Source organism: Excalfactoria chinensis, chromosome 1 (genome assembly GCF_039878825.1).
Source record: "Excalfactoria chinensis isolate bCotChi1 chromosome 1, bCotChi1.hap2, whole genome shotgun sequence".
Lineage (NCBI taxonomy): Eukaryota > Metazoa > Chordata > Aves > Galliformes > Phasianidae > Excalfactoria > Excalfactoria chinensis.
The window spans coordinates 81,235,712-81,379,890 of record NC_092825.1 but is presented as its reverse complement, the minus strand read 5'-3'; the positions used below and the strand labels follow the sequence as shown (position 1 = coordinate 81,379,890).

The 144,179-nt window shown below is 40.3% G+C and overlaps 1 protein-coding gene across 3 annotated transcripts; it reads right to left on the bottom strand.

Annotated features, from left to right (window-relative positions):
* Positions 1 to 30,672: 30,672 nt before the first annotated feature.
* Positions 30,673 to 141,856, bottom strand: ZPLD1 (zona pellucida like domain containing 1). Of its 3 annotated transcripts, none has more exons than XM_072352252.1 (12): positions 141,606 to 141,856; positions 70,320 to 70,435; positions 61,186 to 61,299; positions 55,759 to 55,979; positions 53,317 to 53,498; positions 52,602 to 52,674; positions 49,924 to 50,021; positions 49,563 to 49,643; positions 48,560 to 48,731; positions 47,069 to 47,177; positions 32,367 to 32,396; positions 30,673 to 31,257 (listed from the first exon to the last, which is right to left on the bottom strand). In XM_072352252.1, the coding sequence occupies exons 3-12, from the start codon at positions 61,289 to 61,291 to the stop codon at positions 31,085 to 31,087; spliced, it is 1,245 nt and encodes a 414-aa protein (XP_072208353.1). In that variant the 5' UTR covers positions 61,292 to 61,299; positions 70,320 to 70,435; positions 141,606 to 141,856; the 3' UTR covers positions 30,673 to 31,084. The 3 variants fall into 3 exon arrangements, with proteins under 3 accessions (XP_072208353.1, XP_072208360.1, XP_072208368.1); XM_072352259.1 differs by having other exon boundaries at positions 70,320 to 70,432; positions 141,606 to 141,681; XM_072352267.1 differs by lacking the exon at positions 141,606 to 141,856 and adding an exon at positions 120,019 to 120,061 and having other exon boundaries at positions 70,320 to 70,432.
* Between the last annotated feature and the right edge of the window lie 2,323 nt (positions 141,857 to 144,179).

Genomic DNA, 144,179 nt, shown 5'->3' with positions numbered 1-144,179 from the left:
AAAAGGATGCTTGGTTTCCACCTAATGGCCCCTGAAGGTTTATCGCTTGAGACACTTGGCACTAGCACTGAGGAGAAGTTCGTTTTGCTGCTGCTTGGCTGTGCATTGCCTCAGGTTAACTAGCGCTGCTTTTTCTCTTGCCTCCAATCTCTTCTTTTTCTACAAACACAAAATAATTGCTTTCCCGGGGTGGGGGCGGGGAAATACTACTAATAAAATAAAAATAAAAAAACAAAAAATAAAGCCCCATGTGTACAGAGATGGCAGAGATTATTTTTAACTGTCATAATTTAAGAGGGAAAAAAAATATCCTCTTATCTCACTTGCAGAGTGAATTTTAAAAATGAGAGCAGGATGAAAAATGACTTGCTGAAAGGAAGTTTTGAAGATATTATTAGTGTCCAAATACAGATTTATATGGCCTCCATGTAGCACTCTGACATCTTACACGCCCTTTGGCTTTGGCAGATATTGAAAAGGATGCAAGTGGAGTGGATATGAGTTCATTGCTGACATATTCAGTCTTGACTTTTCTGCTGCATGGTTATTCAGTGCCCAGCAAAATGGTACCTGCTCTCCACATCAGGATTCTAAAAGTATAGTAAAATGACTGGGAATTTATTTCTATAAAGGGAGGGGTGATACACTTGTGTATTCCCCAAGTACACTACAGCCGTGCTGGCAGAAATCATCATGCAAAGTCATTTGCTTCAATGTAAAATGAGGGGAAATACACTAGTTCAGTATCGGTGGCACTTTACACAGAACTATTCACATAAGTATCTCCAGGTATTATTGTCTGGAAGCAAAACTCATTCTTGAGAACATAAACTACCTCATATCAAGGTAAATATTTCACTTCAGTGGCATAGTTAGTGGTGTGACCATAAAAAAGCAGCTATACTGGATGCACATGTTCTTCTATAAATATATTCTATAACAGCAAGCTGTAACACACCCACACTGTAAAGAATTTCAGCTAGTAAAATATGTGGGTTTATACACAACCAGCGGCAAAACTGAAGACTTGTACATCTAAGTATTCGTGGAAGGGTTAAACAAAACAACACTCCCACATGGAAGAGCCCTAAGTAAGGAACATATCTTTGGGAAGACACCAGGCTACAAAATCAGCATTCAATTAAGGCAGGTGGTAATCCTGCTCACATAACTGTGCAATTAGAATAACGTCACTTTCTACTTCCACTTTGTAAGATACTTTGAGATCCTCAGATGAAAGTTCTGTACCAACATCAAGCATTTATACCTTTGTCAATGAAGCAGGTGGCATTTGGTATGCCTGCTTGTGCGTGAACTTTGTAGGCATCACTGTTATAATTAGTTAAGAGTCATCTCCTGCCCTGCTGCATGCTCTGCTGTTTCCACAGGAACAACAGCATCATAGTTGTATATCTACTGCCGTATCTATGTGACTGTATTTTAAGGCTATTATACTGTGTATGGTTCATTTGAAAAACAATACAACAAAAGCATACATCAACTACCAAAGACAAGAAGAAACTTTGAGAAGCCATCTTGGCTACTGCTCCACACTAGGGTTTTCAGTGACGAAAGCCCACATCTTTCTCAAGAATTAAGCATTATTCTGTACTAAATATCTGAGTTTTTCTAATAGCTAATCCTTACTTCACTTGGTAAAATATACATCTATTTCAATCTTCCATAAAGTAAATTTTCCATCCAAGGCCCTTGTTCTTTGCAGCTGTTGTGATGTACCTGAAGATGATGATATCGAGTACATTGTATTCTTTTTCATTTCTCTGAGAAATATGCAAAGCACTGTATACTGTTCATCTGCCTCCAATCTTCTACTGCAAGGTTGGATAAAAAGAACTCCTGAAAAAAGAAGAAAGGAAGAGAAAGGAAGAGAAAGGAAGAGAAAGGAAGAGAAAGGAAGAGAAAGGAAGAGAAAGGAAGAGAAAGGAAGAGAAAGGAAGAGAAAGGAAGAGAAAGGAAGAGAAAGGAAGAGAAAGGAAGAGAAAGGAAGAGAAAGGAAGAGAAAGGAAGAGAAAGGAAGAGAAAGGAAGAGAAAGGAAGAGAAAGGAAGAGAAAGGAAGAGAAAGGAAGAGAAAGGAAGAGAAAGGAAGAGAAAGGAAGAGAAAGGAAGAGAAAGGAAGAGAAAGGAAGAGAAAGGAAGAGAAAGGAAGAGAAAGGAAGAGAAAGGAAGAGAAAGGAAGAGAAAGGAAGAGAAAGGAAGAGAAAGGAAGAGAAAGGAAGAGAAAGGAAGAGAAAGGAAGAGAAAGGAAGAGAAAGGAAGAGAAAGGAAGAGAAAGGAAGAGAAAGGAAGAGAAAGGAAGAGAAAGGAAGAGAAAGGAAGAGAAAGGAAGAGAAAGGAAGAGAAAGGAAGAGAAAGGAAGAGAAAGGAAGAGAAAGGAAGAGAAAGGAAGAGAAAGGAAGAGAAAGGAAGAGAAAGGAAGAGAAAGGAAGAGAAAGGAAGAGAAAGGAAGAGAAAGGAAGAGAAAGGAAGAGAAAGGAAGAGAAAGGAAGAGAAAGGAAGAGAAAGGAAGAGAAAGGAAGAGAAAGGAAGAGAAAGGAAGAGAAAGGAAGAGAAAGGAAGAGAAAGGAAGAGAAAGGAAGAGAAAGGAAGAGAAAGGAAGAGAAAGGAAGAGAAAGGAAGAGAAAGGAAGAGAAAGGAAGAGAAAGGAAGAGAAAGGAAGAGAAAGGAAGAGAAAGGAAGAGAAAGGAAGAGAAAGGAAGAGAAAGGAAGAGAAAGGAAGAGAAAGGAAGAGAAAGGAAGAGAAAGGAAGAGAAAGGAAGAGAAAGGAAGAGAAAGGAAGAGAAAGGAAGAGAAAGGAAGAGAAAGGAAGAGAAAGGAAGAGAAAGGAAGAGAAAGGAAGAGAAAGGAAGAGAAAGGAAGAGAAAGGAAGAGAAAGGAAGAGAAAGGAAGAGAAAGGAAGAGAAAGGAAGAGAAAGGAAGAGAAAGGAAGAGAAAGGAAGAGAAAGGAAGAGAAAGGAAGAGAAAGGAAGAGAAAGGAAGAGAAAGGAAGAGAAAGGAAGAGAAAGGAAGAGAAAGGAAGAGAAAGGAAGAGAAAGGAAGAGAAAGGAAGAGAAAGGAAGAGAAAGGAAGAGAAAGGAAGAGAAAGGAAGAGAAAGGAAGAGAAAGGAAGAGAAAGGAAGAGAAAGGAAGAGAAAGGAAGAGAAAGGAAGAGAAAGGAAGAGAAAGGAAGAGAAAGGAAGAGAAAGGAAGAGAAAGGAAGAGAAAGGAAGAGAAAGGAAGAGAAAGGAAGAGAAAGGAAGAGAAAGGAAGAGAAAGGAAGAGAAAGGAAGAGAAAGGAAGAGAAAGGAAGAGAAAGGAAGAGAAAGGAAGAGAAAGGAAGAGAAAGGAAGAGAAAGGAAGAGAAAGGAAGAGAAAGGAAGAGAAAGGAAGAGAAAGGAAGAGAAAGGAAGAGAAAGGAAGAGAAAGGAAGAGAAAGGAAGAGAAAGGAAGAGAAAGGAAGAGAAAGGAAGAGAAAGGAAGAGAAAGGAAGAGAAAGGAAGAGAAAGGAAGAGAAAGGAAGAGAAAGGAAGAGAAAGGAAGAGAAAGGAAGAGAAAGGAAGAGAAAGGAAGAGAAAGGAAGAGAAAGGAAGAGAAAGGAAGAGAAAGGAAGAGAAAGGAAGAGAAAGGAAGAGAAAGGAAGAGAAAGGAAGAGAAAGGAAGAGAAAGGAAGAGAAAGGAAGAGAAAGGAAGAGAAAGGAAGAGAAAGGAAGAGAAAGGAAGAGAAAGGAAGAGAAAGGAAGAGAAAGGAAGAGAAAGGAAGAGAAAGGAAGAGAAAGGAAGAGAAAGGAAGAGAAAGGAAGAGAAAGGAAGAGAAAGGAAGAGAAAGGAAGAGAAAGGAAGAGAAAGGAAGAGAAAGGAAGAGAAAGGAAGAGAAAGGAAGAGAAAGGAAGAGAAAGGAAGAGAAAGGAAGAGAAAGGAAGAGAAAGGAAGAGAAAGGAAGAAAGAAAAAAATTGACATTGGACCTATCTTTCAAAGTAATAGCTGTTTAGCAGACCATGACTGGAAAACAAGCATAAATGTGTTCTAATTATATCAGACCCAAGTTTTACTTGGGATTTATTCACGTTAACGGAAATTACATTTTTCTACCTTTGCCAATATGAACAAACTTTCTATATTGTTATCTACTGACTTCCTAAAATATTTTACATATGGAGTCCAAACCTGCATAAAGAGCTACACTTGGTATTGTGTGAATAACTTCCTTGAACAATTTAAAGGAGTATTAAGATCTCTGGAGGTTCTTTAATCTATCTTCTAGCTAAGCACAGGTCTACTCAACCAAAATCATTCCTTATGCGTCTCATCTGTCCTTAAAATCTATAGAAAAAAAAGATTTTCAGAAGGTCTATGGATAGACAACTTCAGCACTTAACTATTCTTATTGTTAAAAGTTTGTATAGATGTTTATCACAAATTCTCTTGCTGCAGTTTTAATCGATCGTGATTTGCCCTCCTCATATGTCATTATGCGCTGCTGGTGTAAAGCACTAAAACAGATCGACTTACACAGCCTCACCCTCAATGTTTGAGTCACTGAGTGGTTTCAAATAACCATTAACAGTGCAGCAAGCAATGGAGAGTGATGTCTATGCATGCATTTCTGTGTTTGTGTACAGTGCTGGCACTCAGTGCAACAACTGTAGAGTTATAAGCATCCCGTTACCTCACCTCAGTCCGTATGCAGTTCTTCATAAACTGGTTTCCTTGTGTCTGGAGGGTTTTGGTTGGTCCTACTTAATAACACATCAGCATCAACCTCCTCAGCAATAAAACAAACACAAGTTTTAGCCACAAACCATTAAAAAATATTTCTAAAACACGGTATAGCATACATTCAGTTTGATCCATTAAGTGTGCTACAAGCAACTTCAGAGTCTGAAACGGCCCTTAGATTCAAGTCCTGAGCTGGCTCCAGAGCTGGTAGCCACCTGTGAACCTTACCCATCTTCCAAGACGATCTCCTGCAATCCCCACTACCTTCTGGGTGCTGCATTTGCGAGGGCCAAATCCAGGATCTTCAGGGCTATTCAGCAGGAAGCCAGGCTCAGTCCTTATCTAGAGGAGTCAAACACAGAAAATTCACCCTTCTGCTCAGTCACTTATTCATGGCCAAATACATCCTGCCCATCTGGATTGTTCTCTACATAAACAGTGTACCTAATGCAAAAAGTAGGAATGCAAAAAAATCCATCTCCAATTAAAGAAAAAATAGATAATTCAGAGTGCTATCAAAGAGGCTCATTGCCATTTCAAACCTTTCTCTCTCTCATGGCATCTTTTTTCAAGAAATAGCATGTTCCTTACAGAGCATGAAAAGAAAATACTTTGACTTCCTAAGAATATTTTCATTAGGAATAAGAAAAGGGGAAAAAAAGACAAAATGGACACAAAATATAAAAGACACTTCATCACCAAAAGTGTTCATACACATTTTGCAGAAAACATTTCCTATTAAAGGAGCCTGATGGACTTTGTGTCTCTCTGCATGCTAGCTTGTGCTGAACAGGACTGGTATTTTGCCTATCGCAGCTTAGATCACCATGCAGCAAGAAGATTAAGAAGAGAAGAAATAAAGTCACTTACCAGCAACAGCCATTCTTGCTTGGTGAGAGACATCTGGTCACTCTGCATAGACATCCCGCGTTTGAGGTGATGGATGCCTGTCACTCCTTCAGCTCTGTGTAAATCAGTGGGCCTTATGCAAGTTCTGTTCCTAATAATATGCTTTATCACCATCTTCCCTCCTTGCATGGAGTAGATCTTTCCCCAGGACACACTTTAAGCCAGAAGAGGATGATTTGATGCTCTTCTGATGCAACTTGTGAAACTCAATGTGGAGTTTTGTATTTCCTTCCAGTGGATGACATCTGTTCCTAACCAGCTTGTCGGGGCAAGAAGGGCTTCCTCCAGTCTGACGTCTTTGCAATGGCCTCTTGAATGTCTATATACCATTGCAAAGCAAGGGCTGATGGCTATCCACATGCAACATTGTTTTAAAAGTACTTAGTATTATTTATGCATGGGTTGTTGGTAAGTTTATGGGAAAGATCAGCACAAAGAAGAACTGGAAAAAAACACGTAAATAGGCTGTCCTTCTGGGAAATCCTGGCAATATGCAGTAATTCTATTACACTGTAATACTGTTAATTTTCCAATGTATTCCCAATAGACACTGTCAAAAAACCTAATAAGGTCTTCACACTTAAATATCTCCTTAAATATTGATGATAATCGAATGAGTCACTTCGGTGTTTTTTTTAATTTATTTATCTATACTTTATCTTTTATTACTTTGAGAGTACTCAAATACGGAAACAGGAGCAGGATGTACTATTGTATGGGTAAGCCACCAGAGAGAGCAATATGAAGAATAGACTGAAATCCAAATCTCATACACAAATTATTACGAACACTAATTCTCGCATATTACAAAGCAGCTTCTTTGCATGTATGACTTCGCCTTTTGCACCCAAACACGACTTTAATTAAGATCTAACTTATTCATGACTATAATTCAGATCTAACTGGAGTCTAGTCAAATGAGTGTAATTAGTCCCAAAGGGCATTTCTAAGAGAACTAAGTTTTCTTTTTTTATCTCTACATTTAGGCAAACACAGAAGATGCTGGAAGATCATTCTAAGAACCTGGAACCTTGAAGAGCTTTGTAGAGCTGGTGGGAAAATTCTAAACAAAAACGTTGTTGAAAATAACTCTCATAAAGACTTGATTATTTTAATTTCTTCTTTCAAACATGCAAAAGGAGTGAAAGAACGGAAATGATTAAACAACATAAAGTTCAAACTTTTAATATAATTTCCTTGTTTGTTAAGAAATAGAACTACATAGGTTTAACCCACTTTAAAAGGGATTAATGAGGCTGTTATTCTGTTTGTTTGGGTTTTTTTGCTCCTATCCTGCAGGGACTACAAATAAATCAGTCTCCTGGATAGGTTAATAAGTTAACATTTGGCATAACCAAGGCAGAAGAAAGCTGTACCAAATACTCTATATTCATCAAGTGTTAATTTTTCTAGCATTTCAATCCATACAATATTCCACCCAGAAGGCAAAATAGTGGCAACAAATCATTTTGTATGATTTGTTCTTCCTTGTAGTGTATCATTCAGCCTCTATAGCTACTTTAGTTTCTACCCTACTCATTCTTCCCACCTACTGTGGCACCTTTCTTCACTGACTTGACCCTTCCTTGCTCAGCCACTCATCATCCAGTCGCTCTGTCCTGAAGGAAAGTTAATGAAAACTTTCTTCAGCAAGGACCATCTCATTTCTCAGCTGCCCTATTCTCAAAACAACTTCTAAGGTAGATTACAATGAATTACTCCTCAGTCCCAGCTTTAACCTGCACATGCTCTACCATGTGCCTTCTGTTACCCACTCATTCAGAAGACCACACTTTCATTTCTGTGCCCTTGAAGTGTCTTCTGGATTGATCGCTGTTTATGTTTGAAATGCAAAGTTAATCATGAACTTCCACATACTGCACCCTGTGCCCTTCTGACTCTCACAGAAGGCTTTTAATCTATCTATAACGGAGACTCAAAATAATCCTTTGGTTACTCATTTGGAAATATTTCCTGAGGAGGAAAACAATAATAAAAATATTTTAGAAAATAGATACAGTCAATTTCACAGGGAAAGAAAAAAACTGAGCTCACACTGTAATGATGACAACTAATGCATGTGGCTCATAATGTCACACTCAACTCACATGGCACAGTTACGGGAAGCTATTACATGAAATCAGAGCTCGTTTGACAAAAAAAAGAAGTGAGTTTCATGAAAGGGAGGAAGGGAGGGAGGAAAGAAGGGAGGGAGGAAAAAACCAAACCTTTCTGGTTAATATTTTGGGGGTGATCCAGATGATAGCAGTCAGAGTTTGATCCCTGTCCCCAGTGTGTGTTCACCTGCGTGCTTCCATTATTTCCATTAATTTTCACCTTTGAATGCAAAAGCATAATCAAGCTCTCAAGAGATTAATCATTTATTTGTTTGCTGTTTATCGCAAGGTCTGTGTTAAGATTAAGCACAACAGGTATTCAGTCTGTCATGTACACAAGACTATTATTTTAATCTCAACCTGGTGGAGAGCATTCAGAGTTTATCAGGGAAACGTAAAGCTTGTTTGATTTCCAGAGGCATTTCTGAATTTTCCCATCCCACACAACCCTACCAAGAAAAGACAATGACACTTCAGAAGGAGTTAACTAGATTGTGCTTGCTAAATTGCTCTTGACTCAGTAACTTAACAAGGTTTCAGGTGATGTACTGTCTCAAATGACAGGAGTCTTTTTTCCTAAGAAAAATAATAAAAATGTACTGAACAAAGCATATATGAGGTCCTTCACAGTAGCCAACCATACACAGTGCTACAGAAAAGCTCAAACCAAAGTAAGGCTAAAGGCTTGATTGATCAAAAAAGCTATGCGCATCAAGTGGAGGATAAAGGTGTACCTACCACATCCCTTACCAGGGCTGTATGACGGACTTAACACCAGACAGCAGCACACACAGTAACATCAGTGTACTGCCTGGTATGCAGACTCGAACAACTTGTGCACGTGGCATAATGAAAGACAAGGGATGCTAAGATATCTGAGAAGAAATAAAAACCCATTAGATTATCTGTTTCATCCTCTTACCACTATAGGATTTCACTCTATAATAATTTCATAGCATTTATTCTAGCCTAGTTCTAAAGTGCCTGGGGTGAAGAAGCTTCCTCTGGGATATTATTCACAGCTTGATAGAGCTAGGTATGAGGAGGCATTTCCTAATACACAGCACTCATGTTTCCCTTTGAAATTTTATCCTGCTACTCTTGGGCAGCCACCCCGCAGCAATATTTCCTCTCCTTCAGCTATTTGTCACCTTCAAGTTTCAGCAACCCACTCCTCCTGCTCCCATTTAATAATCCCTTCATATCTTGCAGTTTTAATCCCTTCCAGAAACATAAAATGACTCCCTTCCATGCCTCTGTTATTTGTGTCTTTTCCTGAAATTGTTCATAACAACATTCATAACGTGTTCCCCTTCTCTGCATAATGAGCAAATGCAGAAGTACAAATACATATGTAAATCCCCAACAAGATATTTATCTCTGAATGGATCTGTAGGTCACGTGATAATTCTGGCACTGAAAGAACAGAACAGTACAATTAGGAACGAAATTCACTTTTTCTTGGTATGCATTTTGCTTTGGAGCTGGCAGGTGGCAGTGCATCCTTAGGAATGAGCTATGGAACCTTGGCCACTACCTTTGGTTCTCTTCATTTGAAGGCCAGAGTGGGATTACCTTTTTTCTTTTATCCTTCCTCTTCACATTTCTTCCTTCTGATAATTTTCTTACCTTCAGTTTTCTTATTTTAAATATTTTTATCAACATTTGTAAAAAACAATTTGTTTCACCTCCTCATCCTGCTTGCACAACAGAGTGACATTTTGGTTTATTCCTAAAGATACCATCTCCTCGTGGTGATTTTAATAAGTTATCCTAGAAGGTCAGTAAGAGATACTCCAAAAATGAATAGAGCTATTTCAGACAACAGATGAAGGAAGAAGGAATCTTAATTACCAAGCTTGCTGATGCAAACAAGGTCAGCCAGTTAGCTCAGCCTGCCATGGAAATGCACACTGTTGGTCTTTGATCGAAGAGAAGAAACTTACCTGACTTCTGCAAGAAGCCCAGAAGACACTGAAAACCCAGCAGGAGAGGAGAAGCTCGTTGCTGATACCATGCTTACATGGCCCTACCTTGGGGCAGGAAGGGAAAATGATGGAAGTTCCGAGGAACTTTTTCCAACTTCATTCCTAGGACCCAGTGCTGGATGGTGCATTAGAACAGAGTCAGACTGACCCTGAGGAAAGGCACGTTATAGGTAGGGCTATAGAGCCAGGGCACTCCTCCTGCTCCTGTAGTCTATGGGACCTAGTCTCTTACTAAGTACTTCAGTGACCCCTATGTGGCCCCACATAGGTCTAAGTCACTTCACCTTTCCAGTACTGGCTATGGTACACAAACCTGATGCACAAGTGAATAGTAAGAAATGGGCAAATGGGATGGGGCAGCAGCAGTTCAAGGGCAGGAAAGGCTAAGGGCAGGCTTTCTAATGACAGAGGAAGACAGTGGGATTATATCTGGCCAGAAGGAAGAAAAGCACGAACATATCATGAGAGCAGATGGAGAGGTGAGGCCAGGAGAGAGGCCCCTAGCACCAGGAAGGACACTGAACCCACAGGCAGTAAAGTGGCAGGGCCAGCAGGGCTCCTACAGGCAGCCTCTCCCCACCTCATGTGTGCACAGCCTTTTGCTGAAAGAGGCATTTACCCTTGCATCCAGCTCTGCAGGAGCAAAAACGTTACTTCCAAAGGTCAGCCTTCAATTTCTCTTTCTTTGCACTGTGACATAGCCTCATGTTTCAGGGTTTGGAGTTCCGCACCATTATCTTGCTATCTGGTTTGTCATTCTGCTCCTGATCTAAGTCCAGCGGAGCCTTTCTACCAGTCCCAATGCATCAGACGAGAATGGCCCCAGAAGCATCTAGCTTACTGCTTGGTGCTTTGAGCAAGCTGTTATCAAAATGGGGTTCAGAAGAAAATGGCCAAGGTTTGAGGGCAGGGGCAGTGTGATGGGAGAGATTAAGAATGGGAATTGAAAAACACTGCTAAGTAGAAAGCAACAGCTCCCTAAAGTGTTTCAGATGCCTCTCACAAGGAGCTTTAAATGTGGACAGAGTAGCTAAATACATGTCCAGCTTGACTGAATGAGCACACAGGTAACAGACCAGGTAAGAACGGCACTGAATTGGAAAGAAATTTAGAAGTAAAAACCAAAAATAAATTCCCCAAACATACACTTGCTTTGCTTCCTGAATATTTCCAAACAGAAATGAATGCCAAGCTAACACTTGATATGTTTAATACAGATTTGGCAAGGCATTAGTAAATACTCTATTGAGAGCAGTTATACAGTGGCAAGTCTTTGGATGCTCTACGAGGACTTATTCCAGCACTAGACTTTGTGATTTTGGAATAATGATTAAACAAAAAAAAATGACAATGCTTCCCTCCGATGAGATAAGAACCAAAGAATCCAGCCAAAATACTGTACCATATATACCAACAGCTGAATGCAAATTATGCTGTTATCCTTGTCTATACTCCCAAGGAGCCAAAGCGTCTTTTAAGCTCTTTCTTCTTCACATACAGTGGATGTAGCCGCCTGTGACGAATTTGTGTTTTCTTTTCTGAGAAGTAATATTCTGTATTCCTCAGTGGCAGAGAATTGCACTGAGCTGCCATTTAGGAAATTTAAATGTTTACACCCAAGGGGCAATTAAGTCAGTTTTATATGATAATGTTATAAATGAAATGCTAATAAGTACTGTAAATGGCCATGTAATCACACCCTGTCATTTGCCAATTATTTGAAGGAAAAAAAAGGAGCTGAAATCCAGCTGTAGAGCTGAAGACGATGTACTAAACCAAATGAGTAAAAGCAGGTACTGTGTAACGTGCAGCTCCAACAGTGGCATTTATAGCAGAAATTCAATTTTCTAAGCAATGTCTGATTTCACCTTTTATTATCATGTCAGTAGTAATAATAATTTGCTCTGACACAGGCATTTTCTTACAAGGATCACCAAGGGATTTATAAAGTTGAATACTGAGATTTCAAAAGAGCTGGAGGGCGTACCTACATCAGCAGCAGCACAGTGCTCAGCGATGGCTTTGCCGGGACTCCAAGGCTGTGGGATGCTTTGGAAATAGTAAGACACTTTCTTAGGCGATCACTTCTGAGTGAGACATCCTTAAGCAGAATTTATTTGCTATACTCTTGTACCTACATGGTTTCTGGACCACCTCTCCTTCTAAGACCTCAAGGCAGGGAAGTTTAGCCAGCTCTCAACAGCTGTGGGGACATATCTTAATTAAGGACTCAGCCCCTGCTGAAATTTAGCAAAGGGGAGCTTTTCTGAACACCATGGATTGAAAGAATTCAGGCTTCAGTCCTGTGAACTGTTTTTCAAATCAAACAATATTAAATGAGCTGGACTTGACACAGATGCCCTGCCTCGTGAAAAAGAATATAAATTGCACTACGAGAACGTACTGCTGACTCCATTGCACATGTGAATAAACAAAAAGCAAAGCCCATATTTGACCTCTGGTACAAATCGAACCCCTAATGAAGGGTTCAGCAGAGTCTTGAGTCATTTTTTCTAGAACCAGTCAGATGGTTGAAGATCAAAGTTTCACAGAATTTGTTCCAGCTGATGAGTCATTTCTTCAGACAATATTTGGGGAGATGTTCAGAGAACCTATTGGATTACTGATCAAGCTGAAAGCATCAAGGCCTACTAACACACTAACAATTAAATGGATATCTCTCACCATGTCTATTGCAGCATGTGGTATTTTAGTAGAACAGAAAGCACTTGTCTCAGTCCTACTGCAACTCCTCTGAAGACACTGTATTCTGAAGCCAGCACAATTAGTGAAAAACAACTGTGGAGGAAAAGCTGTTGACACTGGTGATGCAAGACTGCAGAGTTCCACAACAGCAACAAACAATTTTCACCCAAAATTCATATTCATGAGCCTGGTGCAGCAAAATAATAGTCTTTTGACTCTAGTGGGAATTGGGTCAGGTGTTTAATGGCAGTAATGCCTTCTTCAAGCCATGAAAAAACACAGCACATATCAGAATGAATAAAAATTGAAAATAAAACCTCTGACATTCATTCATTCAGCCTTTGCTCACATAAGTATTGCATTTTCAAAATCAGCTCAACTTGAAGATTACTGGGAACTTTCCAAACAGAGCCTGAGATTCTCACCTAACAATACAACTCCAGGAAATGAGACTTTTGCAGCAACAAGTATCAGTGGATTTAAAGGAAAACAGAGTTGACAGTAAAGACTAGGAGTAAAGTAAAGACTAGGAGGGAACAGGGAGCCTTGTGCTCTGAGCTACGCCAGAGGACAGCAAGTGTAAGAGGAATTACAATGCTATCCTGAGAATAATAGTAATGTTATAGACTTAGGCTATTTCACAAGATAAAGGCCTTCAGATACTCAAGGAAGTTTTATAACTGAGAACATAAGACAGGATAACAAAGCTAAAAATATGATCACATTATGTTTCTCAGGCTGAATTCAACTACGGTAATTCTGGCAGGGCTTTTCTAGTCAAATCCTGACTTCTCTACATCCTCTTCCTTTATAGTTATTGATCATGAACACTGGCCAGAAGATTACAATAAATATGCATAATAAATAAATAAAACTACTGTAAAGGAGAAAATGATTTTATATTGATGGTAATTAGCTGGCCATTTCCATGTGTGTATTTGGTTTAAACATGACTGTGCTCTGCCCCAGTTGTGACAGGTGAAGCGCGACAAAGTAAGTCAACAGTTTCACTTCTGGCTCAGCACGAAAGGAAACAAATGGAAAAGTTCTACAATTCACATTACAAATTATATTGTTATATTTTGTACAACTCAGTAGCACAGGGGGAAATAATGTATAGCAAATATTCAAAAACCACAGAAAGCACAAATAGAGCCAAAGCAGTTCACTTGTGTACCAGTACCCAGTAAAAAAGTTGGCAGATGACAGTCACAGAGCCTCACCCATTTTCATAGAATCATAGAATTGCTCAGGTTGGCAAAGACCTTCAAGATCATCAAACTCCAACTGCAAGCAGCAATGTAGCACCAGTGTAATCAAATGCATAAGGAAATCACAAGCCATGACTTGAATGCATGTTCGATCTTAGATTTTTGCCTCCCAACTATTAAATAAATGGTAAGCTTTTCTTAAATGGACTCTATATATTCACTTGCTACCAGAACTATATGAGTCCATGAAACAGTAGGATTTTCCTCTTTCCTTCCAGTCCTGCACCTCTTCTCATCAAAGCAAAGAGCAAGACAACCATCTAAATAAATAAATAAATAAATGAGAAAAAGCAAGCTCAGACAAATATTTGCCAGACCAGCACTACATTCACCACCTGACTTTAAATGACCAACATGGCTTACCAGTATGCTTAATATGCTCTCTGCTGGCATGCTTTGCTTAGGTCTGTGGCTCAAGTTCTGACTGTATTTGCAGTGAAGAGCACATTCTGCAAACCATAGCAAAAGCTTTGTTATAACAACCCTCTAGCTGGAGAGGAACAGGGATTTTGGAAGACACCATCCTGTGTCTGCTCCCAGAGTGGGTACCAGAAAAGAGCAAGCTTGGGAACTGAAGGAGCTGTGGGCTATATCCATACCTCCCTACACACTTCAGAACACCAATAGCTAGTGCTGGTATCAGAAAACAACAAACAAGAAATGGGAAACAACTGTAGCAAATGGGATAAATAACCATGTTGTTCTAACAGAGTGTGGACTGGTTTCCTACTTGAAACCTTTCCATTATCATCCAGCAGGAAACACGAGCGATATTCCAGAAGTAAGCAAATCCCAAGGACTTCACATGAGTTGCATATATTAGAAGAAGCATGTTAAAGGAGGAAACCAATAAACCAACAAGGATATCAAAGAACAGATTTGCTTAAGCAACAGAAAACAAATAGGAGGAGATCTCAAAAGTACTGAGCCTATGCATTAGCACAGCTAGAAAGGGTGGTTTAACAGTGTTCTCATGCTGACATAAAAACTGAGGAGTGGCTTTTATAAACATCATGATGTGGGAGGCATTCCCATCTGAACACAATTTACAAATTCCATCTGACTTATTTACAAGATGGGAGAATTCCCCCTCCACCAGTTTCCCCAACATTTCACACCCTGCTGCTGGTGGGTGTCCAATCCAGCTCAGGACCCAAAAGCCAACCAAGCTCTTTTCAGTCAACACATTGTTGGCAAGGCTTCTGAAAGCTGAATTTGGTAAAATAGCTTGAAGTAAAAGAGTGAGAGAATGATCTAGCTCCGTATTTAATAGCTTTATCTGCAGTGTTAACTGCAAGTAAAAGAAATTATAGTAGCAACACTTGGTTTTACTTACAAAAGTAAATAAATATGGCATGGCACACTTCTGAAACAGAACTGCTACATGAAAAAATGCTATTCCTACAAATTGCCATTACTTTTCAAAACACCTATCTGTAACGGAAGAACAGAGAATAACAAGATATGTACAGCGTGCATGAAATTATTAATAGATACATAATTTCAGCAGTTGAAGAACCACTCAAAATTATTTCCATTTTTCTTGAACACTGTTCTAATGTACGTAGAAAACATTTCATGCAACGCAAATTCATCTATGTTCTCATAACGCAATCAGCTCCAGGTATAAGTGTCAGAAGAACTTACAAGGTGAGCAATTATAACTGAGTTCTGTTTAGCTGGTAGCTAAAGTACAAAAAAATATGCAAGACCACAGGGTTTTAGAATGAGGAGAGAAATACGCTGTTGTTATTGAAATGCATTAGCAACTCGTTTGTCTAATTCCCAGTTTAATGATGCAGCCTCTTAGCAGAAAAAAATAGCTTTCCCATTAGTTGATTCTTTTGAGAGGGGGGATTTTTTCTAAATAACAACAACAACCCAACAAAAACATGATCACCAAATTGATTTTTTCCTCTGTTCAAATGAATAAGCACCAACAGAGAGTTTTGTTGTTTTGTTGTTCTTTTTGTGGGATTATTTTGATTGGGGAGAGGGATTTTGGCCGTCCTCTTTTGAGGAAAGGTTGTTTTTGCAAAATGGATCATTACTAATCTAAGTTACTTCTAATTGTAGCAGCCTATTTTCATGAAATTATTCCTGAGTGAAATGTAGCTTTATTTCAATGGAAGAATAACTGTGAAAATGCCTCATTTATTCCTATTGATTTGAAAGGCAGCCAAAAGATCATTGTCTTAAACCCATTGCAAATTTGCTACATAGAAGGTATCAACATAAACTGCTTCTGTATTAAACTACTGAAGAGTTAACTTTAGGGAGACCTGTTTAACATTATTTGACCGAAAAAAAAAAAAAAAAAAAAAGTAAAATCATGAAGCTGGGAAAGTCAAGATTTTATATGCTTAGCTTTTCCTCTTTTGATTTCCCTGTAATCAATTTAATACATTTTCTCCATGTTGTGTTTACTCTCTAATCAGAGCAAATGCTATTCCACGTTTTTCATTTCAAAATTAAGGTACAATTTAAACTTAACAGTAAAGGGATATAGACTCATCTGTATTCTGGGCTTGGAGATGCGGAGAACACATGCTGACTAAGAGAGAAGGAAAAAGAAGAAAAATAAAGAATAGGAGAAATGTACAGAAGAAGAAAGAAGGGAGCAGGGAAGGCAGGAAGAACAACGCTGGCAGCTGAAGATCTTCTCCAAACCAGAGGCAGAAGACAGAAGCAAATGAATGACCTGAGCAAAAACAATGCATCCAGTCCCAGACACAGACCACAACCTCTAGCCCCGCTCCTCAGAGTTAACACGCTGTGACATTATAGCAGTTCTCACATTTTGACTTATTAGGCAGGACCTACTTACTGTGCAATTTAACTCATTTTAAGATGTTTTATAAGCTCACTCATAGGGAAGCCTTTGTATTTTCACACGTGTTGAAAGCTAGGAAGGAGCAGAGATGAGATTAAAATTCCCATGAAGCAAGTGTTTTTGAAAGATACAGCTACTCAGAAGAACAATCCACTATGAAGCTTCTTATCAAGCTATTTATGAGAAGTAGGTCACTGAAACCCTAACTATTCAAATATCACTTCTTCCTTCCAAGCATCAATCACCGCCAGATCTTGGCTAGTAAAAGGAATCTCTCTTGTACAGAAGGAAAAAGAAACAGCAACACAAAGGAGCAATTTCCTAAAACATCAATGGCATCTCAAGAAAGCAGTACGGACTTTGCCCTATCTGCTGATAGTTGTCATAAGAAATAATAGGACAGTATCTTCAAAATAAAACTTCTGAGCTTCCTCAAACATCATTTAACATTTAGGGAGGGTAGCTGGCTTCTGTTATATATCACTAAAATGTTTTTCCTTTTTCTTCTACAATACCTTCCTTGTTATGCCTAAACATAGATTAAGTCTGCATTATCGCTGAAGCTGTTCTCCCACCCTTCACCTCCCACCATCTTACAAATAAAACAATATTCCCATTCCTCTCACACGGAGGGAGAGATTGTTCCCTTCTTAGCAGGGAATGTCTGAAAATATTAACAGGTCTCTGAACTGTACTTTTTTCACAAGCCATTCTCACAAAGGGCATCAAGAATATGAGAAAAATGTGAAATGCAATAAACTCACAGGTCATCTTCTGCCTTTCCAGGTAGGTTAGGCTAGCACAAGAAACAGCACCAAACCAGAGGTTATTACCTCAAGTCCCTGAGGCTGCCTGTTTATAATCTGAGGAGCTCAGCTGTCAGCAGCTCATTGTTCCACATAGCCCCATAGTTGCTGTATAGGCTTCCTCGCTACAGCTGTTATCTGGTACCACAGGAGGAAATTCAGTGAGTCACCTTCAGGTGTCAGAGCACATGCAATACCAATTCTCTTAATTAGCTGAAAGTCCTTTGCCATTTTGCTTCAGGCATCTCCTTGCTCCTGAAGGCACTCCACAACACCTCCAGACTTGCAGATTCGAGAGTCCAAATGCATTTGAATTGTCCCTGAAATGAATAAACTAATTAAAGAGGCAAGAACAAGAAGAGTGTAGGAATGTTCTTCGTACTTAATCATCTCATCAGTGCCTGGCTCTGGATTCTCTAGCATTCTCTGTTCCAAAATAAATAATAGACACTTTCTACATCTTTTAGCATTACTATACACAGCTCTTCCTATACTGCCTGTCTCTGTGACTTTGCAGCATGTATACTAATATATGGTGTCAGTACCCTTTGCTGAGCTAAGCTCAGTACACCCATTATCTGTTCATGCTGCTTTTTATCAACCGAACCTCTTGTGTGAATGAAAGCTGGTGATCTGCACTTATGCACAGACATTTAGGACACAAGTGTGAGCAAGACATCCACCACACAACCTACAGGAGATGTTAATCTTTATGGAGTAAAAACCAGAGACCAGGCAGAATATGTCCAAGCTGTCTAAACACATATTTAGAACATGTCTATAATGTCACTAGAGGTCTATGCTTAGGCATCTGCTCATCATCCTTAGTGACCATTGCTTCAGTCAGAGTACAAAGGAATTACTGCTCTCACAGTTCTGAGATGTCTTCTTCACCAACTTCTTCTAAGGTTAAGGGAGCTCGGGTATTTAGTAAGTCATTTGAAATGTCAGGTCAGTACAAAGCAGAAGCACCTACATCCTAATTATAGGCAGTTAACTATAATCTTTGGTTGCAACAGAGGAGCCTTCTTAGAATTTAAGCTCTTGCTTTACTTCTTAGATAACTTCATAGGTCCCAAGTCTCATTGCCACCAGAATAGACAGCAGAGACAGAAGACAATTACAGGAATCCAATCTGAGATAAAACAGTCAGAAAGCTGCTGTAACTTCTGCCTGTTTTTAATTTTTTTAACCTACAGCATGGCAGTATTTCTAAACCAACATTAACAGAGCAGCAATGCTACATTCCACCCACCCTCAGGCAGCACAAATGACCTCTAAAAATCATGGTTGGATCTGAGGTGCTGCAAGACTGATGCAGAGGAGCACCTGAGCCCAAATGCTTAATTGTGGAATAAGGGCAGGAAGGGCAGCAGTTCCCAGGTCTGTTATTAAAAAATTAAACTGAGTTCAGGCAAACCATTGACCATTCTACATGACTGCGTCAACAAGTCAAGTTTCCTTATTAGCTGAAGGTACAAAGCAAATGACTTCCCAAATAATTGATAGCCGATGGTCAAAAAATACCAACGCAGTGCATCTGCATTCATTGAGGGAGATGCATTGAGGAACCAATTCTTGCCAATTGTTGGTATTTCTCTGGCAGTTGCTTTCAGCAGCCCCAGCTCCTGCAGCAGCTTTCTTGCCTTTACACCAAGGCAGAGGGATGTCCACTTTGAGGGAGTTTGCTCTAGGGCTATTTTTTGCACTTGCTGTTGGCTTTCTCACTGCTCTGTAACTACCCCTGGAAAAGCAACTGATTCCTCCATGCTACCACCAGGGTGCTTATTATGCAGATAACAAAGGGCATCTGCTTGGGCTTTATCCACAGGAAAGAAAAAAAAGACAAACAACAACATCACTGCCACGTCCTAAGTGAAAAGACTCTCACAATACTACAGTACAATGTGCAGGAGTATAAAAGTAAACATGACATTATTTTACAGCACAAAGTCATTTTCTCAGAACTCATCCAGGTGATGTGCAATGGCCTTGTTCAATACTCCAATGATTGACAGACATGATATAAAATACCAAGGTGGATAATGTTAGCTGCAGAGCTCCAAGTCCTCCCACTGCCTGTGGGATGAGTCAGTCCCAACAGAAAAAGAGATACTGAGCTGTTGTCAGAAAGGGCAGGACAGCAGAAACAGCAGCTCCACATCTTTCAACGGAAGGCAAGAGATTAGATCACAAGTTCTAGGTCATCTCTTTATGTACAAATACATACATTCCTGACATATCATATATTTTTTTAATTTTCAATGTGAACCCCATATCTTTGTGTGTCTTCTCCTTGCTGCTACATATGAACTGTGACAACTGCAGAAGTATTTTCCCCGGCACTATTCTCAGTAGGTGTCTCATGAATCAATGCTATATGCAGCGTTAATAGGAACAGTTTCTGAGTTTGTATCTACATCCCTGACACCACAGAGTTAAGAATATGAACCTTAATGATTCCCATTATATGATGACTCATTAAATTTACCAGCGTTAACTTACAACAGCAGCAGCTTGGAAGTCCCTCTTGCTGGCTCATATTGATTCAGAAATGTGCTGGTTTAGAAGCAAAATAGCTCAAAAGCTACCATCCGACTACACCTGCTTATCAATCATATTTGCTACGTTACAGGTGTCATGTCTTCCCCCATAGCCAGAGGAGCAAACAAACTTCAGAGCCCTACTGGCTCTGCCTCTCTGGCTGTAGCTTACCTTGCTGATGAGTCCATAATGGGAAGGAACTGAAGAACCGTCTTAACAAAACTTCAGCATGGATTGAGTAAAGCATCTGGGCCTGATGCTTTCTCAGCTTTCGCTTGCAAAATCTATCTTCAATCTTGATTGTTGATCATAATTCTGACTCCTTTCTTGTTTTCTGCCACCATTTCAGTGTTAAATTTTCATACCCCTCAGGACATGCTTTTCAAGAAGGATGATACACAGGACGCTTTGATGTTGCTCAAGTATAATAGAAGTAACAGAAACACACTCAGAAAAGTAGGCCACCATCCTCCTGTTGTTTGAGTAAGCTGAGTGCTTTACAGCATCTCAGTTACCTTTTGGTAGCTACCCATGCCAGACATCCCACAAGCCATGGAAGCAGGTTAGCTGGGCAGTCACCACAGCATGGTTCCCAAACCACATCTTTGTAGCCCCAGCTTTCCTCACAATTACTCAAGCCATATGCTGCAATATGCCTTAAGTAATCATCCACACCATCTCCTTATCACCCCACATTAGACCAATGTCAGTGAAATCCCTTTGTCTCTCCCTGACTTTGAAGTAATATCAGTTATCAGATGACAGAGTGAATAAAGCAAGAATAAACGTTTCTAAGTCTTCCTTACAAGCCTCACAGTTCCTGGGTCCTCTGTACACTGGCACTGCACACTCATATTTCACTCGTGAACTATGTCACTCGGTTACAGTAAAATGAGGATAGACTTTCAAGACCTAAAGCATGTTTCAAAGACAAGGAAGACAGGAGAGGAGTTTCAGGAAAGCTCAAAAAGCATACATATTTTTTCTAAGGAAAAACCTAGCCAAAAGCTACTTTACAAACCTTGCCTTTCCTTGCTATACTTCAGCAAATGCATAGTCGAGCAAAAATGAAAGAAAGTTCAGGTTTCTGCTTAGCATTTTCCTCTTTTTGATTGTCCCTTTTTGCTTTAAAAATGGCAAAGAAATGAGCACTACTAACTCCAGTGAGCCTAGAGCACAAGTTAGACAGTGCTGAGGCAGGTCTTGAAAAGGTGCATGATAGAGAGGGGAAGGTTTCAGAGAGCTTCCGAGGCAGGAAACCAAAGTATCAGAGGAAAGAGAACTATTAACAGAATGAAAACAGTGAGCAAAAGGAAGCATGTAGCTTTCAGTACAAAACATACCTTTCTCTATAAAACACACACATTTCCATATTTCACTCAGAAATTCAAATGGGATCCATTTGTAAGGCAACTATATATTTGAGAGGCTGGGCTGTTTTTACCCTATTCAATCCATGGATACAGATCCTGTTAGGATATTCTGTTGCATATTCATTGCCTTGCAGTTGTTACAGATGTATTTCTCACAGGGGGAAGCTGTTTTGAGACAGCATGAGCAACAGCAAAGCTCAGCTTTTTGTCTGCAGGCAGGACAAGACAAACAATCACCATACCCAACTTACAAGAGATTATTGGCAGCCCCAGCACACCTATAAGCAGATTTAAGCCAGTCAATCACAGAAACAGGAACAAGAAGCAGGATGTAAGAGTCTCTTCAGATTTCTTCCTCTGCAAAACTCATAAAACAATGAGAATAGCAAATAGCCTCCACAGCATCAGAGCAACCTTTACAAATCATACGAACAAACAGATGGGGAAATGCATGAGGGACATTTTCTGAGAACACAACTATCCTGCTCCCTCTATTTTATTAACTGTAGAGGGCCCACATGATGGTTTTACATGTAAATCAAAGTACATCAGTAAAATTTTTTGTGTAAACCCAGCCCACAACAAAATAGACAGAAATGCTACTGAAGCACAGAGATTTGGGTTATTTTTGATTGTGAGGTAAAAGCAAAAATATTAGAGTAAGTTTTTGCTGTTGCTTATAACTTTTTGCTACAGTGCATGCTCAAAATACTGAACATTAAGATTCTTCTGCAGACTTACTTACTTGGAGGAACAGTAAGTTTAACATTTAACAAAACAAGAACTCGTTTCCTGAAGTGTTAGTCACTATACACTTTCATTACTGTGTGGTCCCACATGCCTTATCCTAGGCAAATGGAAAGTGAGAAAGAAGAAACATTGTGATAAAGATTTAATACAATGAGATCTGCTCAACCCATGGCCTGCAGGCTTGATGCACTGCATCCTGGCCTCCCTGTCCCCCAGCTCATAGAATGATTCAGAGATTCACAGAATAGCCTGGGTTGAAAAGCACCACAGTGATCATCTAGTTTCAACCCCCCTGCTATGTGCAGGGTCACCAACCACCAGATCAGGCTGCCCATTTCCCACACTGAGCCAGGCTCTGCCAACACCCCAGTGTAAGCAAGGCAAGCCATGCAATCACAGTCTGTCACCTGGTGATGCCATTGCCTGTTCCTCGGTGGCATCATTTGGGTTGGAATAGATTTCTTAGGTCATCAAGTCCATCTGTTAAACTGACTCTTCCAGCTCTTCTCCTAACCCAGGCATGCCCAGCCTGAGGCCCAAGGGCCTCATGTGGCCCAGCTCAGCAAGTAACGTGGCTCCACTTGATCATAAACTTTTAATATCTGTATGTGATTCTTAGCAATATATTTCCTGAGTTGACTGTGTGTCATTTGAGCACAGATTGATGAGACAACAACAGAACAATGTGGAGGATAAGGCAGAGTGCAGTGCTGACTCTGCCTCTCTCACCCTCTCACACTTAAGAAGAAATATCCAGAATACTTTTGTGATGCCAACAAATCTCCAAGGTGAGAACCAACATATCTGTGCACTGTGTCAAACCATAACAGTACTCATAAAGACAAGCTTAACTGATGGCCAATAACATACCAGTTCTAGGCTGAATGTGGCTCTGAGCAGCCTCATCTGGTGGTTGGTGACCCTGCCCATGGGAGGAAGGGTTGAAACATTGTTGAGCAATTGTGGTCCTTTTCAACCCACGTTCTATGATTCTACGAACATTTCACATTTTGATACCTTGGCTGAACACAGTCCTATGAACAGCAAAAAATATGCAGATTCACTTTCCATTTTAATAAAGGAATTCAAGAATAGGTTTCAAGATTGCTGTAGAAAGAAATCATTGTGGTTTTTTTGCATGTTTGCAACTCCATTTTTAGTCAACATTAGTACATGACCTGTGAATTTTCAAATGGAATGTACAGAGCTGTAATCAAACATTTAGCTCGAAAGAAAAAATCTCATCATGCCTTTTTACCAGACCTTTATAAGCCCCATCTTTGGAGAGAGAAATACCATTCACTTCACAGTCACACCTTATTCTTGTCATCTCTTTTAGCACTACATACATTTGTGAACAGCTGTTGTCAAGGATGAAGTACAGAAGAGTAAAATTTCATCAAAAGTCTCTGAAAAACACCTCAAGAACTCACAAAGAACTGCAGCCACTGCCATCAAATCAAGCTGAGGTGTTAATTTCACAAAAACAAAGTCACACATCCTTCTAGTTTTATGCTTCTGTTGCTTCTTTTTATATTTTAATTAAAAGAAAAAAATGTATTTTAAGAAGTTTTACTATTATATACATTATTCATATTATTTCTTTTATATGTAGACCAAGATAATTCCTCATCACTCAGTGCAGCCTAGGCAAGCCAGAAGGTCAGACACCCATGAGTATAACCCTTTCCCACCACAGGAAGAGGAACACTGGCATTTGGACCCAGAAGCATGGTGGGGACAGAGATGCCACAGCTCTCACCATGGTCACAGCAGAGGGTTGAGCCAGGCTCCTGGGCAGGAGCAGGTGGGTCGCAGTGATGGTGGGCCGCGGTCAAGAGTGAGAGACAGCTGGTATCCACCCACCTGTGGAATACTAAGAACTGCAGTCATGGGACAGCACAAGGTGACAGTGACAAGAAGTCCTAGAGAAGGATGCGAGGTCAGAATAACGTTAGACACAGTGATGGAAATCTGGACAAAGAATAGTGCCCAGGATTATTGCTTTGATTTGAGTAGGATGCATGGACAATGTTAAGGCACAGAGCACAGGCTCAATTCAGTCTGTCAACTGAACCCAGCTATGTCCAGCAAGGGACTGACCAAATGCGCTGTCTAATTTGGCAGATCAGAATCGACCAATTAAATCATATGATCATCTCAAACCCCCTCTCTGCCTCATTTTACATCAGCATTTTGTCGTTGTTTTTTTTTGTTGTTGTTGTTGTTTTTATGTAATTTCCTTTTTCAGAACAAACTGGACAATCTATGTTGCATAGCATCACTGTCTCTATCATATTTGATGAGTCATGGACCTTAAACTAGCAGCAAAACCTCTCTGAACAAGTGGAGAAAAGGTAGCAGTGGCAGATCAAACCAGTGACTGGTGGATGGGAAACATACTTCAACAGTGAGTTTCATACATACGTGTGGAAAGCAATGCTCAGGTCTCCTGGGTTGAATTCCAAGTGTTTTTCAGCATTTGGAGTAATCACACAGCATGAAACATGTTTATGGGCCCATGAAAGGGAAAGTGGTAACAGGGAACAGTAAATATGGATTTACTAAGGGCAAAATGGTACTTGACCAGTCTGTTCAAATGAATAGATTTGTGGCTGCAGAGCAGGTGTCATTCACTCCAACTTTTGCAAGGTTTCCACGTGGTCTCCAAAAGTATTCTTCTATCCAAACTAAAATGGTATGTTCTGAGTGAGTGAGCAGCTAGGTGGGGAAAATATGGGTGGATGATTGAGTTCAGAGAGCAGTGGCTGATGGTTCCTCTTCTACCTGATAACAGCAGCAAAAAGAGCACTGTGGATGCTTTGTTTTGGGACCTGCCCTGCTAAACCCCTGACCTGGAAGAGGTAGCAGAGTGCTCTCATCAAGTTTACACATGACAGCAAATAGGTGGGATTGCTCTTAAGAGCAAGGTTGCTGTCCAAAGGAACCAAGGCATGCTGAAAGAATGTGTCAACAGGAACCCTAGAAAATTTAGCAAGGACATTTGCAAAGTCCTGCATCTGAGTAGAAATTACCCCTCTGACAACATATTCTGGGGAGCAACTTTGCTGATAAGGACCTGAGGATCCTGATGGACAGTGAGGTACTGGAGCCAGCATTGGGCCCTGGCAGAATGGTGGGTCAGCAGTGTCCTAGGCTGTACTAACAAAAGCATGGCCAGTAGATTGTGGGGAACAATCATCCCTCAGTACTGACCACTTGTTGAACCACATCTATTATTTGTCCCTCCAATTAAAGTAAAACATCAATAGACTGGAACAAGACCATTTGAGGGCCTCTTAAGTTGGCCAGGGGATGGAACGCTTGCCCTGTTGGGAAGGGTTGAAGGAATGGCACTTATTCAGTCTGCAGAGAAGTCTTTGGGGGACCTAATAGGTTTAAAGAACTTTCAAATTGCTAACTGAAGAATGTTAAGTGAGAATGCCATCACGAGCTTGTAGCTTTTTCTACACTAAAAGGCTACAAATAGAATAGGTAGTGAAACAGAGCAATACTTAAAGCATGTCTGAATTCTTATATAAATTAAGAGCCAAGCCACATCCACAGATTTGGCCTGGCAGACTAGAAACACCTCTATTAAGTGCAATTAATTTAATAAGCAAGGTTCTTATCTAAGCATTATGTAAGTGCAGTCTTCTGTAAGTATTGATAGATTTTCCAGAAGTCAAAATGTCGCTGAAGCAAGAAGCCCATTCCTGCTGCAGAAATGGTCTGAACAAGAGCAAAGTATCTGAGTGCTTCAGCTCTGCCCACTTCTGATCCCATTTCAGGCTCAGTATCAAAAGGGATTTCTCTAGGATGACACAGGACTTCCTTGTGAATGCTACAGAGCCTATTTTAGAACTGACTGCCCCAGAAGCATACCTGGACAAGAACAGACACATGGCTGCCTCATAAGTACGTTTAAAAAGCAATTCTCATCCCATCACACAGCCACTGGCCTTTGAGTTCCAGGTGACTACAGGCAGGGAATAAAGCCGCACCTCCTCCCTGCACCATGACATCTCAACAGTTGATTTTGCAGGTGTTGCAGCTCTCCTGCTCGAGTCCATAGAACTGGTGCCTTTCACTCTTTCTGCTCTACCTTCCTTTACAGAAGCAAACACAATTACCCAAAGAGGGGGATAATGCACCAATTTCCCACTAAATCATGCACTTCTATTAGTGCGTGTAATCAGCACTCCCATCAGAGCAAGTCTGCATGCTCTTCGCCTGTAGCAGAACAAGCTACTCAGCAATGTTGATGGGTAGCAACGCAAATGAAAATCATTACCTAGGCTACATTAATCTTTTGCCAAGTTAGAAAGTGCCTGCAAAGAAAAACCTCACAGCCTAGAAGGCACCACTTCATGCTTCTGACCAGATGAATTACAGTGCTGTGATGACTACATGCAGCCGCTCCATTGCATGGCATTGACTCCGTGGCCAGAAGGATTTGATGCTGCAGATAAGATACTAACGGTGTGCACACCATATGTATTTGTCTCCTGATGCATCACTCACACAGTGTGCACACCTGGTGAATGGGCAGGACTATGCACACCCCATTAATGAATCAGTCACTGCAGATCCCACACCCGATTCTGGCCCTTACATTCATTTAGCATTACATTCAACTTAGCATTTGAATCAACAGGATCACTACTTTCTTTTGCTACAAACTGGAGAGAAAAAGAAATCAGAAACATCTGCTACATAAAGTTGTGAACACATGGATGAACCTAGTTTAATGAATTTCACTTAGTTCATAAGATGAAAAGGATCTCGGTGTTCTGAACAGTTTAAAGACATCAAAACTATTCCTGTTCCTCAAAACAGTTACTGCTTAGCCAGATGTTACCACCTGCTAAGAATAAATAATAAAGCCACTAACTGGAAGCAGTCATCAGCTTGATTTCAGAGACAAGTGAGTAAAACCCTGAGGGGAAACCAGTCACAACAACAGCTGTGCTGTCACCTGCCCTGAGCAATACCTGCAGGGGACATCACTCAGCCTTTGCACCTTGACTAGAAGCTGAGTGCGCAGCTGGTGGAATACTGGGCTCTTCTGAGCCATTCTCCAGTCTTTTATATATATATATATATATACATATATATATATACATATATATATGTATATATATATACACATATATAAGCAAAATAAGCAGGCTTGATAAATGCACCTCAGGGGCCTAGCTTTTAAACATAAGTGAGCTATTTCAAGTTGTGCACAGTGTCCAATACATGCTAGATACTGTATTTGTAGAACCCCCATCTTGTTCGTCCAGAGAACTGAAGATTTTCCCTTTTAGCAGTACATTAGAAGCAATCTATCAAAACATTTAAGCTCCTACTAAGCAGTACATCTTGGTTACAAGGACTGCTGAGGGTCCTTTCTGCTGGAAAGCAGCTTTCACACTATACCACGAAGCCCAAATGCAGAGATTATGAGTGTTCTCCTGGCAAGCAACCCCACTCATTTTGCCAGCAGTGACTCACTCACCTTCTGTGCATGAAGAATCTCAGAAATGAACAACGTTCCTCCCCAATACTTTCAATTCCACCATCTCAAGGATGTGTTTGCTAATTGTACAAACACTGTTCTAAAGAATGGAAAAGATTTCATAAGAGTGAGTAACAGAGCAGTTATAAAAACATTTCAGAACTGACACAATGACAAAGAGCCACGTTACAATCCTGCATACCAAATGGCCAGGCCAGCTAATAGTAGCTCTCTGCTGTGTCTGTTCCACTTTCAACCTTTCTTCCTGAAAGGCCCAGGAATTGTCGAAATGGTACTAAAATAAAGACTGAGTGTAGCCTGAGGTACAATCAATTTGCCACACTTGGAACATTTCTCAGTTTATCGTGATACTCCTGCCTGTGTCTCCTCCAGATGGAGAGATGAGCAGTTTAACAGGGCAAGGCTGCTGTTTCTGGCTTATTTGTAGACCCTAAGAGATACCAAGAGTAAGAAATACTGTCTGGTAAATGAAGCAGGAAACCTGAATAACTTCCGGCTTATTTCCCAAGGCCTGTTTGCCAAATATTGAATGAATTTATCCCCAGCACTGATGTGCTTTGTTCCAGCTGGATATGCCATTTATTTCTTCTGAAGACAGGAAGCCTGCAAGCATTTCCACCTCTGTATAGATTTACTAAGTTCTATTGGATTTAAACCAAGGTTGTTTGGTGTCTCTTTTGTTTCCTCTCCAGTCTGGGTCACCAATCTGAGTACTTTTCAGTACATCGCACTCACCTGAAGAAACCTGACCTCTATGCAAAGTGTTTTAACACTGCTGATGGGCACTGCTAATGGAAGGTGTCTTATTAGAGGATATATTAAGTAATATGGTTTCACTTAAAAACCTATATGAGGCCCACATTATGGATGTGAAAGAATTATGCATCTATGTGAAGAGCTCCTTCTTATACAGTGTATGGTGTCTTTTTAATTCACTGCTTCGTTTAAAACCCAGTGTCTCAGGTACCAGGAGTATCTTCCCACTGGCTGTAACTCACACTTCCAAGCCATCTCCCCTCTTCTCTCACATTTCTGCTTCTCCACAAAACACAGCCTTTGTGCGCATCCACCCTGCACCTACTTACCCTATTTCTTGGAACTCATCAAACTCATGACTTATGCCCTCTGAGTGAACCTCAATAAATTTTGTCTCTATGAACAATGGAGATACTTTCCATCCATGCCACGTTCAGATGACCGCAGGAACTCACTCGATGAACTTAACTGGCATGGTATCAACTCTTGGTACCTAATAATTTTCAAATGAGGAAAAGTTGCACAGACAACACAGAATGTATAATCTTGTCCTTCACAAAAACAAACTTCTCCAGAAATTTTACTTTACATGAGAAAAACACAGTTTTCACATTACATTATTGAGTAACAACACAATCTTTGCAACAGACTAACCAAACCTTGAAAAGTTCAATGGACGAGTCTTTGTGAAAGTAAAAGTAAGAAAGAAGTAAATTTCTTACCTGATAAAGAAACTGAAATAGGAGAAGTCTACTATTTCAGTGGGTTTTTACAATTACTATTATTTTCCTGTGGTCTTAAGGAAATTTTGTGTGATCTCAGTTAGAAAAGTCTCACCATCAGTTAAATTGAGCATGTTAGAAATAGTCTTTAAAAGTACCAGGTACAGTAATTAGCCATTGGAACAGCTTCCTGAGGGTAGCAATGGCTATCTCCATTGCTGAAAACTTTCAACTAAAGCTGCTGGTTATGTAGTATGAATTATATTTATGGAATTTCTGTGGTTGTTTCTAAGTTAATTACAACAGATTTTCTGAATTTATTTCTACCCAGACAGGGATAGGAATTTCTTGAGTTTCATAAATACCCTTCAAGGGCCAGTAGAGCTATATTAATTTATCGTCTATATTGAAAACTCTTACAAAATGACTTCAAAGAAACTTCACTTTTCATCTTTGTAGGATGAGGTCACTGCATGAACATAGAAACTCCAATATTCTAAAAGGGAGAAAAAAATGCTTCACACCAAACATTCATTCTGAATTTTTTCAAGTAATTTTATTAACTGATCATGTTTTACATGTCATCAGACCTAACCCCTGAAGTGCAAAATGTTTCTGAGGTATCAAGACTGGAGGAAAACAGGCACAGTATTGGTTGTTAGGGACACCACATTACAGCACAGTGGACTTTGTGAACACCGGGCTTTTATACAGCATTTGTAGGATCACAGAAAAATGCGAGTCTGTATATCTTCAGACTTGAGAGCCAAGGAGCCCTGATCATTATCCAGTTGCATTTCATCAATGAAAACACAGACTTCATTGAAATAGGATGAGGATAAATATTAATGAGGTGTTTCTCTAGGCCAGTATGTACAGTACATGGAAAAAAATATATATATAAATTCCAAATTAACTGATGAATCTGTGACCAAAATCCCAACTGTCTATCCAGTCCAGCTTATGTCGTGTCTACTGCGTACTCTCTAGTATACCAGAATTTTGTCTATTCTACACAGCTACACCACTGCCCTGTGCTCCTGTTTGAAGGTATCTGGTCACTCTCAACTTCATTTGAATCCGCTGTTTATCAGATTAAGTAGAGTCATCAGCATGGTACTGCCTGTGGCCTATTATTCTTCTAGTTGCCCTCTTCCCCTCATCCATGCAGTGAAGAAGTCTAATCCATGGGGAGAATCTAATACAGAATTAAGCACTGATCTACAATTCATTTATTTGCTAGTCTTTTCAGGGAGGCAGGGGTAATACTTTCTCCCCTTAGAGCATTTCCCAGGGTTAGAATTTGACTGAAAGTTGTAGATGTGGTGAATCTGTGCATAATTAACTTTCTGTAGAATATTAGTCAGATTCAAAACTCACTCATATTCTCACTCAATGATTTTTTTGGGGAAAAAAAAGATTTCAGCCTCAAAACTCGCAGCATTTTTCCTGGCACCTACAACAATTTGCCTTAAACCATTTGACTCAAAGATACCCAGCCAAACTCTGTTCTGCATTACTTTATGTGCCATCGACATGATCCAATGGAAGACATATCTCAAGGAAACGTTTTCAAATGAATAATAAGCAGAAGTCACTAATTACTCTAAGAGTATGTTTCTTTTTAGCCAAGACAGATGATGATAATTTCCTCCTGAGACACAATTGCTTGTTCAAATTTGTGACAAAACATGAAAATATATATGTGATCCTCATCTTAACAAACATTTATGAATGTAGGAATGTTGCTGAATGTGTCAGGTTTTGCATGGCACATTTTGATAGGTTCTTACCTTCAGCATCTTCAGCTTTAAGACCTATTTGTGAAGCTGGAGACACAAGCTCTATTGTCAGCACACCCACGGGCATTATATCATATATAGTCTGATCACCAACACAATTCAGATTCTCAGTTTCCTAGGATTGTCACCAATATCACTGCTACTTGCCTACACAACGTCTAATATGCCTACAAATAAAGAATAGCTGGAATAGAAGCTGGATACAGATGGAATGTTTCATGGACAAGAAAGGCAACCTCAAACAAAAAGTGCAAGTAAATCACTTTCAGTTAAAAACTGGGTTTCGGATGCCACTCAAGACCGAGTTGTTGGGCCAATTTCTGTGCAGAAGAGTTAGGGAACACACAAAAAAGAAAACGCTTGTGATTCCAAGGATGACCACACCTGAAATCAGTGCATTGGTGACTGAATTCAGCTGGAAAGGAGGTCCATGTTGAGCTGCAAGAACAAAAATGCATAGGCAATCTCTGGTTAGAATTTCTCAGCAGTGGCAAATGCTTCTGTCTTTATTTTAAATAGAGAATAATTACAGCGAGAGACTAAAATTATACTTCAGAATAAGTACCTGCCTACTTGGATAAAATTCATCTAAGCATTCTTAGAAAATAGTTGTTCTTTCCCTACCAATTATTCTGTGGAACAAAGACAATAAGGATTCTTCTAACACAATCCCTCACACTGGGTGACCAATCTTGATCTTTTATACTTAGCAGAAGACTGCCACCGCCCAAGAGCTATCAAGGCAGACATATAAGGATAACTGTTTCCACGCCAGGTGGGAAAGGCAGCTATTTTTATGGGGTCCAAACCAAGAAGAGAAGGGAACAAATAGCTAATACAGTTCTGAAGACAGCATAGGTTGCTTCTGCCACTGAGTCCTGCTATGGGCAAGTAAGAAGCAGAATGGCTTAACAGACCATTTACTAATCATTACCAACTCCTCATAACCAGCAGAATAATATACAAGCCGAAGCAAGTCCTCCAAGTGTCCAAAGAAGAAGCACTAATCTCCCTACAGCCTATTTCCTTCCTCACCCTACTACTGACCAATAGTTCTATCCAAAGTTCTTCATGGGCTCTTCATGAGGTTAAATGCCAAGAGAACAAGAACTAAGGCAGAACTCTCCTGAGTTTGAGCTCTGAACTGAACTGCACCTTACCAACCATTTTGCTGCACAGCTCCCATATGGCATAAGCAGATTTTACTGCTTAAGTCTGATTTTGCTTCTGGCAGTTGCAATGCTTCTTCATCCTTATATGTCATAGCAACAGATTTTCATTTCAACGCTAACTATAGGAATTAGAAGTTGCTTTGTTGGTGGGGTTGGATATACAAATTAAAGAGAGCAATCCAAATTCACCAAATGTTTTCTTCATGGCAGGATGTCAGTTTTACTTATTTAAAAGACAAAAGCCAAAAAGAAGAAAAAACAAACAAAACATTCTAGCTCAGTGCCTCAAACTGAATCAACAGGGCTCACTCTCTTCACTTCTGTTTCAATCATAAACCATCTCTTTTGTGTTTCTTGGAATTCTGATTAACTTACCAAGCTCTGAGTTGTTGGTTGGTGTCTCATCTGCATTAAAAACAAACAAACAAACAAAGAGATACATTATATTTTATGAACACCTGATGCCTGCCCCCCTCCCCTCTTTGCACACAAAGGCCAGCAGACTTGGGTTTATTTTCAAAACCTACAACCATATTTGCAACATTGACTAGCTGCTTTTAGTATCTCTGGTAAAGTCAGGGTGACAACATTAATTACATGTAGTTACTTCATTTTTTAGGCAAGTGTAACAACACAAAGTGACTTGGTATTCTGAGGGGAAAAAAAGAAAGCATGCAAACAACAACAACAAAAACACCTTAGTGAAGGAACTATTTAGCTGAAAAGAGTCCCAGATCTCTTCTGCTCCTTTTAATAAAAATACAATGATAGCCATGATATTACACACAAGTCCTTTCTACTATAAGCATACTACAAGATGATCTGTAGAGGAAAAGTTTTAACCTGAGTTTTTCCAAGGAAAACTAAAGTGTAACCTTAAGTGATAACCAAGACACCCTTTCTCGATGTATCCTTTGCTCATGGCAGCTACATGCTGTGCTCAGGGAAACATTTATATTCCTTCTACTTTTTTTTTTTTTTTTCTTTTTTTTTTTTTCCAAACTTACTGTTGTCCATCTCAAAACTACACTTATTGTCATTGTTTTTGCTTTTTCATGCTACTTGCAATGGCAGCTCACATACACATCTATTTTGAGGAGCTGTCTTCTATGGTTAAGTGGGACAACCATCAATCTTGCCTTCACAGATAGGTTCTTACTTTGATTCTGAACACAGAGACCAAAACATTTTCTGTTGTGTATTTCTCTTGCAGGGACTTATTTTAGTTTAACAAACATGAATGAAGTTTCTCTGAAAAGAGCGCAATGTTAGAAATAAGTGTTCAGAAATACACAGAAGGACCATTATTCATTTGTAGCAGCACTATTCAGTTCCTACTAAGGTAATTACATAAATAGCGCTGTTACCAGAACAGCTGGTGATTAGAGTAATGGGAAGGCCTGGCTAACTTCATGAGGTGCTTCTGCTGAGACACTGACGTGCACAGAACCAGTCTCAGAATAGACATAGCGCCAACTCAAATGAGGAAAGAATGGAATTGCATATCTGCAGCCACACTGACAAGCATAAGTATTATGCTCAGCCAGGTGCAGCAGGTTTTATGAGCTATTTGAGTTAGGGTACTATGGTTAGGTTGTCGTTGGACTTGATGATCTTCAAGGTCTCTTCCAACCTGGGTAATTCTATTATTCTATAATTCTATTAAGCACCTTCATGTAGGATTGTATCAAAGACAGCACTGCCACCCATGGGATTTCTCATCCACAAAGCAGTCAGTTCTCTTCAGCTTGAAGCTTTCCCATGACCTTCCCCTTTTTCTTCCTTTGACTGCAGTATTCATGAACCTAACATCATCAGTGAACTTATCACTTATTTTCACAATAGGAAAAGACAGTGGTAGAAAATAATAATTCCTTCTTTCTGCTCCAGAAGGAAAAATGAAGTTTAATCCAGGTTGACATGACCAATAGCACTCAGGAAATTGGTGGCACAGTTCAGAACTAAATCAATGCTTTTTAAAGTACATCCCATTAAAACATGCTTCTGTCAGAGGGACTGGGATGGTCCAAAAGCACAATCTATGATGAGATCTGTCTAATATAAAAAGCCTTAGTCACAAACACTACCTCACTTATCATAGAATCATTTTTTTTAGTTGGAAGAGGCCCTTAAATGTCATCTAGTCCCCTGCAACGACCAGGAACACCTACAGCTGAATCAGGTAGCTCAGAGCCCTGCCCAGCCTGACCTTCAATGTCTGTAAGAAAAGGGGACACATCACCTCTCTGGGCAACCTATTCCAGTGCTTCATCTCCATTATTGCAAAGATCTTCCTTATACAAATCTAAGTCTCCTCTCTTTTAGTTTGAAACTGTTTCCCCTTGTCCTGCCACAGCAGACCCTGCTTAAGAGTCTGTCTTTTTCATTCTTACAGCTTCCCTATAGACACTGAAAGGCTGCAATCAGGTCTCTCTGGAGCCTTCTCTTCTCCAGGCTGAACAGCCCCAGATTTTCAGACTTATTAGTGTTATCATTTAAAAAAAAAAAAATCACTTGAGAACTGTCAACAAATTATATATATTAGTTTATCATAGCGTTGGGATCATTAAACACTTATGGTAAGATCTTGATTTGCTTCAAGTAATGCATTATTTAAAACAAATAGATGAATATCTTTTAATATTATTATTTTAAAAAAGCATTCACGGCATTTGAATCAAACTTGACTCTTAATAGGGACTGTTCACACACCAAGCTTTCTATGTTTCTCAATCCTTTCCTAAGGCAGTGTTTCTCTAGCATGCAGTTAAGCAAATCTGTCATTAATTTTCGACCAGTCCAAACCGGTTTCGACTGGTTCAAACCGATTCAAACTGGTTTCAACTGGTCCAAACCGGTTCAAGCCAGTTTCGACTGCTCCAAACCTGTTTCGACAAATTTGAACCGGTTCAAACCGGTTTCAACCAGTCCAAATCGGTTCAAGCCGGTTTCGACTGGTCCAAACTGGTTTTGACTGCTCCAAACTGGTTTTGACCAATTTGAACCGGTTCAAACTGGTTTCGACCAGTCCAAACCGGCTTCGACTGGTTCAAACCGGTTCAAAACGGTTTCGACTGGTCCAAACTGCTTTAGGCTGGTTCAAACTGGTTTAGATCGGTCCGAACTGGTTGTAAGCAGTTCAAGCTGGTTTCAACCAGTCCAAATCGGTTTCGACCGGTTCAAACCGCTTTCGACTGGTCGAAACCGGTTTTGACCGGTTCAAACCGGTTCAAACTGGTTTCGACTGGTCCAAATCGGTCCAAGACGGTTTTGACCTATTCAAACCAGTTCAAACCGGTTTCAACTGGTCCAAACCGGCTTCGACCAATTCAAACCGGTTTTGACTGTTCCAAACTGGTTTTGATTGGTTCAAATCAGTTTCGACCGGTTTCAATCGGTTTAAACTGGTTCCAACTGGTCCAAACCGGTTCAAGCCGGTTTTGACTGGTTCAAACCATTTTCGACTGGTTCAAACCGGTTCCGACTGGTCTAAACCGGATCAAACCGGTTCCGACTGGTCCAGACTGGTTCAAACCATTTTCGAGTGGTCCAAACTGGTTTTGACCGGTTCAAATCAGTTCAAATTGGTTTTGACTTGTCCAAACAGGTTTCGACCGTTTCAAACTGGGTTTGACTGGTTTTGACCTGGTTCAAATCAGTTTCGACCGGTTTCAATCAGTTTAAACTGGTTCCAACTGGTTCAAAACGGTTCAAGCTGGTTTCGACAGCTCCACACCAGTTTCGATGAATTTGAACTGGTTCAAACCTGTCCAAACCGGTCCAAACCGGTTCAAGCCCGTTTAGACTGGTCCAAACAAGTTTCGACTGCTCCAAACTGGTTTTGACCAGTTTGAACCGGTTTCAACCAGTCCAAACCGGTTTCAACTGGTTCAAACCGGTTTCAACAGGTCCAATCCAGTTTAGACCGGTTCAAACTGGATCCGACTGGTCTTAACTGGTCCAAGCCAGTTTTGACCGGTCCAAACCTGTTCAAAGAGATTTCGACTGGTCCAAATAGGTTTCGACCGGTTCGAACCGGTTCCGACTGGTCTAAGCCGGTCCAAGCCAGTTTCGACCAGACCAAACTGGTTTTAACCAGTTCAAGTTGGTTTCGACCAGTGCAAACCTATTTCGACCGGTTCCAACCGGTTCCAACTGGTCTAAACCGGTTCGAGCTGGCTTTGACTGGTTCAAACTGGTTTGAACCGGTTTCGACTGGTCCAAACCGGTTTCGATCTCTTGAAACCGGTTCCGACTGGTCTAAACCGGTTCAAGTTTCAAACTGGTTTCGACTGGTCCAAACCGGTTTAGACCGGTTCAAACCAGTTCCGACTGTTCCAAATCGATCCAAGACGGTTTCGACCGATTCAAACCGGTTCAAACCACTTTTGACTGGTCTAAACCTTTTTCGACTGGTTCAAACTGGTTCAAACTGGTTTTTACTGGTTTTTGCCAGCACAAGAAAGATATGGTAGTACTGGAGCAGGTCCAGAGAAGGGCAACGAAGCTCGTGAAGGGCTTGGAGCCCTATGAGGAGAGGCTAAGGAAGCTGGGGCTGTTTAGTCTGAGGAAGAGGAGGCTGAGGGGAGACCTTATTGCTGTCTTCCAGTACCTGAAAGGTTCTTACAGTGAGAGTGGGGCAGGTCTCTTCTCACTAGTGACAAGTGACAGGACGAGGGGAAATGGCCTCAAGTTGCGCCAGGGCAAGTTCAGGTTGGATATTAGGAAGAACTTCTTTACAGAAAGGGTGGTTAGGTACTGGAATAGGCTCCCCAGGGAGGTGGTTGAATCGCCATCCCTGGATATGTTTAAGAGCCGTTTGGATGTGATACTCAGGGATATGATTTAGCAGAGGTTTTTTAGAGATGGGGTACTGGTTAGGCTGCGGTTGGACTTGATGATCTTCAAGGTCTTTTCCAACCTGGGTAATTCTAAGATTCTATGATTCCATGATTCTACTGGTCCAAACTGGTTTTGACCGGTTCAAACCGGTTTCGACCGGTCCAAACCAGTTTAGACCAGTTCAAACCAGTACAGACCAGCCCAAACTGGTTTTAACCAGTTCATGTTGGTTTCGACAAGTCCATACCAGTTTCGACCAGTTCCAACCAGTTTCGACTGGTCTAAACCATTCCAAACCAGTTTCGATCAAATGAAATCGGTTCCGACTGGTTCAAACCGGTTCAAACCGGTTTCAACTGGTCCAAACCGGTTTAGACCAGTCCAAAATGGTTTTAACCAATTCAGGCTGGTTTCAACCAGTCCAAATCAGTTTCGACCAGTTCAAACCGCTTTCGACTGGTCCAAACCGGCTTCGACGAATTCAAACCGGTTTTGACTGTTCCAAACTGGTTTTGATTGGTTCAAATCAGTTTCGACCGGTTTCAATCGGTTTAAACTGGTTCCAACTGGTCCAAACCGGTTCAAGCCGGTTTTGACTGGTTCAAACCATTTTCGACTGGTTCAAACCGGTTCCGACTGGTCTAAACCGGATCAAACCGGTTCCGACTGGTCCAGACTGGTTCAAACCATTTTCGAGTGGTCCAAACTGGTTTTGACCGGTTCAAATCAGTTCAAATTGGTTTTGACTTGTCCAAACAGGTTTCGACCGTTTCAAACTGGGTTTGACTGGTTTTGACCTGGTTCAAATCAGTTTCGACCGGTTTCAATCAGTTTAAACTGGTTCCAACTGGTTCAAAACGGTTCAAGCTGGTTTCGACAGCTCCACACCAGTTTCGATGAATTTGAACTGGTTCAAACCTGTCCAAACCGGTCCAAACCGGTTCAAGCCCGTTTAGACTGGTCCAAACAAGTTTCGACTGCTCCAAACTGGTTTTGACCAGTTTGAACCGGTTTCAACCAGTCCAAACCGGTTTCAACTGGTTCAAACCGGTTTCAACAGGTCCAATCCAGTTTAGACCGGTTCAAACTGGATCCGACTGGTCTTAACTGGTCCAAGCCAGTTTTGACCGGTCCAAACCTGTTCAAAGAGATTTCGACTGGTCCAAATAGGTTTCGACCGGTTCGAACCGGTTCCGACTGGTCTAAGCCGGTCCAAGCCAGTTTCGACCAGACCAAACTGGTTTTAACCAGTTCAAGTTGGTTTCGACCAGTGCAAACCTATTTCGACCGGTTCCAACCGGTTCCAACTGGTCTAAACCGGTTCGAGCTGGCTTTGACTGGTTCAAACTGGTTTGAACCGGTTTCGACTGGTCCAAACCGGTTTCGATCTCTTGAAACCGGTTCCGACTGGTCTAAACCGGTTCAAGTTTCAAACTGGTTTCGACTGGTCCAAACCGGTTTAGACCGGTTCAAACCAGTTCCGACTGTTCCAAATCGATCCAAGACGGTTTCGACCGATTCAAACCGGTTCAAACCACTTTTGACTGGTCTAAACCTTTTTCGACTGGTTCAAACTGGTTCAAACTGGTTTTTACTGGTTTTTGCCAGCACAAGAAAGATATGGTAGTACTGGAGCAGGTCCAGAGAAGGGCAACGAAGCTCGTGAAGGGCTTGGAGCCCTATGAGGAGAGGCTAAGGAAGCTGGGGCTGTTTAGTCTGAGGAAGAGGAGGCTGAGGGGAGACCTTATTGCTGTCTTCCAGTACCTGAAAGGTTCTTACAGTGAGAGTGGGGCAGGTCTCTTCTCACTAGTGACAAGTGACAGGACGAGGGGAAATGGCCTCAAGTTGCGCCAGGGCAAGTTCAGGTTGGATATTAGGAAGAACTTCTTTACAGAAAGGGTGGTTAGGTACTGGAATAGGCTCCCCAGGGAGGTGGTTGAATCGCCATCCCTGGATATGTTTAAGAGCCGTTTGGATGTGATACTCAGGGATATGATTTAGCAGAGGTTTTTTAGAGATGGGGTACTGGTTAGGCTGCGGTTGGACTTGATGATCTTCAAGGTCTTTTCCAACCTGGGTAATTCTAAGATTCTATGATTCCATGATTCTACTGGTCCAAACTGGTTTTGACCGGTTCAAACCGGTTTCGACCGGTCCAAACCAGTTTAGACCAGTTCAAACCGGTACAGACCAGCCCAAACTGGTTTTAACCAGTTCATGTTGGTTTCGACAAGTCCATACCAGTTTCGACCAGTTCCAACCAGTTTCGACTGGTCTAAACCATTCCAAACCAGTTTCGATCAAATGAAATCGGTTCCGACTGGTTCAAACCGGTTCAAACCGGTTTCAACTGGTCCAAACCGGTTTAGACCAGTCCAAAATGGTTTTAACCAATTCAGGCTGGTTTCAACCAGTCCAAATCAGTTTCGACCAGTTCAAACCGCTTTCGACTGGTCCAAACCGGTTTCGACCGGTTCAAACCGGCTCAAACCGGTTTTTACTGATCGAAACCGGTTTTGACCGGTTCGAACCGGTTCAAACTGGTTTTGACTGGTCCAAACTGGTTTAGACCGGTTCAAACCGGTTCTGACTGTTCCAAATCGGTCCAAGACGGTTTTGACCGGTTCAAACCGGTTCAAACCGGTTTCAACTGGTCCAAACCAGTTTTGACCGGTTCGAACCAGTTCAAACTGATTTCGACTGGTCCAAACCGGCTTCGACCGATTCAAACCGGTTTCGACTGTTCTAAGCCAGTTCAAGCCGGTTTTGACTGGTCCAAACCGTTTTTGACTGGTTCAAACCAGTTCCGACTGGTCTAAACCGGATCAAAACTTTTCCAACTTGTCCAGACAGGTTCAAATTGGTTTTGACCAGTTCAAATCAGTTTCTACTGGTTTCAATCGGTTTAAACTGGTTCCAACTGGTCCAAACCGGTTCAAGCCAGTTTCGACTGCTCCAAACCAGTTTTGACAAATTTGAACTGGTTCAAACCTGTCCAAACCAGTCCAAACCGTTTCAAGCCTGTTTCGACTGGTCCAAACTGGTTTCGACTGCTCCAAACTGGTTTTGACCAATTTGAACCGGTTCAAACTGGTTTCGACCAGTCCAAACCGGCTTCGACTGGTTCAAACCGGTTCAAAACGGTTTCGACTGGTCCAAACTGCTTTAGGCTGGTTCAAACTGGTTTAGATCGGTCCGAACTGGTTGTAAGCAGTTCAAGCTGGTTTCAACCAGTCCAAATCGGTTTCGACCGGTTCAAACCGCTTTCGACTGGTCGAAACCGGTTTTGACCGGTTCAAACCGGTTCAAACTGGTTTCGACTGGTCCAAATCGGTCCAAGACGGTTTTGACCTATTCAAACCAGTTCAAACCGGTTTCAACTGGTCCAAACCGGCTTCGACCAATTCAAACCGGTTTTGACTGTTCCAAACTGGTTTTGATTGGTTCAAATCAGTTTCGACCGGTTTCAATCGGTTTAAACTGGTTCCAACTGGTCCAAACCGGTTCAAGCCGGTTTTGACTGGTTCAAACCATTTTCGACTGGTTCAAACCGGTTCCGACTGGTCTAAACCGGATCAAACCGGTTCCGACTGGTCCAGACTGGTTCAAACCATTTTCGAGTGGTCCAAACTGGTTTTGACCGGTTCAAATCAGTTCAAATTGGTTTTGACTTGTCCAAACAGGTTTCGACCGTTTCAAACTGGGTTTGACTGGTTTTGACCTGGTTCAAATCAGTTTCGACCGGTTTCAATCAGTTTAAACTGGTTCCAACTGGTTCAAAACGGTTCAAGCTGGTTTCGACAGCTCCACACCAGTTTCGATGAATTTGAACTGGTTCAAACCTGTCCAAACCGGTCCAAACCGGTTCAAGCCCGTTTAGACTGGTCCAAACAAGTTTCGACTGCTCCAAACTGGTTTTGACCAGTTTGAACCGGTTTCAACCAGTCCAAACCGGTTTCAACTGGTTCAAACCGGTTTCAACAGGTCCAATCCAGTTTAGACCGGTTCAAACTGGATCCGACTGGTCTTAACTGGTCCAAGCCAGTTTTGACCGGTCCAAACCTGTTCAAAGAGATTTCGACTGGTCCAAATAGGTTTCGACCGGTTCGAACCGGTTCCGACTGGTCTAAGCCGGTCCAAGCCAGTTTCGACCAGACCAAACTGGTTTTAACCAGTTCAAGTTGGTTTCGACCAGTGCAAACCTATTTCGACCGGTTCCAACCGGTTCCAACTGGTCTAAACCGGTTCGAGCTGGCTTTGACTGGTTCAAACTGGTTTGAACCGGTTTCGACTGGTCCAAACCGGTTTCGATCTCTTGAAACCGGTTCCGACTGGTCTAAACCGGTTCAAGTTTCAAACTGGTTTCGACTGGTCCAAACCGGTTTAGACCGGTTCAAACCAGTTCCGACTGTTCCAAATCGATCCAAGACGGTTTCGACCGATTCAAACCGGTTCAAACCACTTTTGACTGGTCTAAACCTTTTTCGACTGGTTCAAACTGGTTCAAACTGGTTTTTACTGGTTTTTGCCAGCACAAGAAAGATATGGTAGTACTGGAGCAGGTCCAGAGAAGGGCAACGAAGCTCGTGAAGGGCTTGGAGCCCTATGAGGAGAGGCTAAGGAAGCTGGGGCTGTTTAGTCTGAGGAAGAGGAGGCTGAGGGGAGACCTTATTGCTGTCTTCCAGTACCTGAAAGGTTCTTACAGTGAGAGTGGGGCAGGTCTCTTCTCACTAGTGACAAGTGACAGGACGAGGGGAAATGGCCTCAAGTTGCGCCAGGGCAAGTTCAGGTTGGATATTAGGAAGAACTTCTTTACAGAAAGGGTGGTTAGGTACTGGAATAGGCTCCCCAGGGAGGTGGTTGAATCGCCATCCCTGGATATGTTTAAGAGCCGTTTGGATGTGATACTCAGGGATATGATTTAGCAGGGGTTTTTTAGAGATGGGGTACTGGTTAGGCTGCGGTTGGACTTGATGATCTTCAAGGTCTTTTCCAACCTGGGTAATTCTAAGATTCTATGATTCCATGATTCTACTGGTCCAAACTGGTTTTGACCGGTTCAAACCGGTTTCGACCGGTCCAAACCAGTTTAGACCAGTTCAAACCGGTACAGACCAGCCCAAACTGGTTTTAACCAGTTCATGTTGGTTTCGACAAGTCCATACCAGTTTTGACCAGTTCCAACCAGTTTCGACTGGTCTAAACCATTCCAAACCAGTTTCGATCAAATGAAATCGGTTCCGACTGGTTCAAACCGGTTCAAACCGGTTTCAACTGGTCCAAACCGGTTTAGACCAGTCCAAAATGGTTTTAACCAATTCAGGCTGGTTTCAACCAGTCCAAATCAGTTTCGACCAGTTCAAACCGCTTTCGACTGGTCCAAACCGGTTTCGACCGGTTCAAACCGGCTCAAACCGGTTTTTACTGATCGAAACCGGTTTTGACCGGTTCGAACCGGTTCAAACTGGTTTTGACTGGTCCAAACTGGTTTAGACCGGTTCAAACCGGTTCTGACTGTTCCAAATCGGTCCAAGACGGTTTTGACCGGTTCAAACCGGTTCAAACCGGTTTCAACTGGTCCAAACCAGTTTTGACCGGTTCGAACCAGTTCAAACTGATTTCGACTGGTCCAAACCGGCTTCGACCGATTCAAACCGGTTTCGACTGTTCTAAGCCAGTTCAAGCCGGTTTTGACTGGTCCAAACCGTTTTTGACTGGTTCAAACCAGTTCCGACTGGTCTAAACCGGATCAAAACTTTTCCAACTTGTCCAGACAGGTTCAAATTGGTTTTGACCAGTTCAAATCAGTTTCTACTGGTTTCAATCGGTTTAAACTGGTTCCAACTGGTCCAAACCGGTTCAAGCCAGTTTCGACTGCTCCAAACCAGTTTTGACAAATTTGAACTGGTTCAAACCTGTCCAAACCAGTCCAAACCGTTTCAAGCCTGTTTCGACTGGTCCAAACTGGTTTCGACTGCTCCAAACTGGTTTTGACCAATTTGAACCGGTTCAAACTGGTTTCGACCAGTCCAAACCGGCTTCGACTGGTTCAAACCGGTTCAAAACGGTTTCGACTGGTCCAAACTGCTTTAGGCTGGTTCAAACTGGTTTAGATCGGTCCGAACTGGTTGTAAGCAGTTCAAGCTGGTTTCAACCAGTCCAAATCGGTTTCGACCGGTTCAAACCGCTTTCGACTGGTCGAAACCGGTTTTGACCGGTTCAAACCGGTTCAAACTGGTTTCGACTGGTCCAAATCGGTCCAAGACGGTTTTGACCTATTCAAACCAGTTCAAACCGGTTTCAACTGGTCCAAACCGGCTTCGACCAATTCAAACCGGTTTTGACTGTTCCAAACTGGTTTTGATTGGTTCAAATCAGTTTCGACCGGTTTCAATCGGTTTAAACTGGTTCCAACTGGTCCAAACCGGTTCAAGCCGGTTTTGACTGGTTCAAACCATTTTCGACTGGTTCAAACCGGTTCCGACTGGTCTAAACCGGATCAAACCGGTTCCGACTGGTCCAGACTGGTTCAAACCATTTTCGAGTGGTCCAAACTGGTTTTGACCGGTTCAAATCAGTTCAAATTGGTTTTGACTTGTCCAAACAGGTTTCGACCGTTTCAAACTGGGTTTGACTGGTTTTGACCTGGTTCAAATCAGTTTCGACCGGTTTCAATCAGTTTAAACTGGTTCCAACTGGTTCAAAACGGTTCAAGCTGGTTTCGACAGCTCCACACCAGTTTCGATGAATTTGAACTGGTTCAAACCTGTCCAAACCGGTCCAAACCGGTTCAAGCCCGTTTAGACTGGTCCAAACAAGTTTCGACTGCTCCAAACTGGTTTTGACCAGTTTGAACCGGTTTCAACCAGTCCAAACCGGTTTCAACTGGTTCAAACCGGTTTCAACAGGTCCAATCCAGTTTAGACCGGTTCAAACTGGATCCGACTGGTCTTAACTGGTCCAAGCCAGTTTTGACCGGTCCAAACCTGTTCAAAGAGATTTCGACTGGTCCAAATAGGTTTCGACCGGTTCGAACCGGTTCCGACTGGTCTAAGCCGGTCCAAGCCAGTTTCGACCAGACCAAACTGGTTTTAACCAGTTCAAGTTGGTTTCGACCAGTGCAAACCTATTTCGACCGGTTCCAACCGGTTCCAACTGGTCTAAACCGGTTCGAGCTGGCTTTGACTGGTTCAAACTGGTTTGAACCGGTTTCGACTGGTCCAAACCGGTTTCGATCTCTTGAAACCGGTTCCGACTGGTCTAAACCGGTTCAAGTTTCAAACTGGTTTCGACTGGTCCAAACCGGTTTAGACCGGTTCAAACCAGTTCCGACTGTTCCAAATCGATCCAAGACGGTTTCGACCGATTCAAACCGGTTCAAACCACTTTTGACTGGTCTAAACCTTTTTCGACTGGTTCAAACTGGTTCAAACTGGTTTTTACTGGTTTTTGCCAGCACAAGAAAGATATGGTAGTACTGGAGCAGGTCCAGAGAAGGGCAACGAAGCTCGTGAAGGGCTTGGAGCCCTATGAGGAGAGGCTAAGGAAGCTGGGGCTGTTTAGTCTGAGGAAGAGGAGGCTGAGGGGAGACCTTATTGCTGTCTTCCAGTACCTGAAAGGTTCTTACAGTGAGAGTGGGGCAGGTCTCTTCTCACTAGTGACAAGTGACAGGACGAGGGGAAATGGCCTCAAGTTGCGCCAGGGCAAGTTCAGGTTGGATATTAGGAAGAACTTCTTTACAGAAAGGGTGGTTAGGTACTGGAATAGGCTCCCCAGGGAGGTGGTTGAATCGCCATCCCTGGATATGTTTAAGAGCCGTTTGGATGTGATACTCAGGGATATGATTTAGCAGAGGTTTTTTAGAGATGGGGTACTGGTTAGGCTGCGGTTGGACTTGATGATCTTCAAGGTCTTTTCCAACCTGGGTAATTCTAAGATTCTATGATTCCATGATTCTACTGGTCCAAACTGGTTTTGACCGGTTCAAACCGGTTTCGACCGGTCCAAACCAGTTTAGACCAGTTCAAACCAGTACAGACCAGCCCAAACTGGTTTTAACCAGTTCATGTTGGTTTCGACAAGTCCATACCAGTTTCGACCAGTTCCAACCAGTTTCGACTGGTCTAAACCATTCCAAACCAGTTTCGATCAAATGAAATCGGTTCCGACTGGTTCAAACCGGTTCAAACCGGTTTCAACTGGTCCAAACCGGTTTAGACCAGTCCAAAATGGTTTTAACCAATTCAGGCTGGTTTCAACCAGTCCAAATCAGTTTCGACCAGTTCAAACCGCTTTCGACTGGTCCAAACCGGTTTCGACCGGTTCAAACCGGCTCAAACCGGTTTTTACTGATCGAAACCGGTTTTGACCGGTTCGAACCGGTTCAAACTGGTTTTGACTGGTCCAAACTGGTTTAGACCGGTTCAAACCAGTTCTGACTGTTCCAAATCGGTCCAAGACGGTTTTGACCGGTTCAAACCGGTTCAAACCGGTTTCAACTGGTCCAAACCAGTTTTGACCGGTTCGAACCAGTTCAAACTGATTTCGACTGGTCCAAACCGGCTTCGACCGATTCAAACCGGTTTCGACTGTTCTAAGCCAGTTCAAGCCGGTTTTGACTGGTCCAAACCGTTTTTGACTGGTTCAAACCAGTTCCGACTGGTCTAAACCGGATCAAAACTTTTCCAACTTGTCCAGACAGGTTCAAATTGGTTTTGACCAGTTCAAATCAGTTTCTACTGGTTTCAATCGGTTTAAACTGGTTCCAACTGGTCCAAACCGGTTCAAGCCAGTTTCGACTGCTCCAAACCAGTTTTGACAAATTTGAACTGGTTCAAACCTGTCCAAACCAGTCCAAACCGTTTCAAGCCTGTTTCGACTGGTCCAAACTGGTTTCGACTGCTCCAAACTGGTTTTGACCAATTTGAACCGGTTCAAACTGGTTTTGACCAGTCCAAACCGGTTTCGACTGGTTCAAACCGGTTCAAAATGGTTTCGACTGGTCCAAACTGCTTTAGGCTGGTTCAAACTGGTTTAGATCGGTCCGAACTGGTTGTAACCAGTTCAAGCTGGTTTCAACCAGTCCAAATTGGTTTTGACCGGTTCAAACCGGTTCAAACTGGTTTTTACTGGTCCAAATCGGTTTTGACCAGTTCAAACCGGTTTCGACCAGTCCAAACCAGTTTCGACCAGTTCAAACCGGTTCAGACCAGCCCAAACTGATTTTAACTGCTTTCGACTGGTCCAAACCGGTTTCACATTCATGCATGCTACACTGAAGTTAGGTTTGTTTTGTTTTTTTTTTTTCATTTTTTTATTGACTAATCAAATGATAGTAAGGGTACTCAATTGGGACCATTTATAATACAGAAGAAAATACTGGTTTTCCTTGCTGAAATGTTGCGTATAACTGAGGACATCTGATTCTGAAAAATAATCTTTTGGTAGATGGTTCCCAATTATGGAGTGTCAGTTGCTTTACTTGCATGTAAAGAATGATTTTATGCTCAAGTGTTTCAATTATCTTTCCTAGACAAGACTCAGTCCTGTTCTCAGATTCCTAAATCTAGGGCTGCTGAAATCTGCAAACCGAATTTGTTCAATACTTTTAAAATGTTTTATTTTTATTATGTTGTCTAGAGCAGTCACATAAGTACTTCTCAGAGACTGCAGGTTGCCTTAAAACAAAACCAACAAACAACCAAAAAAAAACCCCACATTTTTATAATAAAAATGGACCTCCTTAGACTTTCACTCCAGATCTGAAAGCTGAAGGCTAATAGCATGTATTAACATAAATAGTAACCTGCAGGTGAAGATGGAAGAAATGGTGAATAGAAAATGACTGTGAATATTTATTAGCTGTCCGAATTAACTTGTGATGCTGAGCATAGTACCTTAAATTCCATTAACTTCAGTGAAATCTTCCAGCAACAACAACAAATAGTCAAACCACTGACTTTGGGTTTTTATAATGAAGTTACATGCGTAACAGTATGCCACAGTAATTTTCATGGGGTAAAGAGGAAGTGCGAGTGTTAAGCAAAAACATTAGCAGGTAATTTCTACCAAAGATTCCAGTAGTTGAGGGGAAAAAAAAAAAAAAAAAAAATACTCAGACTTGTGGAGAATCCATCCTTTTTCTAAGTCGTTGCCAATTTCTATTAAAATGTTAAAGTGTTTCCCCGGGTTTTTGAAATTTCTGCAGTGCATAGAAAAAGTTTGCTCATTCCTACCACTCCTCGTAATGATGGGGCCAGCAGTGATCACAGCATTGCCAGAGGTGCTCTGAGGGCTCCAAGTTGTTCTGCTACCAGCATCTCTTCTTTCTCTGTGACTGCAGATCTGAGTGGTTAATCAAAACAATCACTGTTTCAGAGTGGAATGGAATTATTGTCCTTCTGTGCTTCCTGTTTTAATGGAAGCTCTTTTACAAGCAATACTACAACTTTTATTTCTTAGCATGCATTAAATTACTTTGCAATAAAAACAGCTGCAATATTCTGTAGAAGAGTATCTTGTAAATGCCTAGCTTCCCATTGTAGTTTGCCTTACTTCATTTACTGAACTACACTGCTGTTGTGTACAAGATCCATCTTGTAGTATATTAAATTTTCAGTAGTTAATTTCCCAGTGCTTTGTTTACAGTCAGTTTTCGCAATAAATGTGTTTTGCTTGACTAGGGATAGACAACATGTTACAGTTCCTGTTCTAGCAGAGTTCTTAAGTTAAACTTCATATTTTTCCATGGACTCCTAAATAGCGATGACACATTAAAACCATTCCCAGCATTCTACCATCTGGAATCCACTTTTAATTAGCATCTCTCTCTTATCTATCTTAATCTTGGTTACCCAAGAGTGCTTCAAACAAGATCATTTTTTTGATTTCAACAGCAAAAAATCAGACCTTCGAAAGCCACAGAACATGCACTTCCACAGAAACAAAGAATTGCATTTAAATAACTATTAAGTAATAAAATAATGCACAAAATGTCAGGACTGAGAGCATTGTAAAATTTTGAATGGAAAGTCATTCAGCAGGAAATTATACGGCATTTTGAAGATATCAGCACGGAATATTTTGTGTTCAAAATACATACTGAAGTGTTTCAATTTCCAAAATATATTTGTTGTTTGCAATGCACCCAAAAGGAAATGTTTGAACTGAACTGAATGTTTGAACATCAACAACATGGCAGTTATGCACCTGTAAGGGAGATTATAATAAATAAGAGGAGAGGCATAATTTTTTGCCCACTATCAGGAATACTTACAAATATCCCTCATCAGAGTAAGCGTGCTTACCATTACTATAAGTTTTACATTAATTACATTCTAAAATATTTAAAGTCATCTGCAATCATCCTAGGTAATTTGTTTCTTAGATGCTGTATTAAGACTATCAGCTCTGGAGATGTCTCTGTCATGACCTTTAATAATCAGCTAAGGATCAAAAAACAAAAAGATGACTTACTGCATGTCCAACAACCTGTGCAACCTGCAGTTCTGTTGTTATTCTATCTATGAATGACCACATCCATTACCTCATTCACTATAAGTTGTTTTACATTCCTTCAGATGCACAAAGCTCATCTTATTTTAACTATACAAGTCACCTTCATTCTGTGCCTTCCAAGCCTTCCACACTTTTGGATGCAAAATAACTCTAGTGTGACTGTCTTACATTCAGAGAATTAGCAACAATTTCCATCAATTGAAACTTACTGGCACAAGAAAGGGACAGTCATCTGCTCTGCACAGCTTTGTCACGCAGTGGAGGAAGACTGTAGACATCTTCTGGTTCTTGTGCTTCACAAAGCGGAATACCTCAAATGAAAACCGTCCCATTTGGCTCTTGCCATTTTCAATGATAGTGGTCTGAGGGTCCTTGTCACAGCTAGTTTTTGTAGAGAAGGTTAAAACTAGGATGATTAGATAGGTGGCTGATTTTTTAAAACTATTAGGTGAGAATAAGTTAATTTAGGCAGTCAAGTTAGAGCTTAAGGTCATTGTAAAGAACACAGTGCCATGATGTGCAGCCACAATCCCTCAACTAGGCTGCAAAGTCCTGCGTTCATTGCTACAGAAACATTGTGTTTTCTTTTGTAACATCACAGTTGCAAACCAAGGTACCATTTAATTCCAGCAACTTAAATATAAAACCAAAAATTGAAGGCAGAAGCAACAAGTAACCAGTTATGCTAACTGGTACAGACAGGTAATTCCAAATAAAGACAACACCCTTCTAGCAACTTTCATTGGTGAAATTTAATCTGAGATACCGCCGAGATACAATTTATGTTTTTTAAAGTTCCAATTCAAGTAAATATTGAGAGTAGCAGGAACATCTATTTAACTTTAATCACTTCCTTTACACTTTTCCTTGATAGCAGTCTACAATATTCTATCCTATTGTCATTCACTGCAAGAATATCTTTGGTAAACCAAAGGCCAGCTTGGATGCTTAGTTTGGGTGTTTCTGTTGTCTCTAGTACTGATGTTTTAGGTGTACACTTGTCCACCATAAGTCTCATTACTCTGAAATTGATTCTATGTTTATGTTGAAAAAAAGCTGAGTCCTGACATGTTATCTATAAGACGAGCCCTCAGCCTCTTTACTAATATTGCTTAGAATTTTCAAGCAGCCTAGAAAACCACTATCTGAGAAATATTTAACTGCATTCTTTAAAAGAAGAACCTACAAATACTGAGTTTGCACAGGACTTACCTGAAGAAAAGATCATATCTAAGATCATCGCTTGGATTACCAGATGGTGTAGTGTAACAGTAATCCATCAAAACATTCCACCTGAACAAGAGACAAAGTGATAGATGATGATGGGAACTGGCAGTATAAGAGCAGGAGTAGACAGTGAGGGGAAACTTTAGTTACGAGGACAACAGCAAGATATGCATTCAATATCAAGGATTTTATATCCTTCAATTGAAGGGCAATGATTGTCAAACACTAACTACCCTTTTAATGCACAAAAAGTTACAAAGACAGACAGCTGCTTCTAAATCGGAATAACTTAAAAACCCAAGAGCCGAATAGGCAGCAAAACAAGAAATAATATCCTTCATGGTACCTGCCATCAAGGTTGGTTGCTCTCACGGCTGCATATATTTTGGTTTTCAAAGGTAAACCTGTACTTGGGATGAGGAGCTGCTGGCTGTAGGTTGAGTCCTGAAAAATAAACATTGACTCAGTATACCAGAAATCCCACTGTGACAAATCATCTGTACTCACAAACTAAACTCTCATCTAATTTTTCCAACTTATGTAAAAGCACATAAGACAGTAAGAAACTTTCTGTCTCTTTTTGTCCCATTTCTGGATAGAAGTAGAAAGCAGCACCAGCACTGCATTGTAGGCATTTGCAGTTTGTCTAAGCAGTTTGTCTGTAAAGATCAACACCTCATATATCTCATTCCATGAAGCTATTGGGGAATATCTATTTATTTATCATTAAATGGAGTAGCTGTGTCAGTGACTGAAGAAAAGGTACTATGAATGAACAAGGTTACTACAAATTAACACCTCAGCATGGCTCCCAGTGCCTACATGCAGTCAAGTGGCTGCTGTGGTTTTCTAAAGGAAGATTATAACAGTGTCATCAGATAGCACCCTTTCTCAGGGAAGGTTCTTAGGTGTTAAGTAGCAAAAGTTTTCTTTTAAGCTCTAATATTTTTAGAATTCTGTTTCAAGAAAGCTATATATGAAAAAAACAGCTAAGAATTCACCATGTATAACAAGACATAGCTGCTTTGCTAGTTTCTTGTTCACAGGCCGAATCATTAACTTCTCTTTAGCAATGACCCACAGATGCCATGAAACAAATTCAGAATGACAGATGTTAATTTAGCATATCAAAATGCACTTACTGTTAATGTCACCTATGTCAAATAAGGTTGCTAATCCATAAAGAACAGAAACTCAGCATGTTAATACCTCTTGTGAGAGGTCAAACCACTCAAGTAGAATTTTGAAAGTGCTACAATAGAGCCAGGTTCAGTGTGGTAGGCAAGAACAGCAGCTGACAGTAGCAAGAAGGATTAAGTATATAAATCAAGTGATTTTTCTAAGGGAAATAGTGCCAAAAATCACAGCTTGCTCAGTATCCACCCTCTTTATTACTGGAGGCCTTGGGAGCCAAGCAGGCACACGTGACACTTTAGAATGTTAAACAGTTAAGCTTGCCACCTATAAAGTCAATTATACCTATTTCTAATATCTAACTCCACCAAATTTTCCAAAATAATGAAAAACATCCTAAGGTAAGTCCCTTATCCCATAACTTTTGGAGGTTCACTGGGCAGCTTGGTCTAGTATTAGATATGAAGGCTGGTAGCCCTGTCTGTGGCAGGGGGTGTTGAAGCTTGATGATCCTTGAGGTCACTTCCAACCCAATCCATTCTATGATTCACAATCAACTTGTAAACCTACTGGGGTAGAGAAGATAAAACCCATTTTTCTGAGTGTTAACTGAGAAATAAGTGCACTCTGAGTACAAGTGTTAACAGCATTTATACTCGAGTGAATTCAGAATTAGGTCCTGAAAAGCAGCAACAAACAAGTGGTGGTCAGTTCCTGCTCTTACAGAGAACTTTGGCAACACTCCCTCTACCTCATCTTTTTGGTCAGAATTATTTAAAAATCAGAGAAGTATAATATTCATTTTCACAGATTAAGAACTGCTATTCAGAGTTCTGCCAAACAAACATGATTTTTTAAAGAATGCCTTTGGAAAATGTCCTGTTACAATATTTATAGCTCATTATGTTCAAAGTTTAAAGCATTGACTTTTAAATCAGTTGCATGAATTATAACTCAATGTCATGATGACATGAATAATAATGCAAAAATTCAGAATCATAATTTACAAAAATGTTGCCCGATAGATTGAGAAATTGATATTTAAATCAAGTATTTAAAATGTATGAATAAAAATTTTAATCAATGGGGAAAAAAATCATTTCAGGGATTAATGCTGTTAAGTAGAGGTCCTCACGTTTTTCACGTTTTCCTGTCACCATCCATATTTACACAGGAAAAGCTTATACAATAATGCATATCCAAGCTAAATTATCTAAAAGGGTATGACAGAGAGGTTGGCTGATATCTATTAGAATTATTAACTCTTAAAGTCATGTAAGTTCACAAAACGAGGTAAAAAGTTTAGCAGGCTTCAGGTTTGTAACAAATCCCACATCCCTCGTGACAATTCAAGATGATAGGAACGCTCTTATGAGGCGTGAACATAAAAATACTCCAGCAAAAGAGCTACTGTTTATTGCTAAGGGAACAGGTCTATAATACTTTTATAGAATACTGCAGACTACTCTCTGTATCAGTGCAATGCACCTATGCACATATACACACAGATATATAGAAATATGCCCATAAACATAATGAATGAAAACATGGCTATGCACTCTGAAGTATGATTATAACTCCTACAACTGATTATTTGCATGGCATTAAAACCTTAAAGCCAGAGCTGTAAATTGATGAATTGCATAAATTCAGAACAAAAAGGCTGCATGTCCTCCAAGACCAGTTATCAAAACACGAGGCAAGAGGTACATGCAAACAAAAAGGATTTGAGAACCTAGATGAAAGCTGTCCAGACTAAAGGCCTGGTCCTTCATGGGAGAATAACACCTAACAAAGAGGACTTTACAATTTTCTCTACAAATCCAGCTTACACCTACAGAATGCAGAGATGGATTTCATCCAGGTTGTATTACCATGTTTTATACTCACATTGTAAAGCAGCAAATTCAAAGTGCTGATAAATGTACCATTGTTCTCCCTTACAGAAATAGCAGCTGATGACCTACAACAGAACCAGAAGAATCGTGAAGATCAAAAATGCATTTTATTTTTGTCTTTACACACTTCAGTGTCTTTTATTGTCAAAAAACTCAATGAGCTATATCCCAAGAAGTTAATTTATCTGTTTGGGTTATAAACCTCAGAAATACAAGCTTATAGCGGAAACACTGGCAGAACCTTAACTATATGGAAAATAATGGGTACTGTCAAAAACATGAATCAGAAAAATAATTAGCAGAGAGGCAAAGTGACAAAAAGGAACCTGCCTTCCATGATGTACAGGATCTACTAATGGAAATATTTTCTTCCAAACAACTTTTCAAGAAGAATTTCCACGTTTGCTGCTGTCATTTTGTCATTAGAATAAGATAACTTTAAGGCAAGCTTTATAACAAAGCCCACAGAAGCACTATGGTATCTCATACAGCAATGGTAATGAATTTCCCTTCTTACCTTTGCATCACCTCTTCTTGCAGTGTATTTTTTTTTTTTTTTCATTCTCTTTACTAATATAAAAAGCTAAGTATCACAATGTTGACAGTACTGCTATGGCATGCAAATATTTAGGTATGTGCAGATACAAATATACATGGGCTTATACAAACACGGGAATGAAACACGTAGGAATGAAAAAAACACTTACGAAGCAAGCTGGGTATTGTTAACCAGGTACTCCAGTGGATAGCTACAGCTAAATTTGTACAGAAGCCCAGGTAAATAGCTGATAATAGTTGGTGGATCTGGTGTATCTATATAGCCCGAAACATTACCTATCTGTACCACTGAGATATTCCCATAAGCATTGACACCTCGAGCTGAGGACACCTATTGAAAGAGATGGAAAACAAGTTTTAGCAGGAAGATGAACATGGGACAAGAAGTAAACCTAAGAACACTGATGCTTTATCTACCATTTACCCAGAAATATCTTCAGGAAGATCTGTTGAAAATGAGTTTGCTTTATCAAAACCATGTTGCTTATGCTCTGTCTCTAACCCCCTCTGGATCAAGCATATACAGTTCATAGAGGATACGACTGTTCTTAAAAAACAGTTTTGAGTAGCATTTGAGAAACACAGATGAATCCTGGTATGCACTTTCTCTGAGCATTCCTAATGAATTTGCACATTTTACTGGACAATGCTGAAGGAACTCTTCTATTACAGTGCCAATGGTATGTGACTAATTGTTCAGCAAATGGCAGGAAAATGCTCCGTATCCAATTTCCTAGCCTGTCCCTTGCTTAAGAAACACAACCTAGAGCTCCAGGTAGCATAACCTGCTACTGCTGTTTGGCTTTCTCCTCATTCCATCCTCCCAAAAAATCAAAAGGGTTTGTATTCCCTTTGCCCACATAGAAAGCAAGTGTGAAGCCATTCACTGCAAAAAACAGCCAAAAGGTTGCATGGGATTTTACTACTCCATTGTGTGGATCCTAAAACTTCCAGCTCCTCATTCTCTTTGTGGCACAGCATGCAGAGACAGGATGAGGAAAAATTTTGGTTATATTTTTATCTTGTGCAGCCTTGTGGGACCCCCACTGGAATCTCTAATTTGCAGTTGTTTGGATTGATCAGACAGCGTGTTCTTAAAGTTCTAATCAAAGAGCATTTTTTCAGAGCTGACAATGTCACTGACTCTACACGAAGAGCAAAAGGTTCCTTCCAACACAGGTGATGGAAGCTACTCAGAGACTGGAAAAAGAGAATCTTGAACTTGGTAAACTGGGTTTTGTTGAAATTTTTAAAGAAAACTCAGCCTGAGGCAAAGAGATCAGAGAGCATTTTGAACAATTCAGCACAGTTTGACAAAATTATTAGCAACTGAAAACAGCAGGGCTGTTATGAAAACTGACAGCTAACTTTGATTGTATGAATTCCAGGTAGAATATAAGCCTTAAAAATAATATGTTTTTACACATTTACATGTAGGAAGTTTGATAGAAACAGTGAAGACTTGTACAGGGCAACATACTCAACTTGTGCAATCTCACTCTCCCTTGGTTTAGAAAGGTCTAAGACCGTTTTGGTTTTTCCTTGGTCAGTCACTCACTGGTAGATAACTCCTTTTCAAGGGAATGAAATTTATATTGGCTAGGAAACAGGATTTGAAGTCAGCTCCTGGATCAGATTCTGGTTTGAGAAGCTAGCTAAAGGTTACATTTAGTCATTAGTTGCATAAGGATACGTGCTGTTCATGCATGAAGCAGTAACAAAATGTGGGCTCTGAAGTCATGCCACCAGAGAAAACATCATAGCACAGATTGACACAGCACCAAGTAGAAGATCTGAGCTGAACATACAAATCTGAACTTCAGGCAGACACCTTGACATTTTTATATATATATATACGCACACACACACGCGCACATATATATATATATATTAATTGAGCGCATAGGTAATTGCCATTCTTCATTCACCGTGTCTTTGGTGAATTTTTGTTTATTCTGGTGAAATATTCCAGGTGTGCTTGAAAACTTCAGTTTGTTGCCAGAGAGTTCCACAGAGATGAGATCCTACAAGGAGGTGCATGCCATGAGAGTGCTACTTGCAGAGATGCCTGCAGAGATCCCTTCCTCCCACATGGGGATGAGTCCTCTAGCCAGATTATTGCCCTTGCAACACTCAGCCTGAAGGCCCTGCCTTACCACAGGATATACAGGATCAATCAACAAGCCCTTTCACATGAGATCTCAGAAGCACCCAGACCATAACTCTCATCCTCTTTAAAATATTTTCCTTTCATTTCACAAGCAGGTATTTGAAAAGCTTCAGGAAAACAAAATATGTTCAACAGAGGTTTTAAAAATGCCTTGTGAAAACATCATTTTCAGTGGCAAAAAAAATTACTACTATGAGAAATGTACCATCTAATCAGAGAGCAAATGTGTCCTATCACGTTTTCTAGTTAGAAATCAAGATAAATTTTCAGCTTTCTCTGTTTTTCTTTGATGTATGCATTATATTGCTCACTGGGAAAGACAATGCAAACATTATCTATAAAAGATGTAATGTTGTCAGGCCATTCACTTGACCCTATGCATTAACAGCCATGCTGCAATTTCACTTTGATTTCATCTTACCACTAAAGTGTTTCCACAGGATTCCAAAGTACTCAGATTGATGATGAAAATGACCACTGCTGGAAAGGTGTTGTTATTGATGAACCCCCTGCAGTGAGCATCCCCATGCTTCCCATTCAGTGCCAGATCTGTTTCAGAATAACCAGAGAAAAGAACTGTGCAAAAATTTATCTTCATAGTAATGGTCTGTACTCCACAAAAAACATTGATATCTCGTTCAGCTGCAAGGAAAAAGAAATAGTAAAAGATATTGTAAAATAATAATAATAATAAATTGTATTTAAACTAAACAGCATATAATTATTGCAGCAATTGGTCTGGTGTTATAAAGTCCTATCAAATAAATTTTTAGACCTCAATCACAGCAAAATAATGGAATATAAAGAACAGAAGTGCATTGTTCTGAAAAACAAGTATGTCTGAATCTACAGCTTTTCTAAAGAAAAATAAAGATTAATACAGTAAATGTAGTCCACCGTGCAACAAGCCATCTCCAGCAAGTCATTCAGTAGCACATTCATTAGATGAAGCACTGCAAAGGATTGGAAATGTGGTTAAATATCTGGAGTTTGATTAAGCAGCCCTCTTCCAAAACAGTAAATTCCCAGCAATATTGAGAAAACTTGGGAGGGAAGCTCTGCCCCTCAGCCCACTCCAGAAGGCAGCTGGCATGGAAGTGGGATACATTTGAGGCTGTCTGGAGTCCACTATGTACCAAACCACAGTCTCAGGCTGTGCAGCAGACAATGAATAAAACCACAGAGTGTTGTGCAATCTTTCATTCTGTACATTATTACAATACAAAAGAACATAGATTGCCTAAAACATGGCAATTGTTATAACTAATCAGGTTTTGAATGGCAATAAAATGCTGATGAGTTGGTGGATGAATTAGATAATAGTAGTAGTCTTTCCAACCTTAATGATTCTATAAAGGTCCTTCTTGGATGAATGTATATTTATTTAATTTGAATATACTGAGGACTTTTAGGCTTTTGAATAGCAAAGAATCAGATGAGATTATAGGGAAAAGGGACAGAGTCTTTGGGTGGAGAGCTAGTGATTACATAACTTCTCTACAAGCTCTTCTTGCCTTTAAACAAAGGGGGGCATTTTGTTTGGGTTTCTTTTTTTTCCCTCTAAGTGCTCTGCAAAAGGTGTACTGCATCACGTTAAACACAGTCATTACTCGTTTATAGAACTACGCATTTATTACACTCGCTTAAACATTAGGGGCTATTAAAAATTGCAGAACAACTTCAGTCAATACTATGCCATTAAGCCTTCTGAAATGAATTGTTTCACTGAGCTGACAAAACAGAGAGGAAATGAAATCTCCATTATAATGAACTAGCTCTTCCCCCATGGTACAGGAGCACAAACAGTTTAATTTAGACTGCTTTAATGGTGGCTTTAAAGCCAAAACAATCAAGTGCAGAAAATAACAGGCTAAACTCTGACCTGGACTAATGTGGTGATAAACGCTACTCGCTGAGTGTAAATTTGGGCAGAAAGGTACTGGAGGCAAAACATAAGTAGAATTGATGTGGTGTGATGTTCTCCTGGTTTCAACATGTGCGTATTTTCACTAACATAATGTACAAAGATCAAGAAGCATGTCTTGGTATTCACTGCTAGAGGACTGTTATAATTCAGTTAATGGGTATACTAAGGTAGAGGGGACAATACAAAAAACATAAATAGCAAAGGATATGCTTCTACACTTATTCAGAGCAATTCACTGATTGTAATAAATTGCAGGATATAATATAAAATAGCTCACTTAATTTTATAACTCACTTCAAGCCTTTTAAAAAGCAGGGTGTTATTTTTCCTGTTATGGTACCTTTATAACTTGCAAAATTCTCATTTGACACTAATGGAAATGGGACCATACGGTACAATAGCCACTTTTGCACTATAAAGGAGGATAAGCTGCTTTCCTAAACTGAACCTTTTTGCTAACTGCTTTTCGAGAGCATGTTGTTATTAAATCTGTCCATTCCGCAATTCAAAAAACACAGCATTTGTTTAGAAAGCAATTCTGAAACTAAATACAAACAGATCTAATGCCCCTTTAAATGCTAAACATCTAGCAAATTTTTTTGTGAATTTAGAAAGTTAAATATTACTCCTACATATGTATGTTTAGACAAAAACAGTTGCATTCCTGTGGTTAAACCTTCTGGTTTTCTAACAAAGATAGTTGTGATGGCTTGGAGGTAAGGTCACCCAGCTGAGACTTGTTGGGGACTTCAATATAATGGCCTCTATCACTGTTGCATACAGCCAAAGAACTTGGTCTGTGACTCAGACCACACCAGCTTGCCATAGGCAGGAGTACTCACAAGAAGGACTGTCATATGCAAAACAGCAGATAACCTGACTCAAGGATGGACTCATGGCAGCACAGGCCAAATGTTGACAGCTCCAGTGCCCACTTCTGCCTGGTGCTCATCCGTACACCGCCAAGACTTGCAATGGAGCTGACAGTAAAAACGTGCAAGGACATTTATAGCCTCAAACCAGCTTTTTTGCAGAAGCCTCTTCTATGATTAAGTCACTGCTTCAGTGGTGAATTAAAATGCACAGAGAATGTGAAATAGCAGCAGCACATTCTGGAGATGAACTAGTTTTACAAAGTTTCAGTATGTTCTGTCAGCAAGAGCCCTGAATCAAAATTGTGCGTTTCCATCTGAAGACAGCTGCACTAACATGGCTGTACGCTCCAAAAGCCTTCTAACAGCAATGCTCCACTATAATGCAGACCTTAAGCTTTTTTATTCGGGCAGCATTCTGAAGGACAGCAGGATTTGACCTTGTTCCATACGCAAGCATACATCTGCCTTTCAGTACAAAAAGTCACTGAATTTTTGATCGACCAAGTGTGTTTTTGTCTACAGCCCTGCTGATTATTGCATGCTCACTCTGTAAAACAAACCTGCAAACTGCAGGGAAAAAAAAGTCCTGTCTGATTATTTATCACCCTGTTTATGCAGCACCATCCCTATGCAGAAGTCATCTAAGCAGTGAACGATAAAAGCACAAACAAATGAAAAATGGATGAGCTCTGAGGGTCTTTAGGAAGGCTTAATTTCTCATCTTTGCTGAAGACAAGCTTCCTAAACTTCTGTTCCTCTCAGCATTAAATAAAAGAGCAAACAACTTCAAAAAATAAATCAATGGCTTCTGAGGTATCTGCACACCACAGACCTCGGCTAGAAAGTCCACTGTCACCTCTTGTTTGGGATTTCAACTGACAAAAACAAACGCCTCTTACATGGAACAAATAAGGAATGGGGAAGAAAATCCTACCCACAACCGAGCTCTGCAAGGCAGTATCTCAGCCTCAAAAGGCTCTTGTTAGACATGTTCTTCTTTCTGACCCCTTATTCTCTCCTTACACTTGAATGCTGAAGGCTGTCAGGTCTGCACTCCCAGAGCTGCAGCCTGAGCCAAACACCAGGGTAGGAAGAACAGGGAAAAGTGAGCCCCTCACTCCCTGCACAGGCTACAGCACTTCTTCTGGGGTACTTGAACCCACCAAACAGTGCTCTGGGTGAGGGGGGGGAGGGTTATTGAAACCCACCAGCCTCAGTGCATCATTTAGCAGTCCCTCTTTCACAAAATACCTGTCATATTTTGGGACAAAAGCATTTTGGTTTTTCATCTCTAGCTCAAATACAAGGCTATCATAAGCAGAATTATTCTTCTTTCTTAGCTCTCAAAATCAACACTAAGACCATTGATTGAATTTCAGCCTTTGAGTTTCTATTGCTTGAGGTCACAAACAGGAACGAGCAGGGCTCAGCTCTCACCTGCTATGGGCAGTGTGGCATGATTAGAATTTACTTTAAAAAATAATAATGTTTGCTTGTAACCTAAACAAATGTGCCTGAGTTTCTGGGATTCAGCTCGTATGGCATCTGATATAGACATTATTATGAGACAAAACTGTAAGAAATTCCTAAATACCCACAGTAAGAGCTGGATTCATTTTGTGGGTATCACACAGCAAATATAAAACCATGGTACAAGGTTAGTGCAAAAGGTGACCAGAGAAGCTTTTACAAAGCACAGAAAGAAGAATCTAAGCTTCCCTCTAGTGGCTGCAATCCTCTTAAGAACTATGAAATGGGGAAAAAAAAAAAAAAAAAAGCATGGAAAATGATGAAAGGTAAATCTGAGATAGGTGAGTACAATTAACCCACATTTTTTAGTCAAGCCTGTAAAACTCTAAGAATAGAAAAATAGAAGTAGTTTGTGAAAAACTCAGCTTAATGGTGATTTTTACCAGGGATGAACAAAATACTGCATCCTTTTTGCATGTTCTATATTTCTCTAATTTTCATATTCACATCAAACAAGGGAGAAAAGAGTCAAAAACATCGGTGGTCTTTTATATCAGCGAAGCAGCCAACAGTGTGATAGTAATAGGAAACAATGAAAACGGATAATTTAATCAAAGTGTCCTTTCCTGAAAATAATCATAACTATTATTATTTAGAAGAGAAAAAGAAAACAAAAAAAAAAAAAAAAAGAAAGGTATTACAGCATAATATTGAGACTTCATCATTTACTGTTTGTTTGATTCCATCACTACCTCAGAAGCATAAGACGTGAATCGGTCAGAGTCAGCCCTGCATTACTATTACTCTGACCAAAAACCAACGGAGGCAGGAAGGATGTAACAAACTAACAACATTCTTTAGCTGAGTAAATCCTGATCTCTCTCTCTATATATAGATATCTGATATATATCTATATAGATATCTGATATATATCTATAACAGATATATATATACATATATATCTGTTTCTCGGTGCATTAACAGTTTTGGACATCTGATGTCCCTAGAAAAACTTATTTCCTGCTTTCTTGAGGCATGAATATAGAACATCTTTAGATGCATCGCACTGCTTCACCTGCCTCCAGGCAAGAGCTTAATGGTGAAGTGAGGCACAGAATTTTGCCATCAACTTCATTTTTGTTCAAAAATACATATCTATTTCTGTATTTCATTAAAGGGACATAATTATCTCACTGAGATAAAACTTGAAAGAAAACCCAGTTAGAAGTCTCAGACTCTTAAACCTGTAGAGAGCATTTCAAATAACATGACTTCTGGTGAATTTCTTAAACAGGACAGAGCTCTGGCTAAAGCAGGTCAAACCCCACTGATGTGAAGGTAGTTGTATTCATTAATACTAGGCTGGATTTGACCCAGTGTGCAATTAAGAAGAGTGTAAAGTGTAACATTATGGGAGTTTCATTGTCATGCAGGTAGTTAATATTCACTTAATGTGAAGCCCTACCCCTAGGCTCCCGACAGATTTAAAGCTCTGTATTTAAAAATAAGCGCTGCTTTGAACCAAGACAATAAAGAAGCCATTTAGAAAAAAAAAAAAAGTCTATTAAACACTTACCAGGAAACCTGCTATGGAGGTTAGCATCACAGTTGTAGCCGTTGAACTGAGCAGTCACCGAAAGCACTTTAATAGTCAGCAGGAGCAGTAACCATACCTGTTCCATTGCAAAACCTAGCAAAACATTAGGTGGTTATTACACACATCTGCTCATTGTGTTGAAGATGCTTACTGCAGACATTTTACCACTCGGGAGGTGATGGCCTCCAGCAAAGGAATCATGGATAAAGCTCACAACCGTATGAAAAAGAGGCCAGGGGCAGCTGGGCCCATTTCTCTGTTTCTGAGCTTTTAATCACAACTTGCAGCAGAGAAATGCTCATGGATGGTATATAAAAGAAAGAAAAGGGGAAAAACATCCCCTAAAATTTATTGATAGATTATGAGAGTGCTCATGCAATTGAACATTGTCAACTTTTTTTGAAATCTCAGTGTAAAAGTCCATTGAGAAAGATGAATTAAGCAGAACAATGTTTTATTTCAGCCATGTCCTTGAAAACTGTACAGATAAATGTCTTTTTGAGCAATTCTCAGGCTCAAGGTCCTGGAATAAAAATCAGTCCATATCTAATTGCCAAAAATCTGTTCTTTGAAGCATGCATGCAATTGTACTGAGCTCAGGTAAGGAGTTGGCATAGAAATTACATCTGCTTGAATCATGCCTGGCAACCACTCTAGAAGGTCAGAACACATAAATTTTTCATGTCTTGAATAATTATTCTTCCCAGGAGGAATTCTCCAAGATGTCATATTTATGATATTTAGCACGATCAATAAACATCTGATTCACATACTTATCAGAAAGATCTCAGAATACCAGGGATTTTGTCCATGAATCTAAGCTTTGCTTTTAATTATTGTATGAACAGAAAAATCTCTGCTAATCTGAAGCAGTACTGTCTTTCCACAAAGGAACTGGGCAGTTCTGAGAGATTTAGGAGGTTAGTTACCTCTAACACAACAGCAAGAGATGCTGATCATCACAATTCTGTAAGAGGAGAAGGAACATTCACAGACACAGCACACCTCCATGCAGCCTTGGAAGAAGCCAGCAACAGCACATGGGGAGAACATCTGGGACAAACTCACACTTTTTTGTCTGGATCATTCATGACTGTATAGGAGTCTGAGGTTTAAAGCCTCGTGTTGAAATTACAGAGAAGCCAGCTAGAACACAGCACTGAGCCATGCACTACTGCAGAAACCAAAGTACTGTCCCAGTGTCAGATAACTAAGTCTGACTTCCATTTCCTAACTACTACAATATTTTTTGCTACCAAAATATATATATATATATTTGAAAAGAATTTAATTAAAATTCACACTGACAAAGCTGTAACTATTATTTTAGACAAAAAGCAGACCGTCAGGTAAATTCTAAAATGTTAATTATTAAACTTAACTTTTGTTGCTGTGCTTCAGTGGAAGGAGAGATGATTGCTAAAAGATGAAAACTGAATTAAGACATTAAGTATTTATAGCATTAGTTCTCTAGCTGTGTTCAGAGCAAGTTAAATTTTAACACAACCAATAATGTTCTTCTTGCTCTCCAACTACTGACTCATCTGCATATGGATTTGCATGCAGATCCGCAGCACCAGTGGGGATGATTCCTGTTGATCTCAGTTAAACAAGTTAGTAATGTGTGTTATTTTTTTTATTTCTTGCAAGAGAATTGCAGGGCTAGAAAATACCCTGAGAGGCCAACTTCACCTATCCATTTACCATCATAAGGACCGTGGCAACCATTCCTTGCTCTTCTAGCAGCTTCTCACTAAAAAATCCTAAAACCTCAGCCAGTCAAATGTACAAGTCATCCAAACCAAAAGATTTGTACCATAGAATGGCTTGGGTTGGAAGAGACCCCAAGGATCAACAAGTTCCAACCACCAACCATACAGACACTGCTTAACATTTCATCCAATTATTTTATCAAAATGACACTTGTCTCTATATGCCTATAAAATGAAATATTCATGTAGAAAAAAAGGAAGGTAAAACTCAAGCCTCAGGAATAGGGTGATTTATAACCCATAAATCAGTGTGTTCATAAGAAAGATAGTAAAGATACACATCTGCTTTTCCCCTCTGCTCTTTAATATGGAATGGAGCTCTTTGGGCCATTTTTGAAGATTACAGCACTTTGTGCTTTAAAAAACAAATAAACAAACAAAAACCCCACACATTTATGTGCAGAGACAAATATATTTGTCTATTAGAAGACATCTTCATGATTCCAAAGACACTGCACAAAAAAATGTGTTCCTTCACTCCAGGTTCCATCAATGAAACTAAAGTACTCTTGTTTTCTTCAACCCTCATTCTCCATTTTCTTTGCAGAGCATCTTTGAGGATCTCTTGATGTTTACGTGATTTACTATGTTTGTTTGTGACAGTCAGTGTAGTGTTTGGACTCACTGACATGCCCAAATCAAGGGGAAAAAAAAAAGACTTGCAAAGTCATGTAAATAATTTCACTTAGTTTCTGCTCCAATACCAAAGGATATCTTTCAAATGAGGTTTAGTATTTTCTATTTATCAAGTGAACAGTTTTTTCCATTGATTTGGAGGCAGAGGTAAGCTCTGTGTACAGGACTTCCGTGTATATAAAAACAAGTTCACATGGCAACTATCTCAAGCATTCATAGTAGAGCAGATCTAAAGGATGAGTATAGGTAAAGAGACAGAGATTTGCGGACCTATCAAATGTGGTTAATTAATCATTTCAGACACTGTGCATCATTTAGATTTCTAAAACAACCAAGTCAGTGGAAAAACAGCTCAATATATTTGGGTTCCAATCTACCAGCAGGAAAGTAAATTTTGAGAATGACAGGGTATGAATTTCTGTGCAGCTGAATTTGTTGATATATCCAGCACCAAGTCCTATCCGCAGGTCTTCCTGTTCTGTGCTGCACATCATTGAAAAGTACAAAGAGGTAACAGTTGCAACATGCATCCCTCAGTTTAATTGCTATTATTCTACCAAGCCCTTCTCCCTGATTTCACAAATGTTGCCACGTCAGAAAACCCACACAAAATTTCAAAGTAAAGATGTTTGCAATTTAAATAAAAGCCATTCTGTATTCAGCTTAGAAATACTGCAGAACAGCAGTAACCTACCTACATTCTTTTTTTTCTTACCTGACAATCTAGTCGATTGTTCTCTCAACCTCTCATTTTTAGATAATCTTCAATGATTTTCCATTTTGAACAGCATTCACTACTGGTTCAGTCCTTCATTTTTATTTAAATTCACTTGTGAGCTAATTTTGACTTTTGATCTTAATTTTCATTTCAAATATTCATCCTATATTTTATAAGAACTGCTTATAATCTGATGCTTGTTCTTCATTTTCCATTTATGGAGTGGCAATGCTACAAAATAATACAGTGGTATTTATGTATCTTGACTGCTGCATAATAAAACTAGCAGAATAAATGTTCCATTTACAAGTGTTTTCATACAGATCTATTAACTGACTGAGGGCTCTGTAGCAACATACATTAGGTCTCTGCAAGTAATGGAATAGAAAAATGATTGCTTTTACTTAAAAATGTTTTGAAGTAATCGTGACATTTTTCAATGAATATTACTTCTTAGAGTAATTTCATGACAAAATAGTTCCTCGTCCTTTTGGTTCATGTCTGTCTCACTGTCTAACTTGCTTCTGCATCTGCACTGGAGTTGTGTGCTAACTGTATCTCCACCAGAGCTTCCAGAACTGCTTTCCTTCCAGACATACACCGGACTGTTTGCACTTAAAAGTAAAGTGACAAACAAATCCAGAAGAAGAATTCTCTGCACCCAGTTCTTCAGTTCCTACATCCCACCATAACAGATTATCCAGACCATGCTTTCTCTGTCATCACCTTCTTTACATCTTTGGCTCTTTCGATGCAGATAAAACAAGACTTGGATCTTTACAGTACCTGTTTCGAAGACAAGCTACCAAATGGTGCAACGCAATTTGGATTTTTTGCTTTTTATTTGTTTTTGTTTGTTTTCTTCTTAATGGATGGCAACAGAAATGCATGGATAGCAAGAGATGCAAGTAACTTTTTAGGGACGGACTTCATCTTTAATATTTCCATCCACTTATGAACAATCTTTATTGTCGAGACTGTGAAAAACAGTTTCTTTTCTTATGAATGCTTCAGACTTCAGATCCCAGTACCGTGCTATTTCTGACATCATGCAAAAGCTGCAAAGGTGAAAATATATGTACAGAGACACACACATACATAACACCTACATACACACAGAGAGATTGGTATCTTCTAATCAAAACAAAGCTGATGACAGTCATAAACCTGCAAAACAGATCGGATGTTCCCAAAATTATAGCATCTGAAGGTACTCAGCACAGGAATACAAGCATAATTACAACAACACATACAAGGAAATAATAAAACACTAGAAATCAGCTCATCTGTGAATGTAAAAAATGCACCTGATTTTTCTTTTCTTAACACAATGGGAAAATAATTTTATTTTAAATAGGCAAGCTAATTCTACTAACTATTCAGAACACAAATAGCAGGGGTGAACAGTGCAGGAAAGATCATGCACAAAATGTACAGGTGTACTTAGGCATATAGTTGCTTTCAGTGTCAATTATTTGGCCCCAGAAATGACTCGTGAACATTTTCTAGTCATACATTTACACTGTATTCTTGAGATTTAAAACAGAAATCCTGAATTGTCTCTATACTATATGATTTTTGTACTTAATATTGGGTCAAAGCTCAGAACACCAACTAAACCAAACAGGAACTGTCCTTGATGAAGAACAAATCATAGACGAAATGTCAAATGCCAAGATATTTGGTGAATCAATCAGGTGCTTAAAGTATCCAAAGAAAATGAGAATGGGAATAAATTTGGGAGGGACCTTTTTTTTTTAATAAAGAAAAATAAATCAGTTTTGGTGTTTTTTGTTTGTTTGTTTGTTTTTTCAGTCCTTCTACAACTTTTCTCACTTAGACTAATTATCTATCTATATATATGTATATATGTATACATATACATATCTATCTATCTATATATATATATATATACACACACACACATTATTATTTCTTTAAAGAGATAGATATGTTAATTTTCCACAAAAGTAATCCATGCCAAAATTACTAGAATTTAATCTGGAAGATGGTTGGTTCAGAAAGCCTTCAAATTTGGACCAGCATGCTACGATGGCAATGGAAATTCAAGACCATTAAGTATTAATGTAGAAGTAATACATAGCTTTCTTCTGAACTGAAGTGTAATAACCATTCTAAGCCCTGCTGAACACCAAGAGGCTGAAAATCTAGATCTGGTTCCTGAAGACACAGCTCAGTTTATCTTTTGTGAACCGTATGACTGTTAATGAGAATTAAACATGTATGTTGAGTAGATAATATTAAAGCCATGCAGTGCCCTTCAACCTATAAAGTCAGTACAATGCATACTAAGAGATCCACAATTGCCTTGGTACAACCACAGCTTCATCCTGTAGCCTTAGGTAGGCAAAACCCTAGCTGAGACTTTTTTATTCCTATTTTTTATTTTCCATTCTAAAGGCTAAGGGAATGTAGCCACTGTGCTATATATTAATAAAACAAAACCCTATATTTTAACAATTCAAAACATTCATAATAATAATAATATTTTAAATGCTGTAGTTCAGCGTAGAAATCTACTTGCATCCTTGGATGCACTGAGGTTTTTTTTTATGATTATTATTCTGTTCTGAAAAGAAATCGCTTATTTACAAAGTAAAAAGAGAAACGGTGATCAAATGAATAGTACAACTATATTAAATATTTCCAAGGAATTTATATAGAATAGCATAATGTCTTCCAAGGAGAAAACAGACTAGAAGTGAAACAGTAATTAAAGCACTTTAAAAAGCTATTTCTGAACAAGTCACAGATCCTGATAGTCTTGATCTGTTTAAACTCTCCACTTGAGATAGTTAAAATCATGATGCAAGCAGTTTACCCGTTATCCAGTGCTAAACAACTGTACAACAGTTATTTTAGTTGCTTGCTCTATCCATGAGTGAAATACTAATATTCTTCAAAAGGGCTACCTTTCCTCCATGCCACTCTATATTATTTATACTGTACTTACACTTAGTGATCAGTTCAATTTTGTTTAGGTATTGCCAGCATATTTGCTTTTTTTTCCTCCCGCAGAAATGACCTCAATAAGCAATTCAGATCTTGCTGTCTTTCCACAGAAAACATCACTAAAACCCTTCCAGATGTTTCTATTAACACCCTAAGGCTTTTGAGAATGCTATAGTTTTCCAAATCATAGCTATTATTCATATAAATAAAGTAATGAAACATTATATAACAGATAGAGAAGCCAATAAAAATAATTCAAATTTCTCTTTGAAATGTTTGATTCACAGATGCCTCAATAAAATGTGAGGACATAAATCAGCTTAAAGTTTCAGATACAAAAAATACAAAAGCAAAAAGCAAAAGAAATAAAACCAAGTCAACTTCATCTCTCAAGTCACAAAAGAAAGACAGTTTTCTGTGCTGTCCTTCCAACCTGCGGGAATTACCATGGTTTCCCATGGGCTATGAATTGTGCAAAACTGGCACGGAGCTCAGATTTTAGAGGAAAACAGGACTGAAATGATCTACTGTCAAAGCTTTGGACTAGAATTGAAGAGTTTTGGAAAAATTCTTCTTGGATTTCATATTATCTAATACAGAACCAAAAAAATAAATAAATAAAATTGGGTCAGACTAACAAAAGAAGTAAATTCAGGATAGAATTTGGAGACTACTGTAGTGATCTGAAAAGATCATTTTACTCCAAGTCTGGAAATCCTTGACAAAGCAAGACCTCCTTTTCATTATTAAAACAAATAATTTGATGTTTTGCTCTGTATTTCATTAATCTCGTGGTACAACTTAGATTCTTCATGCAGCTTTGGCAGATTCAACACAAAAAGCCGAAAATTTAAACCAACTGAAACCAGACTTCCTACTCTAGTCATGGCATATCTGACTTGCATCATAAAGTGAAAATCATTTTAAATTTCTCACTTTGGCCATAGAAGATTATTAAAAAAAACAAAAAACCCTATAGTTAACAGTTAAAACTAATTACAAAACAAGTTTAATTGCATAACCACCAGCACCCATCTATGGACTGGCTACAACATGCAGAAGTATCTGCAGTGAACACAATGACAACAGAATTTTGAGCCTTTGGCTAACTACACTGACTACGTAGATAAATTGTTTGGTTTTGCTCTCTTGCACCTGTTCCACATTGTGTTGCACTATCAGTTTTAGCAGAGATACTGCAATCTGAAAAACGGTAGGAGACTAAAGTCCAGGATCATCTTAGACAAACACAAGCAACGGTTGTGCAGTCCTCTGTATGGGCAAACAGGGACCATCCATAAAGCCTGGAATGAATAGGTTGTTTCTAGGTTTAAAGATATTCAGCACAAGCACATTCAGTCTACTGATTTCTTTTTCACATCACTGATCATTATGAGGATTCCATCAGCAAGCAAATTTACAGAGACTATCAAATCATCTGATATAGGCCACTAAAGAGTCGTCACATGGTAATGGCCTTCAGTTGCCTCTAACTATGGTCTGGATTCAAAAACACCAATACAGCGATGAGGCACTTCTAATCCTATTGCATGCCCCTAGAGCCTTGCAGTCACGTGGGCAGATAAAGATCTAAATGAGTATCATTCTCCTTAATTACTCTTTTTACGCTTTTGAAGAGAGCAATATAAATATAAATCTTCAGTAAATAATGCTCGATGTCACTAGCAAGTAGATTATAGTGCAGCCATCTGTTTGCAGTTTGAAAAGTTACCATTAAAATAAGACTTTGCTGACAAAAAGCACCAACAGCTTATGTTATCAGATTGACTTCAATTTCCTGACTTTTAGGAATAGAAATTAAGCAGTAAAGTTGTAGAATGCCACTGTAGAATGGTACAATCTTATCTAATCCTTACAAGTCAAACAAATATGGGGTAAATAATGCTGCTAATATCTTGGTCTAAACAAGTATAAAAACCCACAGGCTTCATAAATATGTGAAATTGGAGGGTGCTCACACAGTTCCAAGGATAACATTTAAACAGAACGAGAGAAGCTATTTTATTTTACTATGAAATAAAAAAAGGCTTGCTTATGAATATTTCTTTTACCATGTTTCAAGTCCCTCTTATAGCCATTTTGGACTTATTACACAGTCTGAAGTAATTTTTAAGCCAGCCACTAAAACAAGCCTGAGGGATACTGCTGAAGACCAAGCTAAAAGAAAGCATAACATCACGCACTGATAAAAAACATTCTTTGATCAAAAGAACACAAGTAGGTTGAACAGTCCCTTTTGCTGCTGCACTAGGAACATGCTAAAATTTCCTCTCACAGTGAACACAGCAATTAAAATAACTATGTCAATTTGGACCGTATCGGTTCATCAACTTAACTAAAGACTTGATCTCAAATCCCTACTACCTTCACTCATGAATATACTGTGATTGTTAATACTTTAAAAAATAATAATAATAATGAAAGGTAGTGCAATTATCACATCCAGCCAGCTTTGTTACTGCAGACAATGTCATTTCCAATCAGCAAACCCATGCCATTATATTGCAGAGGGAGACAGATAAGAAGTCTCGCTTATCAAAATTTTCTTCCATCAATGCAACAATTGTGGGAACAGGCAGACTGACACCACAAGTCGGATAACATTGTCTCCCTCAAGAAATATATTGTTTTCCTCCTGAAAGCAAAGCGAATGGATTTGACATACATTGGTAACCTGAAACGTGTATAACCTTCCTCCCCTCATATTAACGATGGGGGTCTGGTCTGGGTACCTTTAGGTAAAAACTAAGTTGAGAAAAAACAAAAACAAAAACAAAACACCTCTTTTCCCAGTTGGATGATAATTTGCCTTCCTGTTTTCACTACCCATTCCCTACATAGTTCCCAACCAGCTCCCCCTCTGATTTTCCAGTGAGATTAAACTTGTCAAACAAGTGTTAAAATGATAACTTTTTTCTTTTTTAAATAACAAATAATGTGAAATTTTGCCATATTTTAGTAAGTTCTAGTTGGCTGACATAGTGGGCACTTACCCAAATCCCCTGTAGCTGTTGAGTCAGCTGTACTCCATCTATCCTGTGCTCCTGCATGTGATCAAGTGTTCAACTTCTCTGTCCTGCAAAACTTTTCAGAAAGCATTCTGAGCCTGCTGTGGGGGAAAAGAGACACTCATTATGAAAAATTCTTTTTAAAATAGGTCTGGATTTTAGATGGGAAAATTTGACAGGTCTCAGAATACTTTACAAGTCTGTTCATCGCCAGGCTGAAATCTGAGCAGGATCTTTATGGTGCCTTTTTACAATCCCCTGCTTTTTTTTTTTCGCAGCCTTTTGATCTACTTCTCTCCACTTGTACGAAGATCTCCAGAGGTCCAAGTGGGGCAAACAATCAATGTGAAGAAATTATTCTGTCATCAGCTTGTTGAGGAAAAACCTTGTCTGTTTAAAAAGAGGGGTGGGAGGAAGGAAACTGATGGAAGCACTGAGATAGGATCAGTAACTAAGCTGCATGGTTATCAATGCCCCGTTGTGTGTTGTGAGAAGTGTCTAGCTTTTTCAATTCTGGGCTAAATTCATAGTACCCACAAAACAAAAGCAAAAAGAGCGACATTTCACGCTGTGATGAAAATGTGATATGGGGGTGTCACTATGAATACAGGTGACAACAGAATGGTAATTATCAACAGGACATCAATGCACACAAAGCCAACTGCATACAAAGGCAAGATCAAGCTGCTAGAAACTGAACCTGCTTCGTAACATCTACTCCCTGATCCTTGGGCCTTAGAGGGGGCAGAAAGAGATGTTTCACTCCCTTTTGTTTCATTAGGCTTTTTCTCCCTCCTACCTCTTTCCACCATCTCCCTTTAGTTTTTGTGACAGCCATCTATGCCTCTAAGCTTTCATTATGCCTTTGGGCAGGTAAAACTGTAGTCCATAGGATTTGGCATCCCAGAGAAAGCTTTGAGGTGCCTGGATTTGTTGTGGCATAGTGTGAACAGTGAAATTCGGCCTTTGCCATGCCTTCACTTACACTAGCTGCTCATAGACATCAATGCTGCTAAGCACATCCACAGCAACCCTGGCCAGCCTGGATGAGTAGCGACCTGGTGGCCCAATATATGCTGACCTCCCCACCTCATAGGCCTGCTCTATCAGGTGAATGAAAAAGGAAAGCAGCAAAGCAGGTTTCCCCTTGAACAACAAGCTCCCTCATATATATAGACACATGTTCTGCACCCATGGGAGTGGTGGTCATCCCTGGCTGCTCCAGATCCAGGAAGAGACTAGTGCTGCTGTCCCATGCAGGCAAACAGAGCTTTTGCTGCTTCCAGCAGTTTTTCTCCAGAAAGAATCATTTATAATACACTCTGAAATCATCAGATGTCAAAAGGTTTTTTATGCCTAGTTTCTAGTCCTATTTTCAGACACATACCCTATAACATTAATGTTGGTTTGGCTGGGTGAAGGCTCAAGAAACTAAATCCAACCCTTCAACATAAATACTACAATACAGCATGAGCTAGGGTAGCCTTGGACTAATAAAAAGTTAAACAAAGAGAAATGAAGCAATGACAAAACTTTCACTTCATATTAAATGTTTAGACAGGTTTGATGCCTCAAATCACAAGACCACATTGAAGTATCTCAATATAAAATTGGTTTCACAAACAAGAGTGTTAAAGAATGGTCTTACCCTTGAGTAGGTTTCCAAAGCAGGAATCTCAGTTAAAGACACCTATAAAATCAAAAGTTATCCACTGCCTTATGGCCTTCAGATGAGTTTATTAAAAAACATCAAATCACATTAAGACATCGTGGGCAATTTCTCTCCATTTCCAGTGGCTGCAAGTACAAATTCTGCAAAGTTTGTACTGCTTCCTTCCACACAGACATGTACACATTCAAGTCCGTGCCCAACATCACAGCTGCCATCTCATCTTCCTCTTGCTGCAGACTTGTGTTTCATAGAATCATATAATCATTTGAATCAGAAGGGACCCTTAAAAGCCACCTAGTCCAACTTCCTCACAGCTAACAGGGACACCTACAGCTAGATCAGGTTGTTCAGAGCCCCATCCAGTCTGACCATGAGCATCACCAGGGATGGGGCATTCACCATCTGTCTGGGCATTTTGATCCAGAGCCTCACCACACTTATTGTAAAAAGCCTCTTCCTTATATCCAGTCTAACTGTTCACACTTCTAGTTTGAATGCACTAGACAGCAGGATAGGTCCTTGCAACTTTAGCTCACACCAAAAACCAGCCATTTCAGGAGCTATGCACACTGAGGAATTGTGGCTACACACTTTCAGATGTAATTCCTGCAGCTGAGCTGCAGGAGCAACTTAGCTGGCCCAAATACATGTCCACCTCCAAGCAGAAATAGGTTGAAAGCTGCCTTCATCCTGGCAGGTCATAAGTCTTCCAAGGTCTATCACCTTGGCAGTCCATCATTTTGCACTTCTAAAGTTATTGCTGACCTTAACTGAGAAGCATCTGGTGAGATGAAAGTACAGTTAGCTGCATTATCCCATCCCCAGACAGCTCACACAGTTTAGGATTACAGTAGCTTTAACCTCAATTTTTTCCATTAGAAAAGGTAAGAAGGAACACAGCTACAATGTGTTCAGACAGTAATTTGGTGACAAATATTTAAAGGGAGCAGTGAACAAATCTCTGAGCTTTCTAGAAATAGCACTTCACTGCTCTCACATGGTACTATAAGCAATCTGAAGGATATGCTACATGTACACATAAAATCCCAAGTTGTTTCAAGTTTTCTGTAAATAACGGCTTTTAGTAATTTCACTGCTTCATAATGTTAGCTACACTTTTAAAAGTAAAAATAAATCCTTGTATTCATTAACATGAAGCAAAATAAAACAAAACTAAGTATTTCACCATTAGGGATGTGAAGGGATGTGCCCCAAACTATTTAATTCTCTGAACTTACACAATCTATTTATAGAAAAAATGATTTTTTGCTCTGTAAAATATTTAATAATTTTAAAAGCTTTCTTTCAGCATGATTTCAAACAGTCATTCTGGTCAGAACAAATACAAGACAACGACACCATGAATATATCCAGTGAAAAACAAATAACTTCCCAAATATACTTCATTATTTGTATAATCTTTTCCATAAATCCCTTTGCCTGTCTCACTATTTTGAGTATTTTTTTGAGATTATAACAGCTGTTCTTTCTAAGCAGTGATTTTAGAGAATTTCAGGACTCAATCTGATGGCAAGTCTAAGTGACTCATCTAAAGGATGTGAAGGACTAAAGCATCTCAGGAGCTTCCTCTCTTCATGCAGACAGAGACAATAAATAAATAAATCCATTTCTCCCACCCTCTCCCTTCAGGACGCAGAAAGTTCCCACTCACCCAGAATTTGTTGCTGATGACAAAAAACACACAAGGAGACAGAATGGATGCAAATGAATGGAAAAAATAATTCAGGAGGAAAAATAAATAAATAAATAAATAAATAAATCGAATCAAAAGGGGAAAATCCAAAGATTCTTAACCAGCTCAGATGCAAGCTAAAATGTGCTGCTGTTTGACCATGATATAAATTCTGATTTTGCCAGGCTTACTTTTCTCTTAGAAAAATAAATAAAATGAATATTATTCCTAATAAGCCAAAGGAATAACCTTCCCCTGCGTTACTTATATATATATTATCCTCTTCTGTAGAGGTTAGGAGATACCCTAGATTTTCTTTTTGGATGATTTACATCAATATCAACTTCAACATTAATATGAAATTCCACAAAGCCCAACTAGATTGCTAAACAGGAAGAGAAACAAAAGACAAAAAAAATGCAAACAAATTGGCCTATATTTGAGATATGCATTGGCATACATAGACCTACGTTAAGATACGTATTGGCATACACAGACCTACATTGAGATATGTATTGGCATATGTAGACCTACATTTTGAGGTGTTTTGATGGAATTTTTCTCTACACATAACCATTATCTATCACATCCCCTCTTATCTGACTCTTTTTCAAACAGGTCTACAATGGTACCTCCTGCTTTCCCTTATGACTAAATTGCAGTAGCCTACAAACATCTCCCACCCCTTCTCCTGCTGTTTTGTTTTTCTCTCATATTTAGTTTTAGTTGCATTTTAAAACCTTCACACTTGTGCTTTTCTTACCGCTTCTCAGAACTAAGTCCAGAGAGAAAGGGCCTCATTTTGTGGCAGAGGAGGTTCAGGTTGGATATTAGAAAAAGCTTTCTTCTCAGAAAGAGTGATGAGGCATTGCAACAGGTTGCCCATGGAGGTGGTGGAATCACCATCCATTAGAGTTCAAGAATTGTGTAGACATGGTTAATAGGTATGGTGGGGATGGGGTTGATGGTTGGACTAGGTAATTATAGAGGTCTTTTCAACCTTATTTATTCTATGATTCTTTCCTAAAAGATCGGGTGTATTCCAGAATCCAGTTAATACAGAGTAGCTTCTTGTATTATTCATATGCACGTAGTCAATGCCTGCTGTAGCTGCAAGGAAAGAGGTTTGAAAAGAACCAGTACTGTAGGAGATATTCTTCCCTAGCAGTAGTCAAATACATGCACACAAACACATACCTTAAAAACCGTCATCACTATTTATATTATGGGCATCTAGAGAGTGTGTGCCAGTTTTAAATAACTGAAGAGTATTCTGCCTCAGAAACAACCAGTCCTTATCCTGCCAAAGCAATGGTAATTTAAATCTCTCTAAAGCAAACTGCTAGAAAAACAGGGCGCACGTGAGAAAAATGATCATGAAATTATGTTTGTAATGAAACATCACACAGAACCCAAATCCAGTTTATGCAGGTCTTTACCAAAGGCAAAAAATGCAACCTGAACAGATTGTAAATAACCCTGGCACCAGTCTTATCTGCAGAAAGACCACAGAACTAGAATACATAAATCCCTGTTAGTCATAGCAGTACACAGCAACATACATCAAAGGACTGACGTGTTTCAATAACAGCAGAGGTAAATTTACAAAAGAAATGGCTGTGGTAACATATTGTGAATTGGGACTAAAGAAAAACCACATACAATCACCCAAGAGACTACATTCAGCTTCTCCAGCTTTACTGAAAACAAACTGATTTGCAGCAACAAATATTTCTCACAGCGTTGTACAAAAAGCATTAAAAACAGTCAGCTTCTTGCATTAAAACACTTTGTTTCATAGCTTGTCTGATTCTTTGATTTCTTTGTTTTAGATCCATGGGATCCTACACATGTGAGCTTCAGTTTACTCGGGGTGCTCAGGAAAATAATTTTCATGTTGACCATATCAGATCTAAAAAATAAACTTGTTATCACACTTTACTTTGGATTTACATCTATAATTTTGCTTTTTCCTCAAACCAAGCAAAAGTAAAAATCGTTCTATTTCCACTTTAGTCACAGAAATTTCTACAAGGAGTGCTCCAAAAGCAATATCACCTATTTGATTATATCAGCCCACCAGAGCTGGATGTTGACAATATGGTAGTAGAGATGGAACCTTCCCACCAGTATTCCCTTTTATGTTGTTGCTGTGTGACAAATGGCAGCAGAGGGGCAGTCTGACAGAATGTTGTCTGACATGGAAAGACACATGCAGCAAAGGTGCATCACTGAATTCTTCCATGGGGAAGAAATGGCACCCACTGACATTCATCAACATTTGCTTAACATTGATGGAGCCCAAACAGTGAATGTGAGCACAGTGAGGCAGTAGGTGGTGTGTTTCAGCAGTGGCAAAAGTGAGTCACCCCTGCTGGTGCAGATTTTGATGAGTGAGGCATGCAAACTCTCTTGTATCGCTGATGAAAATGCAAAGCTAATGGTGATGACTGTGCTGAAGAATATTGTTTTGTAGCTGAGAACTTGCTCTACCAAATACTGTTAATATGTTCTAAGTGTATTTTGCAATGTCTGTGGAAATAAATAGGAGTTATTACTTTTGGAGTGAGCTATGTTTTATCCAAACAATTTGCAAAGTTTAAGACCATATAGTAGTTTCAACAGTATTTCTAAATATGCACACACTTTCTTACTCTTATATTAACTCTGAACATCATACTCTCCTACCTCTGACTGAAAGACGCTCATTTTTGAACCCATTTCCAAATTTTAGTTAAATCTACAGCCAGTATTCCTTTCCTTTAACAACAAGATTATATCTAATATTTCTTATTACTTGAAACATTTATCCTTCTGAGAGGCTTGCAGATTTTCAAATGAGAAAGGCTAATTTCAATCTGAAAGCAACATCAATCCGGCTGTCTTAATTTACAGCAAAGACCTTCCTTGTTTCTCTGCCATTAGTTTCTTAAACTAAATGCAGATGTCACCAGCCTTTCTTTAGAAAAAGGAAGTAAGTGTCCCATTAAGTACTTAGAGGAGTGGAGAGATTCTTCCATTCAGCTGATTCCCTACACACTTGCTGGTGCTGAACAGCAAATCTTGTATTTCTGAGAAAGGGCCATCACAGAGAGGTTATTTTCCTCTAAGTGGTTTCCTTCTTTCACTTGTTCTCAAGTTTAGTGCTAAGTTGCTGAAAGATTACCTCATTCATATGATTGGGAGACTGTTAGGCTCCAGAGCATCGGGTGAGTGAGGCAATAATTATTTGTTTGAAAAACACAGGTAGTTTTGCCTGCATTGCAAAGAAACATGCCTGAGTTTTTCATTATTCCAAGGACAAATCCTGAACATTATTTCCTTTTCAGAGCCATAGTCCATGCTCACAGTGGTGGAAAATTACACAGAGATAGTCCCAGTCACTGCTCATGTTCAATAAGAGTCTGAATGGAGCTGAAGCAAATGGGGCTGCCTGCCCAAGTGTATGCTGCTGCTGACTGCATGCACACATACACGCTTGGGCTTCTCAAAGGAGGAAAACGATCTCTGCATAAGGTAGGATGCGAGTTTAATGTACTTTAGCATACCAGCAAAACACCCCGGGGCTAGCCCTTCTTCTACTGTGAGATGGCTTTTCTTTTTTGGAGTGTGGTTGGCATTGCACTAGGAGCTTCCTTTAAGTTGTTTTCCTGCTTGTTTGTTTTTTTAATGCGTAAGCATTTATTTTGTTTTGATGCTTTTTTAGAGCTACTTTTATTTAAGAACAATGCAAGTTCAATAGCATAGTAAGTACAGAGCTTCCGATGTTTGCTTAGGCCCCAGATAGATTTCTAAAACTACCTTCCATGAGCTTTTTCCTAGGTCAATACAGTCCGTTTTATTTACTAGGATGATTTTCTACCATTTAGTGTGAAATAACTTCAAAACCCCAACAGCATCAAGCATCAGGAAACTAATCAAGTAGAAAGAACAAGTGAGAAGAGATCAGAAGGATTTTTACACATAAGAGTCTTGACCCATTCCTCTTAGGCAGTACTTGGTACCAGAATACAGAACTGCAGACTACCCCCCTAGGAAGAAACAAAACTCACTACATGACCTCTGTGAACTGGATTTAAGATGCATGTTCATTATGTTGCAGAGGGGATGTTCAAGAGGATCAATATGCTATTGAGATAAAAGAATGGTATAAATTGTCCTGAGAGTTGCTTAGAATATTCTTTACTGTCAGCCTGGGAATTAAAAACAGAGCAAGAGGCATATTAAAACTGTGCTTTTATAAGCTTAATCAGTAGGCTGGAAAATGAGTTTCACAAAGAGATAATGAGCTCCCAAATCATAATTTGCCAAGAGTGCATCGATTTCACTGGTCTTCAGATCATTTATGAGCATCCAGCACAAGAGCACCTTTCTGCCCCAGGCTCCCACCAGGCAGAGGCATAAGCCAGTGAGACTCCACCTATGCAAGTAGGATTTACAAGTTTAATGGCTGTGTGCAGTAGAAAAAGGTCATCAGTTTTGGATCTACTCAAGGTGGATATTTTTTGGTCTTTGCTGAAGCTGAGAAACAACCTGTTTTCACTACGTACTGAATAAACATTTTGCTTCCCCTCTGAGGCATTTTCAGAGGTAGCAAAGGGCTCACCTTAAGAGTTAGTCACAGAAACAGCCATGCTGCCACCACTGCAGTTCTTCCAACCCTATAGTCACTACCTTGTTACTCCTTACCCTGGTAACTATGAGGGCATTTATCTAGTATACGAGAGAGTAGGCTGAAGGTCTCTCCTCTAGCTCAAGGGAGCATATTCCCTTGGGAACAGTTCTATTGGGTTGATGAGCACTCCTGGGTTAGTGACAGGTTCTGTTTCCACCCCACCTGAAATGTTTACACAGACTGTGCAATATCAGTTATGACAACTAAGAGAAAACAATCCAGCTTAGCTGTAGATCATTGCCCTGAGAAATAAGTTAAAATCCCTCAGAATAAGAAATACATTAAACTTGGCCTTCTACATCAAGAGCCAGACCACAGGACTAACAGGAAGGAGCATAGCAGGGGCAAGTTTCTATCATGGTGTCTAAAACTCACTATATATAGCAACACAGTGACATGATAGATACAGAAGAGTCTTCCCATTCAAACTCGCATTTGATTTCTCCCATCACAGCACACTAGAAAGAGCCACATAAGTACCTGAAATCTTGCCACATTGAGTCAGGCTTGTTTCTCTCTCTCCACCATCATCCACCAATAAGAGCCCTCTGTTGACTGTACAGAAGGGATTTTTCAGGTGAAAGTTTGGAATCAGAGACAACAGTCCTGTCATCTCAATCCCCTACCCAGGCTCTTCTTTCCTTCCACTCTTTTTGTATCTTATCTGTAGTTTGCACCAACATGTACAAAGCTTAATGCTAACCACTTCTGTCAGGTTGGGACAGCTGAACAGATACGGGAGTTGTTTGTTGTTTATTGTTGTGATATATATATATATATATCACATATATAAAGATATATATATATTTCTTTTTTTCTTGGGGGTGTGGGGGGAGCTTGGATATATTTTTTTAAACGTTCATTACTTTAAAAAGTAAAAATCTTGTTTCACATGGATAGGGGCTCTGGGGATTTGTGTGCAACTTTTCTTCCATCCATTCTGCAAAAGTCAGTCATTCTTTCCTGAGACTAAAACTTTGGGTGAAGATGCTTACCCGCATCTCAGCGGTTTGGAAAATAAGATCAGAAATGCAGGACTACGCACGAACAGGGTAAAAGACAGTCTGCAAAGAATCCTGCTACTCACCTGCTATGTGTTGTTTGTACATGTATTATTAATAGCAAAGTACCTCACACAACAAGAAATGACCTTATCCAACTTATACAATGCGAAAACTCAGAGAAGCTGTAGCTTTATTTCTTCATTAGATGAACATGCCATCCCCAGACCTCAGCATGTATAGCTGAGCTGGTATGACTTCTCGCCCCTTTGAAATGCCATTCTCAGAAATACTGATGTTTCTGTCACTGTAGTTGTTCCACAAGTTTAAAACACTTGTCGTCAGGTCTGATGAGGAAAACATATTGCTGGTACTACATCACAGATCCACTTCTTAGTCATTTACTTTTCTTTTTCTCCACACAGAACTAAAACAAAGAGCTACAAAATTCTGAGCATTATATTCATTTTTGGGAGGGAAAAAAAAAAATAAATAAAAAAATCAGGAAATGAATGCCTGAGAGCTTTCATTAGTCTGCACATTATGGAAAAATATAATAGGCCAAATATCAGGACTGCCTGCTATATACAATAGCAACAGATCAAAATCAGTGCTAGTGCACTAAATGAAAACATTACAAGAACCATCGTGATCAGAGCTATTTCGTTTAAAAAAAAATCCATAAAATCAGAAAGTGGGAAAAATGTATCCTCTCAAGAATTACAGCTTCAGTTGATCTACTTCTTCCCTCACTATGAAGTCCACTGCATTATTTATTCATTTAAGTGCTCTAATCAAGACAACTGCTCAGAAGTCATTTTAAATAAGAGTGCACTGCTCAGTGTAGCAGTAACAGATAACAGCAATTTGCAGCCCACGGTGATGTACAGCAGCATAAAAAGCTTGCTGGATTGAGGGCACATTACATGGTTACAGCTGAGAAAGTCATTTTATGATGTAAAAAAAAAAAAAAACAAGTGTTTTTATCTTCTGTCTGTTGCAACAGACAGCCTCCTCCTTTACGCCTGATCCCAGGATCCATAAGAGCCACATTCACCAACCACCACAATCAGAAGGCCTGCTCTGCAAAACGAGATCCTATTGAATTTACATTTCAAGCACGCAGACCTACCTGTGGGGAGCAAGCCACTGCTGTCCAAGCACAGAGCAGAGGTGGCTGCATAACACAGGGCTTGCCCCTCGCTCCGGCCATCATTATCAGCCACTGGAGCATTATAATTCGTTTCAAAACAAGTCTTCTTAGGCATACTCCTGGATTTGTGAGCTGCCTGGATGCTACAGTGAACAGTAGTATTATATCCCTAATAAAGCACAAGCTAAACCGTGCACTTTATCATGACACGCACAATGAAGACTAAACACAGTACTATGTCAGGAGTAGTAAGATTATACATTGTTCAAAATGGTCTTTAAATCAGTGACAGACTATTTCTTCACTCAGAAAAGACAACAACATTGTTTTCCAAATCTACTCAACTGAAAGAAATATTGCAGGTTAAGTGTTTTTGTTGCCTTTTCATGACATTACTAGCATTATCTAAAACTTAAGTTTAAATCAAAAAGAAAAGTGTTATCAAAGCCATGCTCAGCACAAGTTATACTTCTTGCTCGACATGTTCTCACGTTTTGGCAGGGTAGTTTCTTTTATTACATCTGAAGTTAGCTATTCTTTTTCTCCTTTCTCAACTACTTTGAGCAGAGAAATAAATTTAGATTAAAGGGGATCACGGTATTAAAATGAACACTGAGAATGTCATAAAATGTTAATTAAATAAGCCACTAAGTGCATCACAAGTTGTTTTTGTTTTTAAACTTTTAGATTTCCTAAAATTAGAGTTTGGGATTTTTTCCAGTGAAAAGGAGAAATCCATTTCTCAGCTACTGGCTGTAGCAGATACCTCTCTGACATCGAGCCACTAAAAGATATGAAAACCACATGAAGGACATAAAAAGGAAATAATTGAACACTCCAGATAAATTAGAATGCAGAAGGAGATTTAAAATTAGAACAGAGAAAAGAACACAAGAATAACAATGGTAAAAGAACAGAGAAGCAGCAATAACTTTAGCAATGTTACACCTAAATAAAATACACGTGTCGGCTTCAAAAGCATCCCTTTAGCAAAGGATAGCTGCAGACCTATGCTGAAATTAAATACTAGAGCTAGAGACCTCCTGTTACCAGATTCCATAATCACTGAAGCTGAAGACTGTATGTTTTAGAAATGCATTCTAGCATAAAATTTTGTAAAATAGAATTTCATCCTTGTATAATAAATCTAAATGAGAATACATTGTTCTTTCCTCAACAGGACCTGCATACATCCTCTGGGAGTGGGTCTCATAAGGGATAAAGAATCACTTACTAGGCATAAGCTCAAGGAATCTAGGAAATGTAAGATTTCTTGCTAAAATACACTACAGTTCTAATCCCTAATCGTTACCATTATTTCTGAACAAAGGTATCAGGATGTGATCTTGTGTCAGTTTTTAAGCTTATGTGCCTGCATACTCCAGCAAGCATGCCTGTAGTTTAGGAAGACAGTAAACAAGACCTACTGGTTTTACAGTTCCTGCAAGAAAATCATTTTTCTGTATAGTCCAAATCATTTTCAACATGACTTCCAAGCAGGAGTAATTATTATTGCTTTTCGTTATTGTATGCAAGAAGCTCCTCTCTCTAGATCAAGGCATGCTACTTGCAACATAAGTACGTTTGGAAAAACAACTGTGCTTTGGAACTTAATGTCTCGTTTAATACCAGACACTACAAGTGGAGATAAAAATAATATATAGATGGAATACACAACAGTATGCACAAGTTTTACAAGGAGATTTAAATTCTTTTCTTAAATTTCAACATTTCCAGTCTTCTTTTTAAGCTTATTTCTATTCTCTTTCTGCTAAAATAATCTAGTTCAAGCTTGCTCTATAAAATGCACTATTATGTACAATTCCCACCCTAATATTGTAACGCGTAACAGATACTACACAAACACCATTAAGTCCTGTCTCAGACTTCACACTCTGAAGTATATGTGAGCATTAGGACAGCTGAAAAAGCAAAAATAGCCTACTGCACAGACTGATGAGACACTGCAGGTTTTTTTTGACTGTGCTTCCAGAGGCCGATCTCACGGGGAACTGGGGGAAACAAGCTGATTTCAACTCTTCCCAGCCCTAGCTCCATCCCCTTGCTCACAGCCCTCCCTGTTCTGCGGATGTACCTCTGTGGGGATTTCTATCTGGGTTATTTTTAAGCCTGACATGTTTCTTCTGCAGAGACTGACTACCTACACTGACACGTTGCCAACAGAAAGGTCCTAGATCAGGAACAGTCCAGCAAAGACTTGTGCAGGCTTCAAGGCAAAGGAGAGTCGCAACAGAAAAGAAGCAAAAAAGCTTTAGAGATGTTTGCTAATTTTCGCTGGCATGAGAAGAAGAAAAGGAAGGAGATAATCTTTGAAGATTTAACCAAGGCAAGTTGCTCTCTACAGGAGGAAGATACTATAGACGATATAACATTCTCCTCGCTGAATGAGGAAGGAATAAGCTACAAAAAGTAAGGCTGTGAACAACCTTAGCAAAAAAACACAAAGTCAGTGCACAAGCGAAGGCAGCAGTGAGCCAATAAAGAAACAAGCAACCCTGTACTTCCAGCTAAAATCATGTTCTTAGCACTCTAGGGGTATGCAATGCACTCAGCAAGCAGACAGAAAATGATGCAGCTCCCACCTCTGAACAACTACTCCGAGTGAAGGACAAGAACAGGCTCATCCACATGCACAGCTAGGAAAAGCACAGAGCTTTCACAAAAAGAATCTGCAGTACTCACACACTGCCTGGAAACAATCAATCACATTAACCCAGATAGACCAGTACATCTGGATACATATATTTGAAAGTTGTTACTCCAAGTATTCATTCATTTCTACGTGAACTATTGGTGTTGTTTTGTTGTTGTTTTTTTTTTTCCCCACATACACTGTAAATTAAATTGTTTTACCACTGTACTTCAAAATCTACATTAAATAGAACGAGAAGAGGATTTTCAGCTAGTAAATATTGCTGAGTTTCAGTGAGATTTGGTAACTCAGGAAAGCCTACAGACTATGCAGAGCCAAAGGAGAACAAAACTGACTATCTGTATAACCATCCAGCTCTGATTTACAAGCAGTAACTTCGAAAGGACAGGTGACCTTGTGGGCAAATTCTTTTCACAGTAGAGATGGTTGTTTCAAGGATAGGAAACAGCATGCAATTAATGATGCAGGCAGACTTAACTTTCAATTGCAGTTTCATGGGAATTCATTTATCGACCTAAGTTAGCATGGTAAATTTAAGAACTACTGGAGCTAAGATACATCTCTACTATTAGTAGTAGCTGGGTAGTAATTGGGCCAAACAGTTTTTGCATGTCCTAAAGAAAAAATAAGAAGAAAAAAAAAAAAAAAAAAAAAAAAAAAAAAAAAAAAAAAGCCTGCCAACCATCTTAGTTTTTCAGATGATTTAGTTTCTGAGCCTAAATATTTACGCTGGGAAAAATGAGGTGGGACTTCAGTCTATTTCTAAGTATGTACGTATATTTGTATTCAAGCTCTTCAGTAACTAGTTGATAAAGTTAAGTTAGCAGCTCCACTAAATTAAGGTACGTTATATTTGGACACTATCTCATCACCTTTACTTTCAAGCTATTCGGGACAAAAATTATCTTGTCTTAGATCCAGCCTAAGGCCTTTTCAATACATCCAAGTTACTGTGGTCTTCCTACTTTGTGCACATATGCCAGTATCCACAGACCAGGACAGAAAGATGGGTGTTTGGAAGCAAGCATACAAGGGACAAAAAATATGTGTATCTACAAGCAACAGGAATGCCGGGAATTTGGCAAGACAAATCAATATCCTGACAGTGTCGGGAGTAGAAAAGAAATAGAATATAACTGGCAAAACAATATCATGATGACTTTCCTCAAGTATTCAAATTTCTCAACACTTGTAATAGTTTATATTTCACAACCTGAGACTTTCCTTTGAATGAACAGACTTCCCAAAGAACTTGGTAGTGCCTCAAGGAATTCTGGATGGTAAACAAGCCCAGAAAATCAGAAAGTAAATGTACTACCAACAAATACTTGTTTTTATTTTATGCAAGAAAAGTAAAATCCATATTACCACTTTCCTTACAGTTACAGCATTAATTTTTTCAGAGCCTTCGCAGTCCATGATGTTACACACAATGTACACTACTCCTTTCTGCTAGTCACTCTCTACTACAACCACTCAACTGCGTTTCCATAACTTTCAGTGCTATTCTTGCCTGATTAAGTCAAGTTAAATGTGAAAAACAACACGGATAGTCTTCTTTTGTTTTACATCCACCAGGGACAAGTTCCCCTGCTCTTACAACCAAACATGACCAGCCCACATCAACACTAGTATGCTCCATACCCAAGAACTTTAACGTTCAGATGAAAGCAGTGTGAGCAGGGACTTAACACTGCATCACTCCAACCCTCTGTTTTCCTGTGTAACATCACTCTCACTTCTCAATCAGAAGCAGGAGCTTCTGCGCCAAGTAGATGCCTGATAAACACCCACAGAATTCTGAACAAAATACTACAGAATTAAAACAAATGAAAACAAAAATTAGATTCCACAAAGTCTAAAGAACAATCAGCTAGGAAGCAAGTTGAGTTGTTAGCACAGCTGACACTGCTTTTATGCCACTACTTGGTTTCTCCTGGAACAAAAAAGGCTTATAGTAGTTGACTTCCATCAGTGTAGTTTCCCTTTCCTCAGCAATATACCTTCTGTAAGTATTCCTACTGCATTAGGGAGATGCATAAAGGAGACTTCAGTAAAGTCCATATGTTGCATTAATACGAGCAACATCAATAAAATTAATTCCTACAATTTATTTCTAAGCATAAAATTGCCATAGGGAAGGAAAATAAAAGAAAAAAAATAAAAAGTTTTTCACAAGCTGAAGCCTATTTTTCAAGGCCATCGTTTCTTTAGGCTTTCACACTGCCAAAAAACCTGAATCCATTCCCAGCCTTCTTTCAGATCTGAAACAACCCTACAGCATGATGATCCAAGCCAATTCACACAGCAACTTTCTCTCATCCTGTCACATAGGAAAGCAAAGGGCTAGTTTTGAGGGTTTCCAAATTCATCATATTTGGGACCAAGATTTATAGCCATGCTTACCAGACCATTAACACATTTACGGTTTATTAAGAAGCACTTGGTAGTTGCAGAAAGCTAGGCAGGAATAGTCATTGTGATCAGTGTGCCCAAGACCCTGACATTTGGGAGGAGAATGAATGCAGGTGAAGCACAGGTAATGGGGTGGGATGCAAAATCTTACAAGAAAATCAGCATTGCTCAAGAATTTCCTAAGTACCAAATGGCAGCAGCACATAGCCACTGTAAGTTTTATATAAATGCCAAAAAAGAAACCCACAATGTGCGTTCTCAATATCATATTCCATAGTATGAATTCAATTACTGGCATCTCCACCCCAATCAGGAACAACATTTATGTACTCCATCTCTGTGCTGCGATTCAGTCTCAGAAAAGCATAAATCTTATTTTTAACTTCAAATCAATACTGAAGCCCAGAAGGCTAGCCTGACCTTCTGTAAGACAGACCAAAAATCTTCCTCATCTCTGTCTATATCAGGCCTCAAATCCTGCTTGAGCAGTAATACTTTTATTTATTTTGTTTAGAAACATATCTAGTCTTGATTTGAAAGCAATAAAAGGATGCTGCTTCTGATCCTGATCAATCAGCCGTGACTGGGCTTGTCAGTAACACAAGACTGAATACTGCCAACTCAAGGTAGTAAAATAAAATTGAAAATAAACCGAAGAAATAAAAGCAGACAAAAATGCGTGCTCTGTGGTTGGAAGAGATAGTACAGATAAGAGACAGGTTTAAAAAACAATAACAGTAAAAATACTTCCTGGGGACTCTTAGATTATTTTCAGTGAAAATAACAAGATCTTTGTGCTGGTTGAAAAAAACAAAACATAATTAGTGACCTGGGCCAGTGGTCAAAAATTGCACTGATCTATACAATTTCTATAACGTTTTGGAATTTATTCACACTATTTATGTGGCACATATACTAAAACCATGATGCATAAAGTCTTCCACAACCCTCTTTAAACTGTAACTACAGTCTCCCAAAATAGCTCTCTCAATCAGTATAATGCTGATACCAACACTCCAGTGATCAATGTAGAATTTGTAATTAAATGAACGCTGACAGACTCAACACTTAGTCACATTATTAGTGGTTTAAGTACTTCTCTGGCACAAGTACCAAAGCGGCAACTGGAGCAACAGAATAGCAGCTGAGCATAACAGAAGATATGGTACTAGAACAACAATCATAGAAAAACTGTTTTGGTGGAATTGAGCATCAGGCTGGCCTAACCAGTTTGCATTCAGTAACAAGGAGATAGGAACATACAGTATAAAGCAGTGGGAGATATTTTTGGATTTCAAGACCACAGTTAGTCCAACAAAACTCAGTTTAGCAATATTTACTGTTTTAAAAATGTCACATCCTGTTTGGATCAGCTTTCCCTCAAAAAACCAAGAGGGCTAATGCAGAATTTTTTTCCCTACAGCTTTTGTTTTTCTCTTCTTGAACTTGACAGTGATTCAGAATCATTATAGAAGCATTTAATATACAGTTTTACTTAGATCTGTTGTACAAAGCACAGCTCTGTTTTTTCTACAGCTAAAGGACTGAATGGTCTTTATAGTAAGAAAAAGGGAATCAAACATTACCTGCTAGAACTAGCAGCACCCACATATTCCATTTTCTTTTCTAGCACTAGCTGTTGAACTCTTCTGCTCCAAAGAAAAGATAGGAGAAATATGTCAGGAAAGTAGAGATCAAGGAGCCAAGATAACAATATATTCTGGATGTAAAGACAGGGTTTTTTCTTAAAAAATAAGCAAACAAAAAAATCTTTGTATTTCATTAGAGAATACCAGGCTTTTTCAGGCTCAGATGACATAAATATGTTAATAATGAGAATCTTATATTTTGATATACTTTCCTTTATCTCAGAATACCATCTGAAAATAAACAAAAAATTGTTCTGCATTTGTTGCTGCTTGAACCTCATTTCCTTTTGAAAACAACTGTGTCCTCAACCAGGCAGGCTACAAGAAAGAGTACTTTATATATATATATATATATATATAGTAAATATATATATATATATATATATAGTAAATATATATATACTAAATCCCTCCCTAAGACTTATGATTAACTCTGTAAATCCAAAAGGAGTTACATAAACACACCTCATTTACAACTCTTGTTTGTAAAACAAGGTTTAAAATACTCCAATATGATGAAAATACAGAAGTTTCCACTAGGCAGCTCTCAAGAGAAGACAGATACTTAATCTGGTTTTATAAAGCAGTATCTGCAAATGCCATCAGTGCTGCAAACACAATACTGAGTGTGCCATAAACAGCACTAACTCCAGTCAGAATTATTATAGATGCAATAACTAGGAAAGTACTATTACTTTAAGTTTAAAATCCTTGAAGCAAAATCATTTTCAAGCAGATCAGATATTCTGAAGTCCAAGCCCAGGATATGTAGGTTCCTTGCATAATACGTTTTATTATGCAAAAGGAAAAACAACCAACTTGTGGTCAATATAGAGTGTATTTCTTAATGACTTACAGTAATAAAATGGGCATAAGTAGCTAATTGTATGATATGGTTAGCTGCATATAATCACATTATGTAAATATGCATCAAGAAAAAATTGATACAAATAAGTTTATACAGCACATGGATGGCAGCCACTGTTCTCACACAGTTGCCCTTTCATAAGTTTACTACTTTTTCAACTATATAAGTGAATAAGTGTGGGATGTGCAGAGAAGCAGCAGCTTGCAAGCATCAGCTGACAAAGGTATTTAAATAACTTGAATAGGAAAGTGACTATTAAAGTAGTGAGATAAGCATAGAGACACACAGCCAAGTATTAAACTTCTGCAGAAGAGATGGTGGTTCTGCAGTCTGACATTGCTCTGCTCTCCACAGCAGCAAACTGTAGATATGCTCCTCATCTCCACCTCACCTTGCTTATTTCAAAGCCTTAATACTTTTCTAATGTAGCTGTTTGTTGGTACTGTGAAAACTGGCATGTGTGTGCTCGGATGCAGCATTGCAGGGGACTCATACCCCAAGTAAGAGAACTCCAAGCATTACCCCACTTATTGATTACAGTGCACAACTACAAAACAAAACATGGAGCAACTAAATGGACTACAGTATACTTCTGTGCGTCAACATACTCACAATGCATTCCCAATAGGAGGTTCCATCATACTCTAATGGGCTTTCTGCTATGGTTATTACTATTATTATGCTACCTTTCTCAGCCTGAACAAGCATCAAGACCAATGAGGCAACCCATCGCAGGCAGTGAAACGGCAGCAGGGCTGCATGTCACTAAGCAATGACACAGACTTCTTGTACTCAGAAATGCTTGCAGCCATAGCCACCTGTTGCAAGGTGTAGGCTGCTGCTATTACATTTGCAGTGATATGTTTCCCCCCACAACACTTTGCTCCCTTAGGAGCAAAAATCAAACCACAGCCCTGTTTGTCCACAAGTGTGTTAATACACCTCACCTGGGTGCTCAGTGCTTTGCTATAAATAATCTGTGTTTTCTCTACAACAGCTTCCTTCCTCTCCTTTTTCCCCTAATGCAGTTGACAAAGCCAACCTGTATAAGGCCTTTCCAAAGGGCCTCGGGGCCTTTTTCTGCAAAAGACATTTGGTTAAAGAAAGCAGTATTTCTCTCAGAGCACCATAAGTAGGTTTTCACAGTAGCTATCCTGCTCTCCCTGCTGCAATGCAGTGCAAATCAAGAGCTGGTGAAAGCAGATGGAGAATGGTATTTTCTTTCAGGAGAGCACACTAATCCTGCAAGGAATCAGAACTGAGATGGTAAGTGCTGGACTCACACCCACCCAGACAGGTGCTCAGGCACTGACCTACAAGGCCTGAGATCTATGCTAGTGACTAATTTCCCATTAGCTAACAATTGGCAGGATGCTGGTCTTTCATCCACAGATGCTCTCTCCCAAAGTCCTGACAAGATGGCCCCAGTGCAAACTGTGATGTAATGCAAGAATAAGCAAATGACAGTACTGCATCTCCAAGATTAATGTCATAGGAATTCTGCAGCCAAAACAACAACACAAAAACCACTGGAATATTTTCACCCCAGTGCTGATTTACAAGCTACAGCCATGCTAGGTGCTTGGCTAGGATCTGATGGTCAAACTTCATTCTGAAGTATATTCATCAGGTCTATTGATTTCCCAGTCGTTTGAAAAACAAATTTTCTGCCTTCATGGCTGACCAGGAGGGTTTTACAGAGGCAAAATTTCAAAGCAAAATTAGAGAAATTCAACTTGCAGTATGCTTGCTGTATACTTATCCGCCATTACAACTATTGCTACATAAAACCTAGTTAAAAGGGAAAGGGAGACATTCTGTTTTTCACACATGTCATTAAATTTAATAATCAATGAATTTGAAAGAATCCAGCACATTATTTGTCCCATCCATTCCCTGAACCGGCTCTGATGATTATATGCTGTGCTTTGTCTAGCCCAGATTTGAACATCTCCCCTGATTAACCTCCATATGTTCAGTCAGTCCCATTCTCTTTGCAGAATAAAAATACATTAATCACTGATTACATTCTGCCTACAGACAACATCAGTCTCCCCTGGCAAGCTAAATATTGATGCTCATCACTTTTGGCTACTGAGAGTAGTGCTTTGGAATTTCTAGATGCTTCATTTGCTCTGAATTTGTTCTGCTGGTAAAGAGCTGGGGAAAAAAAAAAAAAAGCCAAAGCATACTAATTAAGAGCTAACTTCTGCCCTTGAGTAGATAGGCATGTCACTGCTAAAGTCAATGAGAGCTTAGGCATCAGCAGACTTAAAGTTTTAATAACATCAGAATAGGATAAATGTTACTGGACCAGTAAGGGAACTCTAGGTATGTGGAGTATGAGAAGCATCAGGACCAAACACCTCCACTTAAACAAAAGCAGAGTCAATAATTTAAAAACATAAGTTGTAGAACTGGTCTTCTAACAGAATATATTAGGCTTTGAGGTTGACTTTATAATTTCTTTTACTCAGGAAAATAAACATGCACACTACAGACTGATATTTCAGGAACTAGAGATATCTGCAAGATTTCTGAACTAGATACGCCAAAAGCAAAACAAACAAATGAAAAAGATGTTGGAAGCTGAATGAATGCTAAGCACAAGATCTTCATTTCTTTCTTTGCACTGGGATTCAGACTTCATGTGCTATGCATGGCTACAATCCCTGAGGTAAGAAATCAAACGTAATGAAGGAGAATTCCCTTTGCAAACAAGTGCTACTTGAGCCTACTTATGACATAAGAGAAGCATGGCAAGTTCTCGCAGATATCCTTCAAATCATACCTATTCAATTGTTCACAGAGCCCTAAATAAGGGCCACAAAATAGATGATAGTGTGTCAGGAAGTGTACTCTGCTGGGAATCAAAACAAACCCCCAGATATTTCTACTATATCCATGTCATCATGTAGCAAGAAAGTCACAGCTAGGAACTCGCAAATATTCTGCTTAAATGTCACAAGCGCCAGCTGATGAACTATATAAGTTGCTCCAAAAACAATGTCTCCTATTTATTTCCATGTAAACCACAACAGATGCAAAGAATAAAATAATAGTATTTTATAGAGCGAATTCTCAACTACAACACAGTATTTTTCAACACAGTCACAATCACTTTTGCCAACAATAACCAAGAGCCTGCATGTAGCTATCATCAAAATCTGAACCAGTGGAGGTGATCCACTGTTTTGCAGCTCATAGCAGCATCGCTGCAAGGCAGATGTTGCCCATGCAGTCTGACTTTCACTGTGCTTATGTCCACTGTTTGGTCTTTATCAACGTTCAGCAAACATCAAAGAATGTCAGTGGGTGCGATTCTTTTCTGCATGGAGGAATTCAGTGACACAAGTTTGCTTCATCCACATTTCCATGTCAGATGCTATTTTGTCAGACTGCCCCTCTGCTGCTATCCATCACAAAGCAAAAACATGTAAGGGAATATTGGTGGGAATTTTCAACCTCTACAGCCATACCACCACCATCTGTCTCTGATACCGTAGGCCAACATTTTAAAATAGGAGACATTACTTTCAGAGCAGCCCTGGTAGAATATGATTAAGTACAGACTTTATTTTGAAGTAACAAATAGTAACTGAGCAGAAGAATAATTTGAGTTACTTCACAATTCCTATTTTTAGGGTATTTTTGGTTTGTTTCCTTAGAAAAAAAAAAACAAACAACAAACCATAATTGAGGATACCAACATCACTTTAGTTAGCAAGGTCAGGGTAAACAGAAGAAGAAGAAGAAATGCTTTAAGGATCATTCAGATGATCACATAGAACAAGTCTTGCAGTGTCTCTGGACAAATTCAGTGAAATATTTAGACAGCAGTCTACTATTTCCATACAGACAGAGAGAACAACTGCTGTTCTGTCACATGAACTATATTGTCATGTAACAAACAGTGGCTGCTCAAGATCTTGCACTACCATAAGGACACTTGAAGGTCACAGGACGCCAGTATTAAGAAAAGGGGCAGAGAGACAGACAGATGTACCTGCATCAGTTTCAATGTACAAGCATTCAAGCAGATCTCTCTTTGTCAATGCAACCTCAAAAATAACAACACTGGACTACATAACACACAACTGTACTCTGCTGTTAAACTGATGACTGACTTTGCAAGTATTCTTATACTTCTGATCCCCTGGTAGCATTGTCAGGATAAAAACCAGAGAAAAATATGAAGGTACAGAGTAGCATGTTCACTGGGAGAACTGGACAAGAAGGATAATACTTGCATCTCCATTGCAGCATACTAGTTGCTCTTGCTGCTACCTAGAATGGTACATCCACTTGGTGCGCACACACACATGCACAAAAGAATAAATGGGCGTTCCTAGAAACTCTGCATTATTGATGGAGCATTTGTTTAACAAGTTTTTTTTAAGACTGTCAAAACTTATGACCTAAAGTAAAGTGCTGACTTCCGACGCATTATGTATTGATAAAAGCATAAACAAGTAATAGAATTTGGAGTGTTTTTTCTCTGTAATGTTATTCAGTGACTCAAGGTAACACTTAAAAAGATCATTTGAATTATGTTGATCTTATTCCTGGAAGGAGAAATACTCATTTTTGGCAGTTCTTCTGGCTTGGACAAGACAGGAAGGAAGGAAGAAGAAAAGAAGACAGATAGAAATAGATCTGGTTCATTTGTAGAAGTCCATGGGAAAAATAATGTCAGTATAATATACAATCAAGTATATAAATAAACTGCCTGTATGGAATGTAATTTTAGATGCAGATCACTTCTAGGAATTAGAGCAGTTCATTTAACACTCCTAAACAGAAGCAATCAGAACTAGAAGATTGAGTCTCAGCCCTGAACATTGGTATCTACATGGGTAAGACTGTACTAGAATACATGAAGTGATACTGCATCAGTGCAGTTCTGGTAGTACAATTCTGTAGGAAGATAAGATTTCAGGTTGCAATTTGCAAAAAGGCCTAAAACAATTTCCCAGTCTTTCCATATTTCAATGGGAGCTGACACTTCTGGGATGTTAAACTTGTAGAGGATGCTAAATTATAGTTTTCCAGGTGCTGGGTAGCAGATGCAACATATTTCTGCAACCTAGAAGGACTGTTAGTGTGTCTCTGCCTAGCTTTCAAATCCTCAGCTACAATGAATACGTGGTTTCACTTACCCTGCCACATTTAAGTATAACCTAGCCTGAACATAAGGTTTCACATGGATACCTCCCAGCATGAAATTCAACACATTCAACATCAGTAATGTTGAGGTCTGCCAGGAGACCATTTAAGCATAAGCTTAGAACTGAAACAATCTTAAATTAGTCTGAAGTTCACACTTACAATGAACTGGTATGTTCAGATTATAATGGAAGCACCAGCCATATCATTGAAACAGCCTGAAACAGAGCTTCCTGAATTCAGTAGGGATTGTTTTACTTATTTCAGCTTTGACTCGTTCCCAGAGATAAGTTTTTTCCGTTTTGAAGACTGACTACCTTCTCTCCCATTTTGCAGGAATGAAAGACCAAGCCTTGCGAGTTAAACTCAAGTTTTCATTTTGTTTTTCGTACAGGACTGCATATGCTCCTATGGCAGCTCTGCCAGTCTCAGAGATAGTGGCAAGTTTTCTCAACGTGGGCCTCAAACCCCATGCCTCCTGTCAGGATACTAGCAGGAAAGAGCAACTGCACTTCCCAGTAGAAGACTGGATGAGTTACATAAGACAAGACATGAAAAAGGTTCATCTTTTCCTTTGTCTTGTGAGACAATACAGAAGCCAACCTAACTTTGTCCATTTCTAGCAAGAAATGACCACCCTAGAAGCAAAAAGAGACAATATGGTGTTACCATGGTAGAATAGCTATTAAAATTTTGTTTTCTAAGTATAACAAGCAGTCTGTTCAGCTTATTTGGTTCCAAAACACATACCTAGTATTTCTGATCTCAAAAGAAATCAGGTAGCAAGATGCATCATGATCATTGCATTTACTCCAAACAAATGCCCTTTTGCTTCCCTAGTCAGTGGCTAATTGCCAATTTGTTTCACGAACAAAACCTGACACACATACACACACACACACACACCAACCAACCCAGAATCCAGCTATTAAGTGTAGAGGATAACAAAAGAACACAGATAGTATTAAGCTTAAGGCAGAGGTGCTCTGCCAGCAAGCATCAATGTACTAAACACAGTCAAACCTTCTCTATCTTCTGGTTATTTTTTTAAACCTTTTTTTCCCCAGATTATTTTCCTCAAGGACAAATGTATTCCAAACATTTAAGGGCTCTTACAAAAAGCCAGCACTGATCTCTGTGCTTGAATAATATCCCAAATGGACCCTCATTGGTAACATGATAACAAAATCAGTGTTTCAGTCAAAAGAGAAGAGTCTTTTTCCTTCTCTGTTCTTTGCTTTTTGTGCATTGATATAAAGATCAGAGTCATCTGCATGAATGAGATTTAGAATTCTGATGAAAACAATAAGATACTAAACACTTCCTGGCCCTCCCAAATTTGTATTCAGCCTCTCCCTTTGTTAAGGCTGTAATCATACTCCCATTGGTATTCAACGGATTTATGCAAACAAGGTCTCTTCTGTCAAAAATTATAGAGATTTAATGCAGTCACAGGCTCTTAGGTTGTGTAGATTGCTGGCACTGAAGGGGATGCAACTTAGTATTTTGATGCATGTCAGCTCTCTGATATACATCAGGTGGTCTTAGTAACGTATCTCCACAATTGTAAACTCTAAAATTATGGAAAAAGTACAGAAGAGGTTACTTGAAGCTATAGTTATAAGGAAATTCGAAAATGAAATCAAATCACGGCCTTCTACTTAACTGTAAATGCAGCATTAATTTGCTACATATTCTCTCTCTCTGTGGAACACCATCCACTTGCATAAAGTGGACTTAAATGAAGAAAAGCCTGCCATCTTCACCTGCTGTGTGAATGCTAAATACTCCTCACGCATGTTACACGTTCACAGAAGTCACAGATCCCAGACATTACATTTTAGATCTAGCAGTAAAAATAAATAAATATTAAAGTCAATGTTCACAGCTGTAGCGCTTGCTCTCTGGCTGACATTCTCATCATGTGTAATGTGGCAGCTCCTCCATTATTAAGGGCATATCCTGCCTCCCTTGAGAAACTTGTACTGTTTGTTTCAGTGGGCAAAATTCTACCACTTGAGCTGAAAGGAGCAAGATTAAAGCATGCCTCACGCCCTCACACTGACTACTGATAGACAAATCTGGCTGCATTGGAGAAATTCTACCTGCTCTTGCAGAGAAGATTTTGTCATCTGCACTCAGTGACACCCTCTCAAGAACGAAGAATGGGTCTGTTTTGCTGGCTTAACACCTCTTTCCAAAACAAGTTTGATGCTGAGAGTGAGGAAAGAGAGAGAGTTGATTAAAAGCTGTGTTGAAATGCATGCAACAGAGAGCAAGATCTGTAGGGCTCTCACACTTCCACCCACTTTCTCCACAAGCAACCAATGGCACTGAACAGGAATATCATTACATCATCAGGACAGTCTCTAATTGGCTATATTCTGGATGCAGTTTCTGACCCAAAATATATGGGTTAAATAAAAAATACACCATTCCAAGTGTATGCTCTGAGTAGCAAATTGCACCTTACAGACATGCGGTAATTTCTGCAACTCCTTTGAATAAAGATGAGTTAAGATCTGCCTGAATACTGTACATGTTTTCAAGCATGAAAATACTCACAAGACCTGCTTTTGTATTTACTTTCTAAAGTGTTTGTGCATCTGAATTATACCAGCATAAATGCTTGAAACAGAATTTCCAGTGTGCACATTTGCCAAAAATGAGTATTACAAACAGAGTTTTTAATGCCAAGATGTCTGTACAAAATTATTTAAGCTACGTGTGCATCCTAGTAACTAAAACAGCACCAAGTGACTAACCCCACATACCACTCATCTTCACAATTCAAACAGCGCATAAATGCCAACAGAACTGAGTTTGTGTCCAGTGCGTTAATATAAAATACTTCACTGAGTAACCACTACAAGAAATCAAGAGCTGCTTATAGATTTTGGCAAGCAGGGAAAAAAAAAAAAAAAAAAAAAAAAAAATCTGCAGGAGAAATCATTGTGAATTATTTACTCAGCTCTAGTACTGTAATAGCAGTTGCAAATGAAGACACTGAGGCACACTGAGTAGAATACAAAGGGCTCATTCTGCCAAGTGAATTAAGACCAAATACTTAAGGAAGCTAGCATTCAAACCTGAAGGGGCTATGAAAAACAAAACAAAACAGGTTCTATTCCTTACTTTTTTGTTTCTTATCTCCTTTCCCTCCATATACAGTGTACACAATCCATACACAACATGCACATTCCCAAGTATTTAGGTATCCTGAAAAAATGTTTCTTATGCGTATGATGCATAAGAGAAATCCATGTAAAATCATTAAAGTAACAATCACTTTTAGATTCAGCATCTAGTCTGCATATTACTGATCCCCTTACTTGCTATTCCATATGCTAATGTCATCTAAATAAATCTGATCACCAAACATATTCTGTGATGATAAGAAACAGTGTCTGGAGTTCTGCTCATCTTGGTCAACTTGGTCAAGATACTGCTAGAACTAATGACACAGAAACACTTAAAAGAAACATTTGGCTGATTTTGCCATCTTTAAAAGCCTTAATCAAGATTACACAGCGTGCAATCATATCTGCAAACTTGCATTCTCTTTGCCAATGTTAATACAAGGCAGCAGTTGTCTCACAAATGCCCTCATCATGCTATATCTCTACACCTCCCACACAAGACCCGGACACTCATCTACTTGACCTCAGTTTAGCTGCAGAAGACTTAGCTGTTTATAACTTTCAGCCTTAATCAGGGAGACAAAAGAAATTTTCTTAGATGTTCAAGTGAGCTTCAGTGGTGAATAAGAAATTAAAGAGTAGGTGATGGACTCTAAAACAGCGTCTCTGATCTCCATCACAAGAGTGGCATTCCTTTCAAGTTCCTTGCTGGCCTGCCTCACTATTAACCTCCTCTACACAGAGAATTAGCTACTTATTCTCAGTCTTTGTTCTCTTTCTCAAAGGGCTCCTCCTTTCAATGTCTATCCAAGAACCCTCAGCAGTCTTATCTGAATGTGTATAAGAAAATCCTTTTGAAAGTCAAAATAAATTCCTGGTACTCATTAGAACAGAGAAGCTCCTATTTTGACCACATACAGCACTTCGAAAATCTTAGCACAGATGCAATCCTAATTACTGTGGTTGAATGACTTAACAGCAGCATTAGAAGTACAACCAAATGAGCTCTAGAGCCTCCAGTGCTATCTCTGGATAAAAGCAAGCTTTGTCCTTGCAGTGTCCCAACACAGGATCGCTCCATGGCTAGATCTCCAACTCTCCAGTCTTTTAGCTTAGTACATCCAGCAATTATTTAACTGAGAATTAGTTCCTATTCATCTCGATTTGGGATCTCCTGTCAAAGATGTGTGACAAAGAAAACACGAGTCATAAAAACCCACTTTAATATCATCCCTCCTCAATTTATAAGGAAACATAGGAAACCAGGAAAACAGTCTACTGAAATCCCCAAAATTTGAAAGCCAGCAAATTGAGCAAACCCAACAAAGAAACAAAGAGCAACGTGATCTTTGTTAATACTGGTAACAGTACCGTTATTTGTAATTAGTCACAAAGAAAACTGGGAATTGCTTGAAGTGCAATTCCTTCCACACCAGCAGCATGTGTCTTTGAGGAGTAAAACAAACTAGAAGCACTAAAATTGGGGTCTTCACTAAAGCAAGAGGGAACTCTATTTGGAACAAAACAAATGTAGTAGAGTTAGAGTCAACTAATTCAATGCCTAAGGACAAAACCTTATTCCCAGCTCCTGTACATCACAAAATACCAACAGAACATTTGTCTGCCTCCCATCAAGCAAGAGCAAAATACCATGACTTCTCTCAGGGTAGTATTAAAGCTGGTTGGTGCTTCATTAGAAAACTGGCAAATGTCTTCTCTTGTTTTGCTCAAAGTCACCCTGTCAAAGCAGCATGCGGGTAAGAGGCTGTATGGAAAAATAGTCACAGGGAAAGCAAGAAAGATGCAAAATGTATCCCATCAGCCTGGCAGTGTCTGATAAAAACTGATCCTTACATTTCCTTCAATCATTGCGCTATTCTGACAGAAAGATATAATACGTGTAAGATAGCAAAGCTCTTTGCCATTTTATAATCTATTAGAAAACATTTCACTGATCATTAAAATGCAGCCACAGGACAACAGGACGATGCATGATGAAAACCTCACAACAACAAAATGAACTGAATGTGCAGAAATTACTTTCAAGACTCAGTGTTTGCCTTGGATCTCAGCAATAAATCACATGTGAAAGTGGCAACTCCATCAGCAACCCTCAATCCGCTTAGCACTGCCTCAGAGACATGGCTTCAACTTGGACTAAGTGGAAAGTGTTGGATCTATTGAGCCAATAGGACTTCTTCCTACCATACACAAATCTTCTCCGGGCATCTTCCGTTCAAGTATTGACCAAGCAAAGTCTGTCACATTCGATGAGACAAGAGGCCACAGAAGTGAACCTGTTTAATCTGATTCGTGGGCAATCAGACTTCCTACAGCATGGCACAGTGTTACAGGAAAGCTGTGCTGTGGACCATTGCGTTCAGTCTTGGTAATCAAGTAAAACTGTCACTCAGGATTTACTACACTCCTGTGCGTGGTTATCCATTATCTGCAACAAAGCCTGAACTTGTTAAATTACTTCATATCTTCAGTATTATGCTATTGTTTATTATATAGCAGTATGAAGGAATGCAGAAAGAGTCATTTTCTACTAATGCTGAACAAGGAACATTATTAGATTAAGGACAGAACATTACCCTTGAAGCTTTCCTCTCAGCTTTGTGTCACTGCAGAACATCTAGTTTATATGCTTATCCCTGATGCCTCCTGCTGTAGATTTAAAGAACCAAGGCAAATTATTCCCATACCTCCACTACCACTTTGGGAGAGGCAGAAGTACAGAGAAGTAAGCATGTTAATTTTGGTAACAAGCTAGAAAAGTATGTCGGTGTCGTATTGCTGAGAATGCAGAGAACAAAAGGCAAGTTGGTTCCCACCACACATCTATAAGATGAAACAGGCAGAAATGTGCTAGGATAAAAGAGTGTTTGCAAAAAAAAAAAAAAAGAAAGAGGTGAAAATTGATACACATGTAATAGCAGTAGCTGGGTGATGGACTGGAGAAAAAGTATGTTTCAGACACAGCCCGAGAACTCCTGTTTCAGCATTTCAGAGATGATGCATAGGCACAGGGGGACAGAGGCACACAAGCCCAGAAGCCCCCACCTCTACTCTTCCCTCACCTGTCACAGGTGAACGAGTTTAGCTTCTGTCATTTGGTCACAGCTTCCTCTTCTAGTTGTCCTTCTGTGAGACAGCTAGTTGGCTGCTTGCACCAAGGAGTGCAGAAGCACAAAAAGCATGGGCTGCAGTTGCACAAACATCATACAAGTAGCTTTGCTGAGGGCCTGATCTCCTTTGCTTCCGACAGTTGCACCAAAAAAGCAAGTCATGTTAAATTCTCTGGTCCACTCTGCTTAACAAACAGACATACAGTGACAAAGTTTGAGAGCAGCAGTGAAGCCCAGCCCAGGTCACCTTATAAGCCAAAGCCAGCAAGATGATCTCAAGCAAAAGTAAATGCTGCTCTGTTCTGAGAACTCTGTCCATAGCTTTGTGATGGGGGGTAAAAGAGATCTACCTGAAGGTGCCCATGATTTCCCCATCATTTAACCCCATGACTTGGCAAAACCTAAATCCAAAACTATGGATATAACCTTTTCACTCAAGTGCTTGCACGTACTACTGACTTGTTACCTAAAAGCTTCTTGGTCAAACAGTACTAAAAAAATTACACTATTTGCCAACTGTATTCATAGTGTTCAGTATCTGCAAAGAACTGATGCTAAAATGCTGACAATAAAATGCTATAAAAATAACTTTTCAAGCCTAACTAAGCTTTTTCTGACTTCTGTCCATTTTATCAAATAATCAGGAGGTTTTACAAAGAATGCCTAAACTAACCTCAAGGTCCTTGGGTTATGAGAAGGGGTAGTCAGGTGAACATTGTTATGACACAGAAATTAAAGCTGCTTTTCTTTATGTCCAGGGCAGACAGTGCACGGGAGGAAGCTATAAAGACAGCATATCAAGTGCACATGTCTAACTAACCTCTCATGGAACAAGAAGAAGCTGTATCAGAACTTTGGAAGAAATATGAAGACCATTTAAAAGAATCAGAATTTCATGGGTTGGATGGGAGCTCAAGAGATCACAGAGTCGATGCTAAAGCAGGCATTCTACAATAGTTTGCACAGACAGGCATCCAGATGGGTCTTTAATACCTCCGTAGAAGGAGACTCCACAACCTCTCCAGGCAACCTGTTCCAGTGCTCTATTACCCTTACCAGAAAGAAATTCTTCCACATGTTATTATGGAACTTCCTGTGTTTAAGTGTTAGGCCATTACTCCTTGTCCTATTGATACACACCACTGAGAAGAACCTGGCATCATCCATTTGCCATCCACTTCCTTTCAGGTATTTATAAACATTTAACAGATTCCCCTCTCAGTCTTTGCCCCAGATTGAACAGATCCAGGTTACTTGGTCTTTGACTTGGGGCTTGTTTGGTTTTGGTTGGTTTTTGTGGGTGTGGTTTTGTTTTACCCCTCCATTTGTTTCAGAATTTCATGCCCCTCTTGCCAACAGAAGTTTCATGTTGCTGTTACATCACCTTACATTGATGCTAATCATGTGTTCTCTCTCTTGTAACCTGTAGAATACAGTTTGTCCACTGCAAACATTTTATTTCCTTACTTACTCCCTTGGATTACAGACACCAGCCTGGAAATACTGGGTAGCACCCAATATTATGCTTATGGCCTGCATCCCTTCCACACCCATGGTGGAGTTGGGCATGAAGTGAAAAGAAATGCTTTCTCCAGCTTTCTGTTCCAGTGCTGAGAATAAGAAAGAAGTGCAATGCAGTTGTTAGGAGGGTCTAGAGAACATTTTATCCAGATGTTATGACTTCTGTAAGCCAAACAGAAGGTCTTACAAAACCAAATGATTCAGACCTAAACTCAGCAAATGCTACAAACATATCTTAGTACTCCAGCAATGCATCTCATCAACATTGGTGCTGACTGCCACAGTATGAATAAATTGAAATCATACTGCAGGGCTCTTAAGAGACAGACAATACCCTCAGCCTGCTCTCACTCTCTGAAATGAACTCCGTGAGGAAAGTCCACCCTTCCAAGCAACGCTGGCAAAATGAAGCTATTTCAGGACTTCCATGCAAAGAGAAAGGTACACTGTTTCATAAGTAAAAACAAGGGACAGGAGACAGGAGTGGAGATTTTAACAGCTTTCTGAATTAGAGTCACAAAGAACTTGAGAAGGTGAAAACTGAAAGGAGCAGAGCCTGTGACAGATGGAAGCAAAATGAAACTGCCACGGATTGCTCACTGCAACGTGCAAGAAAAGAGATGAGGTATTCTAAAGTTACAGACAGGAAAGTGGAAAGAGCTGCTGTGCACACCATCAGTATGCTGCAAACCAAGATAAAATATGAGCAATGTCTATTCTACCATCTTCTGGACTTCTCAGATTATACCACATGTTGGAAATGAATGCCTGCTTTTTACACAAAATGGGTCGTACCTACTTGAAAAGCAAATTTGAGGGATCCACAAGGTAGAAACTGATTAACACGGAGCTCAGCATATGAATTTATTAGTTCATTGTCACATGCCTGGTTCAAACTGTTATACTGGTACAACATTCTTTAGCTCCATTGCTGTGAGTCTGGAAATTGAACATTCATTTAGTGCTAACAGTAACAGCATTTGCAGTCAGAAACTCCTGAAACAAATGAATAATTTCCACTGAAAAATTGGGCTTTTAGAAAAAGCACTTCTTTCATTTTACTGGGTTATTCATAGCTCACTCTCATTTGTATTTAAAAGGGAAGAAACTGGGATCATGCAACAATCTTTCAAACAAAACTCTGCTATCTTTCCACACTGAAAGGTAAAGGCATGAATCAGTAATGGGCTGCTGATCAATTTTTGACAAACTGATATTCTCATGACAGATTAACAGGGCATATATTCAACAATTTATGCAGTGAAAGACATGGGCAAATATGCAGGAATAAACACTTTGGGTGGAATTTCTTGCCTTGGAATCATCAATACAAGATCTTTTTCAAATATTCTATTTGTGACAAGTTAATGTCTACCTCCTTAATGTAGGATTGATGCAGAAATGGATATTTCAGCAGGTAATCGTTGCACTCTATTTTTCCCTGACTAAAATACAAGTAGTTTTAACTCTGGAAAGAGGAACTGCACCAGTCCCCTAAGAATTGTAACAAAGCTTATTGTTAATGGTGTTAAACAGCAGCCACAGTAGGAACAACAACACACCTTCTTTTCTTTTCTCTTCTTTCCAATTTTCCTGATATAATTCCATGCCCACAGAGTATCAGGAAACTACTTCACAGTGCTACACTGACCACTCCAAAAGGTCTATTTATTTGCGTGGAAGCTACAACAGATACAAAGAGCACAATAACACTATTTAATAGAGCAAGTTCTTAGCTGCAAACATTGTCACCACCATTAGCTACACTTTTTCACCAGCAATGAACAAGAACCTACATGCCATGCTTGTCAAAACCTGCATCACTGGAGGTGATCCACAGTCACTGTTGTCACAATCAGCACACCCCACTGCCTCTCATCCACTGTTTGGTCTCCTTAAGTGTTCCACAAGCATCAGTGAGTGCCATTTTTTCTGCACAAAGAAATTCAATTATACACCTTTACTTCATCCACACTTCCATGTCAAACGCCATTCTGTCAGACTGCCCCTCTGCTGCCATCTGTCACATGGCAACAACATGTAAGGGAATATCAGCAGGAGGGTTCAACTTCTACTGCCATACTGCCAACATCGACAGGCCAACGTAATAAAATGATGAAAACAAGTAATTCTCTTCCACCCAAAAACAAACAAACACCCTAAGCATAAGAACATTTCTATAGAAAGATCATTACTTCACTAAAATTTCCACTAAATAATGATTTGTTAAAACTCGAGGTTAAATTTAGCTTAGCAAAGTTAAATTTAGTTAGCTGCAGTAATGCAATTTCTTTATTTCAAGCTCCAGTAAGTATGGAGGGTAAATATGGAAATGTTTCTTGTTATGTAATTTTTCATAGCTTCTGCTAACATACATCTAGATAAACAGCAGCACTCTTTGCCGTCCAGAACATTGCACATGACATTTAATTCCAGGAAGCTCTGTGGACAGCACTGACAGGCAAAACTGCCTTTTGGAGCTTTAACCACCTTCTGATAAGAAAGGCTGGGTTGAAAATAATCTCTCATAAAGGAAAACTACCTCGAAGTCTGCAGATGAAAATGCAGATAAGGAAATGAGGAAAAATAAAAAATAAAAAGCATAAAAAAATACCACTTATGAAGACTACCATGGAAAAAACACCACTTGGTCGTCTGATTACCATTTTGTAGGATATAATGCAGGCAGCCTGCAAGGTTCCGCACAAAAAATACTGGCCTGACATTTCAAGAGCCAATGAAACAGATTTTTTTGTGTAAAAAGTTTTCTTGAAAATCAGATAGCTAGAAGCAGAACAGGGCAGAGGAAGAGAAAAGGGGCAGGAAGAGTTGCCAGACCATTAAACAGCTACAGGCACAGTATTACCACATTAATCCAGTTTTACACAGACCTAAATTCATTGCTGTACCGTAAAAAAACTGAAGTAATACTAAATAAGACTCAGAATTACAAACTATGTAACTTTTTACATGTTTCTTTCTAGGACATTAAGGGTATGTAAAGATAATGTGCAAAAACTAGTAAAAGTGGAAAATATATATATATATAACGCACAGGCATTTTTAACGAACTATTTATGCACTTATATCAACATGTTGCATTGAAACCATGCACGTGTCTGAATACCAACTCCTGTAAGATACATCTCTTTCAATATCATTTGTGTCATATTTTAAAACTTGAAATTTCTTATCCCAATAGCAGTGACAGAATATGTACGTTGGTATACACTCACAGATGTTAATACTACCAATTGCCAGAAGAGTTTTACATAACTCTAATACGTGATTGTTTTCTTTTCGAGTTACAGATTATCCTAAGGGAGAACAAGAGCCAGTCCAATTACTTCTTGCGACTAAATGGTCTGCTGATTTCAAATCTATTTCCTCTTTCTGACTCATTCACAAACCAAACTCATTCTTTGCCGATACGTATAAGTTGTTTGCAAATTATTCACTGAATAATTTATATGAAGGAAATTCACCCTAAGGGATTGTCTGCAAGCTTGTTTGCTTTCACTGATCCTTACCTATTATCCACTATGTTTATATGCAGGCTCCCAAGTCACACAACATTATTTCAGTTCCCTATGTGAATGAGTGAAAGTAAGCTGCTGATTCAATACAAGAGGAAAAACAAATCACAGATTGGGAATAGCCATCTTTTTGTTAGTGAGATGTGATCTTTGCCCAGCTGTTTAAAATCTGACAATATTCACCCCAAAAGAACATCAAGAAGTGTGACCAAACTAACTGCAGCTGCAGGGCTGGCAGTGAGCTTCATCAAAAGGCAAATCCTATTTCAGATGCACACAGTGGGAATAACACTAAATTATAACACTGGTGTGAGAAGTCTCCTCTTTTCAAACCTTGCTAAAGCACCAAGGAATGGTCTAGACACTGTGAGACTCAACATTTTCTCTCATTCCAGAAGCACCTTCCAGACAGCCCATCTCTCTCCTGCAGCCAGCCAGGCCATAGCACTCAGCATACGTTCATCAGGCAGTTCTCTGGCTTCACTGCAATGCCATGGCTCTTGGTACCGTGTCACCACTGTTGTGCTGGGCAGATTATAAATCAGAAGAGTCCCTCCTAGATGAGCACAACACATTCTCCAAAAGCATATAGTCAATATTGAAAGACAGCGCATTCACAGAACTTACTTATTCATAAAGCTCACTAATTTAAGACTTCCTACCCAAGCCAAGAGCCAGAAGGAACAGAGTAGGAGAATCAAGTAGAGGCCTCAGGAGAGACAAACTGGGGCACTGTGTCACAAAGAACGCACTCTGTTCAAAACTACGATTTGACTGCAATTCAGGTAATGTTCAAGAAGACACTGCACTAATCAATTTACCAGCTACGCTGAAGGCAAAAACTTGCCATGCTGTGAGCGCTGGACCCTTTGAGTCTGCAAAGCAGCACGTGCTTGGCTATTTAGAAGTAGCAGCAGCCACTCCCACACTCTCCTGCATTAAGAGCAAGGCATCCAGCACTGGGTAGGATCATGTCCACAGATAAAAAATACCTGAGGAATGCCATTTCCCTCTTAACAGATCTCACAGCCTTCCTTAGACTTTGATGCAAACCCAGACTGCACCACAAGAAATAATTCCCTTAGAATATCTTTATGAAAATAAGCATGTTATGACTTAAATGCTGCACATGGGCACCAGTGAAATAGTCACATATTTGCTGGAAGCTGTTTTCTCCTTTCCTTTGTGTGTGCACATAATAGAAATTTTTACCCTGGAATTATGTAATGATAGCAATATTGACTCCCTTTTCAGCATACAGAAGATTAAGAGTCCCTTGAGGGTTATATTGACCCTGGCTTCACTCTCAACAATATTTACCTCTCAGGTCAATGAATCTTGATGCTGAATGCAACAGAAGTCAATACCTGCTTATTACTGTTCAAATAAGAATTACTGAGAAGGTTTATGAACACAAAGCTGGTGCCTGCCAACACTATAGCAGTTAAGGCATCTGTCAATGATTCCATTATGTCTCTCTTCTTTTACAGACCTTCATAACTCACTAGTAAAACTTGTTCCAAGTAACAACAACAACAAAAACCCCTCTATGTGAACACTCAGCAATCGAGCCTCGAGTCTGCTCTTAGAAAACATGTTCTGACAAGCATATCTTGAAATTTTAGACAGACAGTATTTGAAAGTATACAAATTCAAGTACATAAACCTAGACTATATAGCAGAAAACAAAACTTGGCTGAGAGGTTGTTTTGTTTCTAAATAATTAGTGCACATTTAGAAAACAATTCAAATGTCCTTGCATTTGATTATCATGAGATTATCTCTAGCACCTCTTGGAGGTATCACAGAATCGCAGGAGTTGGAAGGGACCTCCAGAGATCATCGAGTCCAACACCAGGTTGCACAGGTAGGCATCCAGGCGGGTCTTGAATATCTCCGGAGAAGGAGACTCCACAACCCCAAGGCAGCCTGTTCCAGTGCTCCGTCACCCTCAGCATAAAGAAGTTCTTGTGCACATTCGTGCGGAACTTCCTACGCTCCAGTTTCTGGCTGTTTCCCCTTGTCCTGTCTCCACACAATTGTCGCTTTGCCCCCCACACCTCAGATATTTAAAGACCTGGATCAGGTCCCCTCTCAGTCTTCTTTTCTCAAGGCTAAACAGACCCAGTTCACTTAGCCTTTCTTCATAGGGGAGATGCTTCAGGCCTTTCAGCATCTTTGTGGCCCTCCGCTGGACTCTTTCCAAGAGATCTTGTCTTTTTTGTACTGGGGAGCCCAGAACTGGACACAGTATTCCAGATAAGGCCTTACCAGGGCAGAATAGAGGGGGAGGATCACCTCCCTTGACCTGCTGGCCACACTCTGTTTAATGCACCCCAGAATGCCATTGGCCTTTTTGGCCATGAGGGCACACTGCTGGCTCATGGCCAACCTGTCGTCCACCAGGACACAGGTATGCAGCACATTCAGTCCCTTGTTCCCTCTTTTTTTTTTTTTTTTTTTTTTTTTTTTTAAATGGTGGACTAAAAGATGAGCTCCAGAGCTCAGCTCTTTATACATTTCCAGCCAGAGATATCACATTCTTAAGACTCTTCCACCTCACTCATTCTATAGGTTTATTCATCTCCCGTGCATTCACTAACACTTACCTCTTCATCCACTATTTGCATTAGTGACTCCCAGTTCAGTGACTGAGAAATAATCTGCCTCACAGCTGAGCTTTCACAAGCATTAAGATTTATAAGTCATTGAAGCTTTGAGCAAAAACCAAAAAAACACCAGTATAACAGAAAGAACTTCGGCATCTTCAAATTGCTAGCTACTCAAAAAATTAGATAACACATAGTGGGGTAGAGGTCTACACATGACCTTGTGGTCCTCTGACAAACTAGCATTCTGTGTGATGGAAATGAATTTTACATAAGGTCCAGTACTGTTCCACAGGCTGTGATGCTTCTCTAAGGACTGGTTTTTGCTTTTTTGTTTAATAACATGCCTACTCTTCAATCTTCTGCTAGAGACAGAAAAGGGTGTTTCTAACTGTTATAGTTAAGCATAAAAACTCTGAATAGATTTTCCTAGTCAGTTAACCATATTCTTGAGGGAAAACATAAGGTAGTATAATTATTAAAATAGCACTCTCAGTAATATTCACATCTTTATCACATCAATCCTTTGCCAAAAAAAAAAAAAAAAAAGAAAGGTTTATAGCAAAAGACACATTACTTCTTTGCAAAGCAAAGCCATCTGCCTCAAATACACCATCAGCCCCCACTAGATGAATTCAAACATACTTTAAAGCCCTAGAGTAATCATTAGAATGGAAATTGGATGCTGCTTGTCATTTGCAAAGCCTTCTTAACTAGAGAGGCTTCCCATTTGTTCATTTAAACATTTTTTGTGCAATACACTTTATGAAATCTACCCCCAAACAGTGAGGATTGAAATAATATTGCAGGCAGGTGGCACAACTGTTCCATGTAGAAAGCTACCCTCAGCAGTATATGAAGTGATGGACAGGACTGGGTATCAGGACTGAAAATACAGTACTATGAAGATCATCTATGAATATTATCAATGAGCTCCAATCTTCTCTCCCCTATTGTGCATAGCTGCTTGACTCACTTGGGTTTATCCAATTAGGAATTCAACCACTGAAGCTACGTAAGGTTTACCCTAAGAAAATCCATCCGGCTGCTTTAAAAGCTAAGCGAGTCTAAAAACTTGTCAGTCACAATGCAACAATGAGGCACATATCTACATGGACTTGATGAGGCAATGTGCATGCAGAAGACATAGCCATCATTAGAACAGAGCGTGAGTTCAAGCTGCCACTTATTTGCATGCTTCATGCAGAACGGAAATCATTGCACTGTGCTCCAGATGCTGCAAACCTCAAGATGCACATCTAGGGCTTGTAATTAAGACTGGCAAACCTTTTCACAGAGGAAGAGGGAGAAAAAAGCCAAAGCTATCCCAGCCAGTCTGCATCCATTTTGAGATTTCTGGGGTGCTGACCTGCTCTACCATATCATTATCAAGAACGCCACCTTTTCAAAGCAAAGGGCATGCACAAATACTTCGTTGAAGACTGACAGTCTGAAAGAACCTAATGAGAGTATAATGTCTTTCTGAACAGCACTGAGATTAGGGCTGCAGCAGAATGAGCGAAGTAATCAAACACTTCTTTAAATAGAACTTCCAGACCTCATGAAAGAATACAGAGAATAAACAGAAATGTTTAACAAACAGAAAATAGGATAACAGGAAAAGTTCCTATCCAGAAAAGCACTACTGCACAAGAGAACAAGGAATGGGGATTACACTGTCCATCACAAGCCGGCATGAAGCACTTAGAAGGTTTTGCTACAGCTTCTAAGAAACTGTTTGGGCCTAGAAAGTAGATTCTTAAACCCACACTGATGGCCAGACATTGACACTTGTTCTACAAGACTGCAATTACCTCTTGTGTAGATTTAACATAACATCAACAGCCAAAAATATGTAAGTCAATTCAAAATCAGTTAAAGAACTGCAGAGGTCACGGGACACTTCTTTCCCTGGGAAAGGTCCCCATCTTCTACTGGGACTTTTACAGCAAGAGTTTTGCTGGAAAATCACTTTTAGGCAATTCAAAATTTATATTTGGAAAGAGTTTTGCTCCAGCTGTCAGTGAGGTGAAGAAAGTTCTCTGTAGATGCCATGTGATACGGCAAGGGGAGAGAATGCTGAAAAGCCCAAATCTATAACCCAGTTCACCAGAATATCCATAAATATCTGCAAATATCTTTAAACAGATTAAGCTGGAAATTCTATTAAGCCTAATGCCTTAATTATTAAAGAGTCTCTCTCTCTCTCTCTCTCTCTCTCTCTTTCTATATATATATACACACATACACACACATATATATATACAGTCGGTGCCCAAATAAGGGAATTGAAAAGGGACTTAAATCCTTTGCTAGGCAGTGCCATTCATTTCACATGACAGTGAAGGTGCACCAGGTCATACTTTCAGTACTGTATTACTTAAAACATTTTCCATCTTTGCTGTTTCAATATAAATGCATCCCTCCCCAGCCAGTAACTCTATAAAAGACATGCCTCAAGGGACAAGTCTCTAATAATGTTCTAAACTTGCTTTCCAAGCACTTACAACAATTGCAGTAGCAATTTTAAAATAATAAAAGAAGTAAATTCATAGGACTCAACCTCTTCTTTATTTGCAGGGAACGTTGACTGTGCTGGAATTACTGCAATCTATATCACTAGAAAGACATATCTTTAGATTCTAACAAGCATTTGCTCACAAGCACGCATTGCTGTAAAAAGCAAAATACACAGAAACTCCAGAAACTAAAAGTATTCTACTTTACTGGTTTTATACCCTGGCTTCATTTCAGCTATGTCTTAAAAGCCAGACCCACAGATGTCCAATTCATCTGAATACGTAAAGCAGCTTATCAAATATCCTTCAACAAAGACAAGTATAAAAATCATCACTAGGATGTAATTGAAAACCTAACCAGAATGAATCCAACTTCTTCAGAATACTTCTACAAAGCGTCATTGGGTGGCAGGCTTATAAGCCTGCAGAACCAGAGGAAATCAGCGTGGCTTTCAGCACCCCTTCCATAAGAGCAGTTCTTCCAGTCTTCCCTGCCAACCCTGCAGTCTTCTCTCTCTTTACGGGGTTAGGCACGAAAAACTGTTGCACCCAAACACAGCACCACAGTAAGGGCAGCTGCCCACTTTAAAACAACCCTCACAAGGCCTCTCAACTTCAGTTCCCTCACTATACACCCAATACTTGCCCGCTTCTGCTTGCTATTTTTGTGTAAGGAGGGGAATTTAGCTCACAGTTACAGAACTACTGCTTAGAACTCAGTTCTACCCTCCTGGACAGCCAAAAAGAAGCATGCACAAATCGGGGTAGAAAGGGCTCCAGCAAGTACTATCCTTGTGAGTAGAGACAAAAGGAGATTTAGAGAAAATTCTCCACCGTGAGGCCTTAAAGTAATGCAAGGGACAGGAAGCAGACTGCTAGGGAGCACGTAGTGGAACCTGAATTTCTATTTGCCTCCTCAGTTTCTTGTATGGGAGACTTCTCACTTTTGCACCACGCAGAAGAAAATAATCATAATAACAATCATGAAAACTGCAAGTACTTGGCAAAAAGCTCTGCAGGTTTTTCTCCATTATCTCCAACCAACAGCAAGCTACCAGTGACAAAATGCACTTCAGCTTATTATTTTTTATTGTGATGAATTAAAGATTCCGTTCATTCAAACAGAACTGAAATAAGCTTCCCACAATGGGAACTGTAGATATTAGAAATCAACTATAAATATTAGTTTTTCATAGTTTCACTGCCCCAGGGAGCGTCATAAACCCTGCTGGATCCTCCTTACCCCCTCTGCCCTTTAAGCTATACTAGAAGCCTCACTACATCATCTCAGAGAATGACCAGACTCAATCAGTATTGCTGAGCTTTTCACTGGCATTTATAACTTTTAAAATAAACACCTTCCTGCATCTCCAGAACAGCCAAAGAAAAGGGCAATTGCCGAGATAGCCCTGCATTTCACTGATCTTCTGATACAAAAAGAGTCAGCAGCAGATGAATGATGTAATTAAGGGGAAAAAGAGTACTAGGTTGATAAAGAGTCCAAGTCCCTTACAATTTCTGTATGTATACTTACTCTACTCATAAAGGTAGAAGTCTACATTAATCCATAGGAGCCACTAAGAAATTAAGGAAATGTTTGTTTATATTAAGAGAACACGTAACTAAGCCACTTGTCATTAGACTTTCTGTTTCACCTTCTGGGGAAAGTCTTGATATCTGACAGTTTTCCATTACCACCTCTATTATAAGGGTACTTGTTTGTTCACCTTGCTATAGATTCAGCAGTTAAGAGCGGCACAACAGTTTGGGTGATATTTATAACTTATTTTATCTAGACCTTAAGATGTTGCTTCTTCCAAGTTCTGGTAATTCACCCTAAAAACTCTTTGCTTTAACTGGGAGGAGTCCATCATCTCCAAGAGAGTCCTTACACCAAGCCTCAGTGCGCATCGTGCTACTTCAGCACCCTACTCAACTCCCGGCTAAAACAGAACCCCACGTACAAGTTGTGTAGTTCTCCATTAACCTAGAAAAATACCTAAAGAAGCTGCAAGATTGTTCAGAATTTTAAGAAAACATTAGGACAACAGTAGTACTATAGAGGCACAATAAATGAGAATAAATTTGCATGAAAAGGCATACACCAGAATCCCAAAATAACTCTTCATTGCCCAAGATGGAGTTCAACTGACATTTTCTAGTGTTTAGCCTAGACTATATTAAAGAAAAGACAAAATGTCAGGGGCCAGTCTACCAGCAGCTGATGTCTAGACCCTGAACTTCTCAGGAATGATTATCTCATCCTTTGAACAATAAGGCTTTGTGAATTCTGCATGTTTCCTCAAGCATTTTACATTTTTTCCCCCCAAGAATAACAGTTCTGCTTCAAACTACACTGAATCCTTTTCATCCCTCATACAAAATGGCTGTCAGAAAATAAGGAGGGTCACGGGTGTAAGAGAGGAAAAAGAAAAATATATAAATATATAGCTATGTCACAGCCAATAATGAAATTCTAAATGAATTTAGAATATATGCCTTTACATTAAAAAAAAAAAAAAAAAAAAAAAAAGAGGGAAGAGGAAGGGAAGAGGAAGGGAAGAGGAAGGGAAGAGGAAGGGAAGAGGAAGGGAAGAGGAAGGGAAGAGGAAGGGAAGAGGAAGGGAAGAGGAAGGGAAGAGGAAGGGAAGAGGAAGGGAAGAGGAAGGGAAGAGGAAGGGAAGAGGAAGGGAAGAGGAAGGGAAGAGGAAGGGAAGAGGAAGGGAAGAGGAAGGGAAGAGGAAGGGAAGAGGAAGGGAAGAGGAAGGGAAGAGGAAGGGAAGAGGAAGGGAAGAGGAAGGGAAGAGGAAGGGAAGAGGAAGGGAAGAGGAAGGGAAGAGGAAGGGAAGAGGAAGGGAAGAGGAAGGGAAGAGGAAGGGAAGAGGAAGGGAAGAGGAAGGGAAGAGGAAGGGAAGAGGAAGGGAAGAGGAAGGGAAGAGGAAGGGAAGAGGAAGGGAAGAGGAAGGGAAGAGGAAGGGAAGAGGAAGGGAAGAGGAAGGGAAGAGGAAGGGAAGAGGAAGGGAAGAGGAAGGGAAGAGGAAGGGAAGAGGAAGGGAAGAGGAAGGGAAGAGGAAGGGAAGAGGAAGGGAAGAGGAAGGGAAGAGGAAGGGAAGAGGAAGGGAAGAGGAAGGGAAGAGGAAGGGAAGAGGAAGGGAAGAGGAAGGGAAGAGGAAGGGAAGAGGAAGGGAAGAGGAAGGGAAGAGGAAGGGAAGAGGAAGGGAAGAGGAAGGGAAGAGGAAGGGAAGAGGAAGGGAAGAGGAAGGGAAGAGGAAGGGAAGAGGAAGGGAAGAGGAAGGGAAGAGGAAGGGAAGAGGAAGGGAAGAGGAAGGGAAGAGGAAGGGAAGAGGAAGGGAAGAGGAAGGGAAGAGGAAGGGAAGAGGAAGGGAAGAGGAAGGGAAGAGGAAGGGAAGAGGAAGGGAAGAGGAAGGGAAGAGGAAGGGAAGAGGAAGGGAAGAGGAAGGGAAGAGGAAGGGAAGAGGAAGGGAAGAGGAAGGGAAGAGGAAGGGAAGAGGAAGGGAAGAGGAAGGGAAGAGGAAGGGAAGAGGAAGGGAAGAGGAAGGGAAGAGGAAGGGAAGAGGAAGGGAAGAGGAAGGGAAGAGGAAGGGAAGAGGAAGGGAAGAGGAAGGGAAGAGGAAGGGAAGAGGAAGGGAAGAGGAAGGGAAGAGGAAGGGAAGAGGAAGGGAAGAGGAAGGGAAGAGGAAGGGAAGAGGAAGGGAAGAGGAAGGGAAGAGGAAGGGAAGAGGAAGGGAAGAGGAAGGGAAGAGGAAGGGAAGAGGAAGGGAAGAGGAAGGGAAGAGGAAGGGAAGAGGAAGGGAAGAGGAAGGGAAGAGGAAGGGAAGAGGAAGGGAAGAGGAAGGGAAGAGGAAGGGAAGAGGAAGGGAAGAGGAAGGGAAGAGGAAGGGAAGAGGAAGGGAAGAGGAAGGGAAGAGGAAGGGAAGAGGAAGGGAAGAGGAAGGGAAGAGGAAGGGAAGAGGAAGGGAAGAGGTGCAGAATCTGGCACTTGCTGGTGATTGCCCAGCCCTCTAACTTGTCACACTCTCCCTGCAAGCACTCTCTGCCCTTGAAACAGTCAACAGCTCCTCCCATTTAAGTATCACCTGCAAACTTACATAGCAAACATTTAACATTTTCATAAATGACATGGATACTGGACTCAAAAAGAACTGTCTGTAAAATACACCCCTGGGGAACCCCACAAGTGACCGTCCACCAGCCTGACATAATCTCATTTACTGTAATATTTTGAGCCTGACCCAACAGCCAATTGTTCACCTACTGCATTATGTTTTTGTCTACCTGTAAGCTGTACATTTCATCCAGGAAGATACTGTAAGAAATAGTACTGAAAGCTTTGCTGAAGTACAGAAAGATTACATCTACTGGCTTCCCTTGGTCAACAAGATGGAGTAACCTTACCATAAAAACAAGCATTGTGGTTTGTTAAACAGGATTTTCCCCTCTTCAATTCACATCAGCTGTGACCAATGGCAGCACTGTCCTTCAGGTTTTTTTCCATACCTTGTAGAATAATTCTGCCATAATTTTGCCAGGCAACAAAGTGAGACTGGTAGCCCTCCAATTACCAGGGCCTAACATCATCTCCCACAATATCCTCGTCATAAAGCATAGAAAGTGTGGGATAAATGAGTGGATGGTGAGCTGGACTGAGAAGTGGATGACTGGCAGAGTTCAGAGGGTTGTGGTCAATGGCAGAGAGTATGATTGGAGGCCTGTTACTAGCAGTGTTCCCCAAAGGTCAGTGCTGGGCCTGGCCTTATTCAATATCTTCATCAACGACCTGGATAAATGGCTAGAGTCCACCCTCAGCAAGTTTGCTGATGACACAAAGCTGGGAGGAGTGGCTGACACACCAGAAAGCTGTGCTGCCATTCAACAAGACCTGGACAAACTGCACAGTTGGGCAGAGAGGAACCTGATGATGTTCAACAAGAGCAAGCATAGAATCCTGCAACTGGGGAGGAATAACTGCATGCATCTGTACAGGTTAGGGGCCGACCTGCTGGAGAGGAGCTCTGCAGAGAAGGACATGGATGTAATGATGAACAACAGGTTGGCCATGAGTCAGCAAGTGTGCCTTTCTGGCCAAGAAAGACAACGGTAACCTGGAGTGCACTAAAAAGAGTGCAGCCAGCAGGTTGAAGAAGGGGATCCTCCCCCTCTAATCTGCCCTGATGAGACCACATTTAGACTGCTGTGTATGGTTTTGTATTCTTTGCCGTTCAGAGCACTGTGTTTTGCCAATGTATTAAAATTTCCATGGACACAGCATTAACAGTGCACTGACAGTTTGGCTGTTGCTGTGATGGGTGCATGCTCCAGGCCACCCCACAGGGAAGAGCGGCTGCCTTTACAGCACAGGGCAAGGGCAAGCTGCATTGCCAGCCATGCTGTTGTTTGGACATGCCTGGCTTAGAGCCATGCATAACACACCAGTCAGAAAACTCTTCACACTAAGCTGCACTTCAAGACTTCTAACTCTTCTTACTTGTTCCTCATGCTGAGTGCACTGGTGTAGAAACTTTTCAAATGTGCCTCATTGTATCCAGCACTTCAAAGATCAGACTGAAGGATCTCACTAACACACAGTCCTTCAACTTTTGGTGTGCCATCCTATAAGTCTGGTTTTATCTCCTTTCCCCCTCCATAGCTAAAGTTCTACTGATCAGCTCTGCTAACTCCTGCACAAAAATCCCTTTCCCACCCAGAGAAAGGTGCATCCAGTCAGACATCAGCAGGCCTAGTGTTGTGCTGAGAAACTCAGAACTCTGCTGATAACACCATATCCTTGGAGCCATGTATTAATTAGCTGGGTCTGCCTGTTCCTTTCATTCCTTAGCTTTGTTCCCTGCTAATGGAAGAGCAGATGAAAACAGAACCTATGCCCCTGATCCTTTAACCAATCACCCCAAGGCCCTGAAGTGCCTTTTGATTGCCTTTAGAGCTCTTTTTTGCCACTTCATTGTTGTTGACATGACCAGTAATAACCATTAATGGATAATGATCAGTGGGCTGTACCAGGTTAGTGAATTTTCTAGTAACATCACTTGCTCAGGCTTCAGGGAAGCAGCAGACTTCCCTGCATTTCCATCAGGTACAGTAAGCATATCAGGTCCTCTGCTCCTTCAGAAGGGAATCACCTATGACAAGAGAGGTGGTCATGATATGGGGAACAAGCTGACAAGCCTAGGTAACCCCTCCAATCTGGATGGTTATCTGGATGGTTATCTAAATTAGAGAGAGATGGATAAAGGATTGGAAGGATGATTGCAGCCAGAGGATTGTGATCAAGTCCAGGTAGAGGCTGGTCATGAGTGGCGTCCCCCAGCACTGGATCGGTTAACATCTTTATCAATGACACAGTGAGATCGAGTGCACCCTCAGAAAGTTTGCTGATGACACCAAGTTGACTGGTATAGTTGATACAAAGAAAGGACGAAAGAAGGAATGCCACTCAAAGGATCATGGCCAACACTGAAAAATGACACAATAATCCCAGATGTGTATACAGACTGGGAGAAGAACTCCTCGAGAGCAGCCCTGCAGAGAAAGACTTGGGTGTCCTGATGGACGAAAAGCTAGACATGAGCCAGTAGTGTGTGCGTGTGGCCCAAAAGGCCAACTGTGTCCTGGGTTGAATCAAGCGGATTGGCTAGCATGGCAAGGGAGGTGATTGTTCTCCTCTATTCTGCCCTTGTGAAGCCCCATCTAGTACACAGTGTCCAGGTCTGACATCCCCAGCACAGGAAATATATACAGCTGTTGAAGCATATTCAACAAGATCAGAGGGCTGGATCACCTTTTCTATGAGGAAAGGCTAAAGTAGCTGGGGAAGGGAAGGAGAAAGGAAAATCTCACTGCAGCCTTACAGTACTTAAAGGGAGCTTATAACCAGGATGGAGAATGACTTTTTACACTGTCACAGAGTGATAGGATGGGGTAGGGAGAGTGGGGGGGGGGGGGAGAGGGGGTGGCGTTAAACTAAAAGAGGGGAGATGTAGATTAAATGATAGGGGAAAATTTTTTACTCAGAGAGTGGAGACTGGAATAAGTTGCCCAGAGAAGCTATGAACGCCTCATCCCTGGAAGTGTTCAAGGCTGGGTTGGATGGAGTCATGGGCAGTCTGATATAGTGCCTGATTTACTGGCTGGCAACTCTGCCTACAGAAGCAGGGTGTTGAAACCAGACAATCTTTAAGGTCTCTTCAAAATCAACCTATTCTATAACTGGAGATCCTTGCGAGTGGGATACAAATGCCATTTGAAGTGGAAGAGTGACAGCACCCTCCCTGCACACCCTCCAACATAAACCGCTGCACCACTCATTTACTGCCACACCAGACTTTGCTTGCCCACTCTCTTTGTCATTAAACCTTTTAGTTATAAGTGAGAGAATTTATCAGTGTCACTAAAGTAATGCTGTGCTTTAAACTGAGCAACTTGTTGCACTGAACTACTATAAACTATTCTGACCAGCAGTATAGAAATTTTTGTGCTGAACACAACTGCGAGAGCAAAATTGATGGCGTGTGACCCACAGTGGTTTGCCTCTGACCCCCATTCCTCACCTCTTCTTTCACTAATCCCAATTTTAATTATCTACAAATTTGTTCTTACTCAAGGCTAACACTTAATTTATCTATGGAAATTCAAATCATCCTGTGTTAAAATAAAGTTTCTAAAGAGGACAGGTTTGTCAGCCTTAATGAGATCATTATTATTCATATTAAGGGTGGTTGAAAATACATTAATGCCAAAATGCTTCAAGAGAACGAGAAAGAGACAAAGCACTACTTGCAGTTAGGCTGGTAGTTTGGGACCCATTTGTCACACAAAAGAAAACGTTTTCCAGCTGTACAGAATTCCACCATAAAAGATATACAAGGTATCCCAACTGCATTTCCTGACAAAGAACAACCTAACGAACAAAAATAATAGAAGCTTTGAGGTTTTCTCCCAGCCCTTGAGAAGGGAACAGTACAGAAGGGCTCATACATAAAAGATTTTAATGCCTTATATCTTCTTTTAGTATTGAATGGTAAAGATAACCATGTCATATTTATAATTATAATTTATGGAATTTGGGCTGGAGGGATTAAGCAAACAGACTAGGTTTGCTCTTAGAATCACAAACAGAATTACAGAGGTTGGAAAAGACTTAGAATCATAGAATTACCCAGGTTGGTAAAGACCTTGAAGATCATCAAGTCCAACTGCAGCCTAACCATAGTATCCTAACTCTAAGATCTAAGACTTCTAAGATCATTTAGTCTGACCATCAACCCATCATCACCACACGCCCACTAACCATGTCCCTCAGTGCCAAACCTACAGGTTTCTTGAACTGCATCAGGAACAGCAACTCCACCACCTCCCTAGGCAGCTTATTTCCTAATATCCAACTTGAACCTCTCCTGTTGCAACTTAAGGCTACAACGTCTTGTCCTATTGCTGCTATCTAGGAGAAGAGGCCAACCACCACCTCACTATAATCTCCTTCCAGGGAGTTGTAGAGAGCAGTAAAGTCCCCCTAAGCCTTATTCTTTTCCATACTAAATGACCCCAGCTCCCTCAGCTGCTCCTCATAAGACTTGTGCTCCAGACCCCTCACCAGCTTCACTGCCCTTCTCTGGATGCACTCCAGTGCCTCAATGTCTTTCTTGGAGCAAGAGATCCAAAACTGTAGGCAACAGCCTACAAATTCACCTAAGGGATGCCCTAAATCACTGCAAAAAACGTTTAAAACCTGAAGGCATAAAAAGGCATTTACATAACTAAAATGAAAGATACATATTAAGCTCCTCAAAAATCTAGGGAGCTAATGAGGAAATGGAACTAGTATTCCTAAGGAACTTCAAGAGAAGGAAAACGATGGTAATAGGTCTAGAAGGGACAACCAAGAGATGCTTTTTAGATAGAGCAAGCAGCAAAGGCAGAACCCAGTGAGGAACATGGCCATGCTCCTCACAGCCTGCCACCTTCATCTCAGCCTCCAGCCAAAGGCTTGGGGCCAGGAATTGACAGCCGTCACCAGTCTGAGGAGGAGAACAGCTGCTCCAGACACCTCTTTTTCACTCCTCTAGATCTCACTTCGTTGCCCCTCAAGCCTCCCGGCGTGGGCTTTAATGCCGAACCAAAAGCACTGCCGTTCCCTCCGCCCCCCGCGATGGCGATTTCGCGTTCCTTATCGGACAGCGCCTCCTGCCGGCCGGCTGCCCCTCCTGCCTAAAACGTTACTTTCCGTCTCTGCCAGGCAGAGTTGAGGCAGAGAAACGCAACATAGAAACCCACCGTTGGGCTCCTCTCACCCTCCGATTTTATTCTCATGAGGCCTGCAAGGGAGGTCATTCTGTAAACCATAGAGTTTTATAACGATCTTGTACATTGATGCTGTTCAAGAGATGATACATGATGCCACTTGTACATTACAATCAAGCAGTTTTGTGATCACAAGAGGTCCAATATGAAAACTCTCTAAACATCTCTGAAACGCGTTCAGGGAATGTGTTTGGAGATCAGCAATTAAAATAAACGAGGAGAAGAAAAAAAAGGGGATTAATTCACTTAAAACTCAGTGCTCAGTGCTCCATTCAATTCATGGTGAGACATCTGCTTCCCCTTTCTCCTCAGCTGCTAGCCACTTTCAGAAAAGGCTAAGCTCAGACAATTAAATTTTTGATGTTTTAGTGTCCAAACAGTTTCAGCATCATTCCCCTTGAATAGCCTAAGATGATCTAGGGCCTAGGACCATTACTAGATGCAGAAGAGTCAAATTTGCTCTGCAGGAAGATCTTCATAAAGAGATCTCCTTCCAAGAGAGGTGCCCAACTACCAGCCCTATGTACAGTATGCATAGTAATGTGCAGTTCTAAGTGGGACTTGTCTTTTTGTTCTTGCTGTTGTTAACCTTTGAAAAACCTTTACGAGAACTAAGATTCTAATCCAAACGTTCCTCATGCCAGGAAGCAGTCACCACTAGAGACAGTTATTCACTCAGACTCCTAAGTACAAAACATGACTAACCACGCGAGGCTTCAGGAAACATCTTGATATTTCCTTTAACCAACATGAACTCACCTGATACAATCCTTATTTCAAGTTCCTACACAAGTCAAAGCCAGCTGTTTAAAGCCCACGCTTCTCACATCACAACTGAAGTTTTACATTTTGATCCACTCTTTAGTCCCACACCCCAGTACTGTAAACCAACTTGCGCCAGGAAATTCATAACAGATGCTTCTGACCTTCACCACCACTTTTCATTGAGCTCAACTGTTTCAACTTGAAGGCACTGCAAAATATGAGGAGACAGGTAAAGGTTTTTGTTAATAAATAAATAAATACAACCATCTCAGCTGGCCTTCTAGCACTCTGCAGTTCAACGGGAAGTTTGATAGCTATAAAGCAAAGAACTCACAATAATAGCAAAGTCAATTTTGAGTTCATTTTCAAGACAGTACTACAGCCGTGACTTAGAGTTATCTGGCTGCACACAGGTTCACGGATCCGTGTATTGCTGTTCAATATGCTCAATAAACCACATTTTATAGAATACTGCCTTTGTTAATTTTTTATGGTGATTGCGAGAAACCAGTAGTACTAATGCGACTGCAGATGTAAAACTGGCATAGTGGCATGAGTTCTGAAAAAGAGTGTAAGTATACGATTTAACTGCACATCTTCCAGGGGTTATGTACTACCACCTATGTGTGTATTAAAAAGACATAATAAAAATGCTGCTGAAGAGGAGTTGTTTTGCATGGGCAATAGCCCTTTCTCATAGCAGTCTTACTTTGATTGATATCACAACAACAGATCCATTGCTGTGGGTGCTTTTACTAACAGTTATATATACAAAATACAATCAGCTGTAATTATGTACAGTAAATGGCCTCTTCAACCTGCTATAATGATTACATTCACCCACCATAATAAATAATCACAACAGACACCCAGAGCTTGATCCTGGCTCATAAGCCAACCATGCAGAGCAGGCTCATAACTGGCTTCAGCAGCTGGCTGAAAATCTTCCCAGAATAAATTGAGTGCTCTAGAAGTGATGGAGATTCAAAACTGATGCCTGCCTCCCACCATCTAACACATACGAGAAGACAGTCAGCGGGACACAGTACGCCAAAAACCCTACATACAGCTCTTGCAATACACTTTTTAGGTTGAGCAACAGCAGCTCCTGGTACTCAGCATGGAGTGACTACTTCAACTCCATTTTCTGTGTGAAGGCTTCTGAACTCATGTCTCAAGGAAGCAAGTAATAACTATGAGCTTAGAGCAAATTTTCAAGTAGGTATTTTTTTCCCCAGTACACATCACCCAAACAGCCCTGCTTTTGAGAAAGCACCCCTTGGCTCAGGCTGACAAGGTTGTTCATCTTAGCAATAGTTATAACCCCCTCATTGGAAACAACCTTCTGCTCAAGCTCCTTTGCCAGTATTTACACAGTAGGACAATAACAGAACACTCCGAGAGTACATCACCTAAAAATCATAGAATCATTAAGGTTAGAAAAGACCACTAAGATCATCTAGTCCAACCACAAACCCATCCCCACTATGCCCACTAACCATGTCCCTCAGTGCCATGTCTACACAGGTCTTGAATACCTCCAGGATTATGAGTCCATCACCTCCCTGGGCAGCTCATTCCAGTAGCTCACCACTCTTCAGAAAAAAGTCTTTCTTAATATCCAACCTGAACCTCCCACACTAATAAAACACATTAGCATATACTTTGCAGTGAAGGTATTTTCCCTTATCTTGAGCACTTCTTTCTTCCAGCACAGGTGGTTAGGTTTTGTTATATATATATTTTTTTCCTGTTACTTTGTTGCTATATTTGCTTCTTGGGTTTTTGTTGTTGTCCTTTGTTTTGCCATATGCGTGCCAAGGGTTGAAGTCCAGCACGGGACTTTTCGCACACGGCTTGAAGGCACGAACTCACTGCCTGTCCTTCAGCTTCGCAGAAGGGCTTGGCAAAGAAAGCACGCAGTCTGCCAGCAGAGTCAGGGCTGGGAATGCTCCTGCTCCGAGCAGACTGTGCTCTGTCTTCCGTGCTCTTCTGCTGCCATCTGCAGGGCCTGGCTCAGATGCGACTCTGCCTGCTTTTGTTCATTCTTGCCAGCACCCAGAAGACTCAGCCCAGTGTCAAGCCTTGCTTTGACAGGAGGTATGTGCCAAAACATGCCAGCAGTCACACTATGTGCTCCTTACCTGCCTTGGAAACAGGGACGATTCTGACCTGACACACAAGTGAGTTATTTTGGAATTTGTTTGTGTTTTTGAGGGTTTTTTGTATATTTTAGAAGAAAAAAAAAAAAAAAAAAAAAAAAAAAAAAAGAGTGAGCACTAACACAAAGCACAAATCTAAACCCTTGTAATGTGTTCAGTTCTATGTGGCACTGGGTCAGAAGACAAAGGCTTTGTTAGTCCCTCATCCCACAGCCATACAGAAAGCAAGCTGTGGGGCAAAGAACAAAGCACGGACTGCACTGAAACATAGCCCAGAAGATTCACTGCATCTGCAAATTATACTTAGGAAAGGTTGGATCATTTTATTTACATTAGTAATATTTTCAGCTCCGCAAGCTACAATAAAGGTTAGAATACAACAATAATCAAATTTCTTGCTTCGCTGCACAAGCAGATCACCCTCACAGGCAAAGTGTTTCTCTCACACACAGCCCTCCACAATATATATATATATATAATATTATATATATTCATTACATTTTAAGATGTTCATTTTGTTTCTCTACCTTTCCCCAAAGCATCAGCGACTGCAGAATTCAGAATACCAGACGGGAACAAACAAAAGGGTCTGAGGTAGCAGACAAAATGCACACGCAACAAATCTTAATTCAGTTAAAGGACTTCAAAGTTAAATAGTTTCTTGTTACAGAATAAATTGGAAATTGAGTTTATGCCTGTGAAGAGCAGATATGATAGAAAACACTGCTTGTTCAAGCAAGGGTCTCCTTTCCTATCTTATATCCTGCCTCCTTATTTTCTTCACACAGATCCTTTCCCTAGCCCTAAACTGATAGGTGTTATCATGCACATACACCATCAAAGCTGACTGCATCCTGCCTCCTGAGCATCCATCTGCAACAAAAGGCAGTGAGAGCACATTGTCTGTTCACCACAAAGCAGATGCAGTGAGCCCTCCATCAAGAAGCACAGACAGGGAGGCTGTTTTCCCTGTTTGCTAGTTACCATCACTTTTTATATACCATTTGAATACTTATTTGATCCAAAAGCTATTGCTTTTTCCACACATTAAGACAACCTGCTTCTTCCCAGGCAATATCCTAAGCTCTAAGCACCAGATGGGAATTTGTGCGTGTGTATTTGTGTGTGGCTGGAATAAAGAGAAAGTAGTTTCACCCAAACCAGCTTTTGCCTACCATGCTCTTCAGGGACTCCTGAAACATCACCATTTCCCAGTCTCATTACAAACACAACTGCCTGCAGATGTTGATGTTAAAGTGGTTTCTAATGTACTAAGCAGGCAAAACTCATGGTTATCCTTTTTCAGCACTCAGCCCACCATAACTTAAAGAGCGGGGATGAGAGTCCTTCAATCTGAAGAGAAAATAAAGTCTTGTATCCCAAAACAATGAGAAATAACAAGTGGCCATTATGCTTTTTCATATTCTCTACTACCTCAAAGAATTCTCACATCACTTGCCTCCAAGGCTGCGTTAACAAGGAGTGGGTTCATTTTAATGCAGACCAAGAAAAAAAACAAAAATCCTTACTAATAAGAATAATCATCATCATCAACTGGCCTTGTGAAAAGCCTTGAAGAGTGATACTTGAGAGGCACGTTTTAGAAGAATCAATGTTACTGAATGTGTTTTATGTACTTCTGAAAACCCGTTTGTGTCCTAACCAATCTTACAATGATCTTACAGGCATCTGTTGTTGAGCACAGTCACATCTGAGAATCCACTGCAAGCAGGAAACCTGGAGTTCCATTCACGCTCAAGGTGAAGTCACCACAACATGCACAGAAGGTGAGTTAAGCTGTGCTTTGTTTCCTAGGTTTTTCCTCTATCCTGGGGTAAGGAAGGCTCTCCCAAGCCACCAAGCTCCTGAAAGGGAGCTGGTTGGGAAAAAGAAGAGCACACTCTGTGGAAGCTGTTATTCCCAATTACTTCAGACTACTCTGGCCCAGCTACAGGGATAACTCAGATACTCACAAAGTAGCTGCTTAGCTAATTAAAATCAGGACTAGTTTCAGCTTTCCTTAATATGCCAGACTGTCATTTGTGTTGATCACGGTCACAAGCAGTTGAGTCACTGCCAAAGCAGAGCCAGAAGCCTCAGAGGGAAAAACCTGTGAGTAAGGGACATGATGGGCAGGCTTTGCACTCGTACGGTTTTATGTCTTGCTCACATCTGAGTCAGCACCAATCAGCAACGTCTTAATGCAAAGAACATTTTGCACTTAGCAAGCACCAGTAATAACTTTTCTCCAGTGATCTCAAGATAGATAAGAACCTCACAGGTCGTGGGCAAGTACAGATGAGGATGCATTCACACACATACCCCCCAGAAACCAAAAGTAAGACAAAGCACCACTTGTTCCACCTTGCCCATTTGATACTTATTCTACTCAAGATTAAAACTGAGGATCACAGATAAATACATAAGCTTATTGTTAGCACTCTCATTGCTTGCTGTTATTAAGTCTGGCTGTACTTCAGGGTACTGGTGCTCTCCAGGGTACACAGCATTTCATAGATGAGGGTTTGTTTCAGATCCTGCTATAAACCAAGTGAGATAAGTCTGTACTACAGCTACAAAGCTGAGACCCAAGTTGTAGGAGAGCATCTCAGATACACAGTGGGATCAAAGTCTCTGCAACAAAGCTTTACAAATTACAGAAATAAACAAAAATTAATAAAGCTACTACAATCTAATGCTTACTTTGTCCTTGTATGAATAATAATAAAAAAAATCTACTTCCCCTGATGGTGTTTTTTCTTGCTAATTTGAAAAACCTCAATTAAAACAAACCACTAGAGGCCAGACTTGGCTCTCTTGGTATCCTTGCACTGCCTGAGAGACAAAAAAAAATCCTTCCCTGTTAGAGACAGCATTTATTTATCCATACATTATGTAAAACAGAGGCAGCTCTGCATATTACAAGGTATCACTAATACTCACCTGGATTAGGTGACTGAGAGCCCAGCTGAGCTACAAGGGAAACCTTTGGTGACCCTCACTGCTGTCCATCCCACCCCATGCCATAACCTGCCCTCTTCCACTTCCTACAGCCCAGCAAACCCCACAGGCATCCTGTCCACTCACTGTCCTTAGCAGAAGTCCCCAGAGAGCCCTGACACATGTTCTGCAGGTAAAATGTGCCTTCTCAGATACACTGGAATGGAATGAATCTTAATCATATCAAACACTGAGAGATACTTGGCAGGACCAAATTGTTGCTGTCTTCCCTGTTCTTTTTGGGAATGCACTCTAGCTCAGCATCTTGTTTGGATATTTAGAGGACTGCCAGCTCTATGCTACCAGTCCCAAAGCACCTACTGTAAAGCATGAAAGCAATGAGTCTTGTCAGATGCACAGAAACCAGCTTTATTTGGGTGAGCCTGTGACCCCACCACAATGACCTCACCTGCCAGTGCTATGGATAGGCAATAGATACAAGACCACAGACAACATGCCAGTGCCAAGAGTCACTGCAATGGGGGAAGGGGAAATCATATCTGCTGACACAAGAGGACAGGAGCCCACGCAGTGATCAGTTATGGAAACAGCTTTCAACAGCGTGAAAATATACAGCTTAGACCCAGTTGCAGCAGTGTGTCCATTTGTCTGTTCAAGCAGAGTACATCAGGAATGCACTGTGGTAAGTCTGTCCTGTTCTCATTCTTCCCCCAGTACCTACTGTCTGTCTTTGCTACAGAACTAACTCCAGCTTTTGAACAGATCCCAAGTGAGCAAAAAAACAAACTGGAAAAGTCCTTGGCTGGTGCCTGACCCCAGGGAGAGACAGTTATGTCTCTATGCTTGGCCCAGGCAACTGTATGAAGGGCCACTGCCCTAGGCTTGTATTTATTTATTTTTAACAAAATGAAGTTCTTTAGACCTCTCATTTCCCTTTCATGGCCACAGACAGCTAAAATGCAGCCTGGACCTAGATAAAAGAAGGCAGAAGGAAAATATACACACACGCACACACACACACACACACACATATATATATATATAAAATCAACTTAGTCCCACTACCTATTGTAGTTTTTTTTTATTGTATTGTTTTTATGGAGTATCTTCCAGCAGTCAGCTCTTATTCTAATTAAAAAACCTACCCAAGAGTATTCCACAATACTTGGGATAGACCTTCTTCTTTTTTAGTGTACCAAGGCACAGATGGAACTGAGCTTAGCAAGGGATTTTAGTAACAGCAAGAAGGATACAGGTACTAAGGTCAGAAGAGACCGGCCAAAGAGTGAATATCCCCCCTCGAAAGGTGGATGGACCCTTGTGAACCTAATGAGCTTCAACAAAGCAAAGTGCAAGGTTTTGCACTTGGGTCGAGATAATCCCAGGTATGTATACAGACTGAGAGAACTCCTCAAAAGTAGCCCTTCTGAGAAAAACCTTAGCTCTGTTTGATGAAAAACTTAACATGAGCCAGCAGTGTGCACTTGCAGCCTGGAAGTCCAGTGGTATCCTGTGATACTCAGAAGAGGGGGGTGGCCATCAGAGTAATGAGCTGATTGTCCCCCTCTGTTCTGCCCAGTGAAGCCCCAGCTGGAGTACTGCTTTCAGGTTTGAGGCTCTAACACAGGAAAGATGTGGAGCTTTTGGAGAAGGCCCAGAGGAGAGCCACAAAGATAATCCAAGGGTTGGAACACCTCTCCTATGAAGGTAGTCTGAAGGAACTGGGCTTGTTCAGCTTGGAAAAGAGAAGGCTGTGGGGAGATCTCATTATGACCTTCCAGTATTTAAAGGGAGGTTATAAATATGAGGAAAATCAAATTTTACACAGGTAGATAGTGATAAGGCACAGGATAATAGTTTTAAACTAAAGAAAAGGAGATTTAGATTGGATATCAGGGAGGAGTTTTTTACTGAGAGAGTGGTGAGGTGCTGGAACAGATTGCCCAGAGAAACACTGAATGCCTTATCCTGGGAGGTGTTTAAGGCTAGGTTGGATGGGACTCTGATCTAGTACTCGATCTAGTGGCTAACAGACCTGCCTGTGGCACTGGGGTTGGAACTTGATGATCCTTGAGGTCCTTTCCAACCCAAACCATTCTATGACTGAGAGCACAGAGTATGCCTTGCTGTCACGTTTAGTGATTTTACTTGCTAGTATTAATTACATAGAAAAATAAGAGCGAAAGGGTGATGTAATAACCATAAGAAAAAGTAACCTTCTAACTAAGTCTCACCTTTCCCCTAACTCCAACAAAGCTAAGGACCTGTAGTCTTCTCCTCAGTCACTGTCACATTTTCCTTCTTTATCCATGAACCCCCTTCCAACACACTCAAGAAAATAAGTAACTACTTAACAGCTTGGCAGTGAGTTCTGCTCCAGTGAGCTCTTTAGATATTGGGTAGTTCAACGTGCATGCAACCCAACAACTTTAATGATGCAGGCAGTCTCCTGCTTAACATTCCAGTGGAAAAACACAGAACAGAACACTATTTTCTCTTTCTTTTTATCAGCATGCCTGTGAGAATCAACATGGAAAAGCAGTCTTTAGAAACAAGTTGTCTAGCAAATCATATACAGAGTAGGTATACATATATATTTCCCTTTAATCATATATAAAGAATAAGTCTCTTCCTTTTATGGATAGAAGCCGAAGGGAAAAATGTACCATAGAAAAGCAGAGCATTTGCATTCATCGTCTGCAGTACTAACTTCAGTCAGTCTAATTTCGCTGAGTCTGCTGTAAAGGTTAGGGAGCTTTCCCAGGAAACTGCGCTTGAATCTTCATTATTACTTAGAAAGCATCTAGTAACATGTCAAGGATTTTCAGCTTGATGCAGAAACAGTTAAATTACTAAGTTCAGTGCAGTGTAGATGTCCAAGCATTTGTCTCTGCAGAGAAGCGTGACTACGTGCACTTCTATACATACAAATGCTTGTAAGCATGAATGTAAGTTTACCCAAGTGTGTAGCTATACATGTTCTGTCATACTTCAGAATGCTGTATCATCTGTTTCTCAGACTGAAACAGCTGAAAAAAAGTATGTTTTTTTGGCTTTTTATGTTTCTTGCCAAGTTTTCTATTTTACCTGAACGTACAGATCTTCAAAGAGGAGATCTCCTAAATGGATTCTGCTTTTTATTCTTGGCAGGCTATTTCATATGGAGGTTAATAAGCTATTAGTGCCATTGATTAAAGCTCTACTACCTAGGCTTTATTTACTTGAGCTTCAGGGGAATTTCTGCAAAATTCTTTGAGTCAATCTAGTCTGTGTAACAAGATCCCACTTCAACTAATACTAGATTGTATCTCTACCCATGTTTCCATTCTTCCAAAATACCAGTAGAATACATTTAAATTGATTTTCTTTTCTATAGCCTGACCTATTAAACTAACCAGCTCAATTTGAAATGAAACGTGCAGCTTCCTTCTCTACTGCCCAGAAGCCACTCAAGTCTGTTTAACTAAAATCTTCTACAGAGAGTTGCTCTTTCTCAAGGGACCCATGAAAAGCAACGTTACAGCCTCCATTTTTTCTTACTTGTGTGGGTATCTCTTAGCAACTACAGGATCTCTCACTCTCCAGCTCTTTACAATATGAGCTTGGCTTCCTGACTTGCAGTCCCCACTCATCCTCTTTACAAACTGCTGCTTTCATTTCTCATGTTTCTCTGCAAACCCACTGTTCCCTAGTGCTGCTTCCCTCTCCTTACAAGCACAGCCTGCTTGCTATGAAAGAGGCAATTTCCTCCTCTCATTTAGACTCAAACCTGAAGCACGGCTGAAAACTGTGGCAAAGTGAAGTCTAGTCAGAAAGTGAAAAGAATAAAACTTCCATTAAGACTCCTCATGTCTTCTATAAAATGGAAATATCCCAGAGCATCCAGACAAGTGAAACAGCTGGGTTGTTTTTGTTTGTTTGTTTTGGCATTTGTGAGTTTTGAGGGCTTCCATGCAGAGAGAAAGTATTTTTCCAATATTTTAATACAAGGCAAGCTAAATAAAGTGGCCACATGATGCCAGCATTGTCTGGGAATCAAGAGAAAGCTCTTTAGTCTAAACTGAAGTATTAGCAGATTGCTTTTTCCCTATTCTTGTCAGGTTTCTATAATACCCACACATCCACCCTCTCATTCTAATTCTGCTTCATCCTTCTCATCCAGCCTTTTTGCAGCTCACATAGTTCACCCCTCAAAGAGCATGAAGTCCTCCTTTTACCCTTTCAAGTGCTACAGAATCTCACTGAGTCTATGCTTAGCAGATCATCATCTTACCAAGTCTTGCAGTTCCTACCCATACCAAAGTTAGTTCCTCCTTTCTTCTTTACATAAAAGCAGAAAGCACAGGCTGATTCTCTTTACACACAAGGAATTCCCACAGCATTGTCACTTTACCACTTATATTTGATTTTAGGGTAGTGATAGTTCTGAATTCGCATTCAGTGTATTACTGCAGGCTATTGCAAATTTTGATCAGGATCACAAGGAGGGGTAAGAAGATTTAGAGCAATAAACACCCTTAAACAGTCTTTCCCAGAATATTTCCCCAAACCCAGTAGTTTTGAAACAAGAAATCTCTATGAAGCACATCAGAGACACCAGTATCCATGAGGTGTTCTGTCATCTGTGGTATGTGCACACAATTCTTCAATCTTGGGAATGATAAAGAAAAACAACAACAAGAAAGCACTGACAGAACAGCATCAGGAAGACCTCCAGCCATGCTCAAAACATTTAGAAAAGCCAAGTGGAAAGCGTGATCTGCGGGCTTTTGACTCCAGCAGACGTAACAGCACGTGGTTTTTCAGGAAACAGCCATCTCTGTGTAACAAACTGCCCACTGGCTGAATCACCACAGTCTCGACAGCTTCAAGGAGAGCTAAATCTTCCAGCATCAACTCTGAATGCTTCCAGTCAGGGGGGAGATTGAGAAGATTTGTGAACACAGCACCCCATCTTTTTCTTAAGTGTCAAAAAGATGCTTCAGATACAAAATGATTGCTCCCGTCTTTAAAGTACTGGATAACACTTTAAGAAAGTTCTTACAAAGGCATTTTGTGCTCTATGCCCACACTTGTACGTACACGATTTCCAGGTGAAAGGGTTCCATCGCATTTTTGTACGAGTGTATTCAAGACACTCACAGACTGACAGATGAGCTACACAGTGTTATTAAAGTAAAGCCTCCCTTCAGGGTCTGAGCTGTCACTCAGCTCCATACAGATGCATTTGCCTCTTTGCCCACAACCCTCCAGAGGGTCCTGCTTCATCTGACTTCATTCTTTGCCACGACATACTGAAACAGATCAGAAGTACCACACCACACCAGCTCTTACAAGAAAGAAGCACTGGTAAGTCAGTAATCAAAGACCAGTGGTACTTCATTGCTATTTGAAGGACAAATATACAACACCCACATCTGACAAGGTACCCACCACAATGTACTGCTATTACACAAGAACCTATATTCCTCTCTGAACATTCTTCAGCAAAGTTAGATGGAATCTCCATGCAGGGGATTGTAGCAATATACAAGGGGTGATCTGAAAGTAACACCTCCTATTTTATTATTTATTTATTCCCAACAGTACTCCCTTACATTTTGAAACAATTTTGTCTTTTAACCAGAGGGAGGATGGACTTTCTCAACAAGGCTGGATGATCCTGCTCCAGATAAAAAGTCTAAAGAAGGTTTATAATTCAGGCGTCTGTCAAGAGTACTACAATCATTTGAAGTCTATTGTCTAAGATTCAGTATTGCAAAGGATGTTGGGAAGTTGCACATACTAAAAAGAAAGAGGTTTTGCATCAGAACTAAGAGAGCACATAACACAAGTGTCAACATGCTCGTTATCTGTGTAACAAAGCAGAAAGCATATCTTAATTTGAATGTCTTGGAAAAGTTGTATGCTTTTTATGAAAAAAAAAAAAGGAGAAGAAAAAGGAATTTTGATTAACAGTGACAACAATCCTGTTATTTGTAGGAATTAAAGTTCAGTTACGCTTCATATGAAACTTTACTTTTTCTAAAAAACTCAGAAACACGTGTCAATAGCACAGGAAATTTCAGGAAACATTAATCACCACATTAACTAACCCCAACAGTTGTAGCAGATACATCTCTTAACTTCCGCTTTTCTATTAATTCACCAATCTATTCCTTCAGAAAGGAAATAGATGTAGAATCCTCATTTTCCCTTGGATACCAGATAAAAGTCCTCAAGCCGAAGAAATGCAGATCTTAAGCAATAAAGGATTCGCTCTTACTTCAAATGGAGGCTAAAAAAAATTTGCAACAGACTTCTCATCTATGCCACTTCATAAATTATTTCAAGCATTTACATCTTGACTACACTATGGCTCTCAACAGCACTGAAATTGAACCGATTTGTTTTTTCTAACAATTATTCTGGTCCAGATAGCTGCATGCTTTAAGGCTGTGGTAAGCACGTATCATCCATTATACACAAGCATTTGTGAAATGGACATGTTTTCATACTGCTATGTGGCAGATTGGCTACTGTTTGTAATTTGTGACAACAATGGCACTGGAAGAGAGTAGTGACCGTTTCAGTTTCTTGTCAAAGATAACTGATAAAATATCATCCACCAAAGCTGATCTGCAGAGTCTGCAGAAACTACTTTTCTTTCACAAGGGACTTGACAAACCTGTACGAATAAGGCCAGAGCTACGTGGATATGCCTGTCTGGATTCCTGTGTGAGTTCAGATCAATAATCATTTAGCTCGCAGGCTACCAGGAACTGGAACAAGAATTTGTTTGCATGTCGCTTAGCACAGTGAGGTCTCAGATCCATACTGCCAAGCAGCAGCAGCAGCACCATCTGCAAAGCATCTACAGACTAGACTGAGCTGTCATGAAGCTGGCAACCACCCTGTGTGAGAGCCAGGAGCTGGGCCCTGTCCCTCACATCCAGCCCAACTTCAGTGGTTGAGTCTCACAAAAGCTTTAGAGAAGGGAATTTGGAAACACAATATTGCTCACAGAAGTTATTTGCTGTTTTAGAACCTTGACTCATGGGGAGTTTCCTGTGCATTTAGAGAGGACAGTAAAACCACGTGAGCATAAGATCATAAAAACCCTTAATATATACACAACAGAAATTCCTGGGTGACTTTCAGTACATCAGGTTATTACAGACTACTCTTTACAAGGATACTAGGAACAGCATCACACACATACTTGCCTCACTCTTCTCCTCCCATCAGGGTACCTGTTTATGGCCATTCCCCAGAGAGCACAGAGCCTAACAAGCCAGTACAACTCTTCAGAAGCGCTCACCCTGACATTAAAAGAGATACTTGCATGGAAAGAAGAGTTGCCAGTCCTGACCTTCAGCTGAGCCAATGTGCACATGGAAGGGGGAATTTTTAAACAGATACAAGTTACACAAGTCTCAAGGCTTAAGAGACTCATCTTTTCCAGATGCATCCAGGTCACAACTCAGCAGCACAAGTTGCACTCCTACCATAAGCCAGGTAACACAGCCACACACACAGCACGCCTTCTGCTCAGACTAGAGCTACCTGTCCTGACAAGATCATGTGCCACAGAGAAGTGGGTTTATTCACTCCAGGACTGCAGTCAAATAATATTATAACCATGGTTGAGTAAGCACACATTGATTTGTATTCTTAGGTCCCTCAGCACCTTCAATTAGCATCAAAGAATTTTTTGTATGGCGCACACTAACATCTGTTCAGAGACTAATACATTGACAACATTCAAGACAATTAAAGACAGTACTGATTACTCTGCCAGGAATCAGTTCTTAGGACTGGTAGTAAACCCAACAAATTTAAATTCATGACATAGAATCATTGAATTGCTCAGGTTGGAAAAAACCTTAAAGATCAAAGTCCAACCACAACCTAACCATGCTACCCTAAATCTAACAACCGTCCTATTTATCTCCAGGGAGACTACAACTGATACAAAGATCACAATAGCACTATTTAATAAAGCAAATTCTCAGCTATAAAACACTGTTTCTCAACATACGTAATACCATTAGCTATGGATTTTCATCAGAGATGAACAAGAGCCTGCATGCTACGCTTGTAAAAAATATGCACCAGCAGAGGTGATGCATGGTTGCCACTGCTGAGACGCACCACCCACTGCCTCAGTGTGCCCACATTCACTGTTTGCAACATTCAGCAAGCACTGATGAGTGTCAGTGAGTGCCATTTATTCTACATGGAGGAATTCAATGACACTTCTGCTTTATATGCACTCCCATGTCAGACACCATTTTTTCAGGCTGCCCCCTGCTGCCATCTGTCACATGGCAATAAGACATAAGAGAATATTGTTGGGAAGGTTCAACCTCTACTGCCACACCACCAACAGCCACCTTTAATGTTGCGGGCCAACATAATGAAACAGGAAGCATTACTTTCAGAGCAGCCTTTGTATGTTCACCATGTGGTCATACACCCCCTTCTCCCCATCCCCACTAGCCAGGCAGCTGTCAAGCCAGAGTGATGGAGACAACTAAGGCCATTTTCCACAGTCAGTGTCAGTTGAGTGAGCCCAGGCATTATACCAATGGTAACACATCAAGTTGGAATCATTTTGCGTGGGCACAAAGCATTTTTTGTTTCCAGAAACTGTCTTGTCACTACTCACAAGCAACACAAAGACCATCAAGCCAAGACAGCCTCAAGGATACATACAGCTTATGCCTCACTTGGATTTGAAAGCCATCCAACTTCACATGTGCAGACCTACACCATGGCATTGCCACACTGATGCCATGGCAGTGCTTCCACTGCCAGCACTGACTCATGCAAAGCCAGACAAGACATCTCCGTGTGCCTGGCCCCATCATGCCTCTAACTCTGCAGGCCTGGTCCTGCATTGGATGTAGGACACACAGCAATTTGTGAACTGTGATCTAGCTCTGAACAACGCAGCCATGATAAACCTACATTTTGCTGTCACAAGAGCCTCCAAGCCATCACTACATTCACTTTTAAAGTGTTAATTGGTGCCAATTGGAACAAAATCACAATACCAGCAGTTCCAGCACCACAAGAGAGATCCCCACACCAAGCAGCTGCGAGCAGACAGCTGCATGGCCCACTGCCAGGCCATTTGTAGAGAGGCTTGCTCTAGGCAGAGAGCATAACAGGAAGCAGAAGTGCTGTCTGTGTCAGGAAAAGGGAAAAACATTGGTCAAAAATGGATTTTTTCTCCTCTTTATATCATAGCGGGAACCAAGCCACATGCTTCCCATGCAATCTTGTGCAACAACCACCCATACTTAAGGAACCAGACAAACTTCTGAACAGACTCTAGATCTATTCCACTTGCATAAAAATACACTTCCTCTAACTCAGAGCATATGGTAACTTCCTTGTATAAAGCTAAAAAACATTAAATAATTTTGAGTTGGCTTCGCGAGGAAAAAAGTGGCCCTACACTGAACACTGGATTTCCCAGTGGGGCAGTTACATTATTATTTGGAATTGTTGCTCTGTTTGAGATCTTTTTAGCTCAGGACCAATCACCATGCTGGTAAGCCCAGAAACATATCCCACCAGTGAGTGGAGCTCTTTCTGCAGCTTTAGAACTGCAGATTTGTATGGTTTTTGAAACAGAAGTGTAAGTCATTTCTCGTGTGTGTCAAATACTTTGCCCCGCTCCTTCCAATGAGCTGCTCTGAGGAATATGTCTTCGTTACCAAAGATGTTAATTCTTTTTTTAATGGATCAAATTTTAAAAAGCAGTTCAAGAAGAGCAACACATTCTTGTTTTTTTTTCTGTTTTTTTGGTTTTTTTGTTTGTTTGTTTTTTACTGGTACAAGCTGTTTGATAGCAGTCAGCAAAAATGAAGGCTTGTGATACTCCAAATGCTACATAGCGACCATGTTTAGTATCTGTATAAGGATGAACTCTGGTAAGCTTTGTTCCTCCTTGGTTTCAAGCAGTAGAAGACAAGATGCCTATGCATTCAACCCCAACTGGGGAAACAGATGTTTAAAATCATGGTATCACTTCAGAGATTATCTCCACAAGGCTCCTTCATTCATGTGCTAAATGCAAGACTAGCTAAGACACCAAGGGCCCAGATTGAATCCCTGTCATCTTTAAGAGCATGGTAGCTTATGTCTGTACAAGCAGAAGAGGGAGCTCCAAGAACCTACCTAAGCCAAGCCCTTCCACATCTGTCCCTTCTTCCTCCTAACCATGCTCTCAGTTTTGTGGAAAGACCCCACTCCCTAGAAAAGCATGAGACAGAAGTACCTCATAAGCAATCATGCACACTTTACATTAGCTCTGTGCAAGTGGCCACATTGTACACCCCCAAGAACCGAGAACACCAGTTTCCAAAAGCCGAGTTACAGCATGCAAAGCACATACACAAACACAGCATGGCAAGGCCTTGTAAAGAACCCGGCTCATGGAAAAAAAAGAGAGCAATCATTGCAATGCTGCCATAGATTAAAATGCTACTGACCACAACAGATCAGTCCATGAACAAGCTTTTACTTTGCTGCAAACTTCTTCCATAGTTACACTTCTGTATACAAATGTCTTTTAATGATAGTTAAAGTATTATTTAAACAGTGTGTGTGAATTAAAAAAGTACACTTCTGAGGAAAAAGAAAACAACCCACATTTGTGCTTCAATTTCCATACTAATTCAAGGAAAAACATCAGAGGATGGTATCTATACAGCAACTTAGGTCAGAGGAGAGTTAAACAACATGAATACATCATAGTGTGTTTAATGAAAAATGGAAGGAGAGCACCTGAATTCCTTACTGCAAGTACAGAAAAGACAGTGGTAAAAATTATGGCTTTATTGTCTGGCCATGGAAGACACTGGCACAGATCAGGCAGACCTCCTCTCTGCTCTGATTATGGATGACCCACTTGCCTCTGTCATCCTCTTTCAGCCAGCCTATGCTGATGTTTTTTATCATCTAATTTCTGCTAACAACAGATTTTCAGCTCCTCTTGAAGATAAACTAAAACACAGCAGAAACATGAGATAAAGAAAGGCATCCCTGGGCAAATGAAACTTCTTGAGTCACATTCTTTTTTGGTGGAAGACTTCAAAATATATCTAAATATCAGTATGTCCAACAAGCTTTGATCAGTCACCTTCAGAGCACCAGGCTTTCCTGACATTGTGACAAGGAGGAGACACAGGCAAATTCACGAACTGAAGGAGAATAAGCAGTGGAGAAATAAGCTCTTTGGTTTTGCTTCCTTGACCAGCTAAAGAGAAAGGCTGGAAGCAGGGCTTAATGAAACACTTTTTTCACCTGAAATGGAAAAATACCCTGCCTAAATAACTTAGGAGAACCCATCCCTCATGGCTGTTAGACCACATTGCCTATGGGTATTGAGGTGACTAATCAGAGTACATAGGGATGTAAAAATTACATGTTGATGAACATAGAAATGCATCTCATTTGGGAGACCATTTGTCTGGGAAGTTTTAAACAATGCTACAAGGCAAGAGGGGAAGGAAAAGGAGTTGAACTTGTTCTTAAGAACATACATTTAGAGTTACATTCACTTTTCTTTTTAACCTATTACTGAATATCAGAGGAAGTTTCTAATCCTGGGGACATCAGAAAGTGGGCTTAGCCTGCTCAGATTGCTCTGAAGCTTCAACCAGTAGATGATTCACATTGGGCATTAAAAGAAATCCTCAGCTCTACCACAGGTACCCCTTGTCACTCACCTCTGCTGGATTCAGAATAAATAAGATGGAGGTGTAAAAGAAGCATGGGGGGGAGGGGGGGAAGTCATATATGTATGTATATATATACACACACACACGTATGTGTGTATATATATATATATATACACACACACACACGTATGTGTGTGTATATATATATATATATATACACACACACACACTGAAGCATATACAAGGGGCAAGGCAGGCTGACTGGGTCACCAGAACCATGCTCTGGGGCAAGCAGCTCCACAGGCCCCTGCAGAGCTCACCCTGTGGGGTCGCCTCCTGAGTGCATCCCACACACAGCAGCACCCTCAACCTCTTGCACATGCTTCATCAGGCACCCATAGCTCCCAGCCACCTATTACTTAATTAGATATTATTATACGTAATTAATAAGTTCCCTTGAAAAACACATGCACGCACACAAGCTTTCTCCTGCAACCCCGTGCAGGTCAATAGATGGCCAGCCTGGGCTGCTGTGTCTCTCAGAACTTTGCCATCCAACAGGCTGTTCCTGGCAGGGCAGAGCAGGCGGCAGTTACGGGAAGCAGTGCTGGCAGAGCATTACTTAACTCCTTGCCACTCACATCCTAGCTGGCTTCCACTCCTTCCAACACCTACACTTCAGCAACACTAAAAGGAGAAGCACCTCTGAAAGGAAGAAAAAGACAGAAAAACCCCAGAAAGCAGGAGATATAAAGGCTTTGTGAACCTGAAAGTCTGTACATGGGGAACGTGGCAAAGCAAGCACAGTGAAAAAGGCTCTTTCCCTTTGTTGATAGCTGGGGAGATATGAAGGGTCAGAGCGTGGAGGAAACACTTGAATCACAGTCAGTCAGAATCAGTACTATTTCTCAAAAAAATATCAATACAAATTTCCACTCCCCCAACCCTCCATTTAACTCTTTCCTTCTGAACCCAACCATAACCAAACCAAAGCTGGTACCACAATATCAGTCACAACTCAGAAATACTCGTTTTGAGGTTTTTGGCTCAGGCACCAATTTCCTCCATGACCTTGGGCAAGTCATCTGCTGCATTTTAGCTCCTAATCCTTAAGGTGAAGATGATGCCTCACAGGCAGGTGATGAGGTTATTAGTGAAGGCAAATCACCACGAGGATGGGAGGAATAGGGGTGATCAGCAACATAGGGAGAACTGCCTCCTGAAGGATCCTACCTGAGATCAGAAGTCTCATAAAACAGCCACTATCTAATTAGCAGCAATTTGTAATGATGTTTTGGCCTCTCATACTGAAACTGTATTTATTATCGCACGATACTATGATACTATGATTATTAAAATAAGGCTAAGTCTAAACCCATGCACTGTGGGCTCACTCTTGCACAAAACAAATGTTTAAGTTACCAGAGGGTGAACAGGACTTGTTCCTACAATTTTGTCTTCACCTTTCTGACTCCATGCTCACCTTCTGTAATTGTCCTTCTCCCTTCTTGTTCCCCCTCCTGGGGAACACAAGCACCTGTAATGCCTTATGAAGGGTGGATATATATTAAAGTGTGAAAGCTAGTAGGGAAGCAGACTCTCTCCAAATCACTCTCGGGCCCAGTCTTGTTCAAACTGCATGGCACTGTTTCAAAATAAGAACAGACAAATGGCCACAACTGTGACACTCCTGGGGTTTCACAGGAGGGTTCCCAACCTGCCCAGCACAGTTTTTTCTAGTTGATCCAGCACAGCAACAGCTCTTCAGCCCTCACCCCAACCTTCAGCTCAGCTACAGACTATACTGCTTCACAGGGAGAGGCAAGAAGCATTCCCAGGCATGCAGTTGATTCCTGACCCAACGAGAGAGATGCCCTTCAGCCACCCAACCGCAGCACTACACTCAGACCCTCTGTTTTTAATAAAATATCATGCATTCATTTGGCTGAAAATGTTTTCTGATCTGATCCAGATTGTGAGCATGCCCTACTAATGTGTAGTTGCTGAGTTCTTGCGGTTGTTCGCCTGTGAATACAGCATGGTTACACAGTGGGCATGTATGTAATCAGCAAGGATGATTTACTGAAAGTTATGATAGATTAAGACTGGGAATAGCTCGATAAATAGTTGTTAATTAACAGCTCCATTCAGTGGCAGGTTTTTAGCCTTTACCCTCTTGAGTCGGAAACCATACAATCACAATTACTCTTATTAGTTTTAGAAAGCATCCCAACTTGTGCTGTTCATTAAAAACAACAACGAACCTGAGGAAAAAGACAGTGAAGAAATTCCAACCCTGCAGTGTGCAAACAGCTTTTCTGCAGTGCTGGCACAGCACCGCATTTGGGAACAAAATCTGCTGCAAGTTACAGAACCACAATTAATTTGGCATCATCACTTCAATGATTATGTTGAATGAGGCAAAAAAAGATTCCAGCAAAGCTACAGAAGACAAATATTTAAAGTAGAAGGGATTACTGAAGCATAAAAATGCATTTCGGAGCTTGAAATCCCAGCCTTCACTTGACTTCATCTTTGATCAGCAGGACGAAAGCCCACAGTAGCATTTTTTGTTGTCTCTCTGAAAGCTTAGTAACAAGCAAGGCTAACACTAGAGTAATTTTGAAAGCTATCACCACAAAGTTGAGCACAGCATGTGACTGGCAATTCTCTTCTCACCACCATCTCCCTCAAGAGAGCTTCCACCACTGCATTATTTGTACTTTTGTTTTTAGCATCATGAACGACGCAGTTGTTTGTTTTTATTTTCCCATCCTCTTGAACAGGACACCTTAAATTCACAGGTGAAGCTTTTGGGAGCAAACAGTGTTTTTTGCTGTTTTCCTGAATATATTGTAGGGGGACACAAGGTCAAAGGAGCTGAGCACTCACTCTCAGGTAAGGAGTTTCCTCTAACAAACCCAGACCATGACTCACTTTTCAAAATCCTCCAGCAGCACAGTACTACCTTACTTTGGAGGCCAGAATGTTGTGTGCCTCTTTTTAGCTTCTTATTTTCAAAGAGTCAAGGGAAGAAATTTAAACAATAACCCACAGAGTTTGGCTTGTCACGTTCCTACAGCATTAGTCAGAGAGGATGGGAGGAGTGCGAGAACAGAAACCACAGCAGTGTAAGAGGTGTTGCAACAACACACGTTCTCATTTCAGTGCCTCAGGCTTGCCCCAGCTCCTCAAGGGCTCCTGTCTGCACCAGGACAGCTGTTTCATGAGTATCGGTTGGGAATGGTGCAAACAGCTTCCACCCTGGTCTCCATGAAGGTAGAAAGAAAGGGAGGACAGAAAATGAGAAGCCTCCAGAAGAACAAAGCCAACTCGCTCATGCTGGCATCAGGAGCCCACCATAGGATGAACATCATTTCCAACACTGGCACGGTGCACCAGTGCACCTCAGACCAAAGCATCATGGACTACCAGACAGCAGTTCACACGCACATCCAGATCTTGTTTCTTCCAAAAAGGGATTTAACAGGAGTGCAGTTGTTGTTAGCCTTCCTCCTCCCCTCAACCCATTAGCCCACCTATGTGCATCACTGCCGCACACAGCCCTGCACTGCTACCTCTGGTCCCAGGTTGGGAAATCTGCATGCTTCCTTCTCCTGCCCCCATCTCCAGGATCACAGACAGGTGAAACAAGCCAAGTATGTGTCAGCAATAAACAGAGGTGATTAGGAGAAGCATGCCACAAGCAAGTGCAGAGTAACCCTTCAAAGACATGGGAACACCTCAGCAATTTAAACAAAGTGCTAAACACAGTGGTAATTTCTTCAGAAACAGAAAACGCAAGCAAAATAAACAGCTCTGCTACTTTCTGTTGTGTTTATGCCTTGGTTTGGATTTTAGACTGAGATCGTATTCATAGGATAATGCACAAAGCCTCGGGCAAGAAAACAGCAGCAGAAGAGCTTACACTGGGAAGGGAAGGAGAGTACCTGGGAGAGGGGAAGGAGCAGGAACCTCTGTAAGATCAGGCACCAAAAGTTGCTTTCTTACACTGTCACAAATCCTACATACTGAGGCTGCATGTATTGGGTGAAAGGGTAGATAGAAGCCAAATCAATCACCATCTGTTCACAAAAGAGGCACAGAGTTTCCTCATAGCTGTAAGCCAAATGACATTCAGTAAACAAGTTTATCTCCTACGGATAGTCAGTTCCAAGACCTGAGAGACACACTTGGAGTTTGGTAGGCCTAGCAAACCTGAAAGTCAAAGGGATTTGGGGGAATTAGCTCCATTCATGCAGGATGAACAGTGCAACACGCTGCCTGGAACCACAACTACAGAGATGCACTGCCTTCATGGAATAGAATTATTTGAGTTGGAAGGAGTTTTCAAAGGCCACCTGGCCCAACTCCCTGCAACAAACAGGGACACCTACAGCTAGATCATGTTGCTCAGAGCCCCATCTAGCCTGACTTTGGATGTCTCCAGGAATGGGACATCCACCACCTCTCTGAGCTTAACCATTCCTTAGGATCACATCACACATTAAATTGTTTTGAAAAGCATCCTCTTTTCCACAGAGAAAAAAAAAAAAAAAAATCCCAGGCTCCAAACACATCTCAAAACAGGACTTCTTGTCAGGAAATAAAATCGTAATTGCCTAGCGATAGCAGTTATCTCTGTTCATAGCTACTGCCAGTTTAGCAGGAATAGGCAAACAGCAGATGCACCTCAAATTAATTAGCAAATATTTTTTCTAGAGGCAACATTGATATAAATTCACTTACTACTTCACAGATGTCTTAAAGAAAACAAGGACATTAAAGAAACTGTAGTTAAGTTAGCACAAACAATCTCCAAAGACACAGGAAAAATTAAACATAACCTCCCTGAATTATCACGTGCATCAATAAACAAAGGAACAGCACAAAAGAAGGCATTTGTTTTCTGGAGAATACTTGAAGAAACAAGGAAAAACCTTTTAATACCTTTTGGTGTTATTGTTTTTGTCACTTCCTGCCTTTACGCCCAAGGAGACATCACACCTTCCTGGCTCTCTTCTGCTCCTCGAGACAAAAGAGTGAAAATAGGGTACCTCCTTTCCAGGTCCTTACATGGGAAGGGCTTCAGAGCCCAGATGAGTCTCATTCAGAGATTATTTTCCCATCCCTGCTGCCTCCTTCTCTTGATGAAGTACAGCTGGCCCCCTTGGCACCCATTGTCCCACTTCTAAAGAAACAACAAAGTTTCCTAGAGACTTATTAGCAAACAGACATAAGAGTGCAGTAAGAGGAAAGAGACCCCAGAAATGCTTAGCCTCATATGTCTTTCAAGATAATGCTGTTTTCTCTAAAATCAGAGGCTGTTCCTTGGATCTTAGCAGGAGGTGAGTCAGCCACCTCAAGCTGTATCCTGTTTTCCTGGGATCAACATTTCTAGGTCCACTGACTGCAACAGAAGCAGAATTCAGCTCTAAGGAAGTAGATAACATGTTTTTTGATATTACACATTTATAACCCAAATAACACCCAAGCCTTCTAGTCCATGATTAACTTCTACTCCTGTCTTCTCGCATAACTGGGGCTTTGAATTAATGGTTGGAGTTATCAGTGTGGCTTGGGGAAGTTTGCAAGCAGCAATTAGCCAAGGACACGTGCTCTCCCACAAGCACACTTATTGAACTGACAGGGATTAACATTGTGATGATAAATACTGAAACAGTCAGCTGTGACGAAGTAGTTTTTATATCTTTCTTAAGAAATAAACAGGGCTTCCAGGCACTGAGTGTCATATCAGATGTAGAAAACAAAGGTACTCGTGACTAAAGCTCATGTCCACTAACTGGAAAGCATTAATAGCCAGCCACACCTGAAAGCTGAGTTGGATAATAATGCACATAAATAATTACCCACTGATTCTCATATGCTTCTGGCAAGTATCAAAGGTCTCGTGATTTTTACTATTTTTGTTAGCACCGCCAAGTATAATGCAATTAAGAAAATCTGGACTCTCATTAAAAAGAAATTAAGCTCCTGGTGCTTAGAAGTGCTTCAAAACATTTCTATCTCTGAAGTGAAGCCTGACCATGTAAAAACACATACGTTCAAGTCAATCTCAAATACGCATACGTTCAAATCAGTAGAAGATAAACTGAATTTGCACGTGTGTTGGTGTTAGGACTACTGGATTATGGCAGCATGCTGAGTTACACACTCATTGCTGACAAAGCCCAAAACTAACACAGACATAAGTGAGAAAGTGTATACAAGCTGCAAGAAACGAACCCAGAAATCTTTATAAGAATAGTGTGTTTGCAGGAAAACCGCACCAAGAACTATAATACTGAGAGGCCAGCTGTGCTCCCACACTAATTCTGGGAAATCCTAGGCATGGGTAGAAGGATGTGAGAAAAAAAAACAACCAAGCCCACAATGCACTGGTTGTTTAGGAGCTGTGAGTCAGCTTGAAATGGAATAGTAATGAGTACAAGCACAGAAGCATAAGTGAGGCACAGGACTGCTAAATCCACTCAAATCTCAGTTTTGGTGCTACTTTGGGAATGGGAAGCAGACAAAAGTTACCAATGAAACAAGCACACTTCAACCTCACTTCCAGCGTGAATTTCTTCAGTTCAGCTCAAACACTGCTGCAGTCATTAGAAACACAGCAGCAGAAGCTCCCTGTCGGGTCTTGTCTGCATTCCCAGGCACAAACTGGAGGAGAGTGCTGCCCACTTACAGTTGCTGTACAGCCCTCAAATGTTTATTTGTCTGAACTGCTTATTTTTTTACCATATTCTTTCTAGGAGAATCAATCAGCCAACACATGACACTACTTTGGCACCATTAGAATATTCTCCTGATGTTTTTCCAGTCTTTTATGAAAAGCCATAACAAAGGGAGCTCTTCTCAGTGGTGAGGCACTGGCTGCCCAGAGAAGCTGTGGATGCCCCATCACTGGATGCATTCAAGGCCAGGTTGGATGGGGCCATGGGCAGTCTGATATAGCATTGGTAACTCTGCTTTTGTGACAGGGAGGTTGGAACTTTATGATCTATAAGGTGCCTTCCAACCTGTTCAACAGCACTGTACACAGCAAGACTGGTGGACCCTGCTACTATTATCCTGTACTTGTAGCACTGTCCATATGTTCTATGCAGTGCTTTGCCAGTGTCCCAGGGTAAAGAATCAGCTCAGCAGGAGCAGAGCTAATGCCTTAATCCCAGCTGTGGCTGGAGGACGCTGCAGAAAAAAATACAGCAGGATTGCCACTCCCACATCCCTGTTTATTTTCGACACCAGTGACACGGTGGTCAAAGTTTGTTTTCATTTAATTTCTCCACAGTGCTGACAGCTCCTACTGCAGGGTAAAATAAAAGGGTGTTTCCAAGCTGCTGGCTCAGTCCCCTCCAGGCCAATGGCACATGCTGATCGTCATGTCCTCTGCCAAGCACAGCTGGGAAGCAGGGCTCAGCCCAGTGGGCAGCTGTGGGGTGCCACTGCTACCTGCTGAACTCTTCCTTGGCTCCAATGCTCAGCGTGATGTAGGAAAAAGAGGTGCCT

Coding starts and splice junctions, on each gene's coding strand:
- ZPLD1 (XM_072352252.1), bottom strand. CDS start 61,291: ATGGAACAGGTATGGTTACTGCTCCTGCTGACTATTAAAGTGCTTTCG. Junction 49,644..49,923: donor GCAACCAACCTTGATGGCAG/GTACCATGAAGG, acceptor TCTCTTGTTCAG/GTGGAATGTTTTGATGGATT. Junction 31,258..32,366: donor AACCAACAACTCAGAGCTTG/GTAAGTTAATCA, acceptor TTGTTCTTGCAG/CTCAACATGGACCTCCTTTC.